The sequence below is a fragment of the Astatotilapia calliptera genome, chromosome 22, assembly GCF_964374335.1.
Source record: "Astatotilapia calliptera chromosome 22, fAstCal68.1, whole genome shotgun sequence".
Lineage (NCBI taxonomy): Eukaryota > Metazoa > Chordata > Actinopteri > Cichliformes > Cichlidae > Astatotilapia > Astatotilapia calliptera.
Genome location: NC_137442.1, coordinates 30,461,778 through 30,605,956, shown reverse-complemented (window position 1 = coordinate 30,605,956; position 144,179 = coordinate 30,461,778). Strand labels below are relative to the sequence as shown.

Here is a 144,179-nt window from a genome sequence, read left to right as displayed (position 1 = left end):
TTGCCTGTCCTCAGACACTCCCCTTATCCTTCTGAGTGGGGATCTTAACCCCCCAGTGTTGAACACAAAGTTACACCCTTGGTCAGCAGTGGTACCTTTTGCCAACTCTGAACAACAGTAACCAGCAGTTTGAGATGGCATTAACTAATGATCACATAATGCACACAGAATGATTTAATGAGTGTATTTCAGTAGCAGTGAGCACTTTTTAAATAAGAAAACTTGCATATTCCCAAATGGTGGACAATCAAGAAAAGAAGCAAGTCAGGTGTTAAGGAACGTTACTTTAGCTTCTGAGCTAACAGCCCTGTCCTGAACTGAACTCACAGAGCAGTGAACGGACACTTGGCTTTATCAGGTGCCAGAAGCCCAACTCAGTTGCTTCTCTTCCACACTTAGTGCCACAAAATGCCACAGTAATGCAGATTTAAACACTTGGCAGCATATACATAGCATGTCTCAATTTGGATACTTTCATGCAGTACACTATGTACATTTCTTACTTGTGTAGTACATTAAATGGACAATGTAGTACAAATCAAACACAACAAGTTGCACACTTATGGGAAGCGCAGATGTTGAGCTACAAACTTGATTTTTGGGAACATTTGCAACTCTACGTGCCTCTGACCGTACATGATAATGTAAGCTTCTTTCTACTAAGAAGATGGAAACTGATGATGTATAAACACCAAACACCACTACAAGGCAATGTGTTTTTATCTGTGATGATAGTTAGCATTGGAGTAATTGTCGATGCTGATGACACATCCTGGGTCCCTCCCCTTCCTGCTACTGAGGCTGAGAAGTAGACAAGGTCCTTTAATAAACTTTTCGAGCATTATATCACACAGTACTAGTTGACATAAACACACAAGTGCACTAAAAATAGCAAGTTTAAGTGTGAATTACATCATTTTAGATTGAACCGCCAGGGGACAAGACTTTTGCCTGACACTCAAAATAATGTAAACCTACTACCTTGCCAACATCCCAAACACTCGGATTAAAGCTTTAAAGAGTAATGATATCTGATATGTCTGTCTCACCGCTGTGATTTGTGGTGAAAATAAGTAGGCCATTTCTTAGCCCAGGAGGCAGAGGAGTCTGTTTACTCACACTCAAGGCTTTCATTTGTTGTTTTCATCAAAGTTCTGATTTCTCCGTGAGTGCCTCTATTTGTCAGCGTGTGTGCACACAAAGGTGGGCACTTGTATGTGATATATGTAGAACGTGCTTTACACTCAGGGGCTTTCCCTCTCTTTTATTCACTTTTTGATGCGAGTCCTCTCTTTAGCACTCTCTTTCTAAAGGTATACGTACAGTATTGATTTATGGTACCCGGCCACCTTCATTGGACCCAAATGAAAAGCCAACAAGGTGTTTATAGACATATATATCTTATCATAATGCCCCGTGGCTCGTTAAGTTTTCATATCCTGTATTACCTTCGGGAGGACTTTAAGTAACGGTTTGCATTCAGCTCTGGTTCTGTGTCATCAGTAAGCAAACAGTAAAGTGGCTGGGGGAGATATTTTGGCTCTCGGGCAGGGCGGTGGTGCCAAAAACAGATGAAATGAAGATTTCCTTGTGTTGTAGGCACACTTTAACTGTCAGCGTGATGGAATTTACTAGTCTCCATCTCCTTGTGTGAACACAGTTTCATTCTATTAATAATGAAGTGGGTCATTGCTGCACTCACGGGTCCTACGTGCAGATTTTTATTAGTATGACTATATTATGTCAACATCCGCCGGTAGCTGGTTTTTCCTTGCAGAAGAGCAGGATTATTATTTTTGAGTGGCAACTAATGAAGTCGATTTCCAGCTGATTGATTCACGGAGGGTATGTTATAGAAAAAGGTGAATGACTTCATTTTTAACCAGGGTAATGATGACGCCACAAATCCTGCACTGTAAAGGTTTTCGCTGTATCTGTTTAAACATGAGCACTGAGAACTTAATGCCTAAGTGTCTGGCTCATCTAATACATCATCTTCTATACTCAGAGTATATAGTCTGCCTCATGGCTCACGCTGTCAGGGGAGGAAAAATTATAGACTGTATATAAAAGATGGATGCAAGGTCACCACCCACTGTTTTTCAGCTTCTAGTTTGTCAATTTGATATTTGCCACTGTGTAAGGATCTGTCTGTGTGTATAAACCAGACATGAGTCTATTTTTGATAAGACTTGTGGCGCTTTCAGCTAAATCTAATACTAGCTGGCTTGGTCAGTAAGTGAAAATGTTCATGCCTGTCACGGTCCTGAGTCTGTGGACTCAGTGTTTTTCTGTTTGTATTAGTTATCTTTGTTTTCATGATGTGTTTTGATTCTCTTGGGTTTGATTTCTGTCACTGTATCCCCTAGTTTAGTCCTCGTCTGTTCAGTTTCCTGTTTTACTTTGAAAGTCTGTGTACTATGTCAATGTGTTGAGTTTTGCCTCCCCTTGTCTTGTCATGTCTGATGAGTCCCAGCTGTGCTCTCCTCCTGTTTCACATTCCCTAATCACCTCAGTATGTATTTAAGCCCTGTGTTTTTCCCTGCCAGTTGTTGCGTCCTCCATGTTTGTTGTGTGTATCCATGGTCGTCTACCTTCAGCATCTCCTGTCTAGTTAGTTTAAGTTGTTGTTTATGTATCGTCCAAAGGTGACTCTCCAGCAAATAAAGCCGTCGTTTAAGTTAATGTTTTGTCTCCGAGTCCTGCACGTGGGTCCAGCCACCAACAGCCACACAACTCATCGTGACAGAAGGACGCAACCATAACATGGACCCAGCGGACTCAGCTCACCTCGAGAGAGAGGTGGACCTTGCTCGCATCCTCGGACTGATGACTCGCATTAGCCACGCCTCAGATTTGCAGACGTTCTCAGTCGGGCTGAATGCAATACAAACCATATTTGACAGAAATCCTCAACTGCGCAAGCTGTCTATTGCCTCGGAATTCAGCCGTTCGCTGACCCAGGCTAAGGAGGCAGTCAAAGCCCGGGAGCTGGCCCAATTCACCCTCATCTCCTCATCCACACCGCCTCAGTCACAGCGAGCAAGCCTTCTCATGCCGCCGCAGCGGGCGGAGCATTCTAAAGCCCCTCTGCAGCAGCTGAAGTCGCAGCATCGGACTCCTTCCTCCCTCACGTCTGGTTCCGACCACCCCTCACCTGCCTCATGCCTGGCAGGAATGCGGTCGGAGGATGAGGGACCAGTCACTGTTGCTCCGACACCCTCCGTTTTTTCTGTCGCTCCGGTTTCTAAGAGAAAGCGGCGTTCTCGTCGTCGCCGTCCCTCACCGCAACCCGAGTCCAGTTCTGAACTGCTGGACGTGGTGAGTGAACAGAACAGTTGTCACCCGGCTTCTTCCACGCTGGGAATTTCCAGCTCTGAGCCGGCGAATTCGGAGTCGGTTAACTTTTTGACTGTTAACTCAGGGCCTGCAAAGACAGAAACTGATGATCCCAAGATGGCTGACTCTGAGGCTGTCTTTCGGGACTCTGAGCATTCTAATCTTCCCTCTTTTGTTTCTTCAAAGTTTGAGAATATTCAGGAATCAGATGACCTTATTTCAGAGTCAAAAGAGGTTATTTGTCCTGTAACTGAGAGTGGTGTTTCTGGGTTTCATTCTGAAAAGACTGGGGTTTCTGTTTTCGCTTCTCAGGCAGGTTATGTTGATTCCGAGCCACCTGTTTTTGGATCAGTTAATAGTGAGTTTCCAGATGTAGATTATATATGTGAATCTGTTATGAAATTTTCTGACTTGGGCAATCATGATCTCACTCGGGACATTAAAGATGCAGCTCAAAAGACTATTTCTCTTACTGCTGAACTAAACAGGGACAGTTCAATTTCCCAGCCACATTCCATCTATGCTGTGCAGGCTATACCTCATGAGGCTGTTGTTGGTGTTGCTTCACCCATGGTTTACGCGGCTCACCAGCCAGTTCATTCTGAGGCTTCCTATGATAAACCTCATGTTTCCATAACCTCCCCCGAGTTAAATTTCACAAGCCTGGAGTCTGCTTATTCAAAGACTGTTTGTGTTGCTCATTATGAACTCTTCCAGACTATACATCCTGTGACTGTCCAGGTTAAGACCAACCAGGTGTCATCTGCTGTTACCAAGCTGGCAAAAATACTTGGTTCGAACACTGCAGAAGTGGTTGCTCAAGTTAAAGTTTCGGTTCCACGATCATGTTTGTATGACTCTGTGCGCCGTGCTTTTCAGCCAGTAGCCCTGGACACTGTGTGTGCAACTTCCCAGGCTGCGTTTTGTAAGACTGTTTTATGTTGCTTCACACCCAGTTTCTTCAGATACCGCTTGTAGAATTCCTCCAGCACCTGTGACTGCCCCTGAACTCGTTTTTTCTAAGACTGCTAACGTCAACCTGGACAACTTAAGAATAGCGGTTTTACCAAGGTCAGCCTGCCGTAAGTCTCGGTTTTCTAGAACCATGTCTGGTACCATAAACCTGGTTTTCCCAGTGACTGTTACAGCTCCTCTGCTCTGCTCTCCGCGTCCGGTTCCAGTTCCCAGGCAGACTATGGCTCTGTTCATCCCTGCACCTGTATCTGCTCCACGGGCGGGGATGGTGGGCGCCCGGTCGTTGCCTGTGCCTGTTCTGGTTCCCTGGGTGGGGGCAACTGAGACCCCGCTGACTCCTGCACCCGTTTCAGCTCCTCGGGTGGGAGCAGCGGCGGTCCAGCTAGCTGCTGCACCCACACCGGCCCCCAGGGGTACGGCAGCCAGAACACAGCTCTTCCCTGGCCCTGTATCTGTTCTTCAGGTGGCGGTGGCTGGGGTTCGACCAGGCCCAGTACCCGTCCCTGTTCCCCGGAGAGGAGTTGCTGAGAGTCGGTTACCCACTCTGTTGCATGTTCAACAACCATCACTACACCCAGCACAGCCATCATTGCGACCGCCACTACAACTTCTGTTTCAGTCAACCGTCCAGTCTCACGTCATGTTAGCTGGGGGTTCAGGTGAACCCAACCAGCTTCCTGCCTCGTCTGCTGGGGGTTTGGGAGAACCCAGCCAGCCTCAAGTGTCGGCTGGAGGGCCCGAGGAGCCCGTCCGGCCTCCTGCCACGTCTGCTGGAGGGCCCGAGGAGCCCGTCCGGCCTCCTGCCACGTCTGCTGGAGGGCCCGAGGAGCCCACCCAGCCCCACGCCTCGTTAGCTGAGGGTCCTGGAGGACCCAGCCAGCACATCTCCACATCACCTCCTGCAGCCGTCCCGCTGCCGTCAGGTTCCGCAGCCGTCCCGCTGCCATCATCTTCGCCTGGTCCGGCCTCCGCATCCTCATCATCTTCGCCTGGTCCGGCCTCGTCTGGTCCTGCGGTTGCCACGCCGCCGTCGGTGCCAGCTCGAACTGTTCCGCCTCGCCTCTGCCAGCCGTTTTCCAGGCCGCTAAGTTGGCATCATGGCCTTCGGGGACGGCCTCCGGAAGGAGTTCGTCGCCACCGCTGGCATCGCGGCCGCCCTCCGGACCTGCTCAGTGGCCACCAGTGCCTTCCGAGTGGTCGGCCTCCAGAACTGTTTGCCCGTCGCCGCCGTTGCCGTGTGCACGGTCGGCCTCCGGACCTGCTCAGTGGCCACCAGTGCCTTCCGAGTGGTCGGCCTCCAGAATTGTTTGCCCGTCGTTGCCGTGTGCACGGTCGGCCTCCGGACCTGCTCAGTGGCCACCAGTGCCTTCCGAGTGGTCGGCCTCCAGAACTGTTTGCCCGTCGCCGCCGTTGCCGTGTGCACGGTCGGCCTCCAGAACTGTTTGCCCGTCGCCGCCGTTGCCGTGTGCACGGTCGGCCTCCGGAACTGCTCAGTGGCCACCAGTGCCTTCCGAGTGGTCGGCCTCCAGAACTGTTTGCCCGCCGTTGCCGTGTGCACGGTCAGCCTCCGGAACCGTTTCGGCTCTTGTGTTGTCGACTCCCGGACTTTGCTATGGACTCGTGGATAGTCTTGTTTTGACCTGTTTTTGGTTTGTTCTGGTCTCTTGTGCTCCTTGTTTTTTGTTTGGTCTCTGTCCCTCCATCCTGGGCCCCCTCCGCCCACCCTGGCCTGGTGCTTTGTGCCTTTTTTGTTTGGGGCTGTCGGGAGCCAGCCCTTTGAGGGGGGGGTACTGTCACGGTCCTGAGTCTGTGGACTCAGTGTTTTTCTGTTTGTATTAGTTATCTTTGTTTTCATGATGTGTTTTGATTCTCTTGGGTTTGATTTCTGTCACTGTATCCCCTAGTTTAGTCCTCGTCTGTTCAGTTTCCTGTTTTACTTTGAAAGTCTGTGTACTATGTCAATGTGTTGAGTTTTGCCTCCCCTTGTCTTGTCATGTCTGATGAGTCCCAGCTGTGCTCTCCTCCTGTTTCACATTCCCTAATCACCTCAGTATGTATTTAAGCCCTGTGTTTTTCCCTGCCAGTTGTTGCGTCCTCCATGTTTGTTGTGTGTATCCATGGTCGTCTACCTTCAGCATCTCCTGTCTAGTTTTAAGTTGTTGTTTATGTATCGTCCAAAGGTGACTCTCCAGCAAATAAAGCCGTCGTTTAAGTTAATGTTTTGTCTCTGAGTCCTGCACGTGGGTCCAGCCACCGACAGCCACACAACTCATCGTGACAATGCCTGTCTGAGAAAAGTGCATAAAGTGCGTCGTGAGGGGTTTTACAGCCTTTATGATTTTTATGAATAAGACAGATGTAAAACTTACGAAAATACAGTTGAAAGTTGAAACTCTGTGCAGTCCTTCACATTTTCCAAAGCTGTCCAGTGGGCTGGACTGAAGTCTTTGCTGGGCCGATGTTCGACACCCCGGTTCTAGAGAGTGATCTGTATAATTTTAATGGGACTTCAGGATATTTATTATATGCATTTATGTTTTCTGCTCCGAAGTTTGTTTTTCTCTCTTTTCCTTGTTCCTTGTCCAAAGTGCCTGTCTGAAGGATTTATAGATTCTATCAACTACATCTTAGAAGAAATGGTTTGATCCAAATTGCCAACTGAATGCTGGCTGCCAAAGTAGATGTGGTGGCTGTGTAGTTATAGAAATGACAAAAGAGAACCACAGTAGTTGAGTGGGATTGTGGTATCCAGCCCCATACTAGCAGTTGTGGTAGAGTGTAGAGGCATTTAACCCCAAGGTTTTCTTGCCCTTTCCTGTGTCATCAGACATTTAATTTGAGTTACGTGTCCAATTACGCTGAGTTGGAACTGGATATAGAGAAAATTAGTGGTTTTGTGCCGAGCTTTACGGGTTCAGAACAATCTACCAAAAACCATCATGACTTCCTTCCAGTTCACCATTTAGCATGTGTCAAGTCTGAATCCAGAAATATTTATAACCAGAACCAATAGTGGGTCTTTTTTTTTCCTTCAAAATATCATCTTTTCCTTTAAAATATGACATGCTTTACACTCATTTTCCTTTAGACTCATCTTCTGGCTTTCCACTCAGGCTCTCCTGACCCACCACAGCTGGACGGTCACGGTCAGACTCTGCTGCCTCAGTAACACAGCAACATCAAACAGGGCTCTCAGCCCATTTGATATCTCAGACCGTGGTCCCTCCCGCCTCTCTTCACTGAACAGCATCTCAAATGCACAAATACTATAAATAATCTCCAAAACCAAAAGAGGATTTCACACTTGGTTTAGTGCACTAATAATTAGAAATGCATCGAGGCCTTCAAAGGCTGGCTGCAGATGGAGATCAGAGGCCCTTTCTTAACTGTCAAAGCTCTGTAATGAAATGTCATGACTACTGAGAATTTCTTTCTTTTTTTCTTACCCTTCACCTGCCTTCTACCTTCGGGGCATTTACACAAACGCAGCCGTAACTCATCCCACATTCAGTTTTTTTTTTTTAATGTTTGTGAATGATACATCCCTCTTCATGGTGCTTCTTCAAAGCAGGTATTCTTTTAAGGTGAAATAGAGGGGTAAAGAGAAGCCCTGCCTTTGAGCTTCTTCTCAGGGATCTCTTTGATCGAGGCGTGAGCGTGTGTGGCTGTGCGCTTGTATATATGTGTGTGGGTGTGGACATGTGTTCATGTAAACAGTAAAGAAAAACACCGTGTTCCCCAGAGCTAAAGATCTGGGATCAAATACTACCTTACGTGGTGTATATATACATATATAGGAAGTGTGTGTGTGCATGTGTGTGTAAATGACATGATCGGGTTCTTCCCAGCTAATGACACATGATTCAGACAGAACTTTGAAGACAAATCAGAAAAAGGAAAGTGCCACCTCCACCGCCAACCCCACCACCACCCTCCCTGCGTCATTACCCCCCTTTGCTTTGAGTGTTTCATGCACGCACTGAATGCAGAGGAATGCAATTTATCACCTCTCCGCTCCACATATTGCTAAAAATTATTCATGGAAACTTGTAATTGCAGGGAGGAGACATTTCCCTGCTCGCTCCCCAAGAACAATATTCATGTTCTGACTCAGCTTTCTGCAGCCGTCCACGATAAAGAAGCACATCTGTGTGACATTCGGCTCACTCCCTAGTTATTAAAGGGGACCCATTATTCCTTTCCTTACTTTATTTCATATGTATACCGCTGCAGTGATGGATGCTCACATTAAACGTGACCAAAGTTTCAACTAATGAGGTCAGTGTGGGTGCGTATAATCCCTGCGAGCTGAGAGCTTCCTCAGACTGTTCTAAAAGCTCGGTTTCAGGGTTTTTTTCTACTCTCAGCTCTTTGTGATGTCACAGAGAGGGGATGTGCTTAAGATGGTCAGTTCAAACCTGTTTGCGAGAGGCAGCCAATCAGAAGAAAGTGGTCTAGAAGGGCGGGAGCGGTGGGAGCAAGAAAGAGTGTATGTGTGTCAGCATTGGGATAGGGATTTGTGTTTGTGTGTTTTTATGTTGTTAACTGATAATTATAGGACAGCGTGTTTCAGGGCATTTAACAGAGTAGTGAGCAGTGTTGGTCAGGTTGCTTGAAAAAGGTAATTAGTAACTAATTACTGATTACAAAAAGTAAATACCATTACTTTACTGATTACTTACTTTTGAAAGTAATTAGTTACTTAGTTACTTTTAAAAGACATGATACACAACCTGAATACGTAATAAAGCAAGAGACCTTTCAGCCCAGGTCTATTTTTTCTGCATAATCCATCATATAAAATGTAATCAAATAAAAGTCTCTTTTTAAAAATTGTTTTATTAGTTTTCATCTTTTAACTTTATGCACAAATCTAATTATATGCAACTGTCTTTGACTTGAAGAAATTATTTAACATTTAAACCTATTTTCTGCATATTCCAGCATACAAAATAAAATAATGTTTTGTGTTTACACTCACTCTTTCAAATAGATGCAAGTAAAACACAGCAGAAAATAAATAAAATCAAAGATTCAGCAGCAGTCCTGTCGCTCTTAAATCTATTGTCACCTGTTTAGCAGGAGTGTGGCAGGTGGAGGTTTGCCCGGTGTCACAGCGGGGGTTTCTCTGTGAATTTCACATTCCCGTGGTGGCGTGCTAGGTGCTTGCTCAGATTTGAAGTTTAATTTTTCGCTGTAGAAAGTTTTCTTCCCACACAGAGTGTACAGCAGACGCTAATGTTTTTGTCACTTTTTACAGACTAAAACTTAAAGTAATGTCAGTACATCCACGTTTTAAACGCTGCATGGTCTCTGGTCACGAGAGAGTAATGTAACTAGTAGTGTGACAAATTACTTTCACCAGTGAATAATGAAGTAACTCACTGAATTCGTTTTTTAAAAAGTAAGGAGTAATGTGTAATTGTCACGGGGTGGAAAGGGACAAGTCATCTAAGTTTTTCTACTATGCATGTTTTGCTGCGTTTTACCTTTTTAATATTTTAATATTGTACACTGGTTTATTTTTATGAGTTTTACTGCATGTTTTAATTGTATTTATTTGGTGACTTGTCCTGGAAAGACTCCGCCCCTACCTGATAATAAACTGATCACACCTGCGAGAGATCCCAGAGAGGCCAATAAGAGGGCCTGGCAGACCAAAGGAAGGGGTTCGACCGAGAGGCTTGAGAGACGGCCAGGAGTAAGTGGTGCCAGGCGGCAGCGCCTGCAAGCCGAAGGGGCTGGTGGAGCTGGGCGTTAAGAGGACGGACAGCACCAGCGCACGGAGGACCAGCGCACAGGGCACCAGTGCAGAGAGTGACAGTACCAGCGGGGAGAGCGGAGACAGCACCAGCGGAAGGCACGGGACGGCTGTGTGGCCTTGCAGTTTTAAAGAAGCGGCGGGCGGAGTTGAGAGCTCTGCCCACCCGGGGTAAGTCTTCGACTTATCCCCTTTTATTGAATAAAAACTGCCGGAAGAATAGTGACTGCCGCTCCTCCCTTTCTCTAGCATATCAAGACGCGAATGCGGAAAGGAAAGAGAGGACTCCGCTGGATTTCTTAACTCCCTGGGACTTTTATGCTGTGGTGGATCCCACTGGACTTTTAATGTTGTGTTTTATTGATTTTTATTGTGTTATCCCTTGGCCAAGGTTGTTTTAATTTATCTTACATTTTTAACTATTTAAATATAATAAATTATATTTTAATTCTACAGTTTTTTAATCGTGTGCTTTCCCTTGGCGGCTCCACTGCTCTGTCCGTTTGGAGGAAGGTTTCCTTCCTTTAAAAAACGACACTGTGGGAATAAAATCAGCCTTTCCGCTCCGTTACATAATACATTACTGTTTTTGAGTAACTACCTCAACACTAACTCAGTCCAGATAAGGAGACACATGGAAGCAAAACCAAAGGCACAAAAGACAGAAAAATATCAAAATAAAAGAGGAACTTTAAAGCTGTAAGTAAATGGGGAAACATAGACACATAAAACTTGACTTGGGGAAAATGACTAAGAGGATAGGATGGGGAATACCGACGGAATAAGTCTATGTAGTTACTCAGTCATCCAGGGCAAGGTAGTCTTCAGAGCTCGAAAAAAACAGAAGGCAACTGGACTTCTTTCTTCTTTTAAAGAAGTCCAGTCGCTTTCTTTTTTCAAGCTGTTGACACTGAGGGAACAAATAAGCTCTAAAACTAAGACAAAATTATGATAAGAACTAAACCTTCCCAAACGCTCAAGAAAATATAAAGATCAGCAAACGGGATTATGAATGTGAAAGCAGGGTTCATGACACACTCGGACAGAACCGCGGCAACAGTGCTGGTAAAGGATTCGTTTCTGCTGGAAGCAAAGAAACTGAGATTTTTGTTTTGTTTTGTTTTCAAAGTTTTCTCCACAAAGTCATATTTTCAAGCTGTTGCAGCATCTCCCTCTGTATAATCTGGGAATCGCTGAGCTGATATACACTCGTGACTACAAACCGGCAACACTTTGTTTCTCACCTCAAAGATTTTTTGTTTTTAATGCCAGTTCACATGAACAACAAAAAGACCATCAATCAAATCCCTCGGGGAGTTTTTCTGTTTTTTCCCATATCAAGTCCTCCATCACTGTGCTGTCATTTTGGTTAACCTGATTGTTTGGCGGGTTCGATCCCCTCCTCACGTCGAGGTTACGTGGTCCTCCTCGGGTGTCCAGTCGAATTTGTCTAGTTTGGCCTTTAGTAAAGGCGCACACAAACAATGCGCACACATGCCTTGAGTAAAAATACACCCAACGCGAGCTGTGGGCGAAGCAGAGGGTGAACCCTCTCGACTCAAACAACACCTGGATCCAGACAGCTGGCCTGATGAGGTCTGATGTGGCCTTGGGCGGCTCAAACTCTGCATTCTCAATGGACTCTCAAAGCTACCTGCAGTGCTTCCTACAGTAGTGAGGCCAGGCAGACCATCCAGCCTCAGCGGCCAAGGCTGTACTTTAGATGAATTTAAAGAAAGCTTTATTTTGTTGCTGCAATGTTTTGCAGACTTCTGTGGAGCTCTATGCATCCAATCCCCTGAGCTTCTTTCCCTCATCCAGGAATGGCAGTTCAGTAAAGTCTGTGTTACTGGCAAAGTCAGCAAATAACAGCTAAAAACTATATTTTCTATGGATTTCTACAGGGGTCATGTGGTGAGAACAGAATGTGAAAGTCTGTGTGCCCCTGTTATTTCACTGAGGAAACAGACTAATAAAGCATGGGCATGGACTGCTCGGAGACATGAAAATTATGCTTAAAAAACAAAACAGAGGTCCATAAATTCCCCTGGTGAAAAATCTGGACAAAAACATTAACAGACTAACAGTGTTTCACATGAACAAGTTTTTCTGTGCTTTTATACAAATTAAGACTTCAATTACAGCAATCTGCAATCTATTGGAATACACCCAAGATGGCCTTGCCTCCTAACTCCCCACATACCAATCAAATCAAGCATGAGGTACAAAGGATGGGCTACTAGCATCAGCTAACACAGGTCCTCTGTCCATGCCCTGATGGGTCAAAGCCATTTTGGCAGCACAAGGGGACCTCAAAAAATATTAGATCAATGGTTTTAATGCTGATATTCCTCGCTGATATACACGGACGAGAGAAACAAGTATGGCATCTGTTATCCATTCTTTGAGCCTTTTGTCATTTAGTCTTCATACCCACTAAACCTGCTGTCAGGTCTTGTACTGCATTGCTTTAAATTTAGCTATTTTAGATTCTTCCACTTAGATGTCTACACAACTTTCAAATGGACCTCAAAGTGACTTCACTTCAACTGCTTTTAGTTCATAAGGGTCATCCAAACAGGAAGCAATTTGCAGCTTTGTGGTGACCAGAGATTTGAGCGTTACCTAGGTAACTGGACCCTGCCAAGCAACGGTCATCTTCAAAAGCAATGCAAGCGATTCAATTCCAACGTGGATGCCTCTTTACCTTTGAGTAGGATTGCTTCAGCCTTCACTGGTCACATTTCATAATGCAAATAAGTGATCTGCACATACAAATGGAATCGAGTTAACCCCTCACTCTGTGGACAAACTCTTCGCTATCTGGACTCGCACCTCGTAACAGTCGTGTTGCAAGGTGCACCTTGCAGCCTCTGTTAGCTCGGCATGAAACAGCTTGGTTTGTTGGGCTTTGTTTGTTTTTTTGCATATTTATCAAACTTAGATGTTTCAGATCAACAAACATATTTAATTTTAGGCACTAATAACCTGTTTTTAAAAAATCTGTGATTAAATAATGATTTGATTTATTGAAGGGAAAAGGCTATCCAACTTACCTGGCTTTGTGTGAAGAAGTAACTGTGTCTAAACCTAATAACTGGTTCTCCCACTCTTGACAAAAGACCTGTAATCATACGTTAGCAATGACAGAGTCTTTCACACCCCTGTGGAGGAATTTTGGACCACTCTTCTTTGCAGGATTGTTTTAATTCAGCCGCATGGAGCGTTTTTACTAGCATGGCCTGTTTAAGGTTATGTCAAAGCATCTCAAAATGAAAGTCTGGACTTTGACTAGACAACTCAAAAACCTTCACTTCATTTATCTGAACCATTCACAGGTGGACTTGATGGTGTTTTAGATCATTCTCCTTCTGCATAGTTCGAGTGAGCTTGAGCTTCAGGGCACAAACTGATGGTTCGACATTGTTGTTCAGGATTTCCTGTTCATGGATCCACCAATTACAGCAAGTCATCCAGGTCCTGAGGGAGCAAAAGAATATTACACAACCTTCACTATGTTTGACTCTTGGAATGAGGTTACTTTTACGAAATGCTGCGGTGGTTTTATAGTGGGTGTAACGGAACAGTTTTTTCCCTTGGTGATCATCAAGATGTTTTTTGGCAAATGTGAGACGAGCCTTTGTCTTCTTTTTGGTCAGCAGTGGTTTTCTTGTTGAACTGTCCCAAGGATGCCATTTTTGCCCAGTCGCTTTCTTATTGTTGAACTCTGATGATGAACTCTGACCTTAACTGAGGCAAGTGAGGCCTGCAGTGCTGATGTTGTTCTGGGTTCTTTTGTGACCTCCTGGATGAGTCGTCAATGTGCTCTTGGAGTAGTTTTAGTGGGCTGGACACTTTTGGAAAGTTCCAGGTTTTCATCATTTGTGTATAATGGCTCACTGTGGTTCACTGGCATCCCAAAGCCTCAGGAATGGCTTTGTAACTCTTTTCAGACTGATAGATGTTAATAACTTTCTCAGCTCTTTCTTTAGATTATTTAGATTTTTGCCTTTTGAGATCTTTTAGCCTACTTTAGTTGTCACACAGGTTCTATGTAAGTGATTTCATGATTTAGCAGGTCAGTAATTAGTCTTGGGTGTGGCTAGAGAAATTGAACTCAGCTCTCCAAAAAACTGTGGTTGATTGATGACTAATTACTTTTTTCACACAGTGCCAGGTACATTTGGATATCTTGTTTCCCTTAATAAATGTATTTTTGTGTGGTAGCAAACTTTATTTGATGAGCTGAAACATTTAAGTACAGAAAAATATGCAAAAAAAACCCCCAAAAAACCTAAGAAATCAAGAAGGGGGGCAAATACTTTTTCACAACACTGAATATTGTTTACCTTCTCCTGCCTGGCAAACTAACCAGCTGATTATGCCATTTTCGGCCCATTTCAGCTCCCTCGTCACTCTCCAGTGAAATACAAGATCTCGTCCTCCTTTACAGGTTAAGCACACTTCAGCGTGCCCAACTGTGCCGTATGCGTACCTCTGCCATAAACACAGCACACTCAGTGAAATGATTCAGTGATTCAGTCACCTTTAAACCTAACTACTTTTTTCTCCCCCCTTTCCTCCTTCAAGCTCAACCCTGTGAGTTAAAGCAGCACGAATTCCATTAAGATATTCCGCCCCCACCACTCTCTCCTTGTGGTTTTGAGTATAATCTGAGCAGAGGAGTTAATAAGCATATTAATTACCTGTGCAGAAGACAAACCAGCTCCCAGAGTGAGCCCGCAACCCACCCTCCCCGCCCCCTTGCCTCGTCCTCCCACACGTGTGCACAAATCGAGGATGGCCGCGTTTAAATGAGCCATTATCCTCCCGCTGTTTCCAAGGTCGGCCGAGACTCCGCTGTTAGCACGGAACCTGCTGCAGGAGGTCTCGAAAGCCACACTGTAATGAGAATAATTAGAATAATACAAGGTCAAGCAGGGCTCCAGAGGACACGAAGGGGAGAGGGAGTGGTGATCAGACAAAGGTAGGCAGCGAGGAAATGGCTGCAAATCCTCCCGGAGACTGAACGAAATCACGGCCCGATGCTTACGTTTCTAATTATCTCACTGTCAGAGGGCCGGTTCTCCACATTCGCACGCTCAACAGACGGCACACAGCATGTCGAGGCTTCAACCTGTCCACGCATCTCACAATGAAGGGGTTCGCTCGACTAAACATCAAGCCACACATCTTTCTCTCTCTCTCTCTCTCTCTCTCTCTCTCTCTCTCTCTCTCTCTCTCACACTCACACTCACACTCACACACACACACACACACACACACACACACACACACACACACACACACACACACACACACACAGACTAAGCACTGTCAACTTCTCTGAATTTTAACATGGATGTATGTGTCGCTCTGGGCGTGCCGGGGCGTAGGTGCACTCTCTCAGCGAGCTCTGGAGGAGGAAGCCGAAAGCAGAGCCTGAAAAGAAGAGCATCGGCTCAGTGTGTGCAGCACATACAGCCAGAGGTCAGCACAGGTCAGCTGGAGCTGCCCACAGCCCAAATAACAAGCAGAACAAGCAGCAGGATTTCGTTTCTTTCTCCTCAGAATCCTCATAGAAATCGGCAGCTCTGTCATGATAGCAAGCGTTTGACTTGTATAGCAGTCAGAACTTTGAGGGGTTTTCTTAATAAAAAATTGTGTTTCAGACTGCCCAACAACATCCAGCATCTTACTAGTAATTCCAGAATTTTCTCTCAGACTCTTCTTCTGCTCTTTTTTAACATACTGCCGAGAACCAGCGTTTGAGCTCGTTTGGATTTCGTAATTTTGGATACAAATTTTCCTCCATTACCAGCATCTGCCCCAGAATGAACAGTAGCTGCTCCACGCTGTGTAGGTGGAGGGACTACACCCACGGCTAATGTTCAGCCATCTCTGTGAGGGCAGGAATTGACAATAATGCTTTCCCAAGCTTTCCTATTCCATCCCCCCAAAAATGTGCCAAACCTTTTGGTTACCTGTAATCATGATTGTCAGTTTAGATGAGCAAGACTGCAAACACACAGACACAGACACACACACTCTCTCTCTGTCTCCCTGATTGGGTACTGCACTGTTTCTTTCATAGGGTCATATACGGTAACTCATTAAAGGGGAGCTCCACTAATTTTAAATACCAGCCTGTTTGGTGGTCTTGAGAATGCTTCACATGTAACAAAAAATTTAAAACAGCCTTTATTGTCACATCACAGAATGGCCTGATGTGCTTTCAAAGGGTTGAATCTTCTCATCTATCTCTTGGCAGTAAAGCTTTTTTGGAGTGGGAAAGAAGTCCTTTAGACTTCTGAAAATGAAGATGAGACCCAGCTGGTCATCAACGAGCAAATGTGTCCAATAGTCCTTAGAAAAAAACATCAAACGATGGATCCTCTCATTGATTGCTGGGCTATTCGACCCTGTCAGCAAAGAACTTTTACATTTTGCCCAACAGATTATCTGTCTATCCATCCATCTATGACCCAAGGCCAAGCTTTAGCTGCCAGACCGACAACCTCATGTTTGACTCTAAGGAATTTCGGGTCCTATGGCTAAAAAATTATTTGCGCTTACCCAAGATGTAACAGTCTGATCGCGGGCGAATTTCCTGGGACGTCCACTCCTGGGGAAGACTGACAACTGTCAGAGTGTGTTTCACTTGTGAATAAATGCTTTCTCACTGCACAATGATGGACTTCAAGTTGTCTAGAAACAGCCTTCTGAGCGCTTCCCAGACTGCTGGGCAGTGACAGCTGCTCCTTTATTATCGTGGCTGAACTGTTTTCCTCCTTGGAAAGAAGGAAGAGATGTTAATGAGGATGCTGTGCAGGTCTGCTGTGGTGAAGACAGAGCTGAATGTGAAAGCAAGACTGCTGATTTACACTGTTACCCTCACCTATGCCCATGAGGTGAAAAAGAATGACACTGTGGATACAAGTGGCTGAAATAAGTTTCCTTCCAGGGCGGTCCAGGTTCTCACTTAGACATAAGGTGACAATCTCGGTCATTAAACAGTGACTGAGAGTTGAACTACTACTCTTCCACGTCAAAGCCAGCTGAGGAGGTCGAGGCATCTAATGAGAATGCCTCCTAAGTGAGGCGATTCAGACGCCCCTGAAGGGAAAACAAGGTACTCTGTTTTCTGAGCGCACAGTGTGTTTGGTCTGGGATTCAGATCACGCTGGACTGTTTGTTGCTCAGACCTTTTCTTGTTTTAGCTGTTTGACCCTCTTGCTGTGGTCCTCCGTCAACAACCAAGTTGATCCTGTTCCCTTGAGCCCTCCTCTCTTTTCCATCGATCTGTTTACAGCTGCTGGCAGCGACGTGGAATTTACCGCCATTAGAAATTCATCCTCTGCAAACAGAGAACATCTGGGAAGCCACTTCAATGCTTCACAGCGAGGACTGCCGCATGCCTGTTTTACTCCAGCAAACAATATCGAGGCAGGAAGAGGAATCAGCGCATGGCCGCTAGGCTTTGGCAGCGGTAGCTGTGAGCTTTCTTCTCCAGGTTGCTGGTGTTTGAGCATCTGCCGAATAGTCACGGTCTCATTTGCATTCACATGACGACAGCGGCGGCCATAAAAGTGACATAAGAGGGAAGCCTAATGTAATGGCCTTTTTTAAAGTAATAATGTACTGAGTGGGTATATTTATATGGATGTCACAACGTGTATGATGGTAAAAGGGCAAGAGTTACAGTGTGTGTGTGTGTGTTTGTTAAGGAGACTGGGCGGGCGGGGGGTTATTTTCCCGCTTCATGTGGCTGCCGCACATCATCAGTGAAGTGAAAGACAGCATTCTGGCATCTTTTACACACCAATACACAGAGGAATAAATTCCCTCACTAGACCACCCTTTCTTCCACACACTTGCACACACAGCCACACACACACACAGCTGCATCCTCCTTCAAAAAAAAAGAAGAGAAAAAAAAGCATAAACATCAGGAGCGAGGAAGTTGCTGAGAAGTGAAAAGCCGTCTAAGCTGTTGATCCTGTTTGCTGCTTTGAAATTTTCTGGGAAATCTTCCTTTTCAATCTTCTTCGCTGAGGGATGAGCGCGTGGCGAAGGAGGCTGGCGGAGACGGGAGGCTTATCTGTCGCGGGGCAGAGTAGCACTCTACGGAGCTCAGCACACTCAGGTGCTTCATCTCACACGTCCCTCTGCCGGTAAGCCCACAGCCTCATGAAACAGCGGGGTGGCTGGAACACGAGCTCATGTGAGGGTGTGTCGCCCGGTAAGCCGGCCTAATACAGAGTGTAAAAAATATTAATATACATGTAGAGATTATGTAGACTGGCTTTGTCAAGTCCTCCAATCACACAGTTTGTGTGCTGTTGTTGTCAAAACCACCAACATGATTCATATGATCTGCTATGCAAATGGCCCTTGATGGTTGGGGTTTAGTTACACTCACAGTTCTAAATGATCGCGTGGACTGCTGAACATGGAAATGGCTGGAAATAAAAGTCACTTTGCAATGGTGTCATTATTCCATAACTACTACAGTGTGCAATCATCATTTATATTGGAGAAATGTTAGTACGACAAAAAAAAAAAAAAACCCTGCCTATTGCTTCATGACTGCAGCTACTTTGGAGGGTACGATGTGATCATAACCCATAGAAACCTAAACTGTGATTCACTCCAGCTTCCTGTTTAATCAAACAGACCTTTGTGTTTCAGGTGGACTTGTGCTCGGAAAGTAGAAGTGGTTTCAAGCCATGCAGCGTATACTGACTTTGAGTGCAGCTGCTGAAGGCGTCACTTTGACTTTGTTTGCAATCCGGAGATACATTAGGAAGGTTTTGCCAAGTCACATTACATCAGCCTTTGCTTCTCAAAGACGACTTCACGAGATGTCGCATGTCACGTGATTTTAGGTCTGCAGTCTGCATTAAACACACACTTTATCAGGCATAACATCAGCACCACTTACAGGTGAGGTGAACTGATTATTGCTTCATCAGGGGACCTGAACAGTTTGATGTGTTAGAAGCAGAAAAATGGAAAACCATAAAGATTTGAGTGAGTTTAGGAAAGGCTGTGTGGTTCCACCCAACAGAGGAGATGCTGTAGCCAAAAATGTAATACTGGTTCTGACAGAAATGTGTCAGAATACACAGTAAATTACAGTTTGCTGTGTTTGGGGCTGCATAACCGCTGACCTGTTAGAGTGCCCATATTGACCCCTGCCCACCATCGAAAGCACCGACAATGAACTGGACCTCAGAACAATGGAAGAAGGTGACCTACACCGATGAATCGCATTTTCTTTTACATCACATAGAGCAGCGGCCCCGAACCTTTTTTGCGCCATGGACCCGTTTATGTCCGACAATATTTTCCCGGACCAGTCTTTAAGGTGTCGCGGATAAATACAACAAAATAAAACCAGTACCGGAACTAAGCAAAAGAAGAGTTATTCATAACACACAGGAAAAGTCCCAGGGAAACAGAGTTAACGATAAAAAAAATAACAATAAAAACGCTGAAAACCATAAATTTCACACCCGAACCTCAACTTTCATGGCCCGGTAACAAACGATTCACGGGCCGGTAGCGGTCCATGGCCCAGGTGTTGGGGACCGCTAACGTACATGGCCAATGTGCGTATCGTTTACCTGGGGAACGATAACAGCATCCCTTTCTGGCTGTAGCCTCTTTCAGCAGGATAATGTTTCCTGCGACAAAGACAAAGATAGTTGAGGAATGGTTTTAGCACAACAACAAATTTGAGGCATTGACTTGGCCTCCAAACTCCCCAGATGTCAATCCAATCGAGCATCTATGGGATGTGCTGGACAAACAAGGCTGATCAAAGGAGGCCCCACCTCACACTCACAGGACTTAAAGAATCTGTTGCTAACATCTTGGTGCAGAAACCACAGCACACCTTCAGGAGTCTAGTGGAGTCCATGCCTCAGTGGGTCAGGGGGACCGACATAATATTAGTCAAGTGGTAATAATGTAATGCCCGATTGGTGTAGAAAAGGATATAACCACAGTGGTGTCAACTGTTGGTTTCTAGACTCATTTTGAAGCTTGGTTAGCAAGCTGTATAGCTAAGCTGTATTAGTGCAACACAGAGATGCAAAAAACTCTTGAAGAGTTTGCAGCACACAGCAGCCCGTGTTATTTCTCAGATAATTCCATTAAAAATGGTCAAAAAGGAACCAACATCATAAACACAGTGAAGATGTTATGGTTAGTTACTTCTTTAAATAAATGTGGCCACACCCCCTAACATTAAGTCTCAGAAAAACCAAATGGGTGATATAAAAATTCACCATAGAGACCAAAAACCCAGTTCTTACCAGGTTGTACACACGCTTTTTAATACTGTTAAGTTGGCCATTTTAACATGAGACTCTATTGGGATTGACTTGCTTTTTGAGCCAGCCTCAAGTGGCCACTGGTGGGAATTTGTTCCACCTATGTATTTTCCTGCTGTGGAGATTTCCACTTTGCTGAAACGATCAGTAACCTAGCAACAACCCAAGAAATCAGACCCATTACTCATGGCCTGGGTTGACACCTAAAAACATTTTTATCTGCCAAGGATAGTCTGTCTTGTGGACCAACTGTCTGGACTGAAAGAATTTAAAGGTAGAACATGTTTTAATGCTTTGGAGGAAGGCGCACGCTGCAGGCGATCTATTCATTGACCAGCAGCAGACACCTGGGGCTGCAGGGGGCAGATCCCACTGCGAATGTGTGCAACAGTGTGTGAGACAAAGCGCACACATGCTTTCCCCAGATAAAATGAAGGTTAAAAATATATGTGTAGCTGTCGTTTGTGTCTTACTTGAACATTTGACAGCAGTAGGTTTGGTGTTTCAGTAACTAAAGGTTGGATTTCTTTCAACATGAAGGCCCGTTTTTTCTTTCTTTCTTTTCTTTTTTTCTTTGCAGCCTGCAACCCCACTGAGAGGGATGATGATGGAAGGAGCAAAGTAAAGAGAAAAAGTTACAGGGGCCGGAGAGGAAGACGGGGTGGAGGGAGGGAGAGAATAAAAAAGGAAAACTCATATCGAGCTCAGAGGAGAAGCCTCCGAGGAGAGGCGGGTTTTGCTCATTTTATTTGAACCTGCTCGTGTTCATTTGAGAAGTTGCTCCGTGCTGCTGAGAGATGCTGTGAATTATGGGAAGTAGGGGAGGAAAAAAAAAAAAGCATGGTGAGACTGCGACAGGTCCTTTGTGGAAATTCTTATCTAACTGGAGGAGGGAGGGAGGGACTAAGGTCCTGACAGATTCAGGGCACAGTGTGTCACTGCGATTTTTCTAAGTGTGTGTGTGTGTAGTTTCCATTTTTTTGTCCTGCAAAATAGGACATGGTTAAAAAAAAAGGTTTGTACTCATATCTTCCAGTGTTATTCTTTCAAGGGCAAATACCAGAGTTTGACTATAGCCAGTGCTTTATTTAAACACCCAAGCCAAACACTCCAGTGGAAATCAAATCAAAGCAGACGGTATTTCCTCTTACGATCACACAAATTCTCCAGTCTGCTGCCAGTCTGAAGAAAACCTCCCCTTCTGCTTCTTTATCCTCCATTGATGTAACACCCCACTCCCCCACCTCATTTCTCACTTTCTTGTTTCTCCAGCCACACAAAGAGACACCTCACAAAAAGGTGAGCCTCACCATTAGATGATATTTAATCAGGCATTTAATAGATTGCTAAAGGGAAGAAATAAACACTTTTGCTTTTCCCAACTGCCTGAAGTGACAGTCAGCTCGACAGGAGGAAAAATAAAAATCTGCCTGTAATCAACACATAACTATAACTGTCCACGCTGCGAAGTAATAACCACTGACAAATTGAATTGCATACTTTTCATGCCACTTGTGTCATCAAGTGTTTTGTGAGGCGCCTGAAAAAAGCCGGGAAAATCGTTTACCGAGGCAGCGGATGGCCTGTGCAGTCAGCAAAAAAAGGTGGCAGGTCATGAATTCTGTTTTTCCACAGGGGTAAAAGAGGATGAAAAACACTTCTGAGGGAATGAATGATAGAACGGGCACGCCGGCCTCAAAACCTGACGCTGCCAAAACCACCCCACTGTGTGTGCGTTTGTGTGACTGAATTGGACGCACGCTGCTTAACAAAGTGTCTGTGGGCGGGTATTTATACCTGAAAGGGTTTGGATTTGGACTTGGGTGTACTTCAGTGTACAGCTTTCAAAAGACATTTTGTTGTTTGTATTAACACAGAGGTGCCACCTAATACTGACTCACAGTAATTAAGTCTCTTTCTCCTGGTCTTTGTCTATGATTGGCTGATTTCCCTGGGAACTGGAAAGAGGAAAACCTTGAGTCATTAAAAAAGAAGAAGGCTCCAACATATAGAGCAGCATCAATATGAGATGATTGATCTCGTATATCTGTGCAGTCGTTCTACATTACGATCATGTCGGAGAGAAGGATGAGAGAGACTGCTGTTTCTGAGCATTCGCTTTATTTAACATCTCCACAAGGCTGCCGTTCTTCTTTTGAGTACTGGTGGGTATATTAACAAAGATGAAATAAAGAATAAATACACATGAGTTAAATATACATCATTTTATAGTCCTTGGAAAAAAGCTTGTTACCATTTTATCCCACTTACAAGATGGGTTTCTGGTGCTGCCATTCTGAAGAAGCCTTTTGTTTTGCTCAAAGTCCCAGTCTTGTGTTCCTTTTGGATATCCCATGACAGATCTACCAAATGCAGTATTAAAATTATAATAAATATTTTACGTATGAAATAAAGATGAAAGACACGAAGATGAAAGCGACTGTGGATTTGTCAATTCATGTTCCTTGTGTCATGTCGCAAACACATTGCTTGAGAGTTGTCCGTCATATTGGATGTGATACAACCTACTGACATGACCTTTGACACAACTCACGTTGTTTATTTGTGAATTAAAACTATTTTCTGCTGCCCTGTTGGCTTTAGCAATCATAAAGCACAGAAAGAGAACTTTTGTTTTTATCACTTTCCTCCCAAATTGGATTGCCGCGGTGAATCGCAAACAGTGGGAGCCTAAAGTTTACAGTAGATTATGCAATGCACATTTCATTGAAGGTAAGATTATCGAAGTGACCCCGTAGTTTGCATGGAAGATACTGTTTTGTATGAAAAACATACTACTACTAATAGCAAAACTTGAAAAGTGCATTTCAAACACAAAACAGAGAATGTTTATAGTTCAGAGTTAAAATTGTGTCTCATTTCAAAGTGTGCAAAGTTAATCTTGAAGGGCGATGGTCTCAGCAGTCAGTGACCTCCTCTCTAGGCTTGTGTCAATCAGGCTTTAACAATTAATTTTACACTGACAGCCAGAAACCTCCAGCAACCACTTGCAAACCAGTCTGGGAACATTTTTTCTCCCCATGGCCAGTGTTTGCCAGATGCTTGCCAACTGGTTTCTACGCCTGTGCGAATGAGGCCTTTTTCATTCGAGCTTGCATGACCAAAATGGCAGACAAATTATTGTAAGTGGTCTGTGGTCACATGACTGAAAAACTTGCTGATACTAACGGCCTTAAACTGAGCTTTCAAAACAATCAAAACAGTTTTACATTTTACTAATCAAAGCAGAATAAGAACTTTGAAAGGGGATGTTTTTATTTAACTAAGTACAAATTAATAGTTGGTAACAGTGACAACCCAAACTCAAATTCAGTGAGATTTTATTATGACGCCCATGTTTATGCATCACAATAAATGGCAGCTGTCAGTGGAGTAAAAACTGAATCAGTGGCTACAGAGAAAGTAAGAATACATTAGAAAATGGGTCATTATTAAAACTCTTTAGGACTGCTAGTCAGAAGCTAGGACCAGCTAGCTTGGCTACCCAACATTTACCAACCTGCTCTCCTTCTCAGGGCATCAAATGCAGTTTTACCAAGACTGTTTGTATCTCTGAGATATACACAGGTTAAGGACAAAACTGAATGCAAAGGACAAATGCTCCTGCTGGGAATAAACATGAAATCATTACTGAAATCATACACACAAGAGTCAGGGAGAACAGCTGAAAACTGGGCATTTACAGGAATTAGTCACACTCATTTTTAAAAGTTTGGTCCAGGTTTATTACTAGCGTTCACCATCATATCGATCTATCTATGGGGAAACATGTCCACTTTATCTTTGCAGCTCATCATCCAGGTAAGACATTCAGACACTGATATCAGATCAATACCATGGGTAAATTCAGCATTAATCCCTAATAACACAGTTCAGCTTAAAGCAGTATTCAGTTAAACCAACACGTTCTCATCCCAAAGCGCAACATAATGACACTATGTGCCAAATCACTGGTATGTTAAGCTTTCGGCCACCCAACCCGTCTGTGTGTTATGTGTTCAGAAACATAAGAACTGTTTGGAATGAATCTACACACGCACTAAAACACTAGTGCGTGTGTAGACACTATCTAATGATTTCGGTTATGGTTAGGGCTGGAATACACGGCTAACCCGGATGTGTTACCGCCGTGAGCGTCATTCTATTGGATTCCATCCACAATCTGGTGCGTATCATAGGGACGCGGAAGGTTACCGTTCGGGTTCCTATGGGACGCCTCGGGATGTGACAAATCGTCGGTATGTTACGCGTTGGGAATGAGAGCGGTCTCGTTGAACCCTCCCTAAATTTAAGGGCAATCAAGACAAGCAAGGAAAGCAATGCGTGACCACTTAAAAAAGAAACGAGATAGGCGAAGACGACATTCAGCTCATGTAATGTAGTCAATATAAAGTTATTAAATGGCACGTGTTTAGTCTTTCAGACTGTGCAGGCCTGTCAACCTGTTATCAGGCTTTTAATTAAGCTTGGCGTGCACAGAAATGAGTGGCGTGGATCTTTTCACTTACCTGTTTAGATTTGATTCAAAAGCAAAAGATTTTCAGTAAAGCAAATTACTACAGTTTGCATCATCTCAACATGTGTTATCTTGACTCATATATCTTCTTGAATCAGAGTTTTTCATATTGATGATCATATCTAGACTGGATGATCATAAGATCACAATAAATAAATAAAATAAAAGCAGCTGAAGCCATGCATCACAAAATTACTTTAGACTGACACATTTTCACAGCATGAATTAACTGAACACATGCACAGTGAGATGCATTCGGCCTGTAGGATAGGGAGTTTGCTTCAGGCGGGCTGCTAAACGTACCAGATGGTTGAGGATTTTACTGCAACACGATTATTCAAAAAATGCCCGACAACAGAAAAAAACAAAGGGAGCCGAGCTGATTTGACTTGCAAATACGTCAGTGTGATTTCTGACACTTGCTGACACTCATCATATTGTCTTATACCAGCATGAGGAGGCAAAAAGAAATGTGAAGATGTCTTAGTAAAAAGCACTTTCTCTTTCAAGTCATTTTTAACATGCAGGGTAAGATTTTTTTCTTTTCCTTTTCAAAAGAAGATCCAACAGTTCAACATTAACACTACTGCCTTAAGGTACAGTAGGAACAGTCTGCTGACGACAGGGCCTAGCAATCAGCAGCAGACAATGTCTCCCTCATGTGGTTTAAGGATGGAACAACATGTAAAGGAACTCTTCTTAGCTGTTGACTGCAAGCATACAAGGACCCACAACAATAGTAGAGACTCAGACTTCCAGCACTTTCTGAAACAATTAGATTTCTGAAGGATTAGAATCATCACTTTTATCATGTTGCTTGTCAGTGTGTTCATGGTCAATGGAGTGGTCTTTCTAAATAGTATTTTTCTCTTTAACCTTGTGCAGTTGTGTCACGCACACTGCTAAAACTCAGTGAGTTAGAAATTGTGCAACTCAAAGTACAGAATTGCAGTGCATTACTAAAAGTTTATTAAAATCTCAGAATCAGTTCGACTTTATTTATATAGAATCAAATCAGTCACCTCAATGCATTTTATATTGTAATGTAAACACCCTACAATGATAGAGAAAACCCCAACAGATGACCCCCCTTCTTTTAACAAGAAGAAACCTCCAGCAGAACCAGGCTCAGGGAGGCAGACAGACACTATACAAAAGTTTCCCCAATTTCTTATATAAACAGAAATGATTGAGTTGTATATGCATTCATTATTTCTTTTGGAATAGCTGTTAAAACTGTGTTTTTCAGCTGCTGCTCTGCCTTGTAATCGTCGTTGGGTCTCAGCAGGAATCAGTGCATTTCTAATAAACTGGAGCCAATCAAAACGTGGGGCACGTTTCATACCCATCCATAAGGATCTCAGCTGGTGCAGAGATCACATAGGTAATTCCAAATATATCAGCTTCTGTATTTGCTGAATCAGCTTCCAAATAATTACCAACTGGCTCCTGTTTGTACTTAATTACTCTTCCCTCAGCTCTTTATCTTGCTATTACACTCATTCCCATTCGTATTTATTCTTAGACTCTACTGGAAATCGCAGTTCATATTTAACTTACCTTATACTTGGCCCTGGTGCACTCACTCTGTCACAGTCTCAAACAACCTTCATCTAGATCAGCTTTCTTCTGATTGGCTGCCACTGAGGAACAAAAGCTGTGAAACCCAGTAGGGTGGGGGCTTCTTTGCCTGAGAGGAGCATTTTCTTCTTATATTTGGTGTTGTATGAAATCTCAGCCATGTTTAATAGGAGTATCCAGCACTTTTAAGGTCCCCTTCAACATTCAGCTCACACCAACAAACTGCTTATCACAGCATTACAGGCCCAGTTCATAATAACATATACCATGTCAGCTGATAGGCTTTACAATGCCTTTACACATTTTTCAGGCTTGATCCCCTTTCTTCACTCAAGCATCTTTTATGCACAGTTAAGTGATAACATTGCCATCCTGTGGTGAGAAATGAAGCACCACTTTAAACAGGTGAAATTTGGACACCAGCTCAACGTGTGAATGAACTCAAATTTGATCTTGAGGTCAAATGCATTTTATTTTCTTGTACAGGACATGCTTCAACAGTCCTGCAGGCCGCTGGTGCTTCGAGTTGAACATTTTCAGTCATGTTGGATACGAAGGTTTGGTGAGTTATTAGCAGCTAATGCTTGGAAGATTTGCTCACCGTGTTGTTCCACTACATCTGTTATCTGCCAACATCATCTGTGACCCTGACTTTCTGCTCTGGCAGATAAAAATCACAGTGCTGCCACTTCTCCTGACATCTGTGGTGCACTCATTAGAAACCATTCGCTTAAACTAACATTGAATTATGACTAACATTAAGTTAGAACTACTAACTATATAATTTCTTTCTTAAATTATTTATAATAATAATAATTCTGTTCTAATTGGTGTGTGACGAAAAACTGTTTGAAATGTTTTCACCTTCTTATCCCTCAGTGAATGTTCCCATTCCAAAAACAAAACCTTAAAGAGGGCCTTTCACATTTAGTTTAGATTTTTATTCTTGGGACTCTGCTAGAGTAGTTTTGTATGACTCACAATGATCCCCGTTTATTTTGGGTTAGGTTTTGAATAAAGCTGCTTTTAGCTGCTCCCTTGTTCATAAGGGGCCACCACAGCAGGTAGCTCAGCATTTTTGATTTGTGTCTCCTTCCAGAATCAAACCCAACCTACTGCTCTCGGCTGTTAATGAGCTCCTCAGTTTATTCTCTGATTGAAACAAGCTGTTTTAGCCCCGTACTCTTTCCCAGTAAGCCGGCTTTCTTATGATTGGCTGCCCCTCTTGAACACAAAGCCTGAACAGCAGGTGGGTGGGGCTTCTGTGCTCCCTTCTTCACATGCAGGAACAAGATTATATTGGGGATATTCGCTCTTGATGTAACACAAAAAAATGATCATGAACTCAAAATCATGAGTTCATGAACATCATGAACTGTTTTTTTGTATCTCATTATGATGACATAACTTTGGTAAGCCCTACCAGATAACTACACATAACTAAAAATCTACTAAAACAGCTTTGTATGATTCTTAGTTCATAAATAATCTCTACTGATCTTATATCGGCCTTAGCGCCGCCTGTCTGAAAGCAGACATTTTAGCTGCTTTCCCTTTTAGCTCAGCTTCCTTCCGACTGGCTCCCTCTCAGGAAAAGGTTTTACAGCAGGTCGGAGGTGCTTGTGTGCTCATGAGCAGAGCTGTGCACCTAAAATGACCATATTAAGGTCCTCATCATACCAAGCCCACAGTAGAAGTAACTTTCTTAAACCACACGTTTAGAGGAATCTGAAGCCAGAGCTTTTGCCTGACGGGGGTTACTCACGCCTACACCAACCTCATCATTTGAAACATTAGCTGTAATATAACAGTATAAATATAAAAAAAGAAATAAGGAAAAGCCTAACCTAACATTACATCCTTTGAAATAAATGAAGACATATTCCACTGGTTGTGTACAATTTTATTATCGTTACTGGTTTCCCTTGTCAGATAAAAGCAGAGAGATAGAGAGGAGCATTATAATCATAATGGTGTGCAGCTTTCCTGTCCAAAGCTGGACGAGGGAACTGTCTGAGGTGAGAATACATTATCAACACAGGGCAAACCCCAGCGCCATAAAAGCTACATGACACTGTCCATATCATAAACAGTCACAATGAGGGCTGCTGTCGAAGCTTCGTGACACTAAACCCGTCGTGCACGCCTGTCACACAGGAACTCTGAGGTAAGCTTGAGTTGGCTAGTGTTGTACTGAGCAAATAAACCTATCTATTGTATAGCTATAGTGTTGTGACCATCACTTCCTGGTTTCTCTACCGTGGCAAAGCTTTGGCATTAGGAGGTAAAATGGTAGCCGCCCCCACCCGCAATTTGAGAACATGAGTTTTTGTTCATTATATGAACATCAAGGAGGTAACTTCCAAGGCCTTAGGCCAGTGAATATATGAGGGATTATGTAATGCAAAGTTCAGCTATTCATATTTCAAGTCTGACAAATAAGTTTCTATATACTGCTAATGGACTGAAAGGAAAGCACCCATAGGTGCGGGATTTTTTTTCTGGGTTATGTACATGTCGGAGAGCTCCTCGAACACAATTCCAGTAAGATTCACTCCGAAGTGCAGCTTTGCAGCCTGAGAAATTTACAAGCTCGAGCTTTAGCTTATCCCAATAGAAAGTGAGGGTAACTTGTAGCATTTATGTTGTTGCACAATGATTTTTGATCACATTTGTTTTAGCGTTCTTTCAAACGATAAAAAAGAAACAAGAAAAAAAAAACTGAGTAGACTTTATGTTTCTAGTCTAGCTTCACTGGCTGAGGTTGGAGACAGCAGCATTAAATATAAGAAAGAAGACAGATAGTGTGATACTTAGTCCTAGGCATGTCTGGCTAATATCAAAAGGTATAAATAACACTTCCTGTTTCGGTTAAACAGTTAAGACGAAGAAAACGAAGCACACGTTAAGACACGAAAGAAACCTGGTGCAACTCTTCACCGCCTTTATCCACGATTTTTGGGATTACCTGAGATTCCGGTTGTCCCTCAGGGCTTTTGATGGCAACAGCACTCCTTGATTGATCGACTGATTGAATCAATCGATTGACCGATTGAGGTTGCAGTCTTACGGATCAGATGGAGGGAGGGGGGGAAGAGGTCAAGACGTTCAAGAAAACAGAGGGCGTTTGTTTCGCCGCACGCTAGATCCTTGATGTCGCGCTTTATCCCCACCACCCCGACACACCCGACCTGCAGGCTCAGCACATTCCCGTCACCACAGTCCATCAAACAGCCACCCTTTAAAAAACAAAGCTCAAAGAAGGCATGGAGCACAAAAACAGAAAACGCTTAGCTTAAAATAGGCGAGGTATCACTTACATGATTCTCCCTCTAAGGAATTTAGGCTTTTTAATACCATCTTGGAATGCACTATATATATTGATATATATATTTAGATGTTTATATACTGTATATTGCCGTTAATATAAGCAGGATTACTGTTGATAAATACAGTGGCCTCCTTACCATCTGAGGCACCTCAGCGAGCTTCCGCACCCTCCTCCCTTTCATATTTGGGTGACTCAGGCCCGAAAAGGCCCTGCATTGGTGGAGCAGGAGACACTTAATGTTTCCTTATTTCATCTGAATAAAATTCGAACACAGACGTGCCCGACTTCAGTCACTCTTCATCCACGCTCTCCCTTTTTGAATCCTCTTCTTTCTGTTCCAGAACCTGAGGGCGGGGGCTCGGCAAGGCTGCCACCTCCGTAGAAGCGAGCGAGGCGGGATCCTGTTGGTCGACAATCCTCTGGGAAGACGTGTCTTCCTGTGGATGCATAAGCAAAACAGTTGGGACTTTAGTGTCGCTTTTATTCGATATCACTTCAAAAAGTGGGTCCCTTTTCTCTTGTATAGCAGCTCAGGCCCTCTTGTCAGTCTTAAGGCAGCAGTTTGGGCTTGGGCAGCTTGTTAAGGGCAGTGAAGCGGCTGTGGAAGTGCTGCATACTGTGTTTATGCCTTGCCTGCTGTGACCAGCTAACAGCTGGCCCCAGCTTCTGCTCTGGCCCCAGTGACTTCTTGCAATTTGTACAGTTTAGTAAACTCTGGCTGCTACACTGTGTCTGCACAGAAGGCGTAGCGTGTCAGCAGAGCAGCAGCAGCTCCGTGTTTGTTCACACTGAAGGCGTTCGAAAATGTGTGAAAAATGCACCGTTTTCTTAAAGTGTAAGCAGGTACGGCATCACTAGGATTCTTGTGGTCTCAGTATTGCTTTTACAATTCAGCCTCGTGAATATTGTTCATGATGACCGTCGCCGCTCTGTGCTTTTAGTGGAAAAGATGTAAATTCACTGTTCAAAAAATTAATTAATTAATAAATGAAAATTTATCTCAATGGGAAAAACATTATGCTGAATATCTGTACTACTATGGGCTGAGTAATGTATTAGCTAACCCTTAACCCTGTAGAACACCTCTGGGACAGACTGTCCAGGAGTTCAGTGATGCTCTGGTCCAGATCTGGAAGGAGACCCCCAGAACACCACCTGTCATTTCACTGGGACCATGCCCCGATGCTTTAGGCATGCATACAACCACAGGGGGGCCACACAAACTACTGAGCACCATTTTGAGTTGCTGCAATGAAATTTGGGTAAAATGGACTAACCTGCTACATCATTTTCTACATTTGGGGGGCTTGTTTGAACTCAGCCCTCTGATTGCATACATGTCCAGCATGATTACAGATCTGATGCATTTTCAAAGTGTTCCTTTAATTTTCTGAGCAGTGCGACATGGAGCATCAACGCGAGCAGTTTTACCCGGCCTATACGTGTTCCTGCTAGTTATTTGTTCTGGCCTCTCCTTGGGTAGAATATGGTCATGTAATTAAGTCCGTGTTTACTTACTTGCTCTGAGAATCGATGAGTCACCTGATCCGTGAACTCCTGCATCTCTCCTTCCTCCCCATTCGAGTGGCAGCTTGGACTTGGTACCTCGATCCCATGGCTTTCCAAAATGGCAGCTTCTGGTTGGGTCAGATGAGGAAGCAGAAGTGAGATAAATATAATGTGTAGAAAATGTGCATATAAATTAATTAACAGCAGAAGCTAACATTTCCAAAAGCCTTAATCTGTCGTTCCTATGTTTCCATCTTCCTCACCTATATTCGCTCTCCTCTTCATCTCCTTCCGACGATTGGCGAACCAGTTGTAAACCTTCAGCGCCGTCACACGCTCAAACTCTGACAGCTTACAGCCTGAAGGTTGAAACAAACCAAACATACAAAACAGTTAAATGTGCAAATCCTAAGGATTTTGTTTTGCAATTCCAGGCGCTGCTTACACATCCTGTTTCTCTGCCTGCAGGCTGGCTATGTTGTTAACATGATAGTCCAAAATGTCCTTCAGCTGCCCCTACTCCCACTCTGGACTGAAGCATCCAACAGTTACCACCCTACTGTTGGTACTGGTTCAAGTGGCTCTCCAGTGGATCCATCAGTGGATCTTTAGAGCAGAATAACAATGTGGAGTTAGAGTCTGTCTGAAGTAGGAGAGACTCACTTGGAAAGGCAGCTGAGTAACGTGGAGGACCGCCACAACAGCAGCCTGTGAATCTGCAGGTAGAGAACCTCAAAAATAAGACAGAATTTGGCTAACTGGAGCTAAACTGGAGCTGAAAGTTTCAAAGAATGAGTCTACGGAGTTTGTGGATTTTAAAGATGCTGCAGAGTGATTGAAGCAAAACAAGCGACCGGCACTGGAAAGTCGAACGCAGTTACAGAGCAACAGCTTCCAGATGAGCGACCTTTAGCGACGACTGATGAGAGCGAATTAAACTGTTGACATATGACCATCAGCTTCGAAGCAGCTTCAGAATTCAGGAGTGGTGAAGCAGTTCTGTGATGAGGAAAAACATCTTCAGAAGGTTCGAACGGTCCAATCAGAAACTCCAGGAAAAAGCTAAAGCTCTTGCTCACTTGCTTTCTCCAACAGCGTTTATGAATGATGTGCATGACAGAAAAGCAGCAGGTGTTCCCGTTCGATAAGCTGCAGGTAGCATTTTAACTAAAAAAAAAAAGACTAATAATGATGAACGTCAGCGACTAATCACCTGTCAGCTGACATCAATTCAGCAAGATGTATTTTCAGAACTCAGAAAAGTGCGCTTTACTGACGAACCCCTCTTGCTACCTGGTTTCTGGATGACGGAGTTGCAGGCGTTGGCGATCTCCTCCCGCTTCGCCTCATCTGGATACTGGTTCTCCATGAAGAAGCTGGAAGACATGAAGAGCCGCTCTGTTGGCAAGGAGCTCAATCACGCAGGCGTCACGGGCATTTATTGGTCGACGCGCAGCGCCGGTCTGAGCCGAGCTAGTTACGCCCTAATTTTACACCTCATCAACTTTTCAGGCTTTTGCAGTAAGCGGCAGGAGAGTTAAAGACAATGTTTACACAGCGAGAGAGCAGCGGGGAGGGTTCACGCCGTGAAGGGACAGATTAACGAACCCATTAAGCAGATTCATTTTAAGCTTTCAACATTCAAAACTCTAACCCCGTAAATACAACTATTTATTTCTATCTTTTTCTTTGCAAATTTGTGTTACTCATCTCTTTCCTTTTCCTGTCTGTCTAACAGTGAAAAAGAATCATTATTTCACATTAAAAAAAACCACAGGGATCAATTTCTCCCAGCTCTCCTATCCTTTCACCTCCCTCCCTCACACACATCATCTTCACCTCTACTGTATCGTCCTTGGATCTGAACTAGCTCATAAGGATCAGCACTGCAGTAGAATTGCGTAATCCCGGGGTACTGCTGGTGAGTGTTGTCTGCGTGCTCTTATTACTTTGAGTGCCCAGACTGCACCCTATACTTACAGCAACCATTTAATAGAGAAATCAATTGCACACAGCGGGCACCGTGCTCCTCTTTCTCAGCATCCGTCTAGGTTACTGAGAAGACTGTCTGGGACAAATACGTACCAGGGAAGCAGGGTCACAGCAGCCTTAATGAAAAATGACATCATAAACTGAGCCGGTTCTGCTCGCCACTGAGAGCAGGAAGCCGCGGCAAAGAAGCCATAAAGGACACAAATACTGGAAAGGTTTATAATGCTGACCATTAGCTTAAGCGACGCTGCGCTTCTGCTCCAAGAACTCGAGCACAGATGTGCTCCGAGTCATCTAAAGTGTTCTGCCGATCTCGGCTGCTTTCTATGACCTTTTTTTTACTTCAGAGCGGCACATAAACTTTATCTAAGCACAACAGGCGACCACGGGAATTTTCCAGTCATTGTTTAAGGGGCTGCAGATGTTTATGGTGACAATTTAGGATCCATCCAGAGTTATTCTAATTATGTAGTTTGACCTTAGGTTTGTAAGTTTCACTATTTGTTTTGGTCACTGCACTTATGAAGACGGGACAGCTGTCAGTGGAAATATTTCGGAACAACAGAACAGACACAGTACTAACCCTAGTTAGGCGGGTTGTGGCAAATTTTAATTTTGGAAATTTACAAAATCATTTGAGCGGTTTTATTTTGTTTTGTTTTTTTTCCAAAGGCCATTTTTAGTTCATATAAAATGTTTTGTCCCACCTGGTTTTAGATTTGAATTTAGTTTTAGTTTACTGTAATAACCTCGGTCCTATGAAGCAGTGCGTGACTAACTGAATTTGAATTTCAGCTAAGTTAACTTTGAAAACAAGACAACCAGGATAAAACAGTGACTTTTCATTTTCTTTAACCAAAGCTCAAATTATATCTTGTGTCCTAAATAAAGCACACCCCTTCCCCATCGGTGCCCCTCCCTCAAAAGCCAAACTCACATGCTCTTTCGTTGAGCTACAGCCAGGACCAGTCAAGACCAGATTACAAAGGGTATCTGTCAGAGGTGAGGACCTACAGACGGTGGTAAAACAAACTATAAGCCTGACAGATGGTCTGCAGTAATGCTGAGATTATATTGCTCTGTCATGGTGAACAGAGGGCTGAAGGTGAAGTTGTCAATTTACTGGTGGCTACATTCATACTTTCAGCTATAGCAAGGAGTTGTGGGCAGGGACTAAAAGACTGAGATTCTGGATGCAAGTGAAATGAACTTCCTCTGAAGGGTATTGGGTCACACACTCCTGTGGACCTCACCCTGTCCTTTAGTGATAGAGAAGCTTGGTCACTCTGAAGGGCTCAGAGTAGAACCACCACTCCTCCACATCGAAGAGCCAGGTGAGGTGGTTCAAGACCCATGACCCATGATGCTGGATAAATTATGTCTCTTTGTTGGCTTGGAAACATCTCTGTGTCCCTCCCATCCTTGAAGAAGTGGCTGGGGGGAGGGAGGTCTAGGTCTGGGTGTGACTAGTTGACCAGATGATTAATCATTGCTCGTTCAGTATCATTTATTCTGTTAACATTTTGATATTCATCGTCTGTAAATTTTTGTGTCCTAAATATTATGCAGCCATCTGCCATCAGATGGCGCTGCAGTCCCGACACTGTTGTAGAAAAACGCCACAAGGCTCTTCATCTAAACCTGATCTTTTTGTTGAGCATATTATTATTAGTGTTCTAAACGCGACATAATGACATTGCAGATATAAGCAGTGGAAATCTGCTTTATCTTAAGGGTGGCTGGCCTCTCCATAACAGAGGATGAGGAGTTCGGCCATTTGGGAGAGGCTCAGACTGGAGCTGTTACTCCTTGGCACCAAAGGAGCATGTTGAGGTGGTCACCTCCTGGATGAGGTGTCCTACCTGGAGGAGACCCAGGGGTAGACCCAGGACACGCTGGAGAGATTACTCTCTCGGCTGGCCTGGTACGCCCAGTGTTTCGCAGGATAAGCTGGAGGAGGCCGCTCTGCTCAGGCGTGACCCAGCCCCAGACAAGTCGAAGAAAATGTACTGATGGATAATAATGAGACTTGAACATCTTTTCAGTAACATATTTTCATATCATATTCAACATGAGCTGTTCTTTTTTTCCTTCTTCTTAATTTTCATTTTAATGTATAAAATGCCATATTCATAATCCATGATGTGAGGTGCCACATAGTTAAGCAGCATTTAAAGTATGATTGAAGAATGTGATTAATGATTTCAAATGTCTTTGACAGTTTTTGACATCTAAGTGTTTATTAGTTTCACATTAGTTTGCTAGTCTAATTTTTTTGTCACCAGGAACATCCCTAGTCTGAAAATCTCTGCTTAAAGTGCTACTCCAACAATCCAAACCTGATACACGACAGAAAATAAAGCTGAATGGAAAACCATAAGCCAAGTCTAAATTAGTGCTAAACCTTCCTCACCTCTCCATAATTGATTGGCATTCCTTTCTCCAGGTGAAACGGCTTCCTCTGCGCAGCCTCAGTGGACCGCCCACTATCCCTGCTCTGTCGCCTGTCATGATCCCCGTCCTCCAGTCAGGCTCTTCCTTCACCAAAGAACGCATTGATAAGGTAGCACCTGTCGAAGGGAGAGCATGCAACTTCACTTTCCAAGACCAGACCTTTACAAAGGGCGTTGCTGTGTCCTTCAATATGTTTTTCTTTATAGCGGAAGGTTTGACATCGTCTTATCCGATGTGTAACACCTTTTGGCATTTAAAAACTGAGGTTTAGTCATTTTTGTTCATTTTATCATGTTTTTGTCCCTCCAGACACAACCCATTAAAATTATTATTATTTCAGTCTTCTGAAATAACTTTTTTCACTCTGATGAAGTCATCTCTTGACCCAGCTGTCTTAGCTAATTATAGGCCAATCTCCAACCCTCCTTTCATATCAAAAATCCTTGAAAGACTAGTTGTCAAACAGTTAACAGATCTGTTAGATCTGTTAACTGTTTCAGAGTTTCAGGTTTCAGAGCTCATCACAGCACAGAAACAGCTTTAGTGAAGGTTACAAATGATCTTCTTATGGCCTCTGACAGTGGACTCATCTCTGTGCTTGTCCTGCTAGACCTTAGTGCAGCGTTCGGTACTGTTGACCATAGTATCCTATTAGAGCGATTAGAACATGCTGTAGGTATTACAGGTACTGCACTGCAGTGGTTTGTATCATATCTATCTAACAGACTCCAATTTGTACATGTAAATGGAGAGTCCTCTTCACACACTGAGGTTAATTATGGAGTTCCACAGGGTTCAGTGCTAGGACCAATTCTGTTTACATTATACATGCTTCCCTTAGGCAGTATCATTAGAAGACATAGCATACATTTTCACTGCTATGCAGATGACCCCCAGCTCTATCTGTCCATGAAGCCAGATAACACACACCAATTAGTTAAACTGCAGGAATGTCTTAAAGACATAAAGACCTGGATGGCCACTAACCTTCTGCTTCTTAATTCAGATAAAACTGAGGTTTTGATTGATTGATTGATTGAATCTTTATTTTGAACATGTTGAAAAAGTATAAAAAAAAAAAATAGAATTAAAAGAGACAAATGAACAAAGCAAACAAAAGGAAAACGAGCAACCACAACTCCAAATAACGTCCATGTTCAAAAAGGAGCAGGAAGAAGCATAAGCTTATTTAATCCCACCCCTTTTCCACTATCTAGTATCAATAGACTACAGAAATACCTCCTTGTAATTACATTATATGTTATGTGTAAATTTTTTTTTTTTTTAATATATACACATATATGTTTCTATCTATCCATACCTACATATATACACACATACGCACATATACACATTTTCAATAACCCCATTAACACCTGAAGGATACACAACCTACAATTTTATATATATATATATATATATATATATATACATATACATACACACACACATATACACATATATATATATATATATATATATACATACATACATATACACATACATATATACCCATACCAACAAACCCGTGCATGCGCACACACATGAAAATATTAGACAAGAACACCCTATCAAATCTCTACCTTTTCCCTGTACCCTGTAAAAACCATATCCTTAAACCGCTTTTTAAACTGCGCCATGCTTGGACATTGCTTCATATCTTTTATTTAGGTTATTTTACTCGGCCCTGAAAATCTTAGAAATATGGTATCTAAGCAGATTCTTACTCTGGATGGCATTACCTTGGCCTCCAGTAATGCTGTGAGGAACCTTGGAGTCATCTTTGACCAGGATATTTCCTTCAACGCACATATTAAACAAATATGTAAGACTGCGTTCTTCCATTTGCGCAACATCTTATCTTAATGACCTTGTAGTACCATATCACCCTATTAGAGCACTTCGCTCTCGCTCTGCAGGCCTACTTGTTGTTCCTAGAGTATTTAAAAGTAGAATGGGAGGGAGAGCCTTCAGTTTTCAGGCTTCCAGTTTGGATTCAGGAGACAGACACTATCTCTACTTTTAAGATTAGGCTTAAAACTTTCCTTTTTGCTAAAGCATATAGTTAGGGCTGGACCAGGTGACCCTGAATCCTCCCTTAGTTATGCTGCAATAGATGTAGGCTGCCGGGGGATTCCCATGATGCATTGAGTTTTTCTTCTTCAGTCAGCTTTTTCACTCACTATGTGTTAACAGACCTCTCTGCACTGAATCATACTTGTTATTAGGTTCGGTTTCTGTCTCTCACACCATGTCTTTATCCTGTTTTCCTTCCAGTTGCGGCAGATGGCCCCGCCCCTCCCTGAGCTGGTTCTGGAGGTTTCTTCCTGTTAAAAGGGAGTTTTTCCTTCCCACTGTCGCCAAAGTGCTTGCTCATAGGGGGTCATATGATTGTTGGGTTTTTCTCTGTATGTATTATTGTAGGGTCTTTAACCTACAGTATAAAGTGCCTTGAGGCAACGGTTGTTGTGATTTGGCGCTGTATAAATAAAACTAAATTAAAATGATGCACAAGGTAACAGTGCTCATGTAGCCTCGGTGCATATTTTAGCACATACAGTCAGGGAAAAAATTATTTGAACCCCTGCTGATCTTGTAAGTTTGCCCACTAACAAAGAACTGATCAGCCTATAATTTCAATGGTAGGTTTACTTGAACAGTGAGAGACAGAACGATAACAAAATAAATGCATTTCAAAAAAGTTATCAATTAATTTACATTTTCATGAAGGATAGGTATTTTATCCCCTATAAATCAGTAAGATTTCTGGCTCCCAGGTGTATTTTATACAGGTAAAGCTGACAATGACAGCCTTTTCAACTTGCTACTAGGGATGGGTACCGGTATCCGGTGCCATTATGGCACCGTTCTGACATAAACAGTAACCAGACCGAAAAGCAGCGCACATTTCGGTTCTTTATTTCGGTGCTTTTTTTTCCTGAGATGTCATACACTTTGGATTCTAGCCAATCATTTTACCTTTCCAAGGATAGTCGGCGGGTCCAGGTACGTACGTTCCTTTAAAGCAGAGCTACAGATTAAAAATGCCCAAGGTGAAGTGGTCAAAGTCTGGCTGTACTTCACAGCAAAAGATGCAAACTCAGCAGCCTGCAACAAGTGCTTTAAGGTGATACTGTGCAAAGGAGGTAACACCTCGAATCTGATGAAACACCTGACAGCATAGCGGTTTTTTTTAAAGCCGAGAAATGCACCGTATTTGATAGCTTGCTGCCAGACCTCACACAGAGCAGCACATCTACTGCGGGTGTGGTGCCTGTTATCGGACCCGGAGTTAGCAACATCCCAAGAACCTGAAGAGTAGAGTCCTGGCCCCTAGCCCTGCCAGTGTAGCAGAAATGATGACGGGTGATGATGCAGCAGCAGCCGTTCTTCTCTGCGTGAGTAACTTAATGTTGTTCGTGTGTAATTTACGTTGAGTAGGCTAACCACGTTATTACATTAATGCATGTAAGGTGAACTAGCAAACACCATCGTAGTTACATGCGGCTGTCTTCTTGTTTGATAGAGTGATACCATATATGTCCTATAGCTGCAGAAAAGGCTAACATTGAAATCTTTTTCCAAAAAACAAAACAAAAAAAACCCCAGCTAAACATGAGAGGTTTTAGGACAAAGTTTGTGTTTTCCATTGTTTAAGCACCAGTTCCAACCAAAGGTGGTATGTTGTATGAACAGAAAAGGCTAACTTGGTTATCATTTTGCAGATAAAAAGAAACTGCTAAAAAATAAAAACATAAGAAGTTTTTGGACAAAGTTTGTGTTTTCCATTCTTTAAGCACCGGTTCTAGCACCGGTTCTAGCACCGTTTAAGCACCGGCACCGTTTCAAAAGTACCGGTTTGGCATCGGTATTGGATAAAACCTAAACGATACCCAACCCTACTTGTTTCTTGTATAAAAGAAGAGAAGAGAAGAGCTTTCCTAGGATGTCAGTGACAAGAATTTGGACCTACACAAGGCTGGAATGGGCTACAAGACCATCGCCAAGCAGCTCGGTGAGTGTCCACAAGGCCCCACCGGCTCAAGGAGGCAGATGTACAGGCCCGTTTGAAGTATGCCACTGAACATCTCAATGACTCAGAGAAGGACTGGGAGAAAGTGTTGTGGTCAGATGAGACCAAAATCTCTTTGGCATCAACTCAACTCACCATGTTTGGAGGAGGAGGAATGCTGCCTGTGACTCCAAGAACACCATCCCCAGGGTCAAACATGGAGGTGGAAACATTATGCTTTGGGGGTGTTTTTCTGCCAAGGGGACAGTACAACCAAACTGCATCAAAGGGAGGATGGATGAGGCCATGTACCGTCAAATCTTGGATGAGAACCTCCTTCCCTCAGTCAGGGCATTAAAAACAGGTAATGGGTGGGTATTCCAGCATGCCAATGATCCAAAACACACAGCCAAGGCAACAAAGAATTTGCTGAAGAAGACGTATATTGAGGTCTTGGAGTGGCCTAGTCAGTCTCCAGACCTTAATCCTATAGAAAATCTGTGGAGGGAGCTGAAGGTTAAAGTTGCCAAAAAACAGCCACGAAACATTAATAACTGGGAGAGGATCTGCAAAGAGGAGTGGGACAAAATCCCCTCTGCGTGTAAAACGTTTGGCCAACTACAAGACACGTCTGACCTCTGTGATTGCCAACAAAGGTTTTGCCACCAGGTGCTAAAGTATGTTTTGCAAAGGGATCAAATACTTTTCTGAAATGCATTTGAATGGATTTTTTTGTTTAAAAAAACAAACAAAAAAACTCTGATATGATGCCCTGTCCTAAACAGTCCTAAACAGAAGGCGTTTGTAGTGGTCAAGTAAAGTCAAGTCTTATTCTTTTCAGATCACATTCATGTCTCAGGTTTTTAAAGGACATGATATCAACACAATTTGCATGACACAGACTTTGAATCTTTTCAAAAGCTTTTAAAAGCTCAAAGTTTAAATGTAGCAGGGAAGAGGGGAAAAAATGGTTTCGTTATACTGAACTATGTTTAGTATCTGATTGTGAATGTAAAGAATTTGGGGTACCAATCACAGTGCATGTGGGATTTTATGTCAAACCCTATCAGAACTTTTTACCATCTGTACTTTGACTAAGCGAGCTTTATGAAAACACTGTCACAGAAAGGTTGACACGAATGGAACAGAAAGGGAGTCTTAAACAGAGAGTAAGAAACTCACTTCTAAATAAACGTGTGAACAACCTCTCGCATGAGAGGTGAAACATCTTTAAGAAACTTAAAGAAGTCCATTCACTTTTCTTTCCAAGTTCCTTAGATTATCATGACCTGGATGACTCAGAACACACAGAGACAACTACATTAAACCACACCCACTCGCTATAATGGTGAGCTGGATATGAAACGTCTGGAGCCATTTCTTTTTAGCATTAGAAATCTAAGTTTAGGAGCCATCTGAGACTGCTGTAAAACCCCGTGCTGACAAAGCAGGTCCAGGCTGATCAGCATGCAGACCCACTGTGGTGCATGTGTCTCCTGTGGCAAGCTGCTGATGCCAAGGAGGGCGGGGTGGGGGTGCGCGAGTAAGGGCGCAGTTACCTGGCTGGGCTTGGGCAGCTGCGGCTGCAGCAGTGTACCACGGCAGCAAGTGCATCAGCAGCTCTCTCTGCCTGCTCCACGATGGGTTGGGGTTGAGGTTGGTGTTGGGATTGGGGAGGATGTTGGGGAGGCTGCCGCTTGCCCCTGCTACCGTCCCGTCTCTGTCCCCTCCCCTGGCCCTGGGACTCACGCTGTGCTGGCTTTCACTCCACCTCAGCCCTTCAGTCGGGACAAAACCAATAGTCAGGCAGGCCACCGCCACGGGACACAGACACCAGCTGTGGCAACAACTGGAGGCTGATAGTTTGCATCTATGTCTCTGGATTAAGTGACACACTCCTGCAGACGTGCCTTGAAATGGTAACTTTATCAACAAATACACGCGCTGTAATTTCAGTGGATTGGCCGATCAGGAATCAATTTCACAGACAACACTGCTTCTTTACAGATTCATGGAGGACAGGTCAATAAGAGCTCATGTAAGAAGCAAAGCGCTGTGGCCACTTTGGCTCAGAAACATTGCAGACAAAGTAGTTATTGTTAGTATCACTGTTAATAGCTTGTTTGTTAGCCATGTGGGAATGAAAACCAGCACCAGAGTACCTCCAGCGTCAGGGCTGGGAACTACAGAGGAGCTAAAGCGAAGCCTGAGTGGGACGATGTGGGAGGGGGGGAAATAATAAAGCATTAAGATGAAAGGAGACAGCAGGGACGGCAGATGGTCCATCAGCGGCTTTGTTTATTTCACACACTAACAATGTAAAGATGGGACTTTTTGACATGATTTGGTGCGGGAGCATGCTGTTTGACAATAATCAATAAAAGCAGGGAGCATCTTGAGTTGACGCCCGTTTGTCGTGCCGTCGCCGTTTTAATGCTTGCCGAATTTGCATCTCAGGACGAGGCGAGGTCAGCGCTGACCCGAGCTGTTACTCTAGCCTGCGCAGAGAAGCCGGATTCGCCCGCTAAAGTTTCATCTCCCAACCAGAAGCCTTAACGTTATCGATTAGAATCTCCTGTGACGGGACTACCTTTAGCTGAAAATATAGATTTGTCTCGTGTCCTTTCTCGACCTCGCAGCCATTGTGGACCAGGTTGGGGTTAAGCGGGAGGAATTAAAGGTGTGCGGGTTTACCATGCGGGAGGATGGTGGGCGGGTAAAGCGGAGGAGGAGGAGGAGAGGTGGATGGGGAAGGGTTAGCAAGCGGTGGTTCGCATTCAAGACACACAAGACATATTATCCCTTTCTAACACGAGCCTTCTGTTATCTAATCTGCAGTGTAATCTTTCATCATTAACCTGACATTCAACCTTGAGGCACTGATCTGTACCTTCTCATAATTAATCCAAAATCCATTATTCCTGGGAGGATCTGTGTCCCGCTCCTCTCCTCTGTAAAAGTTACATGTTACGCTTGTACCTCTTGGCCTGCGTCTCACCTGGGTTGTTCCTCTCCAGCAGGTACCAGCGGTAGAAAGCTCTGCGCTTGGAGTCGCTCATCTCCAGGCCCTGCTGCAGCAGCCACTGAGAAATGTAGCTCTGGCTGATGCCTGCGTGCGGGAGGTGACACACGTTATTTTAACAGGTTGAGGACAATGATTTATGTCGCGGCGCACCATCGGCGGCGGCGCTGCTGGAGAGATCGGCTGCGTTCCAGCTCTGGAATACTCCTGTTCAGCTAATGAAGCCATCCCCCGACATCGATACTTTAATTAAGGACGTGATGTAGTGCAATCCATTTTCAAGGAAGGAGTAGAAGTTTACTGACATGAACCTGCTGCTACTGCAAACACACATAATACAGCTGGCATTAGCTGAAGCCCATTAAAAGGCTCTTTAAAATCTTTCTGACTCTGTGTGCTTATTTTTCCTTTTCTTGGTATTAAAAGTCAGACTGTGCTCAGGTACTCAACTGTATTCAGGCTTTGAAAGCAAGTCCAGTTACCAGTTAGGCGCCTACACGACAGTACAGTGAATCTCTCTGAACTTTGTTAGACAAAGCAGTTAATTTAAACACTTTAATCGCAATATTTTCTCAAGTTTTTTACCAACTCGATGGCCCTAAAATGACCACCAAGACCAGGAAATTCTGTGTTTTAGGATCTTTATTTTAGATATAAGCTACAACATTAACTTAGCCCACTAATGGAAACCTGACGTATCTGAGGGGTAGTTTATGGTTAGGTTTTAACAGAATGTGTGAAACTCATGTCTAAGCATCTGTGATGGCGTGGAATTTCCCCCATTTGGTGACCGATCGCAAATAGATGTGGAAACCACTTCCAATCGCAAGGTGATTGCACAGGTTGGCTGATAGGAGGCAAGTCTTTTCCAAACAGTCTTGACTCAGACTGCTGAAAGTTTGCAAATAGTTGCCGTCTCATTTATAAAAGCAGAGAGATTGTCAATACATTGACATTAACCTGAATCAGTCTACACTGATAAGTGCAATTTGTCTCTTTGCAGTAGGGGACTCGACTCAACTGGTTGCCAACTGGTTATATTACTATACCAGCAAGGTTGCTATGCACCCAAATAATTTTTCAGTTAAATCCTCGTATTGCAGCAACTATGTCACTATTTATATAGGTTTCTGAATTTCTGAGTCTATGATGTTCAACTAGTGAAAACTGGAGTTTCCACTAGTTCATTACAACTGATCATGATTGCATGTTGCAGACATGCTCGCCATCTTTAAAACCACCAAAAGCAACGCGGCCACAATTTCATTGTACACAATAATGTTGCTTTGTGTGCGTGGTCTCCTAACGGTCTCAAACTATCAACAAATTTAATCCAACAGGGAGTTAACAACAAAACAAGAGCAGCTTGGAGAGATTTCACAACTTTAACAGCTTTAAGTTTGCAGTAGTTTCAGTAGTATCAATACTCCGCATCAGCAGATGCCTGAAGCCAAGGTTCAAGTATTGAATAGAAACTGGCGAAAGTGGGATGGGAGCATCTGTGAGCCAGTTACACTTCATTTTGCAGTTTAAAAAAAAGAAACACGAGTGAATGAGTTGGCAGAGAGAATAAGAGCAAAAAGCCTGAAATCAGCTTTTCATTTGTTCAATACAGAATCGTTTGGTTTAGCATTTTGTTTGAATTAAATCAAGACAGCAAAAGTTCAACTCTAATTAAATGCTGAGCCCCCCTGTGTTTCTCACTGCACGATCAACAGTTTAATGATCGGGGATGTCACAGCAAAGCAGAGTACCTGTAACTTGGCCCACGATCGCCTGAGAGATTCTGCGGTTGTTCAGGAAAGTTTTAATCTCTTCTTTCACCAGGTTGCTGTCTCTCCTGCGAAAGCAACAAAAGGCCCCATCACTGCCAGAAGAACCATTACACGGTGGTTAAAACACCAGCCTTTGCTCCGACTAACCTTATTCACTGCTGCTTCTCCTTTTTCAGCCATCCCTGAGCACCTGACCTGAATTAACTGCATGTAAATTCTGAAGAATAAGCCTTCGCCTCTGGGAATAGTAGCTGTCATTATCTGATGTTATAATAGTCTCTCTACTATTCCTTTGGTCTCTCTTGCACCACAATCCTCCCGTTCTCCCTCTCCTTACCTCATGTACTCCTCCACCTTTTCCTCCAGGTCCCAATCCTCCTCCCCCATCATGTCGTAGCTGAAAGACCGCTGAACTGCCACAGTGGGAGGATAGAGGGGTGGGGGAGAGGCCTCGAAGCTGTTGCTTGGGGACAGCGCGGCGCCGTCCAGGCCGGAGGTCTGCGTGGTTGCTGAGGCCAGGGAGAGCGAGGAGGCGGAGGATGATGACGACGAGGACGGGGCTGGGGCAGCAGTGGCGGGGGCGTTGTTGGAAGGGGCCGGGTGAGAGTCACAGTGGGACGGGCGGTGATCGGGGTCCAGCCTCTCCAGGGACTCCAAAGCGTGGATGATCTGAGGTTTGGTCATGCCGGAAAGGCGCAGGCGCTGCAGGAGGTCAATCTGCTCGATGGTGTAGCGGGGCTCCACCTCACAGCACTCCATTCTGGCATCTAGAGTAAATGAGCCGGGTTTATCGAGGTGAAACCAATGAGACACAAGACCAAATCTGTGAATGAGTCTGAACCACTCATCAACCTATTAATACACCCGAGAGCAGCACGGACGGGCTGATTTCTCACCAGATAAACAGCACCACGAGACTTCACAGTGTTACCAAGACATAAACGGCTATATTTATCCCCACTCAACACCATTCACAGACCTTAAATAGAGATAATATGTTGCAGACTTTTTCAGAACCTGCAGAGAAATGATCAAAGGAATATTAATAGATGAGAAAGGCACACGCAGCAGGATTCAAGCACTTTGAAGGAGTTTATTTATAATGACACTTTAAATGCAAATCTGATCCAAGTATTTTAGTAACGTTAATACTCGAAAAAACCCAAATAACTTTGAGTGAAAACATGACGCGGTAATAAAAAAAACTGCACTTAGAGAACAGAGCACTCCGCACTGTTCGCCTGCGAGGAACCCTTTGGGTCATTCAAAAAAAAAAAGTTTTGGCCACCTTTCAAATGCTTGGCAACACTGCACTTAGGCTAACCTTGCTCCATTTGTCCTGGGTGGAATTAAAGTAAGATCACCCTGGCATACGTAACCTAACATCAGGTCCCACCTCGGCTGAGTCATATCCATCCTTTTAGGGTTTTTTTTTTTTTTTTTTTAAGTCCCGCAAGTCTGCAGGGAGCCTTATCCTAGTATTCACCTATGACTAAGATGCACTAAAAAGTAAAGATCACATTAAACTTTTTTTTTTAAAGAATTGCAGGAATTTGACATGACCTTGCTAACATGAAAAGCATGGGTATTAAGAGATGGGGCATCAGGTAGCATTAGCCCCCCTCAAATTTGATTTTCTATGATGATCAGTGCCACTAGATGTTAGTACAGATAGGACCAGTGGTAGAAATAACTCAGTGCATTTACTCAAGTACTTTAGGGAAGTACAGCAGTGGAAGGAAGGGCATATGGCGAAAAAACTGTGCCAAATAAAATATATGGATCACTGCACTGTGGCGACACCTCTGGAAATAAGGTAGCAGCATTAAGTATGTTTAATGCACTTAAGTACTTCTAAAGTAGGTTTTGCATGTATTCTAAAATATCTGTCTCCTTAATATGTATTTTTGAATCTACCAGCAGTAACTAACATTAGCCTCCAGCTGCAGATGATTTTAATCTTGCATGAAAGTCTGCATGAGTACTTTCACTTGAAGTGCATTAAGTACATTATGATGATAAAACTTTTGCACTTTCACCTAAGCAGGATGATACATTTTAAACACCCTGCCCTGTTCTTGGATGACAAAAATCTACTCGAATAATTTCTTCCACTTTTGCATAACTGTAAATAATGGATAATGATGCTGCTACAACAAACAGAAAAAGTTCAACTTGTTAAATGTGTTGCAAGACGAGGAAACTTCCAGAACACTGCCGCCTGGAAAAAGTTAAGTTGTTGGATTTTTTTTTTTTTTTACAAAACTCTCTGCTTAAAAAGTCAAGCGCTCCCAAAGCAGCGCGCAGTGATTTAACCCCCCACCTTTACCACACACGGATCTCTCTAAGCACAACTGTAACATCCAGATCTCAGCAGCTGGCTGACTTTTGACAGTTTCGCTGTCTCGTTGTAGATCTTACCTGATGGAGGTGGTGACACGGACAGGCGCCCCGGGAGTGGTTCAGTGCGTGGGGTCGCAACGGGGACACACCACTGTCGCATGGCTCAGCGAAGTTCAGCTCGGCTGGACCTCTGAGGAGTCACACAGGAGACTTGCTGCAGTGTGTTGCGGTTAAATCGCCTCTATTAGCATCTTGCCAAACCTGCAACAACAGATCACTCCCCTAGCAGCCTGTGCTGGCTAAGCTAGCGCCGTCAACTCCAGTTGGTTCCCCTGAGCACCAACCTCCCATCAACTGCTGCTTAGCTGTCCTGTTAGCCAGAACGAGACTAGAAAGCGGAAGCGATGCTTGCAACCTTCAAAGTAAGACAAACTGGTAGCTCGATAACAATAACCATTTTCACATTATACACAGACAGAATTAAACTGAATTCGGAAGCATATAGCTTTATAGCTATTTTCCACCTCTCTTTCTATCTGGGGCTATTTCCAATTATGTCTCAATGTAATGTTAGGTTTTTACACTTAACTCAGCTGTAAAACGACAAACATAAATAAAGTAAAATACTTTTCACATGCCATGTCTTTTCTCAAATTTCATTATCCACTTATACACATAGAAATACAAAGATGAATGTGAAACGCTTAGAAAGTTAAATGTATTCACCTTTTGACCCATTTACTGAAATGACAACTATTATTTTGCTCCAATGATGAGCGCAAATTACACTTTTATTTTGAAAAACTCGGGAAACGATGCTACTTACTCTGGTTACCTTGATAAAACGGTCTGTCTTGTCTCGGCTAACAACTTACCCAAAACTTGCACTTTAAGGGCAATCTGAGCAATGTTTCAAACAAGCAACCGTTTACGAAAAAATCACCGTTCTAGAGTGCTACCGCCAAACATTTTATGTGTTAAGTCGAAGGGCTGGGACCACCGCCAGCTGCTAACGGGTTAGCTCGCCTGCTAGCTAAGTTAGCTGGTGGCTAGCAGCGGATTGTCCCGCCGCGGAGCACCTCTCTTACCTCCCGTTGCTGAAGAGAGACAGCTGCAGCCGGCTGGTCGGACAGGGCAGATAATTAAAAGTGGCAAAAAAAGTAGCGGTCCACTCAACTCCGCTATAGTAAATAAGTCCTGGGTTGAAGGCGGACGGTTAAGTTAACGAATAGAGGGTGAAGGATGCGGGGTCATGTTGTCTTTCGCTATGCAGTGGGGAAATAGTATATGCAAACGAGAGGAGTCTGTCTCAATTTGTGACCCCTCACCCGACAGTACCGTGAAGGCAGCAAGAATTATCATTATGATTTCCGGTTGTACAGTGCATGCTAGAAAACGTCTACCCTAAATTCAAGCACGGCTGCAGGGCGACATGAAGCCAAAAGTAACATTTTAACTAAAGTGACTGAAAATGTAACGATGCTCGTGCGTACATCTCGCTCAGGCGGCTTTAGCGGCATTTAATGCCCATGATGAAAACATTTCTTCTTTTATTTTGGACAAGTACTTAGGAAATATGTCACTAAATCGGTTTTCCTTGACGCATCACCGCCCAATACATAAGTGGGTCTGTATGCAGACTGTAATAAGCTTCCTCGCAAGCGTTTGCAGAAGAAGCCATATGAACAGGAGGTAAACAACAATTATAATGAGTGGATAAAACGAGAGTGTGGCTGTTCTTGGCTTGGAATACCATGAAATGTACTTAACCATAATATGTATTTGCAAGGAGCATTTACAGCTTTGTGAGGTTGTGCTTCGCAAAGCAGTCAGTGGGAGCCTGTATAGAAAATCAGAAAAATCTATAAAAATTAAATGCAAATATGGACAGAAAAAATTGGGGACAACTTTTTGGTTCTTGGGCATCACCCTGTACTTTAATACAGATGGTATGACTTTAAAAGGTGACTGTGCACAAATGTTTGAAAAAGATTCTGAATTAACTATTTTTGCATAATGTTGGAAAAAGTATTTGACTCTTGTTTCAAGTAAGAATCATAATACTACAATATGAAGGTACGTGTTTCCAAGTCCGGCAGTCAAACTCCTTCAGAATCTTTTTTTAAATATGGAAATCTTTTTTTTTTATTGCAGCTATACCAAAAGATAGATAGATAGATAGATAGATAGATAGATAGATAGATAGATAGATAGATAGATGTATATGTATGTAGTTATTGATTGATTACTTGTAGTAAAAAAAAAAGCATTAGTGTTAAAAGAGATCCATTATCACTCAGGGCATCTACATGAAACGTGTCATTATAATTCATAATAATTAATTAGAATTATAAATTAGAATTACTAAAAACCTATAATGTCATAATATACATTATGTTAGTATAGCGGCACGGTGGCATGGTGGTTAGCACTGCTGCCGCACAGCAAGGGGGTCCTGAGTTCAATTCCACCATCAGTGGGGTCTTTCTGTGTGGAGTTTCCATGTTCTCCCCGTGTTTGCGTGGGTTCCCTGCGTGGGGATAGGTTAATTGGATAATCCACTAGGTGTGAATGTGCGAGTGAATGGTTGCCTGTCCCTGTGTGTTGGCCCTGCGACAGACTGGCAACCTGTCCAGGGTGTACCCCGCCTCTCGCCCTATGACAGCTGGGATAGGCTCCAGCGCCCCCCGCGACCCTGAAAAGGATAAGCGGAAGTGAATGGATGGATGGATGTTAGTATAACTATTAATCCACAAATAATAATAATGAGTCAGGTATTCCTGGGCCTCTCCGTCTGTGTAGGCTGTAGACATAAACACCTTCCTATAGCGTTGTTGCGTCTTTATACATCAGTACTCTCCAAGAGTGAATATCAACTGCTGATCTAATCTAATATAGCTGGATTTCATTGTCCAGCTTCACGCAGACACGTACAATGTCATAACCATATTATACAGTCTGTGGTCTAAACCCAAAGGATTACTTGACTCTGGCTGATGTGGTTCTCTATATCCACTCTAAAGTTATTGTGCACTGTAGAGCTGTGGAGCCAGCCAGCAGACCGCCTTAATAGCAAGGGTTGATATACAAAAAGGTTGTTCATCTAGGACCAGCTTCATAGGTTATAAAATTGAGAATAAGGTTATTGTAACTCAAGGTTCAAGGTTCTTTATTATTTGTGTTGCAACTGTGTTGCATTTTGTCCAATCTGACAAGTTTTGTCTTGTGATTGTAACAGATTTTGCAAAAAATAAAATAAAATGATTTCACAGAGGTGCTGTGTCTTTTTCTGTTTTCTTGTTTTTCCCCTTTCTATTATGGTAAATGGTCTGTATTTGTATAGCGCTTTTACTTGGTCCTAAGGACCCCAAAGCGCTTTACACTATACACAATCATCCACCCATTCACACACACATTCACACACTGGTGATGGCAAGCTACATTGTAGCCACAGCCACCCTGGGGCGCACCGACAGAGGCGAGGCTGCCGGACACTGGCACCACCGGGCCCTCTGACCACCACCAGAAGGCAACGGGTGAAGTGTCTTGCCCAAATTATAATTTAGCTAAAGAGTGAATCAATATTATATTTTATTATAACCTCTGTTTTCTTTGTATTTTTGCAGGGTCTTTACCTCACAATACAAACCACCTTGAGGAACTGTTGTTGTGATTTAATGCTATACAAATAAAATTGAGTTCCTCATACAGGAAGGATGGGATTGTATAAATCACCTGTGATGTTTTGTCTTTGTTTCCAACTTATCCAAGGATAGGATCGTACACTTTTGGCCACATTTTAAATATACAGTAACGCTAAAGTCAGGAGAAGACAGGTTGGTGTGTATAAAAACTTTCCTCAGAAGTGAATACTCATCTGTCTCTTTCTAAGAAACTTCCTGATAGGCAGACTTTTTGTATCTTTTGACACAACCTGGCTCGTTGTATCACATACCTTTCCTTATTTATTCTAAGTCAGGCTAACTGGCTTTCTTTGAATGTAAGACTTGTAGCATCCAGGATGGTGCAGAGCCTGTGTGAACTACTGAACTAGTCAAGGTGTGTGTGTGTTTTATCACCAGTTACAGAAGTGACTCTAGCTGAAGAATGGGTCTATGTTTGCTTTGTTCTGTGTACCTCCCTCCCTTTCTGACTGTGCCAAGAAGGCACAGGCAGGTATTAAGAAACATATTAAAGCACCTTCGTGCTTGACATGCCCAGTTCAGAGTGCGTCCAAGCGAGCGATACCTCAGCAGTGGGTCCCACATCTTGGGATTTTCTTTTTTAGTGCTCTGTTTCTACAATTGGGTTCAACTGACATCTGAAACAACACCATGAACTGGATCTTCTTGGAGGGTCTCCTCAGTGGGACTAACAAGTACGCCACAAGGTTTGGTCGAATCTGGCTTGCCATTGTCTTCATCTTCAGGCTCTTGGTCTTCTTGGTGGCTTGTGAAAAGGTCTGGGGCGACGAACAAAAGGACTTTGATTGCAACACCCGCCAGCCTGGTTGTCAAAATGTCTGCTATGACCACTACTTCCCCATCTCTTACACCCGACTCTGGGCTCTCCAGCTGATCTTTGTGACTTGTCCATCCCTTCTCGTGACTCTCCACGTTTCCTACAGAAAAGACCGGGAGCGTAAGCACCGGCTAAAGTACGGAGAAGACTGCACACCTCTGTATGATAACACAGGAAAGAAACGAGGGGGTCTCTGGTGGACCTACTTTTTCAGCCTGCTGTTCAAGATAACTGTGGATGGCGTGTTTGTCTTCCTGCTGTTTTACCTCTACGAAGCTGCCTTCTTTCCTCCACTGGTGAAATGCAGAGAAGAGCCATGTCCCAATGTGGTGGACTGCTACATTGCGAGGTAAGGGATACCTTTAAGGTTCTAAATGGCCAAAAATTTCAAACGCTTAATCCTACATTATGTTTTATCTCTTACACTCTGTTTTCCAGGCCAACGGAAAAGAAGATATTTACTGTCTTTATGGTGGTGACCAGCTTTGTGTGCATTTTCCTCACTCTTTGTGAGGTGTTATATCTGTGTGGGAAGAGGTTCCGGGAATGCTGCAAAAAAGGACCTCGCTCCATGAGAGACAACTCCTTCATGATGACCAGAGTTCCTCTGAGTGGTAATGAAAACTCAGCCTACAAAGAACCGGTTCTGGAGAAGAGTGTGACCAATGGAGAACCGGGCCAGAAGGGTTCAGCCCCGCCCTACACCATAGCCTGAGCTCATTATGTCCTGAGAGACATAATGAATTTTTAAATATCAGAATCAGAATCATCAGCAAATGCTTACAAACAGATGATGTTGGTTATTTTGAAACCAATTTTACATTTTAACTATTTTATGTTTTTGTTCCCCAACATTGATGTGTTGAGCATGTATGTACTGCTATTTCAATAAACGTTTAATCTGATACTATCAAAATGATTTTTTTTTTGGATGTATATGACCATATGTCAAGACTATCTCTCCACTCTACATATTCCACATGTTCAGCAATGTACACTGAGCAAAAATATAAACGCAGCACTTTTGTTTTTGCTCCCATTTTTCATGAGCTGAACTCAAAGATCTGAAACATTTTCTACATACACAAAGGACCCATTACTATCAAATGTTGTTCACAAATCTGTGTTAGTGAGCACGTCTCCTTTGCCAAGATTATCCATCCCACCTTGCAGGTGTGGCATGTCAAGGTGCCGATTAGACAGCATGAATATTGCACAGGTGTGCCTTAGCCTGCCCACAATAGAAGGGCACTCTGAAATATGCAATTGATCACACAGCACAATGCCACAGATATCGCAACTTTTGAGGGAGCGTGCAATTAGCATGCTGACTGCAGGACGTCTACCAGAGCTGTTGCCCGTGAAATGAATGTTCATTTCTCTGCCATAAGCCTTCTTCAAAGGTGTTTCAGAGAATTTGGCTGTACATCCAACCGGCCTCACAATCGCAGACCACGTGTAACCATTCCAGCCCAGGACCTCCACATTGAGCATGTTCAGCTCCAGGATCGTCTGAGACCAGCCACCCAGACAGCTGCAGCAAAAATCGGTTTGCATAACCAAAGAATTTCTGCACAAACTGTCAGAAACCGTCTCAGGATCAAATGACCAATGGTGGGTGGGGTTGTGGTATGGGAAAGCGTATGTTATGGAAAACGAACACAAGTGTATTTTATTGCTGGCATTTTGAATGCACAGAGATACCGTGTTGAGATCCTGAGGCCCATTGTTGTGCCATTCATCCATGACCATCACCTCATGTTAAAGCATGATAATGCACAGCCCCATATTGCAAGGATCTGTACACAATTCGTGGAAGCTGAAAACATCCCAGTTCTTGCATGGCCAGCATACTCGCCCTACATGTCACCCATTGAGCATGTTTGGGATGCTCTGGATCGACGGATATGACAGCGTGTTCCAATTCCAGCCAATATTCAGCAACTTTGCTATTGAAGAGGAATAGACCAACCTTCCACAGCCCACAATCAACAACCTGATCAACTCTATGCGATGGAGATGTGTTGCACTGCATGAGGCAAATGGTGGCCACACCAGATACAGACTGGTTTTGCCACATCTGTGGCCTCGTGCTGTGTGATCAATTGCATATTTCAGAGTGGCCTTTTTATTGTGGGCAGGCTAAGGCACACCTGTGCAATATTCATGCTGTCTAATCGGCACCTTGACATACCACACCGGCGAGGTGGGATGGATAATCTCGGCAAAGGAGACGTGCTCACTAACACAGATTTAGACAGATTTGTGAACAACATTTGATAGTAATGGGTCCTTTGTGTATGTAGAAAATGTTTCAGATCTTTGAGTTCAGCTCATGAAAAATGGGAGCAAAAACAAAAGTGTGCGTTTAAATTTTTGTTCAGTGTAGATCTAGTCTTTCCCCTCAGAGAACCTGGGTTACAATGTAACCAACCGTTATGATTCTCCAATCTACATAACACAAAATTTCTGAACCTGTGCTGAATGAATTAAAGTAAACTGATTTTTTCTTTAACTACACTCAGAAAGAATTAGGCTGGACATTATAACTTCTCAACAATTTATCATTTTTTAGTTATCCACCATGGTTAGACTTTCATTTAAATTCCATCACTTTCTACAGAATGTTTTACCTGTTTGGAACATTCAACAGAAAAATCGTCACGCCAAAATATATAAAAGTTGATTTGAAATGCTGTTCTAGTTTCTGTAAACTTAGCAAGTGGCTAAACTCAACCCAAAGCTGAGACAGATCACTGGTGTTCTGGTTAAGTGCTTGAGACAAATTGCAATGCTGTAAAATGAACTAATAGAGCCAGACTGCTACTACCATTCCATAAGATCTTTTAAAGTAGTCAGCAAAACCACAATGTGATGTATCCACATGACAACTTCATGTGGTAAGTGAAGGGAGTAGCATTAAAAACAAACACTACTCCTACACTAGTTTCGCACCACCTCAGTAAAAACTACATTTGGCATTCCTTCTATGAGCGTCATATCAAAGAACAGATTTGTACTGAGTGTACTTATAAGGTGGTGACTGCTGCACTTCCTAACCTTAGAAAATCAACAAACAAATGCATATACTGTTTAGCGATATCAACTCTCCATATCTCAGGTGCATTTTAGAGTTGTTGCTCAAACAAATGTTAGGTGGTAGCCTGGTTGACTAAGCACCTACCCAAGGACATATCTTCACATCTCAACTGCCTCATGAGACTGATAAGAAACATAAGAAACTCAAATCACAGTGGACAAATACAATTTAAAATGTGCCTTATTAAGGCTAAATGATAGCGTATCACTACGTATGTGTATTTTGTAATTTTTTTGCTGCATTCATAACTTTAAGGTAGTATATTGTCCAGCACTCCGATTAGCTGGGTAGATGCCAGAAGTGGACACACCTCTAGATTATGACCAATCCGTCCAGAGGTTGAACCAATGCTACCTGTTTAACTTATTTTTTTAGGAAGTTTATTTCCCAGACTGGACGCATGAAAGACTGCGTGCAAGAACAGAAGTCATAAGGTAAGTTTCTTTTAGATACAGTCTCACATAAGTTATTTTTCATTTTAAAACTTTATTTAGAAAAAGAAATCCTTAAGTTTAATGGAAGAACTAAACGTGGAACACAGTTGAGGCAAGCTTCAGCTTAAACTCTTCTAAAGGTAGCCGAGGTAGAGAATCAAGTGTCTTTTGTGCTGTCGAGGGATTTTATGTTATAAACCAGTGAGCATTTCATTAATTATTAATGGCATATTTCTTTAAAAGTGTCAAATTTTGAACATAAGTGAAAACATGCTGTGAGAAGTGGGAGAGCTTTAGGTTTCAGAGCTTCCGAGCAAAAGTTTGATCAGAAATGGGAACACCTATTTGAAAGACCCACTGTTGGGAACAGATATTCTCTGGATGATTGCATAACTTTGCCTTTATGTTTTCTTTTTTTTCCTGCCTCCCCAAATATTCACAGCTTAAAAGAAACGTATTGAAGCCTGAACTCATGGATTGGAAAGTTCTTCAGGGTTTTCTCAGCGGAGTCAACAAGTACTCCACTGCCTTCGGAAGGATCTGGTTATCAGTGGTCTTTGTTTTCCGGGTGCTGATCTTCGTGGTGGCTGCTGAGCGAGTCTGGAGCGACGAGCAGGGGCACTTCGACTGCAACACCCGTCAGCCTGGTTGCACCAACATCTGTTATAATCACTTCTTCCCCATCTCCCACATTCGCCTTTGGGCCCTCCAACTTGTTTTCATCACTTGCCCTTCATTCATGGTGGTGCTCCACGTGGCTTACCGGGAAGAACGGGAACGCAAGTACCGAGCCAAGCACGGCGAGAACACTCGGCTCTACGACAACCCGGGACAAAAGCATGGCGGCCTGTGGTGGACGTACCTGATGAGCCTCTTCATCAAAACTGGTTTCGAGATCACTTTTCTCTACTTGCTCCACTACATCTACGATAGCTTTAAGCTGCCCAGGAAGGTTCAATGCGATGTCAGCCCCTGTCCAAATCTGGTCGACTGCTACGTGTCTCGACCCACTGAGAAAACCGTTTTTTCCTACTTCATGGTGGGGGCATCCGTCCTGTGTGTGGTGCTCAACATTTGTGAGATATTCTACATGATTGCGACCAGAGTGGTGAATCGAAAACAACACGGCAGCATCAGAATTGCATCGAGAAAGGTCCGCCCTGAAGTGGACTGCGACGCCTGCAAGTCCTCTCACGCTGAATAGCTGAAGACCCTTTTGGGGAACTAAAAATCAAGAAATCTTCTCATGCCCCTTATTAATCACCTATTTTTATGCATTAAATGTTAAGTAGTTTCACCTTTGGCTTTCAAATCTTTGATATGGTGTTCTGCACATTTGAAGATCCCTTCCTAATATCATTCAAATGTAAGATTATCCACTTGACATCTGACACCTCATATCAGCTTCAACTGAACTTAAGTGTGTGTGTGTGTTTTGTTAACCTTCAGAAGGGATCTCTCCACGGCCCTAATGGACACGATGATAATTTAGGCCTCTGCGTGTTGTTGAAAAGCACCCATGAAAAAAGGTGAACGCATTCAGGTTTATTGTATTTACATTTATAAAGTTTCCAAAATGTAATTTAATGTAAATGTTTTAATTCCCTGTTGTGATCTTACAAATAAATGTTTGATGAAATATCAAGAACTGATTTTCACATTATGGGCTGAACATTCACAGATTTGTGACTACAGACAGTACAACACTGAGCAAAAGTGACTATTAATTTGTTTGACTTAGTCGCTCAAAGTGACAAAAATAAACATTACAACTTGTATATATTTGTAAAAATCTGTAAAATGGTCATTCAGCTTCATATTTCTTCAATAGCGTCACTGATCCACTTGGTGGCAGTCAAGCCTTATTGGCATATGAAGGGACAGAACCCATCAGTGATATCCCCAGAGTTCCGTTGTTTTGTGACTGTTTACTATTTGGGCTTCTTTAAAAGATTATTTTGCTGTAGTTGCTACACATTCTTTTACTCTTGTGCAGCTTACTTATTTATTCAAACCAGCCACATATATTGAAGTTTGGACTTTTTTTTTAATGGCAACTGTCAAACTGTCAAAAGTTACATCACAATCATTCAAATATTTTTACATTTAAAAAGAAATCTATAGGCAGTGCCCTGTCTGCATCAAGGTTAGAGAATATTATATATATAATTATTGAATTTACTTTCGAAATAAAAGCATGTATTTAAAACAATTTATTCAGGGGAGAAAATTTTTAATCCCAATTTATTTTTCCACACAAGAAAGAATCAGTTTAAAGTACTAAATTCATCGTGTCTTTTCATAATAACAAAAAAGCTTATCGACAGTTTTGAAAACTCATCAAGTATGCTCCACTTTCAGGGATCATTGTTTTATTTTGAAAAGCGTCGTGCAGGAGTGTCAGAGACTGTGACTTTCTGTCCGACGGGATTGTGGAGATCACTTTGAAGAAGAAGCGAGAGCACGCTGACACCGTCCCACCCCAGGACAGCCTGTCTTTTGAATTAAAATAATTTAAAACAAACAAACAAAAAAACCTACCGAATGGTGACCTGACAGAGATGGGCGACACAGGTAACAAACAGGAGTGTGGGGGTTTGGGGATTTAATCGCCTGTAAAGTGCTGTCAGTGTTCCAGACTTCAGTGTTTGTTTGGGTGTGGTGGTGGTGTGGAACTAGTTTATCAGGTCACTTTTAATACCGCAATAACAGAGTGACTGCTTACTTTGGGCATTTTCTCTAAACGTTATCACCCTTTACTGGCAGATTCAAACAAACCCAGCACCGTGTTACATTGTCACAACTGTCATGCCTGTTTCACTTTACAAACGGCGCCCCATATGTGCGTGGATGTTTCACGTGGCAAGAGGCGAGTAAACATTGACCAGATATTTAGTTGTGAAACTGTTGTGGCTGGAATAAAGGAATAAATATGGATCTCACTTGGATGGATCGCCGTACGAAATGTATGCGAGGACCGGTGTCACGTGACTACACAAACCCCATCAATATTTATTATATAAATTGAGATGTGATCCAGATTTCATAAGAAAGGGAGCCCTGTTCATGCAAATTTTCTACTTCATAATTTTACTTTCTACTTGAGCAGCTTTGGCAGTTCAGAATAATCCTTCTTTCTATTAAACTGGGCCTTGGAGCATCCCTTGATTTTATCCAGCGTCTGTGTTAGCGCCTTTCCCCTTCCCTTAAAGCTTGCTTTCTTCTGATTGGCTGTTTCTAGTAAACAGAAGGTTTCAACAACAGGCTTTTCACAAGATGAGATTAAAGTTGATGTGCAAGCCTAAAAGTGACACAAACAGGGCGTGTGTCTTAGATGATGACATTGATGACATCACACAGAGCCAAGAGTAGATAAGCTTGTCAGGAACTGTATCTGTAGTTTCCGCTTTTGGATAAGAGGGATTATTGTGCATTACATGAAGCTAATGTGGGTTTATTGTGAGCATTGACTGGTTGAAAAGATGGGGGGGGGGGGGGGGGGGGAAGCATAACAGGCCAAGTGTAGATTTTTTTGTCTTGGAAATCTTTGGTCACCTCTTACACACTTGTTTGGGACAGCCTGCGCTCAGCAGCTAATTATTAACACGGCTGACATCTCCGCCGTGGTTTTGACCTGGCCCCTGTGTTTCTGATCAATACGGCGTGGATGACGTAAAGTCACCTCTCTCTGCTCTGCTGCTGTGGATCGACCTGCTTCTTTTCTCCCTCTCCCATCAGGACTGTGCTGCGACAGCCTGCAGGATCCCAAGGCCCTGATGAAGATGGGTCTGAGCGTGATTCTAGTCGGTCACGTGAACTTTCTGTTGGGAGCTCTGGTGCATGGCGTGGTGCTCAGGTACATCAGCATCAAAAACCAGGACCGTACCATGCAGTACGCCATCGCCAACGTGGTGGCCATCACATCTGGCATGCTGGTGAGCATTTTGGCACTAACAAGGATAGAGCTAGAGGACATCTCTGGGGAGGGAATTTTAGGAAATCTAATCTTTATTAATAACTGTATAAATCCCACTGTGGCTAATTTAGCTCGGAGAAGCTTGTTGTGCATAAAACACAGTAACATCCAAACAAACACGTGAGCTAAAGCATCAAAAACCTTTACTAGCAGGTAAGGTATAACGATGCCCTGAAGGTAACAAAGAGAACTGACCTGCAAGACCACATTCAAAAAGAGCCAAAACACCCCCAATCCTCCTCTCTGGAGGATTGGTTAAAAAAATGTCATCTTTGCTTCACTCCTGTGATTTTAGAACAGGTTTTAACTATTTAAAAATAAATCTTTGGCATGAATACTACTTCTACTATTATCACTAACAATAACGACAACAATAATAATAATAATGATAAAATATTGCCTTTTCGTTATTATTTATAGTTAGGGTTTTCCAAAATACCATATGCTACAACATGCAATATACAAACATAAACATATTCTAGTTTTTCATGCTTTCTGTTAGCTTAGTGATGCTAAAGCTTGAAAATGTGCAACAGACTGGAAAGAAGTTTGCCCTCAGACTAAAAGTTCACTCTCAGTGCTGCAGCCAGTGTAAACTTTTCAGCTGCCACTCCCATTCAGTCGGGGAATAGTCATTTGTGACTAAAGCTTTATTTGCTTGATCATACTCTGTCACCCTGAGTGTCACACATCCAAAACAGTGTGGACGAGTTAAGGTCACGTGGAGCAGTGTGCAGATAAAGATGGTGGTGAGACGCGACAGGCCGGTGCGCGGGTTTTGTAAAGCCGATGGTGATTTTGTGTGTGTGTGTGCGTGCTTGTTTGTTTTCTTTGTGCAGGGTAAGAATTCTTTTACGTGCGTACGTTTTATTAAAGTATTACCAATGTTGCCTTCCCTCGTGGTGATGACAGCACAAAAAACAATAGAATTAACTGTTTTTCAGGATTCATAAGTTATAAATCTGTAGACAAATTCACAGCTGTGAAGTAAAAATATACTTTACTGTACTTAAGAAGATTTTTCAGATGTCTTTACTTTACCTTTTCAGCTTTTTACTTGTACTCCCTACATTTTAACCAAGATATCTGCACTTTCTACTCATTACATTTTCCAAACAAGTTCTTTACTCCATGTTTAACGCTTTTGAGGGGGCTATTATTTCCTGACATTGCTAATGTTCAAACATTAAAGTGATTGGAGGCTAAATGGGGAGAACAAGAAAAAGGACAATCAGTCCTGCTGGTGTCTCCATCACTGGTGCTTATTACAAAGAAATCTAAGAGGCAAAAAAACCCAAATATATAATCTATACACATTATATCATTTGTTGTACTATACTCAGGGGTTAAGTGGGCCGGAACAATCTGGGATGGCTTTTTTGGTGCAGATCGTCCAAAAGTTGTGGTTGAAGTACTTAAACATCTAGCTAGCGCTACAGAAGAGGCGCTAGCGTAAATTAAGTAACTTTTTGTTTGTTCAGGGGTTTGTTTTGGTAGCAGGTAATTTCAAATAAGTTTCTAAAAGCTCAAGAGATATCAACAAATACACTATCTATTTGTATGCAGTTGGTCACGCGTTACGTCTGTTGGCTAAAGATCCAGCTGCTGAATTTCCCAGGAAAAGAAGAGTGCTCGATAAGTTCACTCAGAGCTACCATCTGATAATCCCGTTGATCCTGCATCGTCATCGGTCCAGGATCAAGATTCCAGCTGACCAATGATGTTGTCTGAGGAGTCAGTTAGCATTAGCCAGGAAGTTAGCTAATGCTTTTAAAAACTATTGCTAGATAACCAGCATGAGTAGCGTAAATTTGGAGTAACAGCAAAGCTGATAATATTGATAATATACACATTATATAATATAACTTAATAAAGGAAACACTTGACATGCTTACATTTTTTCCAGACGAGAGTTTCTTATAAACAAAGGCTTTTTTCTTTTTCTCCGAATTCCAAAGTTATGACACAACGTGATCAATCAATTGCAATGTCGATCCTGGAACAACATTATTATCATAATGCATGATTAACACCAACACAGGGATATGGCCAGATACGCTCAATCAGAGATGGAGAAAGATGTAAGACAGATAAGACGGGCTTTTACGCTGCCCTCACATGCTGAATGTCACTTTGCTTCCAAATAACAGATGGTTATCGGAATTCAAATTTTAAAATGATAAGGTTTGTATTCATGTTTGTGGGAGGTTCAAAAAGCTGGTAGAAATATCCAAAGAGTTACTTTTTACTTTCTGGCTTTTCTCTCTTACTTGAGTTAATAAATTGAATCAGTACATTAACATTTACCAAAGTACTTGTTATCACAATCATCTGTATGTCTGCTTTAGTGATGAATGTGCTCACTTTTGCCATCTCTGGACAAATATCACAGGCTTAAGTTGACTTTTCGTTTCTAATCTGCAGCTCCGGCCTTTGGTTAATTGGACTACCCCAACTCTAGTTAAAAGTTGCTGATGTCGTTCATAGGGGATTGATGTGATGTGCTCGTTACATATAAGAATGAAACAAAGTCACAATGACTCTGCTGTAAGATGTGACCACATTTTAAGACAGGGTTCACTTCTGACCGTTCTTTGGGTTTGTGCCATAAATGATTCTCCTTGCTGCTATGAGGAAGCAATTCTGAGAATGACATGCAGCACATTTGTTTGTATGTGAAAATAGGTCAGTGTTAAAGTTCATTAAAACCATTTTTAATGTATAAAGAACTCTAGAATAATGTTTAATCTCTCTCTGAAAAATGTGGCTTGTGTAGGAATCTGAGTGGTTTTCACTTAGTTTGAGCCACTCTGTGAAAATGCTGCTCCTCAGGTCTCCTAAAAATATCTTTCAAAAATACAGAGGCACTTAAAGATGTGTTTGAATTGCTTGCAGTGCGTTCCCTGTTTTGTTTTTGGGTTGTTTTTTTTTGGGTTTTTTTAATGTCATCTGTGTTCTTTCCGCAGGGAGTTGTTGCTGGTATTCTGGCTATCGTCCTCTCTAAAAACAAGAAGAGTAAATCCCTGGTTAGTATCTCTGCAGTATGCTTTTTAATCTCAATATCTGGAGAGTAGGTTCCTTTCTCCTTGTGTTATCCACCTTTTCTCCTTTGCTTTTCTTATTGATCTAACATTACTGTGCCAGAGCGGTACCTTCACAGCGCTCCAGCACTCTGCTCGCCTGCTTCTGCTTTGATATTTTACAGCTTCCTCACCTCTTTCTCTCTGTCGTGACTTAAAAAAAAGCCTGCACATTGCCTCAGGTGTCTGAATTCAGCCCTGCAGAGCTGGATTTGTGTGTGTGTTTCTGTTTTTCCCCCCCCCCTCTCACTCCCTGCATCTCCTCTATGTTTATTCAGTTAGCTGTCGGGCTGCTCAGACGGGACTGACGAGGCAGCTTGCTCATGAGTGAGCTGTAGCTTGATAAACCACTCCGGTTTCCTTTGTTAGCGAGTGCCTCTGTGAAGCAGGCTGTGAGGCGGCAGTTTGAGTCCATTACATCTTGTTATGTAACTCAGTCATCCACTTCAAGTGATGAGTGAACACGGGCCTTTCTTGCATGTGGCTGCTGTAGGTGTTTTTTTTTTTTTTTTTTTTCTTTTTACTGGCCTTATCGGGTTTTGATTTAACAGCTCAGTCATCTTCGCAAATTGACTTTAAATATCTGGGCACGCTGATTAGCTGCATCTCACCTTCTGTAAATTCGGGATAGGTTTCTCCACCCAGCGTATCATTCATTATCGTGCATCATTCATTTGTAATACAAGTATGGCTAAGGCTTGCATAATCAGTCTATTTTCTTATCTTCTTATCATGCATGGAGGCTGGAGCTTATTCCTGTTGCATTGTCCAAGAGGCGTGCTACATCCTGAATGGATTACTATTATTTTTTTCTTTTTTAAAACAAATCATAAGTAGTTCCTTAGAACAGGCGATGACTGTACTTAGGAAACACCATTTGTAAAACATCAGGAAATAAACTGCAATGTTTGTGTTCATGGTTAAATTGGACTTTAGTTCCCATTTAAAATTGTTTCTAACCCAAGCTTTTTATTGTGATCAAATCAAAATTTTCATTTCAAATCTATAACCCACAGTCTACTTGTGTTTTGTGGACTTGGAGAAGGCATTCAGCCGCATCCCTCCGAGTGTCCTGTTGGGGGTGCTACAGGCTATGGGGTGTTTGCTGTAGATCTACAGCAGGAGCTTGATCGAAACTACTGACAATAACCCAGACTCGTTCCCAGTGGGTGTCGGACTTTGCTACGCCTGCCCTTTGTCACAGATTCTTTTCAGATATTATGGACATAGGTTTTAGGTGTAGCCAGGTGGCAGTAGGCTTTCACTTTAGTGGCCTCAGAATCTCATCTCTGCTTTTTGTAGATGATGTGATTCTGTTGGCATCCAGCTGTCCTCGCCAACCGGCCCTGAACAATTGGTAGAAAATGGATGGATTGCTAAGCCCCTAATCACACAGGCCTATCTTAATTGCCGACTGGTTGGTGAGTGGTTGTTGGAGGTTGTTTGTTGTGATGGGTCACAGAAGGAGTGCTGCAGCAACCCCCAACCTCTGAAACCAACACTTGGCAAAAGGAGCAACATACAAACAGGCAACCACAGCAATGTTTTTAGCAACAAAAGCAATTGCAAGGAGGTTGTCAGCACAGCTGTATAAGTTCTTACAACTAGTTTCACCTAGCAGCAGCTAACAACCTCCAGCAACCACTTGCAAACAATTTAGGGAATATAAATTTTTCCCTAGCAACTAGGGGCTAGCAGAAGGCATTGCAGGTTTTTAAGCCTGTATGATTGGGGCTTTAGCAGTCGATTTCACAGCAACTGCCAGCAGCCTCTAGCAAGTACTTGCAACAGATTGGGTAACATTTTTTTTTAATAACAACCAATGGTTGCCAGGCAGTCTTTTAACGCTCTCTAATCCTGTGTGAGCCTAAGGCTGCTATCTGTAGCTTTTACTGTGCAGCCATCAACATTCAAATCATAATGTGTTTTGAGAGCCTATTATGTTATGCTACGCTACGCTATGCGACGCTATGCTAGGTTATGGCAGTGCAGTCAGGACAAGCAAGGCGAGAGAACATGTCCAAGCAGAGAAAAACCGATTTCTTTTGGGGTTTTGGTTTAGTTTTTTTTTTTTTTGTAATTTAGGGTTGTTGTTTTTTTGTGTGTTGAGGGAGCTCAACTCTTTGAAGACAGAAACACAATATTCAGACACAGGAGTTCTTTTGACAAGAACACTTATCTTGGTATATGAAATCTGATAGGCTGCATAATGACAAATTGCGATAAATGGAGGGACACAACAATTTAAAGTCTACTTAATCAAAAGCATGGTTAAAGTCCAGCCATCCATCCATTTTCCTCTGCTTATCCAATTAAGGGTCACGGAGGCAGCTGGATCATATCATAGAGGCAGAGGACGCCAGTCCACCACAGAGCTAACAAAGAGAGACAGACAACCATTCATACTCACATTCATACCTATGGTCAATTTACCTAACCCCATTTGTGTGTTTGGACTGTGGGAGGAAGCCAGTATAACTGGAGAGCCCACAGACACAGGGAGAACATGCAAACTCCACACTGCACCCCCTTGTTGAAGTGAGGTTGTTAAATATCAAACTGTTTTGTTTGTTTTTGTCGAGTTAGTCTTGCTGTTCTTTGCATATTTCCTTATGAGCATCAGTCAAAATCCTGCTCCTGCTTTTGCTTGCTTTACTATCCTAACTAACCCTGTTTGTATTGCAAACTTCTTGTTGTGGGTGGGGAGGATGAGGAGTCTATGGCAGTGAATCAGCACGCACAGTAGCAGGAGTGGAACCAGAATCATTAATACACCTGTGCTTTTGTTGCTCTGACATGTCAGAGCGGCTGCTGTGAATAATCTCAGCTCTACTAATGTTTGTTTCTCTTTTGCTGTCTTTTTCTTTTCTTTTTTTTTTAAAGTCTATTTCCAGCCGGAGATGCCCCAGTTTCCCAGCTGGGAGAATTTTTCTTTCCTGATCATCTAAGTTGTGCTTCTCTCTTCCTTTCCCCTAGACGTGGTCTCTCTTCACAGTGAGTCTGGTTGCGTCTTTCACGGCAGCGGCTTCAGCCATTGGCCTTTTTGTATCCGTGGTGAGGGCCATTGTTCACGGTGGGCGGAGCTTCATGACTTTCTGCCGCTTCCCTGACGCCACCGGCTACTCCAGCGTCACCAACGAGTGTCCCTTTGACCCCACACGCATCTACGTGAGTGCATTAGTGTGCGCGCCACAGATGCTGAGATCAAGGCGTGACCTGTGACCTTTTCTGCAGCAGATGGCTCTTTGAACAGCTGACTGTTGTGACATAATCACAACAGAGGCTATGCATCATGGTGGCAGCATTCCCTTTTGTACTGTGTGTGTGTGTGTGTGTGTGTGTGTGTACATACATAAGGGTGTGGGAGAAGGAGTGGGAGGCTGGGTGTCTGTCTTCTCTGTCACTCAGGCTGTCGCGCTTGTGCGGCTGACGGACTGGTGGCACAAACGCTGACCTGACCCCGTCAGCTAGCTCCGGGCTGCGTCCAGACACCGTTACGCTGTCAGACGCACTAAGCCTCACGGAAACATCCGCACATCAGCAACACTTTGGCGTTTTAACACCCAATGTAGTTGACAATTTGTTGCATCAGTCACCTTCATCTTAGAGTGGATTTATTCTTGGCACGGGGGTTAATGGCACAGCTGCTGCACGCGGTGTAGGTTATCATTTGTAAGTAGCACAGACACGGCCCTGGGCAGACAGTCCCCACCGCCACCGTGTTTGTATTCTTTCAGTCAATTGTGTGGCTCAGTGAGTGGGAGGGCTTCACTTGTCTAAATATTGAAAAGGAGACTGCCATCGTGCAGTCGTGTCTGCAGTGCAGATCGTCACTCATCATGATAGAGAGCGGTAATCACAGGGTAGCATGTTATGCCTCGTTTCTACATTGTTTCTCTGGGTGAACAGATATGTTTCCGTTTGAATCAATACATCTGTGTAAGTCATTTAACCATGATTGTAACCTCCTGTGGATCGTGCTTTTATTTACTTTATTTAGTGCCCTACACCGGATGATTGGGATGAGAACAGGGCAAATCATCCTGAAGATCACAAAAGACAGTTAAAGCAACGACTACCTCAGACGTACTACCTTAAAACCCTGACATTCAAGCTGCTTTAAATAACACAGGTGTTTTCACATTATAGTATAGCTGAAGAAGCCAAAAATGCACTAGTGCTGCTTGTTATTCCATTACAGTGGTCCCTCGCTATAACGGTTCACTTTTCATTCAGCTTGTCAACTTTACATAAATCTTCCATCGCTAGCAGCGTGAGTCTGAAGTGCTGTACAGTATGTAAGTTTTCTCCCCGACAAACACAACAATGTCGATGAAATGTTTTGCACCGTCAAAGGAAACCATGGGTGCCTTTGGTTTCATTCTATAATACTGAACTTATTTTTCTACGAAGGTTTGAACTTTGAGAGAAAAGTGTGAAAATGTTCATGCCTGTCTGAGAAAAGTGTATAAAGTGTGCAGTGAGGGATTTTACAGCCTTAAAACATCTATAATAAATGTAAAAAATAATATAAGGTTGGCTACTTTGCCGATTTCACCTATCACCGGTTATTTTTAGAAAGTAACTCCTGCGATAAACGAGGGACCACTGTATATACAGAATTATTTTGTTCAATATTGAGATTACAATTGCTCATAGACCTAAAAATAATTAATAACAAGTACATTTATTAGAATTTAAGCAAAGAGAAGAAACTTGTCTTGTTAATTATGTGGATTTCTTCGTGTTTTATTTAGAATTCCTCTGAATAAATAAATCAGTGTGAACCTGCCACAGTCTGACAGGACGTGAACGGGAGTGGTAGAAGGAAATGAAGCTAAAAGGAAAAGTGGGGGAATTATTGCAAACCTGAGTACATAATGTAAAGCGTAATAATAGGATTCCTATTGAAGCTCCTGGCACAGTTTTTGTGCTGATGTTAATGCCAGAGGAAGATTGTGGTTACGGAGTCTGTATTTAGTATTTAGCGACCCTCGCTCTCCATCTTTGTCTGCTGACACTTTGCGGCTGCGTTGCTGTGCAATCATACCACTTACAGGTGATCCTGAAATATCTAGGAGGGAAGACAAACTCTCCAGCTGCAGCAGTGCCATCCTATTACAGTACCATTCTCTGACCTCTTTAGAACGACCCTCAAAGACTTGGAAAGACAGACTGCATGACTGGGTGCTTGGTTTTATTCCCCGGTGGCAATGCGACTAAAAACACCTGAATTCAAATCTTAAGAGGTGTGGCTCAATACTTTTGTTAATATAGTAAGTAGCTACCATCAAAGCTTATTAAAAAGAGAGAAAATGGGTTCAATAAGTCAACAGAGAGCTGTGAAACAAAACTTGAGCAATACTTATCTGAAATTTAGACAAGTTGTAAGATTTAAACCCAAGTTCTTCTGCTTTCTTTCTGGAATGAGGGTTGGATTATCATCTTTGGTGTGTTTCTTCCTCATTTTACAGCCACATAAAGTTTGTGATGGACCAAATTTAAGCTGGACCCCAGAGCATCAAGTTTTGTCTTAGTCTATTGAGACTGCAGACCATGCTGTTCACTCAGTGCTGTGTATTAGCTAGCGGCCTCCAATATGGCTGCCGGAGGGTACATTACATCACCTGAGAGTGTATTTTGGACTTTTCTGGCACACATGCATGCTTAGAAGCAGTAATGATGGTTATGCAAGCCTTATGTTCTGTGCTTCCTGCATATTTCATCATGATTTACAAAGAGAGCTCCAAATTTCGAGCGGTGCACTTTTTTATTCTCTTTGTAGTCTGCGAGTCAGTGTGCCCAACAACAAAAGGCATCTCTATTTCTTTGAATTCCCTCTGTAGCATTTCATGCTGATACTCTGCTCTGCATATTTTATCCAGCCTCTCCTGTGCAAACTGAAATTCCCACAGCAGGGCTGCAAACCAGAAGTTTTTTGGTTTGCAGCCCTGCTGTGCAATCTGAGAACACGTTCACTTCTGTATCACATTATTATCTATACAGTTTCCCCATTTTATGTGAGACTGCAGAGCACCTTTACAGATATTGTTCTCTGAATGGTCCAGCTGGTGTTTCCCCCCAGCTCATCTTCACCTTCTCCCTCCCCAGAGTACGACTCTGATCCTTTGGGTGCCTTTAATCGTGACTTGTCTCATCCAGCTGGTGTTTTGTGCCCGCTGCCTTGCTGTCTGCATTTCCTTTCTGGGTCTGCCTTGCTGTCCTACCAGGAAGAGACCCAGAGGCAGATCGGTGAGATTTTGACTCGGGCATCTATTGAACTCTACTGGCAGTCTGTGCACTATAACTAAAGCCATTTTTTGGTGTCTCTGTAGATTAACGCTGTGGTGCCAATCGAGAAAGGTGCTTCTCCTCACTATTCTAGACCTCCAAGTAGCTACAATGAACCTGCCCCTGGGCATACAGAGCCTCCAAGAACCTACAGCCAACCACCAAGAAGGAGCACAGCAACTCCACAACGCCAGCACCGAACTCCCACCCCTCCACAGTATCTTCCTCGTCAGGACCACAGTCTTCCTCCCTCGGAGAGGCAACCTCTTCGCCAGCCACACAGAGTGAGATCAGACAGAGAAAGGCAAGTAACAAGAGCTGGAAGCCAGCAAATGGCGACGGAGCAACACCGGCTCTTGCAAAGGGGTGCGCTGGAAAGGTCCAGCTTCTGGATATAGCGTTATTTAACGCAGCAGATCTACTCGAAGAGCCAGAAAAAGTCTTATGAGGTTCCAGCTACAGTACTTGGAGTCAAACTTCATGCTCATAACCTGTCAGTACTTTAAAGCTCTGGCCTCAGATGAAGATGTTTCTTTAAGAGGAAGTGATCTATGAATATTCTGAGGCCCAGATTATTTCCCAGTTATGGGAATTTGTCAGTTCTCATTCTTGTCATCGTGTTGAACAAAATATGCACATCAGGAGGAGAGATGCTGCAAAGAGAGGACACAGTGCCGGGTCTGAATGGGATTATGAGAAATAGCTGGTCAGTTTGTTGTCAAGGGTTGGATGAATGATCCGATGTCGCTGTGATGTCAGCTGTTCGGACCTGTTTAAAACTCGATTCACACTTTCCCATTATAAAGCCATGAGGCAGGGCTAATCTGGAAGTTAGCGCTCTCCAACACTGAAATCTCTACCACAATTCAAAGCTCAGTATTTCACACACGCCAAAATGTGACCACAAAATGTTTTCATTTTGGGGTTTTTTGGTGGGTTCTTTTGCACAATGCCAACAGAATTGGAAGAACAAGATGAAAATATTCTTTATTCTGACTTTGTTGGGATGTAAATGAGCTGCTCTCCTGGTGTTACAATGCTTTTCCTCTTTTTTGTTGAGGATAGAGTCTCAGGTTTGCCTAACAGGGTATGAGATGCATTTTGTTTTCTTCTTTTAGCTCAAGTCAAATTAGCACTGCACATGTTGTTTTTTTATTTCTTAAGTAAATAAAGTTTTTATTCAAGAAACCACACCATTGTTATGTGTTTTGTTTCTGAACTTTGGCACCAAAACATTTTTAGCACATGGTAACCCCAGCAGCTCGTGAGTGACCTGACAGGTAGGACTGGTTATGCATGACTTTTAGCCAGGTTGGTACAAACCATCTGCAGGTGCACGTCAAGAAGTGCCTGGAATATATGGAATATATATGTCATGTTTTAATTATATTACAGTTCAGCTGTCAGATCAGACACGATCTGCTCAAACATAAGGCTTGGGGACCAGAATTGGGCCACCACAGACTCCCAATTCGGTCGACTGGGCTGCTTAGAAAAAAAGGAGAGAGAGGAATAAATGTTGGATTTTCTTTTTTTTTTGTACAATGGGTCTGCAAAAAAAGGCTATTTTATGTGAATTAACAAAAATCTTTCTGCTCCATAATTAGAGGACCGTCTGGGCAATGACCTACTTTTTTCTGCTGATTTTTTTTTCCCCTTGTAATTTAAGCCCAAAGATTAATGCTAGCAGATGTTTTTCTTTAAAACTGCATTCTACATTTCTATATCATGTAGACAAAATGAGACATAATGTTAAAATTGAGCGTCTTATTCCTATATTAAGATAAATAAATGTTTTAATATGATAACAATGTCAGTGGTTTACAACTCTAAGCAGTTTCACAGAGTTTCATTGGTTTGATCCAGTTAAGACAAAAGCAGACTTTATGTCGACCCCTGTTTTAACGTTTTCCACACGTATCCAAAATGACCACAAATGAGGACGCAGTGCACACGTGCAGCTTAGAAACACATATATTTCGATTTCAGGTTCAACAGAATAAACATGACATCCTCAGATGAGGTTTTCATGCAACAGAAAAGTAGGAAGGAAGAAAGGAGGTTCGTATTTATCCAACACAAAGTACCAGTTTATCAGAGGCAGTGAGAATAGAAAAGGATTACACTGTAATAGATCAGAGAGTAGCAACTGTTGTTCTTTATCCTACCAGCAGAAGGCAGTGATACTAAAGGATCCCCAAAGCAGAGGTGCGGCTGGTTAGGAAGCTCCTGTGCGAGTGTTTGGTACTAGTTAAATGTCACATAGATGCAGCAGCACCAGGACGACTCTCAGCCCCCACTGCTACAGTAGTATTCAGTAAGTTAGCTAAATTCTGGCTAATGATGTCAAGATAAAATTGAAAGGAGACAACAACGTGTTGGCGTTCTGTCTGCAGAACACACCATTGAAACTAATATTACAGGCCAGAGGTGCCATGCTAACTTTGAATTAACAATAATCCTGATATTTAAAAATAAAATATCAATGTTGTTTGAGTATTTATGAATTCATGACTACATTCCTACCTCCTCCCTGCTGTGTTCATTAAAGAAGACAAAAAATTTGACCGAGAGCATTATTTTCTATAACTATTGAAATACCGTTAACGTGATTTTGTGTTTTGCTCATCACGACACCCATGATGACAAAATCCATCATGACAAACTGATATCCTTGAGTCCAACTTCCTTATGCGCCATATCCACACATTTTCTGTTAGCTTTGTCCCATTGCTTCAATTTGAGTGTGTGTGTTTTACCTTGAAAACACAAGAGGGCAATAGTGATCTGACTATCGGGGCATTTAAGGCGTGATAAAGGAGAATGGTGCTGGCCGTGCTGCAACCAGTGACTATGTTTATTTCAGGTTCAGGTCTTCTTCACAACTGCATCTGGTCTTTTTAAAACCTCAACAACGCACAATACTTATTTGTCACTGATACAGGAGACAAGTTTATAATTTTAAATTTTTTAAAATATATTCAACATTCTTTCTGCTCTATAAATAAGATCAAACAGATCCAAATTAGAACACATTTCCGGACTCGCTGCAATCTTGTGAAACACGTCCCTTCATCTAACTGCTCTGCAAGCAGACTAATCCAGGAGGTTAAAAAATAATAATAATAAAAAAATCATTAAGCTAGAGAGTGATGAACAAGCCCTTAGTGAGTTCTCGGTCTGTCAGAGGAAAAGAGAGCGCGGGGGTAGGAGGCCCGTGCTGTCCCAGAGCAAGACAAATATCGAATCATTTCTGCCTGGGGTCCATGCTGAGGAGGCTGAAGAGCTACAAAAAGTTACCGCTGTGCGTAAACTGTGTCTGTGGATTCTGTCGTCGCTGGGTTCGAAGGATCATGCAGTAGTATAGCGAACGGTTACAGCTATCTTAAGTTTACTGCTCATCGTTAAAGAACTTTAAAATACTTACAAATTAAGAAACAACACAACAAGATAATACTGTAAAAGTTAGCCTCAAGCATACAGTGTGTGTGTCCACATGCACGCACACGCATTCAGACCCAAATGCACAGCCATACTTTATATAAACAAATGGCGGCTCGACTGATATGTGCTACTGGTGTCATTGATCAAATGCAACAAATGGGATCCCGTTATTTTACAGGAATTCCTCCGCTCGAGTCCACAAAGAGGTCAATCTTGACTAGTTTTGTCTCTCTCTCTCTCTCTCCGTCACTGTAAACTGGAATTTGATCATCTCGATATTATCAAAGTAAAAGCGCAATAATGAGAATAAAAACTGAATAAATAAACCATGAAGGAGGAAAACAGTATGTACAAAAGGAAAATAAAAAGCATTTTAAATAAAAAAAAAAATAAAATAAAAGAAATCTGATGTACAAGCCCCGCCCCCATCCCACCCCCTTAAACTGCCCATTCAGATGGACCACCAGGAAGCTACGCTACATAATACTGCCTTTCAATGGCAAAGAGTGTGCGCCCCTATATGAAGACAGATGCACTTTATCTTATGATATACAGGCGTACAGTATATACATGATGTACATCTACATGTGCATATGTGTAGGAGTAGGAACTGATTCCTCTCCCTGCGGAAAAAAGAAAAAAACAAACAAACATCCACACGCCGTTACAAGCTCCTTGGAAATCCAACGCTCCAGAGAGAGAGAGACAGATATTATGGAACATTAGCAGGCGTCTCTGTCAGTCATACCTAGTCCCTTCATTCTCCCAAACATAGACGTAAAATGACAGTGACGACTTTCCTTATCCTCCTCTATCATCCTTGCACACAGTAACAACAACAACAGAAAGATATCAGAGACGAGAACCATCATGCATTGATTTGATTGACTGTTTCAATAGAGCAACAGAGCAAAGTTGTGGATAAAAAAAAAGAAGGTTGCAGTAGGGACAGTTTTAGAACTGGGAGGCCGAGCTGGGGTCACACTGGAGTAGCCTAACGATGGAGGGGTCACTTTTGGCACCTTTGATAAACTCCTCCAGGGATAGCTTGCCTGCAGGAGAGACAGGGAGAGAAGAAGAACAAAAACAAAAGAAATGCTATTATTAATTTGTGGAGATATTTTGAAGATGAATGTGTGTAATATGCAGAGATGGGCAGTAATGCGTTACTTGTAACGCGTTACTGTAATCCAATTACTTTTTTCAAGTAACGAGTAAAGTAAGGGATTACTATTGCAAAAACGATAATTAGATTACCTTTACTTTCCCGTAGGAACGCTGCGTTACTAAAACCGTGGTTTTTTTGCGAGAATGTCTCATGACAGTGACGTAAGCAAGTGCGACGTTCGTGACAACAGCTGTGTGCAGATCAACAATGGATCATATATTGAGTGCGGGAGAGAGTATGAGCGTGCAGCTTTTTAAGCGTGGAAGTTAAGTTTGATTCCATAAAAAGTGACAAAAATATTAGAATCCGTTGTGCGTGGGAAGAAAACTTCTTTTTACAGCGAAAAAAACCCCCCTAAACCTCCAAGCAAGCACCGAGTGCGCTACGACGTAATGGGAAATTCGCAGAGAAACTCGCGGATTCTTCCACTGACCGCTGCGGCACACCTGCACCAGGGTAAACCTCCGCCTACCCTACTCCTGCTTTACAGGTGAAAATAGAGCAACAGGACCGCTAGTCTTTGACTTTATTTATTTCCTGCTGTGTTTTACTTGCATCTATTTGAAAGACTGAGTGTAAACACAAAAAAATATTTTATTTTATATGCTGGAATGTGCAGAAAATAGGTTTAAATATTAAACAAATTTCTTCCAGTCAGAGAATGTTGCATATAATTTAATATTTGCTTGATGCATAAAGTTAAAAGATTAAAACTGATAAAACAAGTTTTAAAAAGAGACTTTTCCATTTGATTACATTTTGTATGATGGATTATGCAGAAAAAGTAGAATTGGGCTGAAAGATCTATTGCTTTATCACCTATTCAGGTTGTAAATCGTGTTTTTAAAAAGTAACTAAGTAACTAAGTAATTAATTACTTTTGAAAATAAGTAATCAGTAAAGTAACGGGATTACTTTTTTGGGGAAGTAATCAGTAATTAGTAACTGATTACTTTTTTCAAGTAACTTGACCAACACTGGTAATATGCTGAAAAAGAGTGAGCAAGGGAAGTATGATTAAGAAGTATCAGCTTCTGTACCTACACTGTTACTATAACTAATGTTCTGATAAAGAGGTGTGTCAGCCTCAACAAAGTCATGTCCACAAATATTTGCTTGTTCTACACAATACTACAGCTGGTGACTAGTTGATAGTGCACATTCCAAACTAACCTACTAATGTATTCAACGCCCTCCTCAAATATACAAGTGGGAAAAATAGTATTTCCGTGTGAAATGGCCAACTTTACAGAATTAAAATGTATGTTTACAGAATATACAGTGTGTGTGTTTGGGCTGTTTAAAATGCACCTTTTGAAGCATTTTATTGGATTATCAGACTACAATTAGCCAATGTGTCTGCACATTGTATCCTTACAGTTTATCAGTGCTACTTGTTAATGTCACTACCCGATCCGTACCTGAAACCTGATCGGTACCACGCATGCGCAAATCTTACGTCACTTCCTCTCTTTGCCAAGATTGCAACAGTTAATGTATTTGAGTGACACGGTTAGCGCCCAGTTAGCTCATAGCATTTCTCAACAGCTCTGCCTCCTTTTCGACTGCCCGGGACATTTAAACAATGGATAATTCGTATACAAACAAATTAATGCTTTTCTCCTCAACAGAGATCGTCCCACAATTGAACAACAGCGCCGTAAAGTATGAAGAATGGCGCCTAATTACAGACCTAATAATACTGACTTAGTAATATGTCACGTGAAGATTCATCAGTCAGATTAAGTGTTTAATGACAATTGACAGTGATAGCTGACATCATCATTACTATTCCAACAATCCTCTCTACACAGACAAGCATAAACACACGACTATCACTAAATCAAATTTAACACGCGTTTGTAATGATGCTAGTTCATTTTACAATAGGGCTCATTCACTCGGTCAGCAGGTGGCAGTATCCTCATACACTGGGGAGTAAACTGCCATTAAACAAAACAGAAGAAGAAGAAAACATTGCACATGGGCGGTATGGATTGGGTAGACCAATTTGTACAGTCCAACTTTGCACATGCTCAGTAAGGATCGGGGAGTCCTGATCCGTAACTGTCGTTTTATTTTTAGTTTTTGTCTACATTATATTGAAATATTTCATTATTTGATACATTTTAAGCTATACTTATTATTCTTAACATCTTAACAGACACTCTGACCCGTAACTATCGTAAAAAGCTTCGGCCAGAAGTAGACACCTTTTGCACATGCGTGGTACCGATCTTGTTTCTGGTACGGATCGGGTAGTGGCAGTTAGCCAAGCTTGCTAGCAATAGCTGATAAATTAGCGCTCTTTGCTTCTGGCAGGAAACAAAACCACAACAACAAAAAAAACATGGTGGCACCAAAACACTAGTGTAGCTTCAAATATGTAGTTAGCTCTCCATTAGTGGCATTAGCTATGATCATGTAATTGTTTTATGCTAGCTTGAACACTACATACATGCTGTGGTGTTTCTGTTCAGGAACTTTGACAATTCCATTTCTGTAGCAGCTTATGTTAGCATAAAATTTCAACCAGAAAACAGTTTGTCTGAACATTTACTAATGCTATAATGTATAATAGAATATATATGTATAATGATACATGTGTGTTTGGTGTGTATCTTTACACCAGCAGAAACCACCTGATAAACACTTGCTCCTTCTTTTGCTCTTATGCGAGGCTAAGCTAATTGCCCCCAAGCATGTGAGAGTAGTCTGTCTTGTATTTGTATATGTATTTCATCAATTATGTAGTTAGCTTTTAATGGAGGTAGGTAAGGCATAAGTACAGATCCTTACATCCCATTCATCTTCCTTTTCTTTGTATTTTATTTCTTGCCTTCATTTTTCTTCTGTTTTTAGATAAATAGAACCAACACTAGAACCAAGTGGAAGATTTTTATTCAGAATCATGTAACGATCTTTCGTGTTTTATGTCAGAATTATGGTTAAATCATATTTGAATCAATCCAGTGTTTATTTCGACAGTTACTGCAACATTTTTCTAATTTTTATTACTGCTGGCCTCTTCCTGTGCAGCTACATCATTACAGCCTTTAAACCCTTACTTCTCTGCGTCATGGAGTTTGAAGCCCAATCCCAATGTCCACACTCTCAGACTTACAGAGTTTGAGTTGCATTCCTGCTAAATCAGTCTGGGCTTATGTCTGTTCCAACCCCAAGTTTTTACGTACACGTGGGCTCTTTGGCAAACACTTTTGGTATGTCTGAATTTGTTGTTGACTTCGCAGATTTACCCACAGTTCATTGTGCTTACGTTATACATAGAGTTGCAGTTAATGCCTTAGAAATGCTTTTTGGGTAGGATAAACCTACCCAAAAGTTTAGCTTTTAGTAAAATATCTCAACAAAGATCTGTCAACCAATGATAACCAATATATTTGTCAATCAGCCAACAGTAAAGCCACATCCCCATGCCAATGAAACCATTTTCACATAACTTTTGCTTTGGGATTTGGTGCATGCTGGAAGAAGCCAAGGCCATAAAGGATGCACAACAATAGGCAGTGATAGTCTGTGAAGTTATTTCTTTTTGCACACAATATCAGACAAAATTACAGTTACCATGGTTATCTTCCAATTTACACAAAGTATAAAAACTTCAGCGAGGAAAGATTTCAGACTCTGGAAAGAAAACTTGTGAGAGATGTTTCTGAAGAGCCCAGAACATCTGCCAAGACACGATGACTCTCATAACCACTTTGGGAATTGTAGTCTCAAAGAAGACAACCACTAGAACCCTGCAGAGGTTACAGACCAAGAAAAACTGCTCTTCTGCAGAAGACACACCTTCAAACCACATTAAAGTATGCTAAGGATATAGATAGAAATATGTCTGCTTTCAAGTCCCAGTGTAAAACTGGAACATCTGGGCTTCCACTGTATACCTGATGTTTCTTTTTCTAACAAAAACAAACTAGAAAACATGACTTACAATTACAGATACTATACAGCAGCCTATAAAGGTTAATATGTGGTTTAAATAATCTGGTGTTACATGCTGGACGTTCTTCCTCTGGGAAAAGTCAGCCAGTGCTCAGCTGCAGATATGGAACACCACGATTGTACATCATTGTGGATCATCCTCTGGACTGAGTGTATGCTAACTAATCTCTGTATAGTTTGAATATATATTTAAGGCAAATAATGTGGAATAACACTTTAATGTTAATGTCACCATTCACTAATAAAGGCAGGCTAACATTAATGTTAGTGTAATGAATAATCGTGGTGGTAATGGTAGCAAAACAAAAAGAAAACAAACCCTCAACTATACAGTGGAAGGCAAGATGTCCCAGTTTTACACTGGGACTTGAAAGCAGCATACATTTGTGGATTTGTGCGTTAAATCAGTCTCATGCGGCGTGATCTGTGCGCATCTGGTAATTCGCCACACGTTTTGTGAGTGAGCGAGAGATGGTACGTGTAGTTTTACACATTTTTGTGCACAGAAAGGTTTTTGAAAGAGAAAATTATTGGATTTGTGAGCTGAGCAAAAGATAAATCATTGGACACATTCGTGAATCTTAGTTTATGCTTTATATCATATCGTCCATATTTGCAACTCTTTTGAGACATATTTCTTTCCATATGAGGACAACCTGGAGAAAGACTATGCGTACTGGAAGCACATCCTTTGGTCAGATTAGATGAAACTAGAGCTTTTTGGCCACAGGGTGTTTCTTATGTTTGGAGAAAGAAGGGAGGGATGCACAGCCCAAAGAAAACCCTCAGCACAGTGAAACACGGTGGTGGGGGTCTTACGCTGTGAGGATGCTTCAGCACATCTTGAACTGAGAAATGCATGAAGGTGGAAGGAATCATGAAGAAAGGAGGACGTAAAGATTTTGAAAGAAAGCCTCAAGCAGTCAGCAGTAAAACCAGGTCTGGATCAGCACTTTGTCCTTCATCATGACAAGTACCCAAAATATATGTCGCTCCTGGTGAAGCACTACCTCCTAAAGTCACAAAGCCCCAAGCTGCATCAACCTGCACTGCATTGAAAATATGTGGAGTGTGGAGAGCTCAGAAGTGTTTTTGAGACTACAGCAAATGACTGCAGACTGTTATCCAGCAAAAAAAGATACCAACAAGTATCTATTACCATCAGGGGGCTGATAATTAACGGCAGGGGGGAGGGGTGGGGGGTAAATAATTTTGCTTTTGTGTAAAAAAATAAAAATAATGTAAGAATCCAAAATCAAACCTTCAAAGAGCTGTGTTTAAAAACCCTTGCTCTGTTTGACAGCACTTGGGAAATACTTTAGTCAAATACAATTTCAGACGATGGCTAATAGTTCTGGCCTCATCTGCACTGTTTATTGCTATTCTAACAAGAAGATGACACATAAAGACTAATTGCTTTCATTAAACACATGCGCGCACACACAAAATGGTTTGTTTTTCACGTGTGAATGAAAGCCACATTTTTTTTTTGTAAATGTTGGACACATATATGCTGTTTGAATTCTGTACAAAGTCTTTTGTCCCCAACAAAATTAGCACATTTCAAAGATGATCTTGTCACATTCACCCAGCGCTACCCTCATTTCTTTTTCTGTCTCTCCCCAGCACCCTCCTTTTTGCCATTTCCTCCTCTCACCATCATTATTGAGGTCCATTTGTCTGAAGATCTTATCCGTCCTCTTCTCCGGCGTGGATTCATCCTCTGGCATCTTCATCACAGATGACACCATCTTGTAGATGGCCTGAGAGATGAGAGAGAAAAAGAAGGAGAGAGAGATTGGTTGGGTGGGCGGTGACAGGAGAACAAGAAAGATAAGTGAATTCAAGCCAGCAGGGACCCATTAAGGAGACTCAGCAGGAAAGAAGTAAAACACAACTGAACTAAAAAAAATAAAGTCACTGCAGCTTTCAAGATGCTGATAAACAGCCTTTCTGAAAGTCCACATGATTCACTGACATTTGTTGCTCCTGATACTAAGAGCTGCTCCCTGGGCAGCTTTTCCAGAAATACCCACGCAGCATTTGTGTGCCTATAGAATCGCTCCATCGCGCCACGGTGACATGGGTCACATGTGGCAGCGGGGTAAAGGGACGGAGGGCTTACAAGCAGGGCTTACACTATTGATTTCATACATCTTTATCTGTTGACCGATATGAGCACGCCGCGTCCCCTGATAGCATTAAATTAACCTCTGCAAGAGAAGCTCCGAGTATCAGCTGGCCTCAGGCGCAGATCTAAAATCAGCTTACGTGCCTATTAAATCTCCTCCGCTGGGAGTATAGGGTGTAAAAGCAACTGTAGATCGGTGTCGCAGGGAGGGAGCTCGCAGGAAATGAGCCCTCTGTGCTTTTTAGAAAGATACACTGGCTCTAAAATGTTATCTCCTCTGACTGTAAAGTCTCATGCCCACACCGTCCTTCAAAAAACTGTGGGAAAAAAACTCCAAGGAGAAAAATAGTGACAAAGGCGTCAGGCACACAGAAATAATCAGGTATTTTAACTGCCCTAAGTCTGAGCACAGATGATTCAGCTATGCCATCATTAGTGTGCAACAACCCTTCAGTTTCATGGTTGGCTCCTTTTATCTTTTCACCAACAATGAATGTCAAGCTAATGCCAACAGGTGTGCCAGGTGGCTCCCTGTAATGAGAGGTATCCTCAGATGTGCTTCCCAGGAAGGCTCACTAATGACTCGGGACCACAACAGAATCTGAAGACACAACAGCGATGACGTTATGTCCAAGATGTCTGTGGATTTTGCTGCAGAGATATCAGCTCAAGTTGAAATGGAGCCCAGCTGTACTCTTACTTTATACCATTTTAAGGGCATATTGTAGCATCCATCCATCATTAAGACAGACAAACAGCATTCAAACCAGCGTTAGCTCAATATTTGATTAATATTGTCCTAAGCTGACTTACTAAGGTAGCTAGAAAGTTAAAAAATAAAATAAAATGAACATAAGAAAATTAGTGAGAAAACAGGGTTTTGTGATACACAAGTTCACGGTTTGGGATGTGGACGTTATCCTTCCATTTGTTGAGGAAAACAAAAAACTTTAAACACCAGGGGGCAGCATTTTACAACTGACTGTGTTGAGATGAATGACTGTAGATGGTTGAGATGTTTTGATATTCCTCTTACTTCCTCCCACGCTCAGTTTTCAATCGATTTGGCTGGTTACATTAAATATTATAGTGAGTCTTTGCACCATCTTGTGGTACAAAATGGTATTACAACTTTGGATTATATATCTTTAGCACATTTCATGGATGTGAATATTAAGGTTTACACAAAAAAATAGAATTGATAAAAATCACATTTGGATTGAACTGCAGGTGTTTACTCAAATTCAGGTTATGAGTAAAGACGTGGACTCTAAAATATGAATTTCACAGAAAAGATATGTTGGAAGAGCACTTATGATACTTGTTAATAAGTCACCCAATTTTAATTGTGCCAGAGTAGAAAAAGCGACTCCACCATAGCAAGGCCATAGTCTGTAAAGGATTCACTGAAGGGCACAGCTTGTTGCTTTTAAGATTCCCCACAGCAGATCATCTGAATATCTCAGCCTATCACTAACATCTTCCTCTGTCACACCAACCCTCTGGAGAGGAAGAGGCTCATTCCTGATGTAATCCCACCTCTATGTTGGTTAGTGTTAGGGTTAACTCCCTGCCACTCCTACCGCACACCTCACCAATGTCTTTGCTGTTCTCATACATGCACTGCACCACCCTCACATACATCTCTCCCTCCTGACACTCCTTAGCACCCTATAATCTGCTTTCTCTAGATGCACAAAGACACAGTGGAGATCCTTCTCTACACTTCTCCATCAACACTCTCAAAGCAAACATCAGATCTGTAGAGCTCTTTGTCAGTATGAAGCCACACTGCTGCTCACCGATCGTCACCTCTCTTCTCAACCTAGCATCAGCAGCTCTTTCCCATATTTTCTTGGGCTGGCTCATCACTACTACAGCTCTGCACATGACACCTCTTGAAAATCCGTAGCAGCAGGCTTCTCCATTCCTCAGTTATCCTCTCACTCTTGTGGATTGTGTTGAACAATTTGGTTAGTAAGTCCACCGCCCTCTGTCCCTCATTTCCTCCTTACTAATCCTCTGCACTTCCCAGTTCACCATCTTTCCCCATTCTCTCATTCATCAGCTCCTCAAACTGCTCCTTCCATTTTCTCAGCAAACTTTTGCTTGTTAGCAAATATCTATCTTTAATCACCCTGACCTGCTGCACGTCGTTTCCACCTCGATCTCTCCGTCTAACCAATCTGCACGAGTCCTTTTCTCCTTCCTGTGTGTCCACACCCACATACAACTCACAATATGCAAGAAATTGAAATTGTGGTTATAATGATGGACACGTCCATTGATCAGCAAAAGTGTAGAGCTTTTATTAATCTGATAATGTGGTGTAAAACAAATCTGACCTCAGTCATGACCCTTCCACTCTCCTGCTCACTCTCAGCACATAATGGTCCCCTCCTTTCCCTAACGGTGTGTAACCTCAGTGAGCCTGTAGATAATCCTAGCATTCTGCACACTCAGGGATAAACTCAAGTTAAATTTAACTTGCTAATCCATGAGAATCCAGAAGTGCATACACACACACAGAATACACAGCGAGATCCTCAGTCCAATATCTTGACATATGAGTCCTTCTGCTTGTTCTCTTCAACAGTGAAAGGATTAGATGCAGCACTACTTAACAGCCTTCCTGCAAACTGTTGCCTGTGCCAATGCTGCACTCAGGGTGCCTATTAGAGTAAGTTAATGCATTCATCCACATACTTAAATGAATGCATTAACTTACTTAACATAACTAATGGGAGTATTTATTAAAGGTGCTCTGTCTTTTCTTAGTATTGTATAAATCTCTGTGATTGGCTGATCAATACAAACTGTAATGTAGTTTGCACCATGTGCTAGATGAAAATTTGAAGGACCAATGGAAAGAACAAGCAGGAAAAAGCAAGAAAACATACTGAGACTCCTGGTGAGATCAAATTAGTTATTCAAGAACATTCCTGTTTCAGTCGCATGATGTGTGTTTATGAAAATGAAATCAGGTTTGGGGATTTAGAATTTGAAATGGACCATAAATCAAAGTGCTTTACTACTCTTACTGAGTGCTTTTTACTACAAGCTACATTCGCATAGCATGCCCACAGGTCCATCACAGGCAATTTTGGGGGTTGAGTATCACCTAACTGGTGGACGACCCGCTCTATATCCTGAGCTACAACTGCTACAGATAAGAAGGGATCTTCTACACATTTGGCAAGCATACTGTAGAGTCTACATTAGTGATTTCATTCATGATTTAATGTACTCGGTTAGCTCGTTAACACGTTGACACCTTGCAGCCCCACGCACGGGGTGATCCGCGGTAACTTGCTAACGGAGATTTGCCGGGGTTATGGCGTTAACGTCATTTTAACGAGATTAATGCTGACAGCACTAATATAAAGGCCTGCTAGGGAGATGACAAAGTATTTTTGCACAAGTATTTATATTATTTAGTGATGATACTAAGTGTCTGTGAGCTGCTAAGGCACTCTAATTCATGTTCGCAAACTAGGATGCTACTAATGATTCCAGTGTTACAACTTCAAAACTGCCATGGCTAACTTTTTATCTAGCCTGAGTTTCCATTTAAAGGGAGTTAATTAGCTTGTTGTTGGTTATGTGGTGGGGGAGATGCCACCAACATCAACTCACTATGCAATTAGGTAAGCGTATACAGTCAAGAGGTAAATGTGATGTGTGACCTAGCTAAATGCAGTAGATAGCACTGCAACAACAGTTTGCTTTTAAATGGCAGTAACCTTGTGGCCCTAATAAAAGTGTCATAATGAGCTATAACGGAAGGTTTTGAGAGAAATCGCATGGTCTACATGTGACAACCCCTCCACCAGCACCTGAGGCCAGAAGAAGTGTTTACTTCCACCAAAACTAACCAGCTTCCCTTGCTTACCTCTACAATCTCCAGCATTTCCTCGCGGCTGATATACCCATTTCCATCCAGGTCGTACATACTGAAGGCCCATTTAAGCTTCTGCTCCAGCTTTCCTCGTGACGTCACACTCAAGGCAATGATGAACTCCCGGAAGTCTATTGTCCCGTCGGCGTTGGTGTCAAAAGTTCGGAAGACATGCTCGGCAAACTTGGAGGCATCGCCGTACGGGAAGAAATTGGCGTAGATCTTCTTGAATTCCTCCACATTCAAGGTTCCACTGGGGCAGTCCTTCAAGAAACCCTGAGGTTAAAAAAAGCAGATATTAGGTGAGACAGGGTTCAAAATAAGACCTTTAACTTTTTCTTTATGTCTATAGAATAATATAAAACAACTCCAATTCCAATAAAGTTGGGATGCTGCATAAAATGCATTGAATTCTAGGTGATCAGTGTCTATTTTGGACTGCAGATAGGCCAGTCTAGTACCTGGACTCTTCTATTATAAAGCCTTGCTGTTGTAATAAATGCAGTATGCAGTTCAGCATTGTGTTGCTCATACAGTTGTGGTCAAAAGTTTACATACACTTGTAAAGAATATAATATAATGGCTCTACCGAGTGTCCCGTTATTTCTAAAACTCTGATTTTTCTCTGATAGAGTGATTGGAACAGATACTTCTTTGTCACAAAAAACATTCATGAAGTTTGGTTCTTTAATTACTTTATTATGGGTTAACAGAAAAAAGTGATCACATTTACTGGGTCAAAAATATACATACAGCAACATGAATTAGCAATTTTGGTGACTTACAAAGTTGTCAGTGAACTGAGCTTCATAGCATGGCCTCTTAACTTGTGAGTGATTATGAGTGACTACAGCTGCTGACTTCTCTTAGGCCAGTTAAATAGGGCTCATTGGATACAAACGCCCACAAACGCTACAATGGGAAAGTCAAAGGAGCTTAGCATGGATCTGAAAAAGCGAATTATTAACTTGAACAAGTCAGGAAAGTCACTTGGGGCCATTTCAAAGCAGCTGCATGTCCCAAGAGCAACAGTGCAAACAATTGTTTGTAAGTATAAAGTGCATGGCACTGTTTCGTCACTGCCAAGATCAGGAAGAAAACGCAAGCTATCACCTGCTGCTGAGAGAAAATTGGTCAGGAGGATGAAGAGTCAACCAAGAATCACCAAAAAGCAGATCTGCCAAGAATTAGAAGCTGCTGGAACACAGGTGTTATTGTCCACAGTCATACGTGTTTTGCATCTCCATGGACTGAGAGGCTGCCGTGCAAGAAGGAAGCCCTAGCTCCAAAAGCAGCACCTTAAGGTTCGACTGAAGTTTGCTGCTGATCACATGGACAAAGATAAGACCTTCTGGTGGAAAGTTCTGTGGTCAGACAAAACAAAAATTGAGCTTTTTGGCCACAATGCCCAGCGATATGTTTGGAGGAGAAAAGGTGAGGCCTTTGACCCCAAGAATACCATGCCTACAGCCAAGCATGGTGGTGGGAGTATTATGCTGTGGGGCTGTTTTGCTGCCAATGGAACTGGTGATTTACAGAGAGTAAATGGGATAATGAAGAAGGAGGATTACCTTCACATTCTTCAACATAACCTAAAATCATCAGCACGAAGGTTGGGTCTTGGGCACAGTTGGGTGTTCCAACAGGACAATGATCCCAAACACACATCAAAAGTGGTAAAGGAATGGCTAAGTCAGGCTAGAATAAGGGTTTTAGAATGGCCTTCCCAAAGTCCTGACTTAAACCCCATTGAAAACATGTGGACAATGCTGAACAGCATTGTCCACATGTTTTCAAGTCCATGTCAGAAAGCTATCAAATTTAACTGAACTGCACCAATTCTGTGAAGAGGAGTGGTCAAAGATTCAACCAGAAGCTTGTGGATGGCTACCAAAAGCGCCTAATTGAAGTGAAAATGGCTAAGGGACATGTAACCAAATATTAGCACTGCTGTATGTATATTTTTGACCCAGCAGATGTGATCACTTTTTTCTGTTAACCCATGATAAAGTCATAAAAGAACCAAACTTCATGAATGTTTTTTGTGACAAAGAAGTATCTGTTCCAATCACTCTATCAGAGAAAAATCAGAGTTTTAGAAATAACGGGACACTCGGTAGAGCCATTATATTATATTCTTTACAAGTGTATGTAAACTTTTGACCACAACTGTATATGCAAGAAGCCAGGAAACTAACATAACTTTTTCAAAACATCAGAACAGTCAGAGATCAAATTTCTCAATCAAAACTTTGAGTAGTAACATTTTCAATCATTTAACTTCTTATTCTGATAAGAATGATTTTGAAAAGGAGCTTAGTCTTGGATCAGAAAAGCCAACGCTATCTTCTATTCAAGCCCTCACATTTGATAAAGCGGAATTGTGCCTGAGGAAAAAAAGGGAGGTAAAAGTCACTTCTATCCCTGGTCTTTGTTCAAAAGAAATAAAGCTCTTTTACAAAGACCTTTAAAATAGAGGCAATGAGGTAACAAAACCATTTCTGATGGCTGGGATTTCTACTCACAACTGGAGGGGAAAAATCAGCAGGGTTGTGCTCCTAATAAATATTTTTTAATTGACAGTGTTCAAAATTTCACTGTGTTTAGTGAAGCATCCAGCATCTCCCACACTCAGAAGCAGTTGATCTGCTGAGAGCTGTGACCACTGTGACAGGTCAGTGAGGGGTGGGCTTTAACTTGTACAACTCTTATTCAGGACAGCACGCACAGCTGTTCCATAGGTTTAACCCACGTGTAAAGCTCTGCAGCCACTACACATATATCCATGTGCATAAGATGAGATAACTTGTGAGGTCAGGTCACTGTGGCATTTCATAATGCTAAGCTCCCCACTGAATAAAGGACTGGGTTTAGACAGTGCTCTGTGGTGGACGGAGATAAGACTGCTGTCAGTGTTACAGATCACAGATAGAAACATGTCTGTACAGAAGACGCAAGGATGTCCTAACAATCGTGATATAAATCATAACTCTGCTGTGTGACATATTTGCCTAGTTTAGGACTTATTTTTACCAACAATGAAAGGATCCAAAGCACTTTTGAAATGTTTGAAGATCAGGAAGATTCTGATTTTGGAGAAACAATAGGTAAAGAGACTTATTTTAAAACATGCAACTTTGATATCAGAAGATGATAACTCAAGCCATGCTGTTCAGACGGTAGTTAAAGGTGCAACATTGAATATTTTTCTAACACCAATTGATCCGATTGTGCTGTGTCACATGCAAGGTGACGAATCTACTTAAATCGACCAGATTATTCATCTTTATGCTCCGGGTTATTGCTTTTATTAGTTTGCTAATGCGTTCAGCTATAAGGGGTGGGCAATCTCCGTCCACGAGGGCCGGTGTCCCTGCAGGTTTTAGATCTCACCTTGGGTCAACACACCTGAATCACATGATTAGTTCGTTACCAGGCCTCTGGAGAACTTCAGGACATGTTGAGGAGCAAATTTAGATTTAAATCAGCTGTATTGGTTTGAGGACACATCTAAAACCTGCAGGGACACCGGCCCTCGTGGACTGAGATTGCCCACCCCTGAGCTAGTTGCTAGCTAGTTGTGTTGCTCCCAAATAGCCAAAGAATCTGACAAAAATGGTTGTGTTATCAGCTAACACTAGCAAGCTTAGTTGGCATTGTATGAGTAGATCGTACAGATACCTGGTATCTGTATTTAAGCCAAGTAACATATCCCACGAAGGTTGATTCTGTTCATCTGCACGTAGCATTTTCAATCGGAGAAACGTTTCGTCGCTCATCCAAGTGACTTCTTCAGTCTTAGCTGACTGCAGGTTTCCCCAAGTACATTTGCACAATAACTGAAACCAGCCCACTGAAGGCTGAGGAAACCTGCAGATGAGTGAAAACGCTACGTCCAGATGAACAGAATCAGCCTTTTGGGATTTGCTTACATGGATGATCGAGCATGCATCAAGATATCCCACGATCGAATAAAAGATTGCAAGTCAACAAACAACACAGGATCATGGATTTGTTGGACAATCTGTCTGTATAATAACCAAACTGAAATCCATATTATTTGCTGGATAACTTCAGTGAATATGCTCCAAAAGGCACCGACACCACAAATAAGAGAATTTAAGAGAGATAAATTGCCTGAGGTGAGCACTATTCTGTAACTCAAAGTTGCCCCACCCTCATTAATAGCTAACATTTATTCCTGTATAATGTTAAATGGAAGAACTGAAAAAAAAAACCCCCCGCCTGCACAGTTGCCATATGCAGAGAACCTGGGCAGTTTATTTCTGTACTAAAGTTGAGCCTCAAGCCTCAGATGGCCGTTTGAGAAACTGCAGTTTTTGGTTCTTTGCTGTTGGCTTCATCGTACGGCTTTATAAACATCTATGCCAAACGATACCTCTTATAGTTATATTAGTATTACTGGTCCATTTTATGTAGATGCCATATAAATACCAGATCTGTCATTATATACAATTCAATATAAATCTGCAAAACAAAAAAATACAGTATTTCTCTTAGAAGTACAGTAGTGTAAGACTACAGCTATAATATAGTACAGTACTGTGCAAAGGTTTTGAGCCATTCACCATTTCTTTTTATTTTCTGCATTCCTTCTCATGCAGCAATTTATTGCAGCATGTGGGAACACAATTAGAAATACAGTATTTAAAGCTTTAAATTTAAAGTTTGTATAGTTTTAATGAGCTTGAAAGTCAATATTTGGTATGACTAGCCTTACTCTCCCACGCAGCTTGAACTCTCTTAGGTCAGCTTCCTTATCATTTTATCAAGTATCTTTGGGAATAGTTCGTCAAACCCTTTGAAAGACAGTCAAAGCTCTTCTTTAGATGTTGGCTTTTGTTCTATTGTCTGTTAGGATGATCCCACATTGCTTCAAAACATTGGATTTTTGGCTCTGGGGAGGCCAATCCATGACTGAAAGTGTTCCATTGTGTTAGTTCTTCTACCAGGAAGGATTTTTACTGTATTGGCAGTTTGTTTATGATCATTGTATGCTCTAAAATGAAGCTGTGGCCAATCAGACACCTTCTAGATGGTACTGAATGGTGGATCAAAATCAGATAGTACTTTTCCATCTTTTCCATCATCATCCAAAAGATCCCTGACACAACTGTCTGAAATGCAGCCCCAAACCACGACAAAGCCTCCATCATGTTTTACAGATGGATGCAGCCACAGACTATCTGTACCTCTATCCTGACCTCCTCTGTACACATTGATACACAAAATACAGCTGAAGAGCCAGCTGTAATCTCTCAGGCATCTCAGGTCCTGTGTCAGGTCTTTGCTGGATTTTGTTCTGTTTCTTAGGGATGTGACTTTCAGATACTGTTCATCTACTGATCTGCGGTCTGTTATGTGTAGACACAACACAGGTTTGGTGCCTTTAGGTGGCATTAGGTGCCATTTTATCCTAGAATGAATCATACGTCAGGGTTATGTGGCTCAACAAACAAGAGAAAGCATTCCTGTGAAAATGAGTCAATGTCTAAAGAAAAACTTTGAACACCTTCAGAAAGCCTGGAGAACTATTGCTCAAGACCACTTTAAAAATTTACAATAAAGTCTTGCTCCTTGGAAGGAGAGTATAAAGAGTTGAAGGCAGGCTCGAGACTTTTGCACAGTGTTCAGGGTGTGAATTGTGCACCTTGTACCACTCCTGCAACTCGTGGTCGGAGAACTCTGTATTCTCACGGAGATCCTGCAACACCTCTGGCCGCAGTTTGCTGTTCTGTTTCCCCATGGCAACGGGATGGGACTTTGGGTTTCCTTGACAACAACAGCGACTACAGCACTAGCCAGGCTGCTTTTCACACCTGTCAATCAGAGATAAGGAAACGGGAGGTCAGCAACAATTAAGAAGAGAGGAGGGTGAACTCGAGTGACAATTGAGAAGTGCAAACAGCGCAACGTCACCAAAGCTGCTCGGCAACAGACGAAAAAAACAAAAACAAAACATATGAGGGATTAGAAGAGAGGGTTCGCACAGTCGACTGTTGGCTACAATTAAAACCAGCAGCTGCTTTCTGCTTGAACAAATAAAATGATCGGGCAAACCATGGAACAGTAACATAGACACTTCCAAACAGACAGCACAGCTTTGCAACTCACACAAAGTCTTTTAATGGAATCAAAGCAAGCCTTGTGACGGTATTGTTTCCCAGTCCGTTTGACACGAGATGTTACGCAAGTCTTTAAACTGCCGCATCACAGTCGCAAAACGTTAAATAATCCTGAGCGTGCCCCGGTGACGTCAAGCGCTAGCCCACTGATCACATTTTTATGGGATTATTTAGCCAGCTGCGTGTTTGTGTGTCAAATCAGCCGTGTGGTGTGTGCCTTCAGATCTCCTAATCTTCATGTCAGATCAACCTGCTGCACAAAATGCGATTTCAATGATTCAACTAAACAATAAAACCATTACTAAGAAAAGGAGTACATCACTTGTATAAAATCCGATTCATTTACCTATTAATAATGTAATGAAGGTACTTTGGAGGCAATTTGGACATTGCAATAGTGGTTAAAGATTAAATACATAGAGTAAGAGATTTTAACAGTAGGAAAAAAAACTAAATATACCTTAAATTGCCACCAATTAGGGTTGAAATGCAGTGGTTGCCTCATTTAAAATGATGTCTTTGTGGTATTTCTTGTGGTAGAGCTTTCTATACAAACATTTATATAGTTCTGCACTGTAACATCTTTCAGTAAAAAAAAAAGGTCCAACAAACTTGTGCTTGTTAACTTTGTTTCCTTACTTTGGACCACTAATTAGCTTGTGCTCAGCCATCAAAGTGTTCTGTGACTTCTGTGTGTGTGGCAATGCAAATTAAAATTACAGTATCAGTGGGGCTTGAACACCTCTGACGAGACGCTTCCTGACCTACACTTTCTCCTCGGTTGAGCTCGGTAATTACGCCGTCAGCTTTTCGTGTACGTGCCCAAAGAAGCGGGAACAAGTGCGGGCCTGTTTGTGTTTACGTGACCTCTACAAAGTCAAAGTAAGCTGGTGGGGCATTTGAGGTGGACGGCGTGGTGTTTATCACTGACTGGCGAGAGCTGCACCATCGCAGAAGCGAAACCCACGCACTCAGCCATCTCTTTACTCGGCTAATAAAATTAGGCTTTACTGTAAACGCTTGAGCACTGACAGTAATTCTTATAGTCAGTCCCCAGCCTGCTGACGCTGGAACTGCAACCATCAGTTATGAGTCCTTCCTGTTTGGGGTCTGGTGAAAGTTGCAGAGGGAGGACTGGGATGTGACGGAGGTTGGGATCGTGTCGTCACCAACAAAGTGCATTATGGGACCATTGTTCGTGCAAATCCAAGTTGAAAAAAATCAAATACAGAGACTGAAGATGCTTTTGGGTCATCAGAATGGTGAACTGCTGTGGCACAGCCGTGTTTTACAGAGTGGAGGAAGACTTTTGCTCTGGTCATGAAGCCGACGATGTACGGCTTGAAGACATCGTAGGGATTTTGCTACATTACAAATGTGGCAGTTATATGTAGGCTGTAGCTACATGGTGGTATGGCTTGAATCAAACAAAAGCTTTATACTTTCGTGTTTTAAAACTTCTGCATTCCCGACTTCGTGCTGTCGTTGCACTTCAGTTACACATCTACAGTAATTGTTACATGGTTACAAAATATTAGTATGTAATAATAAGGAAATGTTGTGTTTTATCGAATTGGAAAAAAGACAAAACACATTACAGTACAGCATTGAATATTGAGTAACTACCTGTTGATGTCCATCTTTGTTTAGGTTTTGAGCGAACACCAACATGGTGGCAACTACCCAGAATGCACTGCAATTTTCGACCCTTTGCCAGCTGTCAGAAAAATGCAGTTTACTTGGCGCAACGCCAGTGTTTCCTGTCAAGTTCACACCTTGGAGCTGCTTTGATTCTGAAGGGCGTCAGGTTTTGAAGGTTATTTTAGAAACACCTGAGGACCAGTGCTTTCTTTTTGTTTTTTCCCAGAAAAGCTTGTTTCAAATTTTAAGTCCAGGATGTTTTTAAATAGTTTGAGTGATCAAATTTTCAACACACAAACCTTTGATTTTTTTACTCTGAGCAGAGTTCAGTTTGTCTTAAACATCATGTGCAATCCAACCACAAAGACAGACATAAATCTATTTCTCCTCAAGGAGTAACTGGGTGGTGGTGCCTGCACTGCTGAAGGCTATATGTGAAATGAGTAGGTAGTTGCTGTAAACCAGTAATTTACGTTTTAGCTGAACAGACCGAGTGCACCGTTGTGCCTTGGATGAGCATTTGGAGAACACACACCCATCGCGCACTCACTGATGCACACACTTTCTAGTTCCTGTAACGATTAATAATTCCTTCCCACGCTGCCCAAATGTGAAATTTAATTGTTGAGACAAAGGTGATTAAATAACAGCAACAAAGGTTTCCCGATGACAAATAGAAACAGTCAACCTCTGCTTCAATTAGCCACGAGGGTTGCTTCCACATGATGTCTCTGTGAAACGCTGCAGATGATTTGGGCTGATATCTAAACAAAACAAACAGAAAGTGAGTGAGTTTGTGAAGACCTGCTAAAATGTTCACATCAGGATTTTTGAGAACCTTTCGCCACATGTAGCCACAGATCCTCAGATCATGGGATTTTCCTCTTCTCATGGAGGTCCACTGCAATTATTGTTGGTGGAAAGGCTCAGAATGGGAACCACAGCTGCATCCTATGAGCAAGCTCATCCTGCTTTTGAAGTAACTGACTTAAAAAAACAAAAAACAAACAAACAGTTACCTTATAAGGACTTTACTTTAGGCATGTGTTCTTCGTAGTCACGCTCAAGGCCTTTACACACCGGACACAGAAAATATTTTGTGTGTTAAAGAAATGTTGGGGCCTCGACTATTCTCAATTCAGCCGCTCACACCACCTGCATAATTTTGATGTGGTCCCACCTCTACTGAAAGTGAAGAGCTGAAAGTGCCCCACTCACATCCTGAAATGTGTACAAAAGCAGCCGTCATACAGCCTCAACTCTTCAGACCTCCCTGTTGCTGCCTTCTGCTGAGAACTGAACCTCCATTTCTTCCTTTTCTTGTTTTGAAATATCAGGACCAGCTCATAATCACTTGATGTTTACTTCCTTTTTTTTCACAATGCAGAAATGCAATCCTTTCCATGTGTGTATATCTTATACAACATATTATATGTTACAAGTTCGCATATGAAAAAATCTGGAATGTCATGGCGCTTTTTTGCAATCTGCTCGGCTTTTAGATCTGAGTCTTCACAACAAATAAGATTGTTAGCATTGTGTATTAAACACAATGGTGATCTTTACAATCATATTTTATATTATTTCATCAAGACCATCCCTAAAGCTCTGACAAAAATTGCTACTGCCACGAGTCAGTCAGATCCTGTCCTAAAGACTCAATAATACAAAGTGACAGCCTGACTGACAGTGCTCTATGCTACAACTGCACAACAAAACCTATTCTAGCACACTGACCTTTTCTGTGAACTCACAACTCTCTTCTTTCCCCTTAGAATTGTTCTTTAACCAAGCTGTGATCCACAACAACTCTGTGTGCATGTCAGTCGGTCAAAGAAGCCACAGCCACAGTTATTTTAATCCCAATCTAACTCCCAAACCCAATCCCTACTGTCCCTTTATTGCTTATCCTTCCATCCTGAAACATGAAAAAAACATTAATCCATCTCCCCAGTTTAAGTGCCCACTGCTTGTTAGTTGCTGTTGTCAGGCCCCGTCATAAGTCCATACGCACACATACACAAACCCTGTGAACATCTGTTTCAGAGCTGCTAAGCGGGTCACTGACTTCTACCCTGATGATCTTCGCATGGAGAAAAGAGAGAAAGGCAGGCGAAGAAGAGAGACAAAGCTACACAGACAAATGGCTTAAGAACAAAGACAGGATCACAGAGAGAAAGGGAAAAGAGGTGACAGAAAGTCAGATCTGTGGATTTAGAGGTGCTACCAAAACTTATTACAGTATCTGCAACTGTGTTTTTTCCAAGTACCTTCCTGAAAATCCAAAAACACCATTTCAGAGCAATTTCAGAGCACTGCAGTCTGACACTCTCACTAATTAAAAAGAAATGTGGTATTTTTGAGTAAACACAAAGCGATTCACTCATTATACGTCCCTTTGTAGCTGATGTATGGTTCATAGTAGCCCCTCCTGTTTAGGTAACAGTCTAATGTCTTGATAACTTCACATCACCTAATGGCCCATTTCTTTAAAAGCTTGGTACTTAGTTTGCTGTTGCTTTGCTGTTTTAGAGGGAGTCTGATCGAGGTGTTGAAGTGATCTCGCCGCATTCAGCAAAACGTACAGTTCAAAGCTAGCTAGCTCGCTTGGCTCAAGAGCTGGAGGTGGGGGATACAGACTAACCAAACCATGCAAATCCCATCGAACAAAGTTGTGTCAACAAGTTAGCTGCCTTGCTAATGTTAGCGACATACATTGCAGTATTAATGAATCACATAACTGGGTTTCTCAGTGTTATTTATGCTTATGTTAAATTAATATTAAGTTAGCTGTTGATGCTAAAGCTCTATTTACCATTTTATTGTTGTTTGCTTTTATGTAATTGGAAAACTAATATGATAAGTTATTTTTCGTAGCATTCACGATTTCAGGCATTTATGTAACACGTGTAGAAAAAATGTCTCCTCTGGGCCCTGCAGGCGGTCTATCCTTCAAGCTCAGGTCTGCCACCAGAGCCCTGGGAGCTTGAGGGTCCTGCGCAGTATCTTAGCTGTTCCCAGGACTGTGCTCTTCTGGACAGAGATACCAGATGTTCTTCATGGGATTTGCTGGAGCCACTCGGCTAGCTTGTTACCTTCACCCTCCACATCTTCTCGAGCTCTTCTCTGAGTCCTTGGTACTTCTCCAGCTTCTCTTGTTCCTTCTTCCTGATGTTGCTGTCATAATATGCCGGCCACTTGGTTATAGCGTTCCATGAATGCCCTGCCTGCTAGCATCTTGCACCCTGCTATTACAGAGGGGCAAAAAAGTATTTAGTCAGCCACTGATTGTGCAAGTTCCCTCACTTAAAATGATGACAGAGGTCAGTAATTTGCACCAGAGGTACACTTCAACTGTGAGAGACAGAATGTGAAAAATAAATCCATGAATCCACATGGTAGGATTTGTAAAGAATTTATTCGTAAATCAGGGTGGAAAATAAGTATTTGGTCAATAACAAAAATACAACTCAATACTTTGTAACATAACCTTTGTTGGCAATAACAGAGGTCAAACGTTTACTATAGGTCTTTACCAGGTTTGCACACACAGTAGCTGGTATTTTGGCCCATTCCTCCATGCAGATCTTCTCGAGAGCAGTGATGTTTTGGGGCTGTCGCCGAGCAACACGGACTTTCAACTCCCGCCACAGATTTCCTATGGGGTTGAGGTCTGGAGACTGGCTAGGCCACTCCAGGACTTTCAAATGCTTCTTACGGAGCCACTCCTTTGTTGCCCGGGCGGTGTGTTTTGGATCATTGTCATGTTGGACGACCCAGCCTCGTTTCATCTTCAAAGTTCTCACTGATGGAAGGAGGTTTTGGCTCAAAATCTCACGATACATGGCCCCATTCATTCTGTCCTTAACACGGATCAGTCGTCCTGTCCCCTTGGCAGAAAAACAGCCCCATAGCATGATGTTTCCACCCCCATGCTTCACAGTAGGTATGGTGTTCTTAGGATGCAACTCAGTATTCTTCTTCCTCCAAACACGACGAGTTGAGTTTATACCAAAAAGTTCTACTTTGGTTTCATCTGACCACATGACATTCTCCCAATCCTCTGCTGTATCATCCATGTGCTCTCTGGCAAACTTCAGACGGGCCTGGACATGCACTGGCTTCAGCAGCGGAACACGTCTGGCACTGCGGGATTTGATTCCCTGCCGTTGTAGTGTGTTACTGATGGTGACCTTTGTTACTTTGGTCCCAGCTCTCTGCAGGTCATTCACCAGGTCTCCCCGTGTGGTTCTGGGATCTTTGCTCACCGTTCTCATGATCATTTTGACCCCACGGGATGAGATCTTGCGTGGAGCCCCAGATCGAGGGAGATTATCAGTGGTCTTGTATGTCTTCCATTTTCTGATGATTGCTCCCACAGTTGATTTTTTCACACCAAGCTGCTTGCCTATTGTAGATTCACTCTTCCCAGTCTGGTGCAGGTCTACAATACTTTTCCTGGTGTCCTTCGAAAGCTCTTTGGTCTTGGCCATGGCGGAGTTTGGAGTCTGACTGTTTGAGGCTGTGGACAGGTGTCTTTTATACAGATGATGAGTTCAAACAGGTGCCATTCATACAGGTAACGAGTGGGGGACAGAAAAGCTTCTTACAGAAGACGTTACAGGTCTGTGAGACCCAGAGATTTTCCTTGTTTGAGGTGACCAAATACTTATTTTCCACCCTGATTTACGAATAAATTCTTTACAAATCCTACCATGTGGATTCATGGATTTTTTTTTCACATTCTGTCTCTCACAGTTGAAGTGTACCTCTGGTGCAAATTACTGACCTCTGTCATCATTTTAAGTGGGGGAACTTGCACAATCGGTGGCTGACTAAATACTTTTTTGCCCCACTGTATGTGCTAGATACATTTTATATAGATAGATAGATACAATTATATTACCCAGAAAACCCATCAGAAGTACCTTAGAGCACATCAGTTGATTCTACAAGTAATTTAGTTCTTCTAGTTGTGTAAGCTGCTCCTTAAGGAGGATTGAAGCAGGTTTCATTGCAGGTTTTACAGACCGTTCAGTAAAATCCTCCCACACCAGGCTGAAATTATTTCTCTGGGCGCCCATGTGAAATAAAAAGTATTAAAACTATATTGACTAACTGTGGTCAGGGAGGCACTGCCATTATAAAAGAGGAGGATGGCATTGGCTGGCCAATATCAGGTTTTTAATAAAAGGCTTTTACAGAACATCTGCCCAATTTTAGCAGCAATAAATTGAAAGAGAGAGTAGTGAGGCAGAAAAGTTTGAGATGGAGAGGTGGAAATGGGAAAAGAGAAAGGATGAATGTTTAAAAAAAAAAAAAGGCAAGCTAGAGATAAGTCCAAAGTTCAATTTAACATTTCAGAGAGTTGGTCTCTTTCTTGACTGTTTAACTCATTCACTGCCATTGACGTCTATAGCCGTCAATTGCAGTGAATGAGTCAATATGCTTTTACGATGAGAAAATGCCGCCTTCATATCGCCTGCCAGTAGCTCAGTCATTAGGGAGGAAAAGGGATAGAGAGAGGGAGGGAAAAAAAGCAAGAGGACTGGAGAGAAGACAGACAACAGGGGTGGTACGGTACTTGAATAAAGCACACTAAGCTGGTGCCATGTGAAAAGAGCGACAGATCAAAAAAACTGACAGGCACCATTGATTTTATTTTATTATTCTCCACTCGAGTGTTTTCAGTCTGCCGTCTCCCGTTGCTTCTTCTCAAAGAGCCAAAGAGCAGCAATCTGAGAGGCCACCTGAGATGCTGGGCCGCTTTCTTTTCCTTCCCGTCCTGCTCTTCATGCTTTTATCTCCCTCACAATTTTCCGTAATTTCTGCCCAACAATTTCCTTTTCTTCTATTGGAGCAGCCCTCCTGGTGCTTCTCCCTGTCACTGCAGGGATAAGCGATAGCCTGGCGTGGTCTCACAGCGATTGTTCTCACAAAAGAATTTGAGTCTTATTTTTTGACACCTTTTCTCACTTTTGATGATAACTTTATTTGTGCACTGTGTAGGTGACAAATTAGAAAATGGTAACATAGTAAAAGATTGAAAGATATTTGCATCTTAACTGCTCTCTTTTTATTGTCATCGTTTGGTCCACTCCTGTTCACCAGTTACGTACCCTTGCAGTTTCTAAAGCTTAAATGATACTTTTATATTTTTATTTTTACTGCCATGAATCTGTGTAGAGTCTACAATAAAGCCTTTGCAAGTGGTCAGCACCTTTGCCAGCATTTATGTCAATTCATCATATGGATGCATTTCCAGGGAGGTTCATGTTAGCTTACAGCGTAGGCTCCAGCATAAGGTTTCAGAAATATTTTACACAGAAGTATAAATCAATTGTATGTAATGGGCTCATACTTTATTTTGCAAAATGAACATCATGTTGTATTCAACGAGATTTAAAACTAGCAGCCAACCCTATAAATGTATTATATTGATATTACAGCATTTACTGAGCTCACAGATCCAGCGCAGGGCTGTTTTCTCATATAATTCTATACAAATGCACCTCTTTTTGGAACCAGAGGAGTCGTCCCCTACTGTACATTAGAAAGAATGCAGATTGAAGGCACTCCTTTATATCTTTTATATAACAACTTCCACCCTCACGGACTGCCTCAGCAAAAAACCCTAACCAAAAACAATGAAAACACACCTTAACCTCCTGAGACCCAAACGCTTCCACAGCATGCATTTTTAATTTCTCTTTGATATTTGGGCTGATTGGGACCTGATGAATGTAAAAACAAAGAATTACCAGATTTTCTTTTTACCTAATTTTTGTTTCTAAGAAAAATGAGAGCCACATATGAGGATATTCATTTAAAATTTCGATAGAACAGTGGCAGTATAATGTTCTCGTAAGTGGATATCAGGCCCTTGTGAAGTAAAATTGAGTATTTTGGTCTAAATAACCCAAAATGTGATGTCCACATATGTGGAAGCAGGATCCTAAGAGGTTAAGACTCTCAAGCCTGCAAAGAGTGAAGCTGGTGAAGAGTGAACTGTAAGTGTTGGAAGAATAGATTATTTGGAAATAAAATTATTTGTGAACACGTAGGAACAAAAAGATTTCTGATCGACGAGTTATCAGAACTGCTGGGTCATTGTGTCATTGACTGCAACTTGCAAATCTTATTCCCGAAACTTATTTCTGAATTTCACTCTTCCTTTATTGCTTCTGAAATCCTATCTCCGTTATGACATCCAGTCACCACCAGAATTCTTCATGGTTTATCCTTTAAAGGGCAAAATAATTCATGAATACAAATCTTTTTTTGCAGCATCCCTGAAGGCACCAATGAGGAAAATCAATTTTAGACCTCGTTTAAAAAACTTTGAATATATTCAACAGCACACTTATGGTGAACTAAAGCATTCAGCAGAGTTTTGGGCATAATGAAATACCGATACACTGGGATGAGATTTTTGGCAACTTTAAAGCTACTAACTATTAATTTAAAAAAAAAGTTTAAACTTTTTCAAAAGTACCTAATGCTATCAACAGAATGCAAAGTGGTGGTATGATAGATGAAGTAATGTAAGATTAAAGGAATAACTGATCATCCCGAGTATGATTGAACTGGGACCATTTCTTTTGAAAGGCTAAGATCAAAGGTCTTAATGCTAATGGTTGCTATGTAGCAAAAGCGGTAAAGCACTGTCCTCTGATTGTGAACATTTTAATTACATTTTACAAACGGTGATGACATTAAACACCTTTTATAAATGGTTGCAAATGCCTTTGAAGCAAAAGGTAACATTAGCACTTCATTGCTAGCATTAGCTAGCTTGTTTGCTAAAACTAATGAGGGATTGTTCAGATCTTTAGCAACAAAAGTCTGTGCTAAAAGCTTACTAGTTGTTTACTTTGTCTGCTTTTTGAATTGGGGTTCATAAAACTTATAAAACTTATAAACTTATAAAGACTCATAAGACAAACCCCCCCAAACACGTGATGTTATGGGACTAAATCAGGCAGAAGCTGGAAAATGCTAAAATATTCATTAAAACATAGGGGGAATGTTGATTTAGTAACAATTCATTAGTATTTCACAAAAATGAACCAAGAAAGAGCTTTTCTTGTGTAAATAATAAATATGATCATTGCCCTTTAAGAATAATTCTCCCATCAACCCCATCCTTCCTTTCCTTAACCTGCTCCATATTGTGCCTTGTCACTGGCTGCCTGGCAGAGGCAGCTGATCAATACAAATCAGTTCGTCAAGTCTCCAAATTCTTGTGCTTCCATCTTAAGAAGCAGTGGGGAAAAATAGACATAAAGAAGCAGAGGCAGAGGACAGGAAGAAGGATTGTTGAAGAAACTGAAAGTTATTGAAAGAAAAAACATTAATGGAGTGGTTAAAAATAAGAATGAGGACTGGTCCTCAGTGTGGAGCTCTTTGCTGCTGCAGAGAGAGTTTTCAGAGCAGGACTAAATGCTGATAATAACCTGCCATCAAACAGGGAACACACACATTACTGAGTAGTCACGGCTATCTGAACACACACACACAATGCAATACAGTATGATCTAAAACCGTTCCTCCTTCATTCAAAATGACTAATGTATAAAACGATAAGAAGAGATTGGGGCATGATGAAGTAACAGCTAAGGTCACATAAGTGCAGCGGGCTAAGGCTTAAAAGGCTTATGTGGCATTCACCTCTCTGAGAGACGGAGAGAAAAACAGACAGATGAAGAGGAGAGTTTAGGGGTAAATCAGGGACGCCTTTTTTGATGGAGCTTTTCACATGATTGAAATAGCTGCTAATCATTCTTCACATATTATTGCAATCGATTCAGAGAACTGCAAACTGTTTGTTTAATCTTTCCTATTTGTTCAATATGTATTCTGTTTATGAACATAATCAATGGATATCTATTTATTCTGTTTGCACCAAGATCGCAGTGTCTCACTCCGGTTGGTGGAAGGGCTCTCTTTTTATGGAAAATTTGCCCATTTGAGATGGGAAAAACTTGTGAAAGCTTATGAAAGAGCTGCAAGGAAGACATACAAAAATGATCCTTTACTTAAAAAATAACGTTTTTCTAAAAATGTGCTGGCTTAGCATGAGACTCACAATCATCCTAGCCCTAACCACAGACACTTATATGTCAAGAGGTTAATGCTGCAATTAATAGTGAAGCTAAAGATTTCAAGGATGCTATAAATTACAGTCGAATGATATTCAATTTACTGTCATGGAAACTCACAAAAGCAGTAAATCCCCACTGTGAATTCGAAAGGTCAAACTGAAAACCTCTACTCAGTGACTGATCGTGAATTATGATTTTTTTATAGTTGCTTTGCTTTTATGACCAAGAAGACAGAAAAAGAATGAATGTGATTAATGGTTTCAAATGTTTTTGTTACTGGTTTTTGATATGGTCCATTAAGCAATTCTCAAATTTAACTTGATATTTAGTGTTTCTTAGTTTTAGACCAGCGGTCAGTCTAATATTTTTTCCTTGTTTAGTTGAGTAAGAAGATCCCCAGTTATAAGCAGTCTTCTGTTTGGTACAGTCCCACTCTCCATCGGATTCACCCACAAAACAAAAACTATTCACGAGTAAGGAGCACTGTGAAGAGACCAAGACTCCAAACTCCTTGCATCCCAAATGGATCTTCAAGATCTTCAGAGTGAACTGGGATTGGTCCAGTGCATGGAAACAGGGTCTACTCTGTTATGCCAAAACTCTTAATGTAACACAATAACTCGTTCAAGAATTGTGCATTACTGACTTTTTGAAAATTGCATCTTTTTACAGGGAATTTTTGCCAGTTAAAAATCTAATTTAGATGAAAAAACTGGTGTTGGCCAGAGGGGCCGAAGGCACGATATGGCAGCCTCGCTTCTGTCAGTCTGCCCCAGGGCAGCTGTGGCTACAACTGTAGCTTGCCTCCACCAGTGTGTAAATGTGAGAGTGAATGAATAGTGGAATTGTAAAGCGCTTTGAGGTTCTCGAAAAGCGCTATATAAATGCAATCCATTATTATTATTATTATAAATAAAGAAATTATGGCACAGCCTCCACCACAAGCTGCTGGATCTGTAGACACAGGCAGCTGCCGGGAACAGTTAATGGTCTTGTCAAAGGTTCCCTTCTGGAAATCTTGTTATGACTTTGACATTTTTCAGATATAGTCTTGATGACCAAAGGTCCTTTTTCCATTGTCTCGGCTCCATCTGAACTAAACGGCAAGTAAGTTTGGGGTTTTGAGAAGGATGAATGAGCACTGCTTTAATTCAAATGGTTCCTATTGGGAAAAACCTTGTAGTGTGAATATATGGAAAAATAATCATTTTAACTGGATTCTCTTCTCTTAAAGGTCAACATCTTAATAAATTGAAGTCTAATTAATCATCCAACCCCAGTGCACCGAAATGTAAGAATCTATTGCCAACATCCCAGTGCTAAAACAGCTAAAAGTGGTTTCGACGTCTAAAGACCAGTCTACACACCATTAAGGCAAGTGGTATTAATGCTGCGATACCTCCAGCATTCCTTCGTCATCGGCCCAATTGTAGACCTCTTTTCAAAAACTCAGACCTCCATCTGAGAGGAGGCTGACCTCATTTATAACACATCCATCAGAGGGCAATGCTATTTCCATCTAGGTCACAAAGACAGGAAATAATGTTCTGCATCCAGGAGTACAAATCTCAATTTCATGACTGAAAGCATTCAGCAGTCCCCCTCCCCCACAACTTATCTATTTCCTTGGGTCGCCAACAGATCGGCAGAATACAGATTGGCTCTCTGTTAGGGAATCTGATGATGACCCTAAAACTTAACTCTATGCTAGCAGACACAAAATAATCATTCCAACTGAGACAAATCAAACTCTGGAAAGCAGTGATAGTGGTTTGTAAGGAGTTACAGGAAACTCCATAAACGATCTGTATCCAGCCGTGAACACTTTGTTTAATGGGAACAGGAATGGTTCAAAATGAAATTACTGTCCATACCACCAACTGCTCCAGTTTTTGACTGACTTGTGGGAAAAAGGTTTACCTTCATGACTTAAATACCTTTACCTCTTTGTGCTTGAAGTCATCATCAGCAACACCATCAACCCTATCCCCAAACTCCAATCCCAAACCTAATCCTTTGTTTTAGGGGTAAGTAAAAGTACTTTGATTTGAAAAACATCAAAATCAGATTTTTATGAGTGCCAGTAAGAATTTTCACTACTTTCTCCTGACTGCCAAGACCCAAGAGAAACAGTTTTTAAAAACAACAAAATTACATATTCTGGTAGCACAGGGTTAGTGCAGGGTCACCATAAATGATAATTTAGACCTCAGAGGGTTCGTGTATGATACAAAAAAAAAGAAAAAAAAGATGCACATGCCCAAATATATCAGCACTCAGGAATGTACGGATATTCTTTACTTTTTGCTCATAGGAAAGATATATGAGCCAGCCAGTCCCACGTGACAAGAAAGAAAGAAGATATTCATTTATATAATATTTATGTAATATTTTTCAAGAAGCCGGACTGGTGGAAAGCCTACTCACGGCAGTTCCTTATAAAATATTGACACTGGGAAGCTCATCTTCACAGTCACTAAGGCAAAATTCACCATGTAGCCAGCATGCATTTGTTAACTACTTCATTCTGCTCCCCTCACACATGCATGGGGCAGAATTGCAGAGAGATTCTGCCTTGAGCGACTGCAAACGCACACAACCGCTGCGTCCGAGGCAAAAGCAATTGTGTGCTGTAGCTACACACTTTTTGTTATGAATTTTTAGGTTGAAACAGAATCTGAACAGTACCTTTGGTAATGCACTTCGTGCTGTTTACACTAACCGTTTCATGCATGGAAACAGAGTAGGGAGAGTGTTCACAAACGGGAAGGTGCGGGCAGCTATTACAGCCTTATTTTTTGATTTCATTGCAGTTAATGGCGAAAACCCATCAGTGCACCGTAAACATGTTCAGACAGAAAACGAAGCATTTGGCTGAGTGCACGAACACTCTGAGCTGTTGCTTTGAGGAAGACTTGTGTGCTAGCCAGCATACGGCTCAGGTCAGCTCTGCATCTGTCTGCACATTCACAGCACGGGAGGGTGTTCTAGCTAGCTTCCCAACTGAAGCGCACCATGTGCTTGTGTGGGAAGGGCCAGGTTTGAGGAGACTGCGAGCAGGGTGTCGGCACAGTTGGCGCATCAAAGGGAGCCGAGCTTTTTCCTTTCGATGATTAGACCATATGTGAGACCGAGAGACATCATGACTGAAGAATGTTTGCAAGGTTAGGTTTCACTCTGTAAAGGTAGCAGATTAAGAGGAGGAAAAGAAAGAGCAAAAGAGGAGCAATAAAAAAAGACTACACAAAACAAGTGGAACACTGATGGATAATTAATGTGACTTTTTCCTCTTCCTTCCTCCCTCCCTCCCTCCTCTCGCCGTCTGTTTTCGTATCTGCTCTATGCACCGCTCTGACCTTTAGCGAGTGTGTAATTCTAGCACAGGGCCTGAGCATAATAATATATGAAAATCCATAGGGTCTGCTGCTCATTGTGCAAACCCAAGACAGGAGACAGGCTGCTGACAGGCTGAACCATGGCCCTCTACTAAGACAGCCTATTATATCACCAGGAATCGAGCTCCCATGGGGGAGAAGGGGTGAGGGTTGGTGATACAGCCGCAAGTTTGCTCATCTTCCTCCTGGAGACAACTTGACCTCAGCAGCTGAGCATGGCAAGTCTGTAACACAATATTAGGCAATATTCTAACTAAATACTTCTAACTCATTGTCAGGAAGGTTTTCCATTGCCAGACATGCTCTACAGCTTCCACCAAGAAAAAACCAATATGAAAACCCAGACAGAAAACTACCAGCCACTATCACGGGCTTTCTGACAGTTAGGAAACCTTTCACAGCTTTTTTTAAACTAACGTTCTGAGGTAAATATCATGTCTGATCAACATTTCCAACACACAGACTTTATTTGCCCTGGTATATTAACCAACCACAATTGATTTTCTAGAGGACAGTCCCTGGCTTTTTGGAAGTTCAGTTGCTGCTAACCAGCTAGCACTCGCCCTTCCTTTCTTGTGTTTTCCTGCTGGCAGGGCAGGTAGATCAGTTTCAAATATCATTCAGCTGTCCCTCCAGTGATTCTCTTGTCCTGTGATCAGACAGGTTTTAACTTGTCCCCCGGTGTGTCTCCATTGTAATACCATGAAAAGTAAAACAGAGCTATCCATATTGGACTTGGGGCTAATAAATCTCAAACAAATTTTCACTGAAATGAAGAAAAGAAAGACAACTTCAGAAACTCTCAAGCCCTCACACAGAATATTTAATTCAATTCAATTACATTTTATTTATACACTGCCAAATCATAGCAACAGTGGCACTATATTGTAAGGTAGACCCTACATTAACACATACAGAGAAAAACCCAACAATCGTATGACCCCCTATGAGTAAGCGCCTTTTAACAGGAAGAAACCTCCAGCAGAACCAGGCCCAGGGACAGGCAGCTATCTGCCACGACCAGTTGGGGTGATTTTTAGATTATTGTTAGAAATAAGAATAAGAAAGAATAAGAAAATTGGCTACAACTGCATTAGCATTAGCAAGAGCACGCTAGAAACAAGTAAGCTTGAACTAATCAATACCATGTTTACTACCAAACAGACCTATCACAATCATTAGGGTCTGCGATGCTATGTCGTGTTGTTGTCAGATATACGTGAGGCTACATTCTAGGGTGCTGGGCTACACCATCTACAGCATGAATTAAACACAATGTTTTAAATCAAGAAGGAGAACTGGTTCATGTCCTACTGTGCTGAGTTTAAACAGCAAAAAGCATAAATACTACTATTACTGGCTACAGTCCATGCCTGTGGAGCCAATCGACAGGATGAGAAACTTGCCGAGGGATTGTCAATAATATTCATCTGTTACTTTGTCTCAAAGTACTTGGTTATTAAGGTATTTGCAGATGCACATCTTGTCTGTCTCCTTTCATGTGCAGATGCATATATACCAAAGCCCTAGCAGAGATAGAATCTAATCTATGCATGAGTAATAACTCAAAATAATTACCCATCAGACTGAGCTGCACCACTCATTTAACCTGATGTCCTTTAACTCATCATAATCTGAGCCATTTAGTCCCATGGTAACGTGCTGGTATAGCAGCCACACAGCTATCAGGGCATGGTAATCCTCCTGTGGATGGACTAAGGATTATAGGCAGATTATTGGAGCAGTTCTCACCAATGATACCACATGTAGTAAAATATTAGTGTACATGAAGTAGAGGTGGAAATTATGGATCACTTCGATCTGTCATCTAAGATTAATAACCATTAATATCTGAATCCTTGTTTGCAACAGTCTACAAGTTGTGTTCCTGATTATATCTTTAGTGTTTGTTCTGTTCAGTTCAAGTTCTAACAGCTTTAATTTCAAGTGAGAAAGTTCTTGTTTTTTTCTCTCACTGGTACAAACCGGCTTATTTAGAAAAAAAAAACCCCAATGTCACCAATCCTTATCTGAATCTGATGCAGATGTTTGTTACTGATCATTTTTAATAAACTGAACCCCAGGATGTGCCGATGGACGATGATGTTGGGAGATTAATATGAAGTTCACTATAATTTCATGTCGCATCTCCACATATACCCATTATTTGCAGCACAGGCATGTCTGGGCATGCACAGGCACCTGCACACAAGGTCGTGCCTACACTTCTGCATACTTTGAAATAAATATGTGTGTGTGAGTGGCTTCATCGATCAGTCTATCATCATCAACCTATAGTAGACCTACAGGTTTAAGGTCAAAAAGTAAAGAGCTACTAAATGTTATCAGTTAATACTATTTTAGTGCCTGGCTCATATCCATCCTCTTATGTTAATCTTCCTTCCTTGTTTTGTTTTGTTTTGGGGCCCACACTGTGCACCATAGAGGATGGATATTACTATGCTCTCACATTAACATCCTGCTGCCCGGTCAGCAACACTATCAGTCATTGGCAATGCAGCAAACACAGGACGACTGGACAACGGAGCAAACTGTCCAGCTCATTTATAGCATTCCAAGATCACCATCAAGGATATAACTGAAATTGTGTCTGTGAGACTGTCCCCTAAACAAATCTATAGTATCCACAAATTTCCCCCAGGAGTTACAAGTGCAGCTATTCCTGTCGCTGAGGTGAAGGAGGATCCTGATATAGTTCTATCCTTAGCTGGAATTGATCTGCTGACATACCACACCCGTCTTCCCTATCCTCTCTTTTACCCTCTCCTTTTTCTTATCCTCTGTCCTCCTTCCAGCATCTTCTGTCCACTCTAAACCATTTCTAGTGTCAGTTTGTCATTTTCTAACAGCCCTTGATCTTTAGTAAATGCCTTGGGCTAGCTTGCTGCTGTTTGTGCTCCCATGGTATCACTGCTCTAGATCTTTCTGTCCCGTTCCTGCCAATGCAAATTGGCAACAGAACCTAGAACCCAGCCCTGTGGCCTTTCTCCTCATTATTAAACTAACTAAAAGTGGGTTCAGATGTGCCGTGCAGTGTCCTGGTTTTAGCTACCTGACTATTAAAAAGCTACCAAAGTAGTAAAGTCAACCCTCTACCATCTAAGTCATTGCAACAACCCCAGCCATAACCCTAAAGCTAACCCTTAGCTTGCCCGAGTCTTGGCAATCAGGGAAAACAAGAATAACATAATTCTACGTGACAAAAATTTAAGACTTTAGCAGCTCTCTGATCTTCTGAAAGGCTTCTGGTTAGCTTTAGCTACAATGTAGATGATAATGCAATGGTAAGTTAAACAAGATACTGAAACCTCTCTCCTTTCAACCTGCAAGCGGTAACACATTGCCTGGGAAGTGAAATGTCTTGTAGACACTGATGAGAGAATGAAAGGGTGGACTGCGCTGTTTTTGGAGCTCTCCAGGGGCTCGAAAAAAGGGGACATCCCTTATGGAGCGACACCTCCAGGGTGAAGAGCTGTCGAGGCACTAACGTGTATTTTAGTTCATGTCCCACAGCAGCAACCTGCACTAGCCCCAAGGACGCACTCGGAGCAGCGTGCAGGAGTCCTACGAGACAAAGACACACTGCAGTGTCACACACACTTCCCAAGATGAAGCTGGTAATTATTCTCTAAGCATCAGCTTCCTTCTTTTGTTGCTGAAGGCAATTATTCGCTTATTCAGGTCAAGGATTGCTCTGTGATGAGAAACGAGTAGAGGGGGGGGGGGGAAAGACAGGCCCGTGGACTTCACTGTGGCAGTTCCCACATTTTAGCCTGAGAGAATTCAGTTTTCCTTTTTAATATTTTACTTGGTCATAATACACATCAGTCTTAGGTGAACTGAAAGCACCTTTTTATCTTTTACATGATAACACGATCGTTCATGTCCTTGGATCATGAACTGACAGTGACAAACCAAATGTCGATACTGTGTCTGCATCCTTGTTTGTTTCACTTACCAAAGAGACACACAACAATAAAGTTATAGATTAATTTGGAAGATAATGATACCATTTGCTTTTTTACATTTTTTGTTGATATCGCAGTTATATTATCCATTTTTTTTTATGTCAGTCAACGGGAAATTGTATTCTGATTCCTAATTTCAAGGTAACAAAGCTGTTTTTTTCTCAAGAATATGAATCAGTTTATTTCTTTATCTTATGAAAACAAAAGTCTGGTTCTTCAAGATAACTGCCACAAGAAAAATGACTTCTTCTATTTTATTGATATCATGGGATATTTATGGTTTGAGCTGTGACTGTGCGAGAACGTTCAGGTCTCAGTGTTGGCAGGCTTCCATCATTACTGCGCAGTTAGTCGGAAAAATTCACATCTTTGTCAACCTGTTAACACCCACCCAGACGAGACATCGATTCACTGAGCCACACTACCAGGATATACAGCAATGACATCGGGATGTCATTCGGGCTGGAGAAGTGTAGTCGGATGGTAACAAAGAGAGGGAAGGTAGTCAGAACTGAGGGGATTGAACTACCAGAAGGCAACATTGCAGACATAGAGGACAGTTACAAGTACCTGGGGATCCCACAGGCGAATGGGAACCATGAAGAGGCCGCTAGAAAAGCTGCAACCACCAAGTACCTGCAGAGGGTCAGGCAAGTCCTGAGGAGTCAGCTGAACGGTAAGAACAAGATCTGGGCTATCAACACCTACGCCCTGCCCATGATCAGGTACCCTGCTGGGGTAATAGGCTGGCCAGAGGAGGAGATACAAGCCACTGACATAAAGACAAGAAAGCTCCTTACCATGCATGGAGGGTTTCACCCCAAGTCCAGCACCCTGAGGCTGTACGCTAAGCGGAAGGAAGGGGGCCGGGGACTGGTGAGTGTCAGCACCACAGTCCAGGATGAGACAACGAACATCCATGAATACATCACGAAGATGGCCCCAACTGACAGCGGAAACCCAAGAAAGTGGAGGAAGGCGAGGAACCATCATGGAAGGACAGGCTCCTGCACGGTATGTACCACAGGCAGATAGAGAAGGTGGCTGATATCCAGAAATCCTACCAGTGGCTGAACAAAGCTGGACTGAAAGACAGCACGGAAGCACTAATCATGGCAGCACAGGAACAAGCTCTAAGCACAAGATCCATTGAGGATTGTCTATCACACCAGGCAAGACCCCAGGTGCAGGCTGTGTAAAGATGCTCCAGAGACAATCCAGCACATAACAGCAGGGTGCAAGATGCTTGCAGGCAAGGCATACATGGAACGCCATAACCAAGTGGCCGGCATAGTGTACAGGAACATCTGTGCTGAGTATAACCTGGAAGTCCCGAGGTCAAAATGGGAGATGCCCCCAAGGGTGATGGAGAATGACCGAGCTAAGATCCTGTGGGACTTCCAGATACAGACGGACAAAATGGTGGTGGCTAACCAACCATAGTGGTGGTAGACAAACAGAAGAAGACGGCCGTAGTGATTGATGTAGCGGTTCCGAATGACAGCAACATCAGGAAGAAGGAACACGAGAAGCTGGAGAAATACCAAGGGCTCAGAGAAGAGCTCGAGAAGATGTGGAGGGTGAAGGTGACGGTGGTCCCAGTGGTAATCGGAGCACTAGGCGCAGTGACTCCCAAGCTAGGCGAGTGGCTCCAGCAGATCCCGGGAACAACATCGGAGATCTCTGTCCAGAAGAGCGCAGTCCTGGGAACAGCTAAGATACTGCGCAGGACCCTCAAGCTCCCAGGCCTCTGGTAGAGGACCCGAGCTTGAAGGATTGACCGCCCACAGGGGCGAGTGGGGAATTTTTTTTTTTTTATATGTGTGTATAGTTTTATAATTATTATCTTCTTTGTTTCCTGACTTGGGAGAACAACCTAATAAGAATAAAAAATAAATATTCTTCTTGCCTATGGTTACAGTGAGGAAACAAAGAACAACAAAGAAAACAAAATAAAACCACACTATTAACGCTACATGGACAGCGACACCTTAAAGTTGTTAACCCTGTTAGGTATAAAGCTGTGTCCGAAAGAAAGAGTGACTCTTCTTAATTCAGTGGCAAGTGGACATTCAAGTTGCCTAGGTAACCCTCTAATGTACTTGACCCCAGCCTGAGCCTTTTTTGGAAAAACCAAGTATGTTTTTATGCAAACAGCTTTTCAATCTGCGTAATTTTTCGTCTCATTTATGAAGAAAGTGTCAATGCATGTCATCATGGATTTTTCACTGCATTAGTATTTATTTAGTTATCGCTAGGGATGGGTATTGATAAGATTTTAACGATTCCGATTCCATTTTCGATTCTGTTTAACGATTCGATTCCTTATCGATTCTCTTATCGATTCTTTTTTTTTTAAAAAGGAGAACACTAAAGTCGATTAGCTTAGAACTGTGTTTTATATCTTCTCTTTGAACAAGATAGAAATTTAGGAGTAACATGGCCTTACAAACCCAACAGTGAGATCTTAAGAGATTCACAGCCTACGGCTCTTCAATGGGGTGTCACAGGGTCCCCAGGAAAAAAAATGTATATGTAAAATAATAAAATAAATATTCTCCTGTAGCAATAACAAAGTTTAACATAAATTATTCTGTAGCAATTACACAAGAATATCCAGTAATGTCCTGCCTACAATTAAACACATTCACTTACCAAAGTGAAATCGGGGGCATCTGCTGTGGCAAATGGGTGCAAGCCTTTGACCACAAACTTAGACACTGCTGGGTGACATTCGTCTATCCTGGCCTGAAAGGAGACGCTACCGGTAGACTGCAGCGAGAACTGCCAGCATCTGAGCCAGCCAGACTCTGTCTCTCTCATCATGGTTATCTAAATGCAACGCACAGTAATAGCAGGTTTTGTAATAAGGTAAATCGCGCTAACATAATATGCAATGCTAATTGATTAGTTACCTGCAGTATTAACGGGAGAGGACGTGGAAACGCTACCGCTGCTGCTGGGTTGAGCTTCGCTAGTCCGGAGCGGATCAAAAACACGACATTCGTTGAAAGCAATCGCGTGTTTTTTGAGCAAATGCTTTTGCATATTCGTAGTGTTTCCTCCCTTTGATGAAATCTCTACTTTGCAAGTATTGCACGTTGCCCTGTTGTCATCCTTTCTCATAAAGTGTAACCAAACTTTTGAGCGTTTGTGCCGCTCAGGCGCCGTGTTTCCTACTGGGTAAAAGACGCTACTCAGCGTGATGACGTCATTCGGGGCGACTGGAATCGATAAGGGAATCGTTTTTAAAAGTGGCAAACGATTCCAAGGAATTGAAACAGTGGGAACCAGTTCTCAACAAGAACCGGTTTTCGATACCCATCCCTAGTTATCGCCTCGTTATCGTTAGAAAAAAAGTCGTGTGGGAAACTTAGACAAAAGTTATTCATCAGTGAAATTAAGATTGATCTTAAGGCGGGTGATAGAAAACAGAAAAAGTCACAGTTACATGAGAAGAGAAACGAGAAGCTTTGGTCATGTGGAGCTGATGGTTGGCGGGGCGGGGTGTGAAAGGCAGATGGGAGAGGCAGGAGCATCAGTCTTTTCCAGCTGCTAGCTGGCACAAACACTGACGACAAGGTTGCGACCCTTTCGCTTTTTTGTCCCCTCTCTCTCGCTCTCTGTTTAGCTTTCCACTTCATTTCCCCCATATCTGGTTCCCTTCATTCTTCCTCTACCACATCTCTCGTGGCGACGTTGCATGTTCTCTGTGATATTTGCTAATTGTCCAAGAAAATCACCAGCAACCCCCCCCCCCCCCCCATACTTCTTGGATGAATTCCACCTCGCATCAGCCATCATATGGAGATCACACATCCTTTGGAAATGCGTGACTCACAAAGCAGAATGTACTGAATGGAACTTAAAATATATATAACCTGGCAGTGTTTCTGTTTGCAGAGCATGTGTAGGAGAACTGTAGGTGCCATATTGCTTCATTTCACACATTATGTGACAGTATGTCGAGTAAAGACATTCATTTTTATTCATATCACTTCCATTTTGCACTGTCCAAATAATTTAGACTAATGTTGTTCCAATGCTTTGACAATATTACTTCTTAAAACTTTCTTGTCATTAAAGAAAGAACATGTAATATTTACTCGTCATTGCATGTCTTTGGCTGCTATTCAGAATAATCCTATTATCTGTACATAACGCAGAGTTGTCCTAAGAAGATCCTCAAATTCAAATTCCCTGTGTTACACTTGGTGATTACACTGATTCCAGCTCCGATGAGTATCCCTGTTGCAGAAGAGGGAGAGATCCTGCCCTTAAGTCACCATATTAAAATGAAGCAAAGAACATTGCCCTCAAACATACTTACATAAAGAGGATTTAACCCCCACTTTGTGTTCTCACAACCATAATCTACCTCCTGCTCAGCCTTGCCTATTTCACTGTGACTTCTCTCTTGTCACAGCGATGTTTGATTGAATGTAGCTGATGACGCGTCCCTGAATGTGCAGCCGGTTTGCTTGCCCTGGTCTGCTTAAGATAAAAAGACAAGTAAAGCCACATTAAACAATTCAAGAGTGAGGAATGTATGTAGATCCTTTCTTAAATGCAGTGCTGCATATGCAGAGAGATGGATTAAGCCTGGGACAGGAGACACAGGGACAGCTAAAAAACACACTCCACACCTTCCCACATTATAGATGTCTCACTTTCAGATTCACTGAACCAGCCATGAAAACAGAGGAAGCATTAAATAAAAGTCCAGCCCACCCTCAGCCTTTGCCGTGAAGGGAGAGAGCCAGCTCAGCAAGAATTTCCCCTTCAGAAACGATCGCGTCTCGCCGATAGCTGCATGATGAAGATATCCCACAATGCAGTGCTGTGACTTGCAGTATATTGAAGTGCAGGGCACGCTCACGCATTCAGGCAACTTCATGTCTCTTGCTTGTAGACTCTCTTGTTCTGACACTCTACCTACTCCTTTGTCTCCTGCAGGCTGTGAAGCTCACACATCAGTCCATCGACACCGAGCAAAGAATTCGTGCTGCTTAGCCGCTGCTCGGGTTACTCGTTTTTATAATGCAACCACTGGAAGAGAGATTCCTTACTGCACCAGGGTATAAATTGAGGCAAAAAAAAAATGAAATGAGCTCTGCTTCTTGTTTTTCTTGTTTACTGTAAACAGTGCATGTTTAATGTACTCAGCATTTAAATTCAAGGCGGGATCCTTTGGGAAAAATGCATTTGAAAAAAAATTCAAAAGGCTTCACAAGAAAACAGCTTATTTCAACCCAATATCTGACTTACAAGAACAAGGTACAGTTTTGTTCTGAGCTACAGCAAAGATCTAACTTGCTTCTGAAAAACAAATTCAGTCCATAACAGAAAACCTCAACTTGGAGTGTAAATGTTTTAGGCACAGACTGTATATAAAAGATGGCAACTGGTGGTCAGTGAAGCTCTGTTGTGAAGCCCTGGGCAGAAAATTTCCACTATCAACATCTTGACGATAGTGGAAACTGAAGAGTGGACGTGACACTGCATGCTCATATGAGAATAACTATGGGCCCACCCTACTTATCCTCCAATGGGGACCAAAATTCATAAAACAAACATTGTGTTGTATTCAATAAAATGTAACTAAAGACAGAGACAGTAAATGTGTTGGGAAACATTTTACTGAGGTCTCAGGGCAAGACAGCAGACGTGCCATTTTCCCATAGGTGTCTATAGAATCAGACTTCCTTTTCAAACCAGAAAAAAACCTTCTATTGGCTATTAGAAAGTCTACAGGTTTAATGCTCTTCAACACTACCTTTGCTTTTCAGATCCTAAAGCTACAGCTAGTCTATTTAAGTGGGACTACCCCCTTGCCCTTTAATTAAGTAGGTTATTTTGGTTTATTCTTTAGTATGTCAAGGCAAAAAAATAAATACATCACCAAACCATCTGAGGAGCAGTTTGCAAGGGCGCATAGTTTTCTTCTTAACTGCATCATGAGTAGTTTAGTTTAATGTATAAACCATTGCATCGTGAAACTGTTTCATGTTCCAAAGTTGAGCTATTGAGGCACTTAGGGTGAACAGATTAACTTATCTCGTATTCATAGGTAACATGGTAGCATAAAAATGCTTTTGGGTGGTCTTTTGCTGTGGTGACACCACAGCAGCTAGCTCTCCATCTTTGATTTGGCAGTTTTACACCAGCGGTTGGATCTGTAGCATTATTAAGACTAAAGGTAGTCCCAGAGCCTTAACGTCAGTAAAATAAATCAAATGTAATTTCGAATAAGTCAAGTAGTTAAAATTAAAATCCATGGATCAATTTTACAGAGATGTGAAGTTAGCAGCTTTGAATATGAATTCAGAGGCAGGGACATAAAACACTGATGTAACATGTGACATCAGTTAAGTGATGCAGCAGAAGCACCACAGCTGAAAGCAACGGCATTAAATCCACAACTAAGTTTAGGATTGAGTATGTTTAGGTAGCATTCATATTAAATTAAGTAAGGTTATCCTATTATGGGGAAATCTTTCTATATGTGCATTTAACCAAACCAAGTATTAAGAGCAGTGGGCAGCTGTGTGCAGCACTCAGGGACCAACTCCAGCTCTAAGCCAACCCCAGAGTCAAGGGTAATTTGAAGGAGAATTAGCCGATCATGTTTCTCATGGTGGAAGAAACAAAGGAAGATATTACAGTTAGCATTATTTTTATGCGGCATTCATTCAGAAACTAGCGAGTTTAGGGAGTGGTTTATTATTTACAGAATGATTATGGGGTAAATTTCACAGTATAAGTGTTATGCTATAAGATAATGCTATAATCTTTTAGTCAGAAAAAGCATTTTGCCACTGTGCTGCAAAGATTCAGCAATTATCATCATGAAGTCACAGAATGATGTTTGACTCCATGAGAATAGCTACAAATTAGAAAAGGAAATCAATGACTGAAAAGAATAATGTTTGTAATGTAAACCATTTTGCATGGCACCAGTTCAGCCCTGGCCCAAATCAATAGGTATTTTAGGATCAGAGGAATCTTTTCAGAGATCTTATGACCTTTAATGGAAGTATTCCTTTTTGTGTATTGACACTGAAGGAATAATAAACTATCAAAGATCTTGGAACCCCATCTGTGGATTTTTTTTCTTGCCTTTTATTTCAAGACAGATACTCTCCAGCTCTGTGGAGGACCGTTTGAGTGATGTAACTGTAGACTGATTTGTCTGGATGTAAGAATGCCTTTAATACTGTGACACAGAGAACTGCCAGATAAGAAAAAAAATATATAACAGTGGCATTATAGTGGGATTTGGACCTTAGCTACCTGAGAAATTTTTTTTTTCAATTTGTTAAAGCTTCATTAGCATTTCCTCTGACTGGATATTCACATAAAGTGAAACAATGTGCTGAATCTGAAATTAGATAATAAAGTAAGTAAAAACAGCTGAGGTGGATCTGAATTCCTGTGTTTTACTAGATGCTATCCCTCACCACAGTGAGCCAAAAGATTAATCAGTACAGATGGGAAAGTTGGGAAAAAATACAAAATGATATCCTGGCAATTACTCGACTAGATCTCCCACCACCCTGCTAACTGCTAACAGGCTAACTTTACGCAGTTACACTCTCTCACGTTTCATTTTAAGTTCTTTCTAATTAGTCTTTGGTTTTCCAAGCTTCTCCTGCTCGTTCAGTAGCTTCTAACGTCACCACGCCACACCTGCCACACCTGGAACTTAGTAACATGTTTTCCTTCTTGTTTGTTTAATGGGGGCTGGTAAACACTTTTCAGGAGCACTACCACCACCTTCTGACAGTTCCTTTTGCAGGCTACTACCATCGACACCATTCTAGCTGTTGCTATGCCAACTAATATGTCACACTAGCCCTCCTATTGGTGGTAGGAAGGCAAACAGAAAAGGAAAGCCCCTTAAGGTATGAGGTACTCAGGGGAGCGTTGCAGTAGGTAGTTACTCGCAGGGAGTCCACAGACCTGTATGATCCCTTCCTCATACGATGCCATTGATTAGTGGTAATTCAAACCAACAGCTCTGAAGCAGCAGCAGCATCAATACGTGCTCATTAGTGTGATCAGTCAGTATGCAAAAAGTCATATTCCCAGCTGCAAAGGAGACAAAAGAAAAAGAGTCTCCAGAAACATACAAGTGACTGTGTCAAATGAGGGAACAGGGGGGAAAAAAGCTGTTCACATTATAAGAGCACCATGCCACGGCCTGAAAGACAGGAAGCGCATTTACAGTAACCGAGCAGACTCCACAGAATAATGCTGCTCTTTTGCTCACAGTTCGACAGAAGGAGGTTGCTGTGTGATTGCACCAGCAGCCGGAGAAATGAGTCTGCAGTTGTTACGGCTGCTTGTAAATGCATACAAACCGGCCGATCCCAGATCGATTTTCTTATTTCTGATTGGCTCTCTGTTACTGTCGCGGGAGCCCTGCAAGAAGGCTACTGGTGGAGAGCGACGCTTAACTGACTGTTCCAAGGCACGGGCTGAATTTGTCACCGGGAACATTTTATCTCCATGTTCAATACAATTAGAGTGACATATATAATAATAAATAAATAAGAAAACACAGACGCGACAACAACCACCACTTTGTTTATGTTTATGAGACTGAGGTGGAGACACAGCTGGTGGTTATTCTTCCATAAAATTCCTTGCATTATGTTCAGGTGGAAGGGAGGCATCTAAATTGAGAGAGAAGGCCCGGAGGAGCGAAGAGTCAGGGGAGCGCCCTGAGAACAGAAGATATTTTTGTTTTCTCTCCTACTGTACAGCTTCTTGGAGTGAAGGGACTAATTAAACTACTTTTCGCTTCTTAGGGAGCCTTTTGGAATCGACAAAGAGACAGACAGAGAGGTACTTTTGTGGATGGACAGGAAGAGATTTGATTGAACGGAAGAGATGAAGAGAGAAATCGCTCTAAAGACACTAAAGTGAAATATTTTTGTGGTCTGGGAGAGACATGGAAGATAAAGCTGCACTGAGATATGATCTGAAGCGCGTGTGCATGTTTGTGTGTTCCCCACCACGCCTTATCAGTTGAGAGCTTGTGGCCCTTTTATGCTAAAGAACCTGCTCTCACACATTTTTTTCCTCCCCTGGCTTCATTAGCCAAACTGCACACCGAGCTCAGGGAGTAATTGGCTGCCCTTTCAGCCTCCTAATGGCAAGAGGAGAGGCAAGGAGAGATCAAGAGGCAAACAAGCAGAATTACAGTCATTTCATAAATAAAACCTCCACTCAGAGTCTTCTTGCTTTCCTGTGATCTGTTTTATTGTTTTTCACTAGCTACTTTATTGTTTTAACTCCCTGCTCTTTCCTTCTTCACTTATTTTCGGTCCTTTTATTAGAGGACAAAAAGAAGCGTCACAAAACACTTCTGTCAAATCCAGAACTCAGATTGTTTCCTTTTGATTTCAGACAGAGATTTGAGACAGAGTAGCTAGATCTTACAATAAGGAGCCTGAACAATAGTCTTGATTAAGCTTCATGTCTCATTCGCTTGATTCAAAAGATGCTCATAAAATGCAAAGCACTACTGTGCTAATTTACCCAGGACCGATGCTCTAATAAGCCCACAGAGTAAATGGAGGTTCACCTCGGACTGATAGGTAAAATCTTTGGATTTTAGCATTTTGCTTTAAACCATCCACCTCCAGCAGAGCAGCTGCTCTCTCGGCCTTATCGCAGTCATTATCAGACTGGATGTCTGACAGTCAGAAGACGCCCCTCCCAACTAGGATCAGAGCAGATTATGTGGCCGGCGGCGCACATGGGATGCATGGACATTGCGTTAACCCTTGTGGGTTACATCCCACTCCCGAACAGATCACGTGAAAACACATCCACACACAGAGATGACCATGAAAACATCTCTGTCTGAGTTGCTGATTCCCACTCATCCCATAATGATCATGTAAGCATTCACGACCCTCAAGCTATGTGTGAAGTTTGACGTAGTTTTGTGTCTTTTTAAGGAGCACTCCACTCGCTTTACACATGTGTGAAGTGTAATCAAAAAATGCTACTGAGTCTAAAAAAGCAGTTATAGTTGAATACCTTCTGTAGGTTTGTAACCCTGGAATGTCACACTGATGTCACCAGAGCACCTTTAGAACAGGATTCATTGAATTTTTCTTGTGTTATTTGAAGGAGAGTTGGGCTTGGTGAAAGTGGACATTAGTCTCTTGCCCTGTGGGAAATGTAGGATCTAATCTTTTTTGCAGCTCGTCGTACCTGTCACACCAAACTCTGCCTTTGCGGCATGATTTTAACGGTTCTTTTTATGAACTAGCTTCGATTCTTCCAGATTATGCTGAACTTAAATAACTGTTGGTTTTTTCTTTTAAGTCGGCTTCAAACATTTACATCTATTTCTATCTTGATGGATGACTTCTAACTAATCTAATATTTCTAAGCTTGTTTTTAGGAAGCTGTGTCATCTGTGCTCTTTCAACTTCAGAAACAAGTAAGTGTGACAGAAACAGGATCTATGTCCATCTGAGCTAACATAAGCTTAACAATATTATGCCTCATGTTGGAAATCAGGCCATGTTAAAACCCCGGTCAGACAGGCTCACAGACCAGTCAGTGATGATATGGCAACCACAAGTTGCAAGGGAAAAATGCATATTCCAAAACCAGTTGGAAAGTTTGTGGAAGCTGCTGTAAAATCAATTGTTAAAGCCCATTGTACACAGGCATAAAGAGGGGCTGCTGGCAAACACTAGTGTGAAACTGGTCGCAAAAAGGAATACGGTGCAGCACCAAAAATCTCCTTGTTATTAGTCTGGGCACCAACCATTGGTGGCAACAGCAATCTGCTAGCGACCAAAGCAACCACACAGAGGATTTTGGTGCAGCCTCTTCTTTGCAATCAGTTGGCAACAGCGACCACCCTCCACCAACCACTCACCAACTGGGTGGTGAGTGTAAAATGATTTGCTGTGCCACCTTGTGATTCAAAGTGGTATTACATGAGAGTACAGCTTGGAATCATTTCAACTTCAGTTGATATCTCTGAAGCGAAATGTATACACATTTATAGTTTACGCTATAAAAAAGTTGATTCTGTTCATCTGATGAACAGAATGAACTTTTGAGGATTTACTTACCTGGATGATTGAGCATGCATGAAGAAATTACTATCAAACTATTTCTGTTAGTTAGCATTATTACTATCAGCACAGTCAGTTGCTACAGTTTTGAGGTTCCATCTAAGTAAATTAAGATTTTTGTCTTTTTAACACTTTAAGCAGTGTGGTCCCACGAATACCACATTTTCTACTGTGGTACAGAAGGTAGAGCAAATCGGGAGGTCGGTAGCTCGACTCCGTGCTGCTTCATTCTGCATGTTGACGTATCCTCAGACAAGATACTGAACCCCAAGTTTCCCCCAATACATCCATGAGAGTGTGTGCCCGAATGTTAGACAAGGCATTTAGGCATAGAAAAGAAACTGTCATCAATGTTTGTAACTGGGTAAATGATGCTTGTAATAGAAAATACTTAAAGTGTTCACATTGAGTAAGTAGTAAATCACTTTCTATTACAAGTCCATTTACCAAAATTTGAAACATGCAAATCATGGAGAAACCCTGCCAACACGTTGAGTCATTAACTTACATGAGGCATGGCTCTATCGAAGCAATAAAGGTTTATAGTATTATTGATACAAAATTGTTACGAAACAAAAATGACAGCAATCGCGTACCAACGTTACGAAGATGATCCAACTTATTGGGGCATTAATAATGTCTTGTTTTTGTTAGTTATGTGGTTTAGGTACAGTAGGTGATCATGTTGCTTTCGCAGAATGAATTGAGTCAATGTGTCACCGAATCAACAAAATCCTGTTCAAATTTTATTTAGAAAAATCACAGTTTGACTATAAAGGTTATTTAAGTTGCTTATAAGAGAAATTCAAAGGGCCATGAATCATTTAAACGAAGAAAGTCTTGTGTACATTAGTACCTAACAGCATCATTAAAATCCAGTTATGATGGTTCATGGGAAAGTGACTGCTCACATTTTGCTAATTAAATGTAATATCACTCTTGTAAAAGATAAACTGAACGATTTCCATTTCCACCCATTACTGTGTTATGCTACAGACCACAGATCCATTTTACACTCATTTGAAGTCTCTCTTCTCTTTTCGCATAATGACTGTTTTGTTTTGTATTGTTTTTTTTTTTCCCGGAAAGGCCTTGGAGTTCTCCTCAGAGAAAAATAAATAAAAATCCTCTGACCTTTCGAATCTATCAGGTTACTGGAAGATGTACAAACAGCACACTTTTGCAGGGGCGGGGTAGTTAACCCAACTTTAAGCCTGGAGCTGTTTTGGACATGTACGTTTCCCCGGCCTCAGTCACATGATAAATGGACTGGTTCTTACATAGCACTTTCCTACTTGAGCACTCAAAGCATTTTAAACAGCACGCCTCAATCACCCTTATTAATACAAGCACTTTGTTTTTACACACATTCACACTCCAAGGATTGCATCGGAAATGCAACATAAAGTTCAGTATCCTACCCGAGTATACTTTGGATGTATCGAACCATGCAGATGACCTGCTCTACCTCCTGAGCTGTCGCCGCCACAGATTCACAGGATTTCCTTGTGTCTCTTCAAGAAAGATCTCCAAGATGCTGAGTCTGAATGTCCCTGCTGACCTGCCTTCACATGTAACCTTAATTGAAAGTGACTTTGAGGCTGCGTACTTATGTATTCCCATGCATGCAAGCAGTCAGGGGCATCTATCTTGTCAAGAATTTCTGGCGGCATTATGTGAGAGCAGGGTCACATAAATGAGCAAGGCTACATTGTTTCCCATAATGTGAGAGCCTGCAGTGTAGAACATAGAAAGGGATGCATTATTCACACAGAAGCAATGCGTGAAAAAACCACCAAAGACAGTAAGAGATACTAATGAGGCCATTTCCTCAACTCTGCAACTCACTTGCCTCATTGATATACACGTTGACTGCGACATCGATCTTTTGCAAGGTGCTTCAGGGTTAAAACCTCTTTTCATGTGTATATACAAGCACGAGTTAGAAGTGTGTGTGCAGGCGGGGGTGCTTATGAGTCCAAGTGACTGAGAGAGTAGTGCTCCAGCGCACATTTATCTTCTTATGTAACAACTAGACAAGCAGATGCAGGCTAAATGCTGCCTCTACCCACCAAAAACATGAGCAGCACAATTCTGCTCACTTCAGACAGAATTCAGCAGGTTCCCTTACAACACAAGCCCCAAACACGGATCAATTTGTTGGGGCCGTGCCTCCACATTCCCATTAACCTGGGGTCGGGCTGAAAATGGCCATGTTAAAATGGTCTCTCTCATCATTCTCTTCGTCATTAGCTGCCCTAAATGACAGCTAGAGAATGACCACAAAGGCTTTCACCCCCACTCCCCCACCATGAGCTGCCAATCATGCGGCTCCTTTGAGTATTCCTGACTGCCTGCACAGATTTCGCTTGTCTGCGCCCTGTGCCAAGCCTGATGGTAAATCTGAAAGGATTATACAGAAGGCGAGCAATAGCTGTGTGGCATTTAGGAAAGAAAAGACAGAGACAATGTGTCGTGCTATCAGCGAAGCTGGTGTGCTATCTCCAGGAAAAAGCAGAGCAGAGGTCCTAAACAGGGGTGCACCTAAAGCAGGGAGTCTGGGGTGTCACAGCCCCATCCTTGGGGGGGGGGGGGGGGGGGGGGGGGGTTGCCCTTTCAAAAATGATATGTTATGTTAAAAGTACCATAAGTCCAAATTATGTTGGAAAAAAAAGGTTCCACTGTCTTCCTTTAATGCATCACTGTAAATAATATTATTTAATGTTAACTAATGTAACATTTGGGGTTAGTCACGATTTTCTAATACTCAAACAGTCATTAAGATGACTGTCCTTTGTCTTGTCAACATATCTTCCTTGATTTTACTGCTGGGTGGTTGAATGCAGTGTACTACTAATGCCAAACAAGTGTGGTAATGTAATATGCAGTTTAGGGCGATCGTGGCTCAAGAGTTGGGAGTTCGTCTTGTAATCGGAAGGTTGCCGGTTTGAGCCCCGGCTTGGACAGTCTTGGTCGTTGTGTCCTTGGGCAAGACACTTCACCCGTTACCTATTGGTGGTGGTCAGAGGGCCCGGTGGCGTCAGTGTCCGGCAGCCTCGCCTCTGTCAGTGCGCCCCAGGGCAGCTGTGGCTACAATGTAACTTGCCATCACCAGTGTGTGAATGGGTGGATGACTGAATGTGTAAAGCGCTTTGGGGTCCTTAGTAAAGCTATACAAATACAGACCATTTACCATTAAAGCTAAACAAAACAACAAAAATTATAAAAATGACCCACTAACTACCAGCTATTCCACTGGCAAAGTGTCTGTCACAGTCATAGTTGGTGCTGCTGTACAAACAGGTAATAACAAACACAATCAGAGACAACGACAGCCAGCAAAACATATTTTTCGGAACGCGTTCAGAACTTAGAGGAAGTCCAGTTTATCGTTATGTTGCACCATTAAGCTAGCACATTACACATCAGCCAGAACAGTCATTCCTGAGTTGTTTAGAGCAGCGGTCCCCAACCCCCGGGCCACAGACCAGTACTGGTCCGTAAGTTGTTGAGAGTTGAGGCTCACGTGTGAAAGTCATGGTTTTCAGGATTTTTATCAGTTTTTAGCGTTATTTTTTTAAAATCATTTTTATCATTAACTCAGTTTCCCTGGGTCTCTTCCCGTGTGTTATGAATAAATCTTCTTTTTTTGGTACTGGTACTGGTTTTATTTTGTTGTATTTATACAGACACCTTAAAGGCCGGTCTGTGAAAATATTGTTGGACATAAACCAGTGCATGGAACAAAAAACGTTGGGGACCACTGGCTTAGAGCGTGAGTGGAAGAACAGTTCCCAGTGAATATTGAATATATATTTTACTTGACATGCCCATCTCTAACAATGATGTGTTCTTTATTGCTAATTCGAGATGCAAACCATTACAATATTCCCTCAACATGTGCCTCACACTGGTTTGATTCACTCCTTCACATTGCAAAAGTGTGCTTAAATCAAAATGACTTTCTTCTTTAATTCTACCAACATATTTACTGCTTTTTGTTAGCCCCTGAGTTGGATGTTGTGCTTTAATGTCCCTGGCATATCGTTACAGGGCATACATGCTTCATAATACATATTTATGCAGGCAGGTCTCTTCACAATGACAACTTGCCAACTTGTCAATTTTCTAGTAGTTTATATTTATATTTGATAAAGTTTGTGTTTCCCACTCATTGTTTCTTGGTTCCCTCTTGTGCACACCCCACCCAGTTCTCAGTCCAGTATTGATATGTAATAATCACAGTGGATGCCCAGGAAAAGTGTTAACAACCGTGAACAGTGAACTAACCTCACTCACAGAGAAAAAAAGACATCACAACCTGAAATGTTGGGCTAGTCTTTGTTGGTACTATCTTATTTGATAAGCAGACATACACAGCTGGTACAAAAGAAACAAAGATGTTAGTTTAAAATTTCTATAAACTCCACATTAGGCAAAAATGCATCATGCAATTAAAGAGCGTGATTAACGTAGGCTCCTCTGAACGGAAATGCTTTGCACTCAGTGGTTAACTAGTAACGCATTTACTATCAGGCTAGAAATAAGCCAGCAGGCAAAGATGTTGCCTCTTCTTCCGGAGGCTTCAGTGCAGCCCAAACCTGAGACCTGAGAGCAGGGAGGGAAGTTCCAGAGAAGTGCCACGCGCCTCCATCCTTTTGCCCCGCGTGAAGATCATTCATAAAAATGGCAGACCTACACTGCTTTCATCCTTTTGGCTGTACAAAAACAGCCTTGTTTTTTTCTCCTCCTTTTATTTTAAAGAAATGTCCGGAGAACGACACAAACAGTCAAAAACACACACATACTACAGGCGGGAATATCTTCAGCTCGACTGGTCTGTTCACGCGGTTTATCAGCACCGCGCAGCCGGAAGACGAACAGTTTCCGCGAGTAAACAAAAGCGTCTGCGCCGCTTTCCAGAAACTGAATATTAGCCCTAGAATACATTAGGCATAAAAGCAAGCTAAACTGAAGCAATAACGTCGACCCGCTCCTCTTACCCGAATAGGCGAGGCAGTGTCGGTGCCGGTGAGGAGGGTATCCCTGCTGCAGGACAGAGAGAGATGCTCGTCTCGGCTCGCTCTTGTGCGACTTTCTCCGGAGCTCCTGGCTGAACAGCGTCGCTGGACCGGTCGCGTGCTCTTACTGCCGCTTGTCAGTGCACGCTCACACACATCCACACACGCGCAGGCTGAGTGACTGACTTAGTGGCCCCTGGCTACAGCAGCCGAACCCTTCAAACCATGATACCGTGCAGGCGACAGGCATCAGTGATGGTGCTGCTGCTGTGGTGGCAGCTTTCTCTCCTCCAGGAGCCTGGGCTGGACAGGACGGCAGGGGAGGGCAATGTGTTTAAGTGGTATGCGCCGGCGGAGTGGATTTAAACGGGGGGATGGTGTAGCTGGGATTACGTGGTAGGGGTTTAATTAGATAGCCCTGCGCCCATTGGCACCAACGCTGCGCACAACCCTCCCCTCTCTCTCTCTCTCTCTCTCTCCCCCCCTCTCCCCTCTCTCTCCCGTCTCTCGCTCTCTTTGTCTTTGGCAGTAAAATAGCTGGATGTGTGGATCTCATCACCGGCTGATGCCGCACCACGCTGTGTGCTTAATAATATTTCATGCACAACATTTTTATTCCAAGTGACTTGCGATGAGGACTGCACAGGGGTCAGGAGCGTTCAGCTGTTTGTACATTGGGGTGGCCTCATCTCTCAGGGGAAAAAAATGCATATGGAGAGGAGTGATTGTGTAAGTGTTGTTTCTGCATTTTCAGAATAATGTTGGTCCAAAATCATCATTGCAACTGACCAATCACGATGTTGTGGTGTTATGGCTTTGCAATGTGGGGTGAAAAATACAAAAATGTATTTCTTTATAAATACCACTGTTCTGTGGGGTGGGGGGATAAGCGTTTCAATTGTCCTTTATTAATTTATACAGTATAATGAATATGGCCTCAAGTTAGCTTTGCTGTTATTCAATTCCCACATTGCAAAATTGGTATGGCCTGGATCTGGCCCACACAACGTGCATACACATGGCCCACATACCACAAAGAATGACGGCCCTTTGGTGGCCCAGATCTGGTTTACCAGAGGTGGCCAACACATGGGCCAGCAAAAGGCCAGTTGCAGACAAACTGCTGGTCCTGTGCTGGCTCAGATAAGTTTTAGCTCTGGCCCCAGATGTCAGCCTAATGTGTACCTTAATCAAGCCATGTAATAACAACATGTGCTGGAACATAATAGTGACATGAGGAAACTCTGTTCAGACAGTGAGTGGACTGATTCTTATATAGCGCTTTTCTACGCTCCCGGATTACTCAAAGTGCTCTATACAACACGCCACATTCACCCAATCACACACTTTCTCTAAACTGAGTGCTTACTACTACCCACTAACCTTCCGATCAGTAGGTGACCTGCTCTACCTCCCGAGTTACAGCCACCCAGTGGTAAACATGAGTAAACCCTCACTAGGTTTTGGATAAAGTGTACACTCACAAACCTTTCAAACCTGCATTTAAAACATTGGCTACCATAGCAGTATAGTATTGCAACATGCCATTTGGGTCTTCTAAATAAAACAGGAAAAGGAACATAAATAGTGTCATCATTGCCAGACCTGGCCCACATCTGGTTGACAGACACCCTGCCATGACACCAGTCAGTCAGAAGTGGCAGCTGATGCCGGATCTGGGTCAGTCCTGTTTGCTATGTGGGTTTAAGTAATTCATGTTGGTTTGCTGGTGTTAGTTTTTAAAGGCATTAGCTAACTATTATGATGATGTAGGAACAACACTAATACAGTAAATTTCAGATCATACAAGAAGAGGTGACTATCTCATAATAATATGGCAGCTGTAATGAAAACACAAGATTTGACCGTAAATTGATAAAGTTAACAAAACCTAGTTTTTACTATGATAAACATTTTTATTATTTCAAATAATAGAATTAGCTCTGGGACATATACTCCACTTGCACTCTGAGTTTAAAAAATGGCTTTAATTTCAGTCTGTGATGCAAAAGACGGTGTGAGATTGAACAGAATTGAATGACACAAAAATTGTGGATTTTATTTTAGTTTTCAAAAATACAGTATCATTAACAAGTGTCCAAGTGGATATAAAAAAAAATACTTACCATAGTTTTAATACCGGTAAACTGATTTTGCCCAAGTGCTAGTTCCTGCTGATCAATATTTACAACATGACACACTTCATTTAAAAGCTACAAATAGAAGTTAAAAGGTATACCACAACTGGAACTTCTGTGTGTGTAGAAGTAGCAACTGCTCCCAATAGAAGGCTGCTGCTACAAACTCTTGAGGACGGAAGAGAGGCCCAACGGTGTGTGTATACAGCATCAGTATACAGCAATTTCCCTAATAAGATGGAGCGGCCGAAGAGTGAACTGTCAAAAGTACTGAATATGACGTCACTTATTTATGTGTGAATGTTTAATAATTAAAGTCAGCCACATATCCACAAACACAACAAGCTGAAAGTCAGTGATATATGTATATGTGTGTATATGTGTACACACACACACACACACACACACATATATATGTATATATATATATATATATATATCATAATAATCTGACAATACTATAATATTGGCTATATTATATTTACATTACCACAGTGAGATGACTTTAGTCTCATGAACAACATTAACTAATTGTTATTTATTAACTAATCTTAAATGACTGTTCAGCACAGAAATGAAGCCCAACAATCATGTTTTACAGTCCCGTGGTCTCAGTCTCAGATACTCAACTAATCACAGTGATGTCATGACAAAAATGAGTGACCAACAAAACATTTTTCTCCTTCATTTCTGTCAAACAAAGCTGTATGTAACGTGTCTCGCGATTATTATCATGGTTGCTAGGCAACCTGAACAGCGCGACGAAGCGTATACCATCCCATTTCACAAGCCTCTCACTTCCGCATTTCTCGTACTTATAGTACGCACCGTACATAGTACGCGTAGTGCGCGTACTTCAAGCGTGCAGACCCTGAATTGGGACACAGCCATAGTGCGGCCCAGAACAGTTGTCAATGGTCGTGTCCAAATTTATGGGCTGCATCTTCCTGAGGCCGCATTTGTAGACCGATTATGTCATAGCGACGCGCCGAAGGCTGTCCAAATTCGTAGACTGCTCCGAATGCAGCCGACAAATGCGTCGGGCTCAGAGAAGAGCTCGAGAGGATGTGGAGGGTGAAGGTGTTACGGGAGGTCTGTTAAGAGAGCCTCCGTGCAAAAAGAATAGGAATTCTAGTAGGGACCAGCAACAAACCACCACGCACACACTGCAATGGGTTACACAAAATTTATTTGTTCTTCCTCTAGGCAAACTACCGGCTGAAGACAACCCCGGCCAGGGATCCAAAGCCCAAAGACCACCGCGGTCCGAGTTCTTCGCCTAGTTACAAACAGGGGAGAGAGGGTCACTGCACGAACACGCAACCAACACGTATCAATCCTGCAGCTCCCTAAAACAGGTTTGCCACCCACCTTTTCAGGCTTTAACTTTGTTCGAGGCTGGGTCTCCACATTACCTCCCGGCAGTTAAACTTCCCCGAGCTGGTCCAGTTCTTCTTATCGGGGCGCAGGAGGTCTCCAGTCTAGTGCTCGTTTTCCTCTTTTCCAACACGTCCCTTTTTTTCCAGCACGTCCTCTCTTTTCCAGCACGTCCTCTCACAGCTCCATAGGAATACGTCCTCCTTTCCACGTCCTCCGTTTCGTTAAAAGCAAAAACCAGGCCAGGCTAAAAAAAAATCCTTTCTATTAAAAATGCGCACACTTTGTCCTGGATCTCCGGGGCTCTCCTGCTTCACCGAGGTCCTACTAAAAACAACAACAACACTTCCTGCTTCCTCTCCCCTTTATAAAGAGGAACTCCAATCAGCTGCTCCCTGTATTCAACTCCGCCTCACTGGCAGCTGGGCTAGAGTAAAATCTCCCCTCCCACACAGGTGCAACAACCGTAAATAAACACAAAAACATGCAATTAATCCAAAACAAACTCAAAAACAAAACCAACAAAACTTAGGGGGGGGGGGGGGGGGGTTTCTCTCCGTCCTTTCCCACCATGCTATACTCCGTAACACCCACCCCAACTTTTTCCTAGCCCGTCCTCGGGCACTCTACTAAGTATATCGAGGTGGGGGCTTCCCGAGATTTTCACGGGCAGATCTCCTTAAACCCTCCTGAGTTGCAGGGGCGGACTTGTTGGAGGACGGATAGTGACCTGGCCCTGGCATCTGCTGTGCCATACTCCATAGAAGTAACCACTGGTCTGAGGCTGTCGCTATATCATGCGCAGCTGCCGTTCCTGGTTCTAAGGCGCCACCTCCTGTTTTATCATTGACGGAAGGCAAGAAAGTACATATGCGCAGGCGATTACGATGGACCACTCTAACAGGCCCATCTTTACCTTCTGGCCGAACTCTGTAGACTGGGTTCATAGGGTTTGGCTGGCCAACTACAATTTGGATCTCTTCCTCCCAGTGTGCTGCCAGTTTACCCTGTCCGTCCCTTCTTGTCGTATGGACTAGAACCCTTTCCCCCGGGAGCAATGGTGCTGCCCTAGCCCCAACATCATACCTGTCCTTCATCCGGCCTGCAGCCTTCTGGCTGCTCTTTTCCACCATCTGGTATGCCAGCCTCAAGCGCTCATGATGTCTCCTCACCCACTCCTGCGTCGTGGTTGACTCCATGGGTCTCTTCGTCCCCATCAACAGCTCGCCTGGCAGACGAGCATTCCATCCAAACATCAGGTAATGGGGGGTGTAACCTGTAGACGCATGGACAGAGTTATTATAAGCCTGGAGCAGTTCGGGCAAACATTGTACCCACCGAGTCCGCCTCTCTTCCTCTAGGGTGGACAGCATATTTATTAATGTCTGATTGAAACGTTCACAGGCCCCATTTCCCTGAGGATGATAGGCAGTAGTTCGACTTTTCCGACAATTATAATACTGACAGAGCTCCTTTATGAGGGCGGACTCGAAATTAGCACCTTGATCCGAGTGCAGTTGTTCTGGGCATCCAATTGGCTGAATAATATGTTTCAACAACATCTTCGCTGTAGTTGCAGCGGTCTGGTCCCTGGTAGGTATTGCCCAAGCATACTTTGTAAACAAATCAGTGGCAACCAAAATGTACTGGTATGAGTCTGCCGGTCTACCTAATGTCAGGAAATCAACTGCCACGGTTTGGAGAGGTGCGTGTGTAAGAACAGGACTAAGTGGGGCCTGACCGTCACCACGACCTTTATGACGTACACACCGTTCACAGGATGTTGTCCAGTCCCGCACTCTCTTCTCCATTTGAAGCCAATAAAAACTACGGCGCAGCATCGAAAGTGTCTTTGCCACCCCCAAATGACCATTCCTTTCATGGAAAGCCTTCCATGTTGGTTGCTGTTCCTCCAAAGGAACAAGGATTTGGTAGTACGCCTCACAGGTGTTGGAATCCACCCCCCTGCGGACCAGAACACCCTCCAACAACTCCAGCCGTGACCATTGTTTCATGTAGTTTAAGACTGCAGTAGGCTCCTGGCGTCTTTCCTCCCCAGATGGCATCTTTCCTCGGGCCATGTAGTATCTCACTCTATGCAGCGTGGGGTCCTGCTCTTGTAAGCCTTGCCAGCATCCTGGATCCCAATCGATGTTCACAGCCTGAACCCATGCTTTTTCGTCCACCCTCTGTGGAGGCACCAAATCCTGGGGTTGCACCTGCAATGGCATTCTAGACAGAACATCAGCATTCACATTTTCCTGGCCAGGCCGATACTTAATATCAAATTGATAATTTGCGAGCTGGGCTACCCACCGTTGTTCCACTGCGCCCACTTTTGCAGTCGATAAATGGACCAATGGATTATTATCAGTATAAACTGTGAACAGAGACCCCCATAGATAATCTTTAAATTTCTCAGTCACCGCCCACTTCAAAGCGAGCAGCTCCAGTTTAAAGGAGCTATAGTTTGCATCATCCCTTTCGGCGGGTGCTAAGCTTCTGCTAGCATAGGCTATCACACATTCCTTCCCATCTTGTACTTGAGACAGTACTGCACCAAGGCCCACTTTACTGGCATCCGTATAAAGCCGGAAGGGTAATCTGAAATCAGCAAAAGCTAAAATAGGAGCCTCGAGCAATTTCTGCTTCAGAAGATCAAAGGACTGCTGACAATCCTCATCCCAATTTATGGGGATATTCTGTTTTTTATTCTTCGGTACTCCCACTAGCAGCGAGTTAAGAGGCCTAGCAACACCCGCAAACCCTGCAATGAACCGCCGATAATAACCGGCAAAGCCCAAGAAGGAACGCACCTGATGAATAGTCTGCGGGGCCGGCCACTTCTGTACAGCGGCAATCTTATCAGGGTCCGGAGCCACACCCTCACTGTTCACCAGGTGACCCAGGAACTTCACCTGTTGCTGGAAAAGAACACATTTATCAGGTCGCAACTTCAGCCCATAGCTCTTCAATCTTGCAAACACTGCCTGCAGATGTTCTAGGTGGCTGTCAAAATCCGGTGAATATACTATCACATCATCCAGATAGACAAAAGCGGACTCTGTGATTTGACTTCCCAAACAACTCTGCATCAACCTTTGAAATGTTGCTGGAGCATTACACAATCCAAAAGGCATTCTTTCAAACTCATACAAGCCAAAAGGAGTACAAAATGCAGTTTTTTCCCTGTCAGCTTCAGAAACTTTCACTTGCCAATACCCACTTGCTAGATCAAGGGTGGAGTAGTATTTTGATTTAGTCAGCATCGTCAAGGTCTCTTCAATTCTAGGTAATGGATGGGCGTCTTTATGTGTCACTGCATTCAACTTGCGGTAATCCACACAAAATCTCAATTCCCCATTCTTTTTCCTTACCAGGACAATGGGTGCTGCCCAGGGACTTGTACTCTCTCGCACCACCCCTGATCGAATCATATTATTCAGCAATTCTCGCACTTCCTGATACATTTTAGGGGGGATTGGCCTATACCGCTCTCTAATAGGAGGTGCCATACCTGTCGGAATAGAGTGCGTAATTACATCTGTGTGGCCATAATCCTCTTCGTCGGCAGCAAACACATCGCCCCACTTCCTCAAGAGACCATTTAACTTTTCCTGCTCCTCCATAGATAGATTCGACCGCCCTTGTGTCATAACTTCAATGTGAGGAGCTTTACCAGATGGTTCCGAGCTCACCTGGGATACGCCCACTTCAACGATGCCTGGCCTGGTTTGCTCAAACGTGACTTCAAAAGGTTCCTGAATGTCGACATTTTCCGTGGAGAATGTAGCCAGGGCCTCATAACGTCGTAACGTAATAGGAAAAGGATTGAGATTCCTTACTTTGATGGGGACCCGGCCTCTATAGCCAGTTCCTAGCGATCGAGCAACGGCAACTGTACTAGGCCCTTCCAATGGCTCCACCAAGATACATTGTCCTTTCCTCAGTGTCTGTGGGGCCCTAGCCCAAATCACCTGCTCACTGTGCTCAGGGATCTTGACCGGGTGGCGGTAAGCGGGTCGCAGGGTCCCTACTTGTGGTACGGGGACAGCTGCCTGAATTCTTTGACAGTCCTGAAAAGCAGATGCCCACGCTTGTTGAGCGTCTACAGTCGAGCCAACAGGCCAGGTCTGGGTCTGCGTCTGAGGTTTCAAAAAAAACACATCCCAACATGGAACGATGATGTTCATACCTAATATAGGTAATGCATTAGAATTATTGGGGTCGTCCTTTGAAATCACAATTCCCATATCTTTCAGGGTAATGTCTCCCACCTGTACTTCAGCTAACACATAGCCCACGTAAGGAATAGCCAATCCATTCGCGGCCTTCAGCTTTAGCCAATTAAGATCACTCTCTTTCCCCGGCTCCTGTTCACCAAACAATCTCCTAAAACAGGCTTGTGGCATTAATGTTACATTAGACCCAGTATCCAGCAAAAATGTCACTTCTTTACCATCAATGAATACTTCTACTTGACGGCATGCCCCTAAAAATTGAGGGTGGTTTAACTGAGTTGGACCACTATCATCCTTTCCAATCACCTGGCCCATAGCGACTGGATTTACTCGTTTAAAGCCATCTGAGATGAAGTGCCCCGACACTCTCTTGCCATGTGTCCACTAACTCCACACCTACTACAAATAGGCTGCTCATGCTCATCCCACTTGTGCCGTGGTCGCTCCACTAACCGTGGGGTTTGCTTTGTCACCGGGGGTGGCTCGGACACTTCAACACCTCCCCTATATTGAGGGGAACTAAGGTTCCACCTTTCTCGCTCACCTCTAGGAGCTGAAAACGTCCGTGGCATTGGTGCTGGTCGGACAAATTCCCTCAGCTCCTCCTGAAGAGTATTTTTGAGATCCATAATTTGCTCCTTCATTTCTGCAAGGATCTCCACTTTAAACTTATCTCTCCAATTCAGAGTATCCTGCCACTTTAAATCCCCTCTTACTACAGCACAAGCGGAGTCCTCATGTACGCCATACAGCGCATCCGCTTCCAATTGCAGAGCCTCTTTACGCACCTGTTCAAATGAGAGGTCAGGATCGTGCCTTAATAAACGCCGCAGATCATGCTGTATCTCACCCTCCCTAAGACCCAAGACAAACTGATCACGCAGGTGCAGGTCAGCCCGCCGAAACCCTTGTGGCTCTTTTGTCTGCAGGCGATGGCCCAACTCCCTTAAGCGTAACGTGAACTTTCTAATAGGCTCTTCTGTCCTTTGTCTACATTCATAAAACATGGCACGCAGGGTACCCACGGCTGTTTTGTCCCCATACAGTTCTTTAAGCTGAAGAAAGATTTTATCTGGCGTATCCCGCTCCGCTTGTTCCAGAATAAGAATTTCACGTCGTGATTCTCCTCCTAATGCACTCAATACAAAATCACATTGCTGTTCTATCGACCACTTTTGAGCACGGAGCATTGCGCTAATTTGACTCTCCCAATCTTCATAATTCGTATTAAGCCCACAAAATTTTGGTACCCAGGGCGCACCGATAAAAAATGGTGACGCCATATTCCTGGTTTCAGATAACTCATCCGCCATATTAATCAGTCTAAGGCAGGTAGGTTTGTATACTGGTCACAAATCCTGTCGACAAACGCCAAATGTTACGGGAGGTCTGTTAAGAGAGCCTCCGTGCAAAAAGAATAGGAATTCTAGTAGGGACCAGCAACAAACCACCACGCACACACTGCAATGGGTTACACAAAATTTATTTGTTCTTCCTCTAGGCAAACTACCGGCTGAAGACAACCAGGGATCCAAAGCCCAAAGACCACCGCGGTCCGAGTTCTTCGCCTAGTTACAAACAGGGGAGAGAGGGTCACTGCACGAACACGCAACCAACACGTATCAATCCTGCAGCTCCCTAAAACAGGTTTGCCACCCACCTTTTCAGGCTTTAACTTTGTTCGAGGCTGGGTCTCCACATTACCTCCCGGCAGTTAAACTTCCCCGAGCTGGTCCAGTTCTTCTTATCGGGGCGCAGGAGGTCTCCAGTCTAGTGCTCGTTTTCCTCTTTTCCAACACGTCCCTTTTTTTCCAGCACGTCCTCTCTTTTCCAGCACGTCCTCTCACAGCTCCATAGGAATACGTCCTCCTTTCCACGTCCTCCGTTTCGTTAAAAGCAAAAACCAGGCCAGGCTAAAAAAAAATCCTTTCTATTAAAAATGCGCACACTTTGTCCTGGATCTCCGGGGCTCTCCTGCTTCACCGAGGTCCTACTAAAAACAACAACAACACTTCCTGCTTCCTCTCCCCTTTATAAAGAGGAACTCCAATCAGCCGCTCCCTGTATTCAACTGCCTCACTGGCAGCTGGGCTAGAGTAAAATCTCCCCTCCCACACAGGTGCAACAACCGTAAATAAACACAAAAACATGCAATTAATCCAAAACAAACTCAAAAACAAAACCAACAAAACTTAGGGGGGGGGGGGGGGGGGTTTCTCTCCGTCCTTTCCCACCATGCTATACTCCGTAACAAAGGTAACGGTGGTCCCCGTGGTAATCGGAGCACTAGGTGCGGTGACTCCCAAGCTAGGCGAGTGGCTCCAGCAGATCCCGGGAATAACATCGGAGATCTCTGTCCAGAAGAGCGCAGTCCTGGGAACAGCTAAGATACTGCGCAGGACCCTCAAGCTCCCAGGCCTCTGGTAGAGGACCCGAGCTTGAAGGATAAACCGCCCGCAGGGGCGTGCTGGGTGTTCTATATATATATATATATATATATATATATATATATATATATATATATATATATATATATATATATATATATATATATATATATACGGACCACGCTTGATATTTGGGGAAATCGACGGCACATTTGGAGTATGCATTTGAAGCACACTTCGAATTGGGACAGCCGTCGACGCATGGCGGTGACTTAACCGCACTTGAAATGCGTACTTCAAGCGTGCAGACCCTGAATTGGGACACAGCCACGATTTGTACGGTCCGACTTTGCACATGAGCAGTAAGGATCGGGGAGTCCTGATCCGTCACTATCTTTTTATTTTTCGTTTATGTCTACATTATATTGAAATGTTTCATTATTGGAAACATTTTAAGAGATACTTGTTATTCTTAACATCTTAACAGATACTCTGACCTGTAACTATCGTAAAATGCTTCGACCGGAAGTAGACACCTTTCGCGCATGCGGGGTACCGATTGGGTTTCCGGTACGGATCGGGCAGTGACAGTCAACAATGGCGGCAGCTAGTTAGTTCTAATATTACTCTTATTATTCTTTTTGGGTCACAAAATAAACGTTTAACATATTTTCAGGCGAGAATGTAGCTGTGTAAACCTCAAATATCTGCTCAGTTTATCAAGACACCACATATTTTCAAAAGCGCTCCGACGTTTTCGGAGACGTCTGTTACCCACTAGCTCGATAGCTAGCCGGGGTTCAAGGCTCACTAGAGCTCGTGAGAGCACCGGACTCCAGGCAAATTGTTTTCAAACCCACTGCCGTCTTTTGCTACTCAGGTTAAACATGATATATGAGTCACTTAGATAACTTACAAATGTTATTGTTTGGCTTTTTTTTTTTTAGGATTTTATTTGTTCCTGAGTAAACTGGTTTGGCTGATATTAAAGTTATAGTTTTTACACAGCTGAATAAACGTCAAGCAGACAACTGATTATCAGAAGTGTGAGATGCTCGAGAATATACTCCGGTGTCCCGTTATATTTTAGATAGCAAGGAGTTTATTAAACTTCACCGAAACAATCTGCAAATTTCATTAAACTTTAATAAACTATCATCTTGTCGTTATTTTTAGTTAGCACATACCTTAAACACTTAAAGCTGTAAGCTATGATAGATATATAAGAGCAGATGCTGCTGGTACAATAAGCTGTTGTTTTACATTCAATGGATGATGATCTGACTAGTCGACTAATCTCAAAAATAATCGGTGACTAGTCGACTATCAAAATAATCGTTTGTGGCAGCCCTATTTGAGACCCACATTGAACTTTTTCTACTGATTTTTGGAAAGGCTTTTGAGGAAAAATATATGGAGTTACATTTAAAATGCAACATCTTTTTGTTTCTGAAGATTTGCACGTGGCTAAAACAAAACCAAATCTCAGCCCAAAGCAGGATGAGAATCACCTGGATCGCTGGTGAAGACTACAACCCCTAGCCCAATCTCCCAACCCTAGCTTATGTTTTGGAGACAATTAACGCCCCCCCCCCCCCCCCCCTTTTTTTTTTTGTTTTTACATGTAAATAGATTTTGATTGATGTCAGGAGAATTACTGTCTTTTACACTGGCTGTAGTTCAGGAGGTAGAACAGGTCATCTACTAATCAGTTTGGTGGTTCAATCACTGTCTGCTCCAGTACCAAATATCCTTGGGCAAGATACTGACCCCAAGTTGCTCTCTGATGCATCCATCAGAGTATGAATGTGTGTGAATGCTAGATAGACAGCACTTACGTAGAAAAAAGTGTTTGTACAAATGGGTGCACCATAACAACCTGTGCGTTTACTCTTCATGACATGATGAGAAAATATGAATGTGTGAAAATATTAAACTGAGGTAAGATTATCATCGTTTACAAAACTGTTATTTTCATCTTTTCATCCCATCCATGGTAAATGGGCTGGTTGTCATATAGTGCATTTCTATTATTATTATTATTATTATTTTTATTATTATTATTATTATTATTGTTTCATCATTAGTAGAAGTAGTAGTAGTATCCTTGGTCTTTGCTTGTTAATCTCGATAAATCTAATTATAAAAGAGTTGCCATTTACAATGCCATGAAAAATGTTAAGTTGATTTATCCACTAGTTCAATCAGTGATTTGGTCTCTTTCCAAAAAACTAATAAATAAATAAAATAAAAAATATTTTTTGTAATTTTTATTTTTTAACTGAAGTAATCATTATTACTTAAACAGGAGGCGCACACAAACTCACATACATTGGAAAGTAAGAGGCTTCAGGTGTGACTCAGATTTTGGAAAGTCAAGGATGGAAGCTCGTGATTGGATAAGCTGGGAAGCAGCTCTATCACTCTTTCTCTCTTGCACCCCCCCCCCCCCCCCACACACACACACACACACACACATGCACACACACACAATCTGATGTTTACCATCTGAGCCAGACATCAGCCGTACTTTGTCACACCTCACAGAGCTTTAGCAAGCTTTGGGGAGGTTTTTTATTAACTCCAAAGGCTGGAGATGACTCACAGCCAGTGGTCTCTCTGGACTAAGTTTGGCTGCTCATTGAAGGGACATCTGGCCTGTGCAACCAGCATTTCCTCAACAGAAAAATCTAAAATGACACATTCCTTACAGAAGCACGTAAGCAATTTTCCCATGATAGCCTGGACCATAATGGATTTCTGAAGAGGGACATCAGGAAAGGGGTTACAAAGATGGCCAGCTCTTTAATCATTTGCTGTAGTGTGCCATGATCGTGTCTCATTAGACCTTAGTCATTTAGACAACACATAAGCTGTTGACGTGGCCACTGGGTGCTCTCTGCTCCAATCACAATCACTTCTGCTGATGAAGCCTATGTACAGTACAGTTAAATGAACCACTTCACAATGCATTTACAACATCACAGTCAATTTACCCACTTTTCAAAGAGCGGGCAAAAATTGATTCAGGGAGGCCTGTAAACATGGGGTGGAGACTGTTTGCAAATCAAAAGTTGTGTGTCTGATTAAAGGGAATCATTAATAGATGAACATCATGGCATAGACATCACACACAGGCATATAAATGAAGAGGAAGAGAAGAAATCACAGCAGGGTTGGCTAAATCAAGTGCAGAATGAGATGCAAGTGGAAGATGGCAAGAGTGGAATTACAATTTTCTGCCCCCAGCATGGTTTTCAAATTAAGCTTAATGGGCGGGTGTAGCCAAGTGCATTCAAAGCAGTAGTGCTCCATCAGGGCAAGCAAGGCATGCAGTGCTTGTCTATTAGAGAAATGTAAAAATAGACAACAGTTAAACATACCAGTGAGTGAAAGCAATCTCTCTCCTTTCATCTCAAACAGCTTTCTGTCACCACGTTTCTCTTATGCCTGTTTATATCTAGTCCTTTACATAAAATGTGAATTTGTGGCTGCACTGGTTATTGGAACAATTAACGCCTCTTGATTTGGAGCCATTGAAATCTATATGGAATAGGCATTGTCATGGGTGTGACCTGTCCCAGTTTATCGAGCTAAGAGGCCAGCAACTTTTACTGGTAGTATCCACATGAGCTTTGTGGATAGCAGTCTGGTGTTTGATGGGAGACTGATACTAGACAAGATGTCACTGTCTCTGCTTTCACTGCCCTGAGATCAGTTAACATCTGTGCTTTGTGTGGAAACAGAGCTAGCTTTTGCAAATACAGGCACTCTCATTTAACATCATAACAGGTGGCTTTTCTCTTAGTAACCATCTCTGCCTGGGATGTAAGATATGAGAAACCTTTAGTAACTTGTTTAGCCTTTTAGTAATGCAAGCTTTGATTATGAAGAGGAGAACTCTACGGTGGCCCTGAGAGGCCAAACGGACTGCAACGTAAGATACACCAGCAATAAGAAAAACGCTGCAAAAGCACACAAATCACAATGGAAATAGGAAAAAACGAAAATGGAAATAGGAAAAAACTGATTTCCAAAAGCACAAGGAAAGTGTTTCTGGGGAGACAATAACCCGACGGACCAGCTGCAGGAACCAAAATATGCTAAGAATTGCGCTGGGAGACACTTAAAAGAAGTGGAGGATCGATCGGTTTTGTGAGAAAAGAAAAGATGAGAGGTAAGTGTGTTAGCCTAACTATTAGCCTAAAAATACGTCATCAGTATTATATGAATCATGAGGTTAAAACACGCGTACTTAGCATATTTTGGTTCCTGCAACTGGTCCGTCGGGTTATTGTCTCCCCAGAAACACTTCTCTTGTGGTTTTGGAAATCCGTTTTTTCCTATTTCTGTTTTCTTTTTTAGTATTTCGTTTTTCCTATTTCTGTTATGTCTTGTGTGCTTTTGCAGCGTTTTTCTTATTGCTGGTGTTTTCTTAAGTTGCAGTTCGTTTGGCCTCTCAGGGCCACCGTAGAACTCCCATTAAATTGAACAGGTTTAGGTTCTAGCATGTTCCAATTAGCATCTATAAGAAATCACTATATATTTATTGAAAGGGAGAAAGAAAGATGAAGGAAAAGAAAAACAGAAGGGAAGAGGGACAGTGAGAAAGGGCACTTAAAAAAGAGAAAGAAGCAGGCATGGAGGAGATCCAGCCTCCAGACATCCAGAGGCCCCAGAGTGTGAGAGCTCAAGGAGGACCACCGGAGGGGCATCCGTGCCACCCTCCTGGGAAGAACTGAGGAGAGCCCCGGATGAGGGGTCACCCAGTAGCCATGGAGCAGAAGCCAGAGGGGGCTGCAGTGGCATGCCTGCCGGCAGCCAGCTGTGCCAGAGTGAACCGAGCCGCAGGCCCAGAGGCTGGAGGCCCGAGGGCCCCCTTTGCCCCGGAAGAGGCCTGACCGAGCAACAGGCACCAGGTCCCGCCAAGTAGTCACCGGGTGTGAGCTGGTACATACCTGAGCGCCCAGCCCCGGACACCAAGAACCACCAACGCACTGACCCCTGAGGGCATCAGTTACCGGCAGGGAGTGTGGTGAGGGGAGATAGGCCTTGGAGGGCCTGGGAGTTCCCAGAGAGGTGGAGTGTAAGACCCGACCTGACATATAAACACACATCCCTTTTACTCACTTTAGACGGGGGATATCAGATTCCTATGACACTTCTGTTCAGTGGAGTGTCCTCATCCGGTGGCTCATACTTACACCATCCATCCCACATATTGCACAAAGCGATATGATCCTCGAAGGTTTACCCAAAGTGCACTTTCTATAGTCCTGCAGAGTACCAATATTTGCAATACTTGCCTGTGTTACTCTATATCCCTGACATTAAATTGGTGAAGTGTTGCTACTGAAATCTCATGATATTGATACTCAAAGTGGTTACAGAGAAAAACCTTTCTGACCAGTAACACCACAGAGACACAAACAGAGGCAAAACATATATGTGCTATGCCACGCTCCAGTGGTTTGCAGCCAGAGGTTAGGTGAGTTATATAGCTGGATGAATGTTCTTTTGTTTACAAAGTAGTCTTTGTAAACCAACCGAGAATTAAAGAAAGAAATAATATAGCAGAGGTACATGCAACATTTATGACATTTCAAAGTAAGCATAATTAGCAGTTTTGGACATAAACTGACATTAAAGTTGGAATTAGGAGACATGGGGTTTAGTAGCAAACATGCAAGCCTCAGAGTAACATAAACCACTGTTCAAAGCAACTGAGAGCAGTTTTAATGGTTTTTTTGTCTTTGGTACAGTAAAAACGGCTGTTCGTCTGATCCCATAACACCCCCAACTGGCTTATCATAGGGAGACTTGGAACTGGATCCCTGCTGCATTTTCTGACCTGGGGGGTTGTTGTGCAGATGTCACACTATGAACCTCAGGGAGAAGAATAAAGGAAGTGTGGAAGATGGTGAAAGGCTGTAGGCTTGAACAATTCTGTTTTTTAATCCAGACCACATGTATGTATGTGTGTGTGTGTGTGTGTGTGTGTGTGTGTGTGTGTGTGTGTGTGTGTGTGTGTGTGTGTGTGGTCATGCATGTGGCCTAAAGCTCAGAGCAAAGGGATGATGGATGGGGGGGAATGACCTAATGGATTGGAGTTATTATAGGATGGGTCTTTCTCTGTCTGTCCACTTCTTTTCCTGGTTTCCTGCCTTTGCTTTCATCCCCGTTTTGTCTCCCCTCTTTGTCATTTCTCAGGGATCGTGACAGAAGGAATTTATCTGACTCAGCTTTTGTTTATTTCATTAGTGGTTTCTAACTCTGTGTCCTGCGAATGAGGACACTGATGTGATTGAATTACCCCGTCCTCCTCATCCTCTGCACCCCCCGCGTTCCCTCTTCCCTCTGTCTTTTTTGTGTAACGTTGGCACTTTCCCTTCTCTGTGCCAGGGTTCAATGCTGCTGCTGCACTTTCCCTGGTCTTGCATAACTGCGCAGCGGTCGTGTTGCATTGCCTCCTCCATCTCTTCCTCCCCAGGCAGGATGGTCACTGTGGGAAAAGACGGCCCAGAAAACTGACCTTCATTTCAGTATTCTAGGAAGACTAACTGGCTGTGCGTGGAGCTCCGCTCACCACAGGACGGCATCATCAGACCTGTTTGACCTTGAGTAAAGTAGGATGAAGCTGGACCAAAGTTCTTAAATGACCTGAGGATTAATGAGTTTATTTCATTACTTATTGATGGGAGTGTTTCAGCTTTCTGCTGTTCTCAGTCTCATTTACCACACAGGAACGCACAGGTGTTTAAATACAGCGATTCACAGGGTGGAAAGAGTGCAGAGTTTCTCTGAGACGTAAGTGTTTTCTTGGAATTTAAAGAAAGCAAAGAGTGAGGGAGATAAATAGCCTGAAAGAAGTGAGATGAATACATTTCTTTACTCATTAATGATACATAATATAGATTACCAGTGTGTGACAGGATGCCCCAAGTCCATGCAGTGGGGGAAATAATTATTTGATCTCCTGCTGAATTTGTAAGTGTGCTCATTTACAAAGAAATGAACAGTCTCTATTTTTTTATGGGGAAAAAGATCCAGAAAAAAACATGACATAAAAGTTTAAAATTGATTTGCATGTCTTTGAGCGAAAAAAGTATTTGATCCTCAAGCAAAACATGACTTAGCGCTTGGTAGAGAAGCCCTTGTTCGCAAGCACAGGGGTAACATGTTTCTTGTAGTTGGTCACCAGGTTTGTTCATTTCATTCTAAGTGAGCAAACGTACAGATTCACCAGGAGATCAAACTGATTTCTACCACTGAATTTCATAAGCAGTTGTTTGCATTTGCATTATTTTTATCGTTAACTCGGTTTCCCTTGGTCTTTTCCCATATTGTAGTTGTGTGTCTTATTTTGAAAGAACTATTTAAACGTTACCATAGTGACCAGAGAGCATTAAGAGGCAGAGAGGAGATGTTACTCTCAATATGTTGGCACATTTCAGGAGGACGCTGCTAATAAAGTTACACAGATACACACTGAAAAAAAGGGACTGGCCATCTCTTGGATTTATGTAAGCATCTTGCATGTATTTAACACAATTGCCTCATGTTTTAAAGATAAATGTAACTATATAGTGTAAAAACTACATGATATGCAGAAAGGGTGTATTAAATTGTTCATATCATGTTCAGGTGAAGTAAGTCAATAAGATAGCAACGTTAAATCTCGTGAAACCACGCGTGATTTCATCTCGCGGGCTTTGGATCGTGGTTTAAAAAATGCATCCATCTCAGTCAAGTCAAGCAGCCAACTCTACGTTTTTTGGTATGTCTTGATTTTTTGAATTAATGTTTACCATATTTCAGCCAAATGTAGTTAAACGTCTAAAGTGCCGCCATGTAACATGCTAAAAAAGAGCCGTTAGCTTATTTGCTGTTTTATCTGTTGTCAAAGAATTGGCGCTTTTTCATTTGAATTTGTCTTTGGCACAAGAGCCATAATATCACATTAAACCTAATTACGAGGCACTCATAACATAATTTGGTTTTCTGTGTGAATAGATTTGCCAAATGACTCTTCAGTTACATTGTGTATTTACTGCACCGTGGTGTTAGTGAGATTTTGGACATTGAACAGCTTTAGCTAATATCATCAGTGGCATTATGCTAGCTTACATCCCTACCCCTCCTGCTGTCCTTTTGTTTTTGTTTTTGTTGATGCACATTGAGAGACCACATCTATTCTGCATTTCACCAGGAGTCAGCTGATGGATTGTGGGTTCAAGGTGTTATGGTAAGAAAGTATATTCTATTTTCGCTTAAGGTTTCTGTAACTTAATTATAATAGGTTTTTTTTATAATTATTAGGTGCATGCATACTCAAATAGACCACCCTATTAATACAACTGAGAAATCCAAAATCTGCCATAGGTTTAACTTATACCTGTATGTATCGTCAGAAAGGTGATTACTGGACTCACATTAATGCACACTTGAACTAAAATGAGGTTGTAACTTGTGGGTTCTTGGGTTGCAAATCAGAAATAAACATCTTTGGATTTTTTTAATCCCATAAGATCTGGAAACACAGTTTTTATTCAACAAAACATTACTGATTATTAACCAAGCACAGTGCCTGCTGTTATTTCAAAATAATTTTATGTCATTTCAGATAAAATGCAGCATTCCAGTGCATCCCAACCATGCCTTTACAGTCAAGGTTTCTGACGGAGCTGAGTTTCTCTCTGACAGTCTGCTGAAAGTGTTTGCAAAGTGATCGGGGGAACAGGGCACAAAGCTAAAGGATGTAGCTGCCATAATGACAGTAAGAACTTTAAAATTCTTTAACTACAAAGTGTATATGTATTGCATTAGGTCAGTAAAAGATTTTTATGCTGCATCCATTGAAACAGTCAACTATTACCTGTGAGTACTGATTCCACCGAAAGGATGCCATAATTTTCGTCATGCATTTACTGGCCCACTGAGAAAAATTGATCTTTTAAAAAAAATAAATGTTCTGGAAACTATATATCCATAAAGTTGATGTCAAACAGGAACTTTTGATATTGCTTTGTAGATGCTGGTGTTGCATGTTGACTGGTTTAAGTTTTTGTCTGGGATCATTTTCTTCTGTGCTACTGAAAAGTTCACAAATCTCTGTTTTCTTTGTTATAATACTTTAGGATGACATTAATGCTCGAAGGGAGTCTCATCAAAGTGCTCCGCATCTGTGTGAAAGACAATTGCAACATCTTGGTGCAGGAGTTCATGGTGAGTGTTTTATGAGTAGATTGTGGCTTTGCAACATTTTAAAATGCATTTAGTTATCCACTTGATCCTCATTGGAACAGTTAGGACCAGTAGTCCTCTTTAATAATTTGAAGTTCACATGAGGCCTGGTAGTGAACTCAGCCGCCGGCCCTTGAGGCCCCACCCCTGTATTAGGGGTCACATCAGTGTGAAAAAACTTTAAATTTGTCATTCTAGTGAACAAAGGAAAATCCCACCAATATTTACATTAGCTTTTGTTTGAAAAAAAAAAAAGACCAACAGCTAACCAAATTGTGGGGCTGAAAGTCTAAATTCTAACATCTTCTGAGTGACAAAACCTGGATTTCTGATGGGCCGGTGTCTTTCTAAGAAAAACTAATGTAAAGCATTTGAAATTATTATGTTTTTCACCCTCTCTTAGAAACTCTGTTAGACCATGAATGGCAGCATGGCAGGCCACTCTTTGGCTATAGCTATTTACTATGTTGCTTGCATTGGTTTAAATTACTCTAACATTAGAACTGGTAGATTCAAAAGAGATGAGTTTAAAAAGGAATCTTAAAGAAATGTTTTGTGTTTAACCAGGACTTGACTGAGGCCACTGCACAGATTGAGAAAACCACAATGAACATCTGTCTCCAGAGGATGCACCAGGCAATGACTTTTCTGACGTTGGCATCATCATCGAGGGTATAGTAGTTCTTCAAGATCTGGATAACGTGACCTTTGCAGTAGCCATGCTGTTTGGACCTTTTTTATTCCTTCAACATGAGTTACCCATCACAACTCTGCTACACTTTTGAGGTGATTCAAAGGGTGGTAATGGAGTTGGAAGCAACTCAGCTCTCAAGAAAAACTCACAACTAAGACAAAACTGCTCCTGCAAGGAAAGCTCACTGTTATGCATGCAAGCTGATCAGCTCTAGGTGAGAGGACATTTAAATCTCACACTTGTTCTGCTGCATTTTTGAAGCTCAATTCCAGGAACAGATCGCAGGGTTCATTTTTATATACTCTGCAACTGCCATGAGGACGAGCCGTTTTTTGTTGTTGTTTGTTTTTCCTTTTGCTCTGTACAGCATTTTGGCAGCATTTTTAAATTTCTCTTTGTATTTTTTCTTTCTTTTACTAGTGAAGAGATGTAGCATGAACAGTTATGCAGTCTAAATATCCCATATGGGCCGTGTGAAATGGTATTTTCAGTTTCATTCAGTTGAAGTAAGGAATGTTGAATATTTCTAAGTGTGCTGTTTTGAACCAAGATGTCACAGTATGATCAGTGCCGTAACTTTTGACAGTCACTGTATCAATGTTATTTTTGCATCTCTTGAATAAAGGTTTTGACCTGCAAGTGCTAATTTCTTTAGTTATTGGGGTAAAATGGGTAATGTTAATAGGAAGGTGTTTGCCAATTCAGTAACCTA

At 42.4% G+C, this 144,179-nt stretch overlaps 5 protein-coding genes and 2 long non-coding RNA genes across 13 annotated transcripts in view; 4 read left to right on the top strand and 3 right to left on the bottom strand.

Moving 5' to 3' along the window:
* Positions 1–28,421: 28,421 nt before the first annotated feature.
* LOC113014205 (homeobox-containing protein 1) lies at positions 28,422–48,318 on the bottom strand. 6 transcript variants are annotated; one of them, XM_026155585.2, is made up of 11 exons: positions 48,060–48,318; positions 47,050–47,161; positions 44,966–45,395; positions 44,608–44,693; positions 42,830–42,940; positions 41,391–41,609; positions 35,779–35,935; positions 32,667–32,749; positions 31,637–31,732; positions 31,383–31,501; positions 28,422–30,301 (listed from the first exon to the last, which is right to left on the bottom strand). In XM_026155585.2, exons 2-11 carry the CDS (start codon positions 47,129–47,131, stop codon positions 30,155–30,157), a joined length of 1,530 nt encoding a protein of 509 aa, XP_026011370.1. In that variant the 5' UTR covers positions 47,132–47,161; positions 48,060–48,318; the 3' UTR covers positions 28,422–30,154. The 6 variants fall into 6 exon arrangements, with proteins under 6 accessions (XP_026011370.1, XP_026011372.1, XP_080152016.1 ...); XM_026155587.2 differs by lacking the exon at positions 41,391–41,609; XM_080295890.1 differs by lacking the exon at positions 48,060–48,318 and having other exon boundaries at positions 47,050–47,361.
* Positions 48,319–51,003: 2,685 nt separating this feature from the next.
* Positions 51,004–52,402, top strand: LOC113014209 (gap junction beta-4 protein-like). The gene is made up of 2 exons (XM_026155592.2): positions 51,004–51,841; positions 51,931–52,402. The coding sequence occupies exons 1-2, from the start codon at positions 51,306–51,308 to the stop codon at positions 52,205–52,207; spliced, it is 813 nt and encodes a 270-aa protein (XP_026011377.1). The 5' UTR covers positions 51,004–51,305; the 3' UTR covers positions 52,208–52,402.
* A 2,622-nt stretch (positions 52,403–55,024) lies between these two features.
* LOC113014210 (gap junction beta-3 protein-like) lies at positions 55,025–56,785 on the top strand. The gene has a single exon (XM_026155593.2). It carries the CDS (start codon positions 55,430–55,432, stop codon positions 56,228–56,230), a length of 801 nt encoding a protein of 266 aa, XP_026011378.2. The 5' UTR covers positions 55,025–55,429; the 3' UTR covers positions 56,231–56,785.
* Positions 56,786–57,447: 662 nt separating this feature from the next.
* Positions 57,448–69,564, top strand: LOC113014208 (transmembrane protein 54-like). Of its 2 annotated transcripts, XM_026155590.2 has the most exons (6): positions 57,448–57,600; positions 58,765–58,961; positions 61,969–62,028; positions 65,059–65,250; positions 68,194–68,334; positions 68,418–69,564. In XM_026155590.2, the coding sequence occupies exons 1-6, from the start codon at positions 57,588–57,590 to the stop codon at positions 68,769–68,771; spliced, it is 957 nt and encodes a 318-aa protein (XP_026011375.1). In that variant the 5' UTR covers positions 57,448–57,587; the 3' UTR covers positions 68,772–69,564. The 2 variants fall into 2 exon arrangements, with proteins under 2 accessions (XP_026011375.1, XP_080151845.1); XM_080295719.1 differs by lacking the exon at positions 68,194–68,334.
* A 2,678-nt stretch (positions 69,565–72,242) lies between these two features.
* Positions 72,243–123,725, bottom strand: hpca (hippocalcin). Its single transcript, XM_026155594.2, has 5 exons — positions 123,370–123,725; positions 88,652–88,820; positions 82,975–83,256; positions 78,609–78,714; positions 72,243–72,869 (listed from the first exon to the last, which is right to left on the bottom strand). The coding sequence occupies exons 2-5, from the start codon at positions 88,745–88,747 to the stop codon at positions 72,772–72,774; spliced, it is 582 nt and encodes a 193-aa protein (XP_026011379.1). The 5' UTR covers positions 88,748–88,820; positions 123,370–123,725; the 3' UTR covers positions 72,243–72,771.
* A 2,972-nt stretch (positions 123,726–126,697) lies between these two features.
* LOC145423364 (uncharacterized) lies at positions 126,698–127,266 on the bottom strand. The gene is made up of 2 exons (XR_013904398.1): positions 126,897–127,266; positions 126,698–126,804 (listed from the first exon to the last, which is right to left on the bottom strand). It is a non-coding gene; the product is annotated as an uncharacterized LOC145423364 (long non-coding RNA).
* Positions 127,267–139,126: 11,860 nt separating this feature from the next.
* LOC145423537 (uncharacterized) overlaps positions 139,127–144,179 on the top strand; it is a 5,563-nt gene continuing 510 nt past the window's right edge. Inside the window, exons 1-4 of the long non-coding RNA XR_013904589.1 lie at positions 139,127–141,775; positions 142,154–142,306; positions 142,668–142,755; positions 143,341–144,179. The exon at positions 143,341–144,179 is cut by the window's right edge and continues 510 nt beyond it. This is a non-coding gene — a long non-coding RNA (uncharacterized LOC145423537). The remainder of the gene's footprint in view (positions 141,776–142,153; positions 142,307–142,667; positions 142,756–143,340) is intronic.

Coding starts and splice junctions, on each gene's coding strand:
- LOC113014205 (XM_026155585.2), bottom strand. CDS start 47,131: ATGCGACAGTGGTGTGTCCCCGTTGCGACCCCACGCACTGAACCACTC. Junction 44,694..44,965: donor AAGGTGGAGGAGTACATGAG/GTAAGGAGAGGG, acceptor TTGCTTTCGCAG/GAGAGACAGCAACCTGGTGA. Junction 32,750..35,778: donor TGCCAATCAATTATGGAGAG/GTGAGGAAGGTT, acceptor CATGTCTTCCAG/CTTCTTCATGGAGAACCAGT.
- LOC113014209 (XM_026155592.2), top strand. CDS start 51,306: ATGAACTGGATCTTCTTGGAGGGTCTCCTCAGTGGGACTAACAAGTAC. Junction 51,842..51,930: donor GTGGACTGCTACATTGCGAG/GTAAGGGATACC, acceptor TCTGTTTTCCAG/GCCAACGGAAAAGAAGATAT.
- LOC113014210 (XM_026155593.2), top strand. CDS start 55,430: ATGTTTTCTTTTTTTTCCTGCCTCCCCAAATATTCACAGCTTAAAAGA.
- LOC113014208 (XM_026155590.2), top strand. Junction 58,962..61,968: donor CCATCACATCTGGCATGCTG/GTGAGCATTTTG, acceptor TTCTTTCCGCAG/GGAGTTGTTGCTGGTATTCT. Junction 68,335..68,417: donor AGAGACCCAGAGGCAGATCG/GTGAGATTTTGA, acceptor GTGTCTCTGTAG/ATTAACGCTGTGGTGCCAAT.
- hpca (XM_026155594.2), bottom strand. CDS start 88,747: ATGGGGAAACAGAACAGCAAACTGCGGCCAGAGGTGTTGCAGGATCTC. Junction 83,257..88,651: donor AGTTGCAGGAGTGGTACAAG/GTGCACAATTCA, acceptor TTTTAACCTCAG/GGTTTCTTGAAGGACTGCCC. Junction 78,715..82,974: donor AAATGCTGGAGATTGTAGAG/GTAAGCAAGGGA, acceptor CTCATCTCTCAG/GCCATCTACAAGATGGTGTC.